This window comes from Brachyistius frenatus, unplaced genomic scaffold (genome assembly GCF_029030835.1).
Source record: "Brachyistius frenatus isolate BFR_SWC_R1_liver_20210118 unplaced genomic scaffold, ASM2903083v1 Contig_10, whole genome shotgun sequence".
Lineage (NCBI taxonomy): Eukaryota > Metazoa > Chordata > Actinopteri > Embiotocidae > Brachyistius > Brachyistius frenatus.
Window position 1 is genome coordinate 6853531 of NW_027210609.1, and position 108947 is coordinate 6962477.

General features: G+C 38.1%; 4 protein-coding genes across 12 annotated transcripts; all 4 read right to left on the bottom strand.

Annotated features, from left to right (window-relative positions):
• Nucleotides 1-1898: 1898 nt before the first annotated feature.
• On the bottom strand, nucleotides 1899-19465 carry LOC138616668 (immunoglobulin-like and fibronectin type III domain-containing protein 1). The gene is made up of 24 exons (XM_069691141.1): nucleotides 19293-19465; nucleotides 17142-17226; nucleotides 12664-12786; nucleotides 12429-12568; nucleotides 11794-11893; nucleotides 11656-11682; nucleotides 11262-11307; nucleotides 10980-11175; nucleotides 10480-10593; nucleotides 10224-10386; nucleotides 9809-10081; nucleotides 9279-9680; nucleotides 8351-8475; nucleotides 8012-8153; nucleotides 7604-7897; nucleotides 7180-7479; nucleotides 6350-6526; nucleotides 6127-6255; nucleotides 5703-6011; nucleotides 4864-4949; nucleotides 4542-4734; nucleotides 3389-3685; nucleotides 2442-2768; nucleotides 1899-2347 (listed from the first exon to the last, which is right to left on the bottom strand). The coding sequence occupies exons 2-24, from the start codon at nucleotides 17176-17178 to the stop codon at nucleotides 2343-2345; spliced, it is 4005 nt and encodes a 1334-aa protein (XP_069547242.1). The 5' UTR covers nucleotides 17179-17226; nucleotides 19293-19465; the 3' UTR covers nucleotides 1899-2342.
• Nucleotides 19466-20566: 1101 nt separating this feature from the next.
• On the bottom strand, nucleotides 20567-38240 carry LOC138616669 (immunoglobulin-like and fibronectin type III domain-containing protein 1). Of its 4 annotated transcripts, none has more exons than XM_069691145.1 (25): nucleotides 38140-38237; nucleotides 36547-36708; nucleotides 34254-34316; nucleotides 33116-33238; nucleotides 32158-32297; nucleotides 31266-31365; nucleotides 30911-30986; nucleotides 30627-30819; nucleotides 30323-30436; nucleotides 29721-29889; nucleotides 29259-29531; nucleotides 28859-29086; nucleotides 28608-28652; nucleotides 27181-27228; nucleotides 25880-25995; nucleotides 25438-25579; nucleotides 25059-25352; nucleotides 24563-24865; nucleotides 24072-24251; nucleotides 23856-23984; nucleotides 23671-23750; nucleotides 23277-23469; nucleotides 22413-22709; nucleotides 21030-21356; nucleotides 20567-20931 (listed from the first exon to the last, which is right to left on the bottom strand). In XM_069691145.1, exons 3-25 carry the CDS (start codon nucleotides 34297-34299, stop codon nucleotides 20927-20929), a joined length of 3621 nt encoding a protein of 1206 aa, XP_069547246.1. In that variant the 5' UTR covers nucleotides 34300-34316; nucleotides 36547-36708; nucleotides 38140-38237; the 3' UTR covers nucleotides 20567-20926. The 4 variants fall into 4 exon arrangements, with proteins under 4 accessions (XP_069547246.1, XP_069547245.1, XP_069547244.1 ...); XM_069691144.1 differs by having other exon boundaries at nucleotides 34254-34340; XM_069691143.1 differs by lacking the exon at nucleotides 36547-36708 and having other exon boundaries at nucleotides 38140-38240.
• A 6349-nt stretch (nucleotides 38241-44589) lies between these two features.
• LOC138616383 (immunoglobulin-like and fibronectin type III domain-containing protein 1) lies at nucleotides 44590-46843 on the bottom strand (the record flags this gene model as incomplete). The annotated part of the gene is made up of 10 exons (XM_069690623.1): nucleotides 46788-46843; nucleotides 46530-46651; nucleotides 46302-46444; nucleotides 46086-46185; nucleotides 45942-45983; nucleotides 45809-45854; nucleotides 45451-45634; nucleotides 45208-45321; nucleotides 44915-45077; nucleotides 44590-44846 (listed from the first exon to the last, which is right to left on the bottom strand). Coding segments are annotated over exons 1-10 (1227 nt in total), but the record flags the coding sequence as incomplete, so codon positions are not given.
• Nucleotides 46844-49402: 2559 nt separating this feature from the next.
• Nucleotides 49403-75195, bottom strand: LOC138616670 (immunoglobulin-like and fibronectin type III domain-containing protein 1). 6 transcript variants are annotated; one of them, XM_069691146.1, is made up of 26 exons: nucleotides 75025-75195; nucleotides 70004-70089; nucleotides 63859-63978; nucleotides 62751-62893; nucleotides 62532-62631; nucleotides 62344-62388; nucleotides 61502-61535; nucleotides 61155-61338; nucleotides 60908-61021; nucleotides 60650-60818; nucleotides 59826-60098; nucleotides 58740-59657; nucleotides 58129-58233; nucleotides 56811-56963; nucleotides 55461-55585; nucleotides 55173-55314; nucleotides 54687-54980; nucleotides 54230-54526; nucleotides 53234-53413; nucleotides 53000-53128; nucleotides 52589-52897; nucleotides 52022-52107; nucleotides 51709-51901; nucleotides 51309-51605; nucleotides 50216-50542; nucleotides 49403-50101 (listed from the first exon to the last, which is right to left on the bottom strand). In XM_069691146.1, the coding sequence occupies exons 2-26, from the start codon at nucleotides 70050-70052 to the stop codon at nucleotides 50097-50099; spliced, it is 4791 nt and encodes a 1596-aa protein (XP_069547247.1). In that variant the 5' UTR covers nucleotides 70053-70089; nucleotides 75025-75195; the 3' UTR covers nucleotides 49403-50096. The 6 variants fall into 6 exon arrangements, with proteins under 6 accessions (XP_069547247.1, XP_069547248.1, XP_069547250.1 ...); XM_069691147.1 differs by lacking the exons at nucleotides 70004-70089; nucleotides 75025-75195 and adding exons at nucleotides 68794-68829; nucleotides 69159-69177; XM_069691149.1 differs by lacking the exon at nucleotides 58129-58233 and having other exon boundaries at nucleotides 75025-75194.
• Nucleotides 75196-108947: the final 33752 nt, after the last annotated feature.

A 108947-nucleotide genomic window follows, 5' to 3' on the forward strand; every position in this document is an offset into this window, starting at 1 on the left:
TCCCTGCATTTTATATATGCTATTTGCATATAAATAGAGAAATAATAGCTAAAGCCAGTCTGTCATTTCATGTATTGATCTCAAATATATCGATTTCCCTCCACTATAAATATTTTTGTAGGTAGGGCATTGTGTATCTATGTCATGCCAAAAGATTCCTAGAGCATTTAATTATGATTAAGATGATGGATAGAGTGTTATTATTCCACAATAATTGTTGGACTCGTGAATGTCACAGCACCGAAGTGCTAAAAATATCAACGTGTTACTGTCAGTGTCAAGACAGCCCTTTAAACAATGTGATACAATCTAAGCTTTTCAAAATAATGTTTTCAATGACCATTATTTCTATTCAGACACTGCTTTAAATGGCACAAAATACACGTGAATGAAATTAGTATGGAGATAATATGTGAATTTATATATTAGTTTGGAAATTAATACTTATTTTCAAAAGTGCTAAAGTGTAATGCTTTTATTTCTAAAGGATAAATCCTAACTTCCGGTATGTTGGGTTTGTTTTTATGTAGCTTTACACAGCCACGTTTTCCTTCTAAAAAGCGCCAAATTCACACAAGAGAATTTCAACCTGCTACAGGGACGACCCGACATGAAGCAAGGAGATGTATTTCGTTGTATTTTACAACAAAGTGACCCGTTGAGCGCAGACACGGGGTGGAAGAGTCGGTCATTTACCTGTGCGTCCCGTCATCTCCATCACCTGCTGCAAGCTTGTGATTCTCCGTTGAACTGTTCGGAAAGACTCGGGACAGTTCGCCGAGGCTGCACACAAAACCAGCCCATGACAGAGGCCCCGACTGTGAAGACAACAACAAAGAACAACAGAGCTGGAGAAGCAGAGGACTTTGTCCTATTTTTGGACTTTGCTGGTGGTGACCTCTCCAAAAACAATGAAGCTTCTTCCTGGGAGGGCTTGTTGGGCTTGCGCCTGGCCATGGCAGCAGAGGGAGAGGACGGAGAGAAGTGTGTGCCTTCAGGCATTTGTAAAGGTATCACGTTTCCTATTCTGCTAGACCCTCTTGACTTAATCATTCATTGGACTCCCATAATACTCAAAGCAACTGCTGGGGGGGGCGTGACAGCAGATTATGTAACTGTAGTGGTGGAAGAGGTTTCAGATCCACTGTGGAGTTAATAATAATAATAATAATAATAATAATAATAATAATACTAATACTAATAATAATACCACAGTGTGAACAGGAAACACTTCCTCACAAGTAAAAGGCCAGCATTCAAAATCTATGAAGTCACTAGAATTAGCAGCAAAGTGTTCCACTAGTAAACCAGTGAATATAGCCCACACTTCTAGGACTGCAATCAATGATTGTTTTCAAATCAATTCATGTGTGCCGAAATATCCATTAGCTGTTTGGGCCTTAAAATGGCGAAAGATATCAATCAGTGTTTGCAATTATGATCTCGTTCATTTGAAACATTGATTATTCATTGAGTGAAGTTTTTACAAAACAGGGAAAACATTGGATTTAAAATGTGCCCAGAGGCCACAGTGATATGTTCAATGTGCTTGTTTCTTCAGTGTAACAATCAGAAACCTTAAGATATTTAATTTGCTATCATTATACGACACAACATTTGCAACTCGTCCTATTTTAGAAGCCAGACCTAGAAAATGTTTGAGGTTTTTGCTTTTAAAATCACAGAAATTTATGAATTGTTTTTTCAAAATATTTGCCAATTCATACCTGTAAGGTCTCTGATGCATTAGTCTGCAGATGTACCTCAAAAGGAGAGCTGTTGTTCACAGCTGGTAACCATAGATCTGTGAAATGGTGCTGGCAAAAATATGCATCACACTGCCTGTGAGTTTGGTAGATCTGAATGTAGTGTAGAGGACAAAGACCACAATACCCAAGTTTGTCTTTTCTTAATTTAATGCAAGGTACCAGAAATGGCAACTACTTCCTATGTGTATAGAAACAAAGCATTAACAGGGTTTCTCCCAAGAGACAGGGACTCCTACCCCGTGTGAAAACAAAAGTCGACATTCATATACTTTTGTAATGTATGAAACCTACGTCACATATGTGACACAACTTTACGTAAGTCAACTTTACGTAACAAACATACTTATTTTAATCCAAATCACCACCAGATTTGAACACGTCTTTTGGTAAAAAAGAAGCATCATCACAAAATACTATGTTTGTTTATTGTTTAATAGTAAGTTGTTAAGTGTTCAAATAGTGGTGCGTCGTGCTTAAAATCAATACAACTTGTCTCTAAATTTTGTGTCATGGATTTAAAATGCTGTACGGAATCTGTTGGTTCACCGTCTGCCCAGCAGCTCAGGCTTTTCTTCACTCTGCAAAGAAACACAGTAATACTCTCAGGATGTTTCATCAACATACACAGTCTTCATCAGGCTTCACTGTATGACTCTTAAACCTTGTTAATACCTCTGACATTCAGTGTCATTGAGGACTCAGCTGCGCCCAGTTTGTTCTCTATGAAGACTTTGTACTCCCCGTTGTCTTTGGGTCCCACCCTCAGTATGAGCATGGAGCAGACTCCACAGACATTTGTGATGTGGTAGTTGGTGTTTGTGTTGAGGCTGATATTGTTGCGGTACCATGTCACACGTGGAGCTGGATCCCCCTTAACTGCACAGCTCATGTAGCACTCGTAACCTTGTGGAGTTGAACGCCTCTTCAGGGGAACAATGAACGACGGAGGTGACTCAAAGTCCAAGGGTTTAATCTCTGGCATCTTTAATTTGAACATTCCTGAAACATAAATAAATGCATAGATTTGAGTGTTTTATAGAACTATGATGGGAGAATTACTACAGCTGTATGATACTGTGCGTATATGGCTCTGGAAAAGTTTTCCAAAGTGGAAAAAAAACAATCTTAAGAATTCTGATATTGTTGCGTTGAATTATGGGAAATGTAGGATATAGTCTTTTTTGGAGCTTGACTGATTCTATAACACAGGAATTGAAATATTTCTGCTGCAGCTGCTCTGGTTTGGACCGTTTCTTGTTTTTTAAACTGTCTTGAGAGTCCCCCAATTTGGTTGCAATCCAAAATCGGAGTTGTCTTTTAACATTTACTAACCTTGTTTTGGCTCAGCTGGATTACATTGCAGGACTAGTGTGCTAACTCAGTGGTTAAATTCACACAGACAGGCATCAGGCCCCGAAAAGTGTAAAGATAACACAAGCATGTCAAGCACAAATGTTCAGTTTAAAGAAGTTTTAGAATTTAAAATTAAGATATTTTTTTTTGTGCCACTTTTGCATTTTTAAATAAAGCAATATACTTCTCAGGTCATCAGCTCTGGTTTAGGAACTATGATTTAGTGTTGGAAGTGATTCTGAGTTTCTTATTATGAAGCTACAAACCTTTTTCCTTTTTGGTTCCAAACACTGGCGATTCAGAAGGTGGTGAAAGGCCCATGTCATTTTTAGCAAACACTCTGAAATAATACTCCCGTCCAGGCAAAATGTTGACAACTGTGAACTTATTGTTAAAAAGGTTGTCAGCCACTGTCCTCCAAGTGCGTTTGAAGGAGTCTCTCTTGGATACCATGTAGTGTAGCCTGTCATCCCTCTTCTCGTCTGGAGAGGAAGTCCAGCACAGAGTCACTGTCTCTGGGATGTTCTGTTCCAGCTCCAGTGGACCTGGAGACCTGGGATCATCTAGAACCACAATAAGAAATTCAGAAATGCAGAACAATGCAGAGTAAGATTGCTGGCTTTTAATCTGAATTCCACCTTTATCTGCGTAGGACATCAAATGGTTGTTCTTAAAAGTGCTGTCTTACAACTTTTGTTGCCATCTGTTTGGCTACTTAGAATTATTTCTTAACCCCAGAAACAACAGAGGACATTTTTGTAGCTGGCTGGAAAGAAAAGATGGCTTGAAACTTGCAAAGCCAAAATGGTTAGGAGATTATTGGAGTACTTATTATATCCAGAAGGGGACTTCTATGTTGTTTGGTTTGCATGGTTTATGGTGAGATAACCTGTAAAATCAGTCTTTACTTTGTAGCCTTTTTAGAGCTTTCTTTTACATCTCATTGTCTTCATTGCTTTCATTGTTGTTATGTGACCCTGTTCACTCATGAACTGTGAGATACAATTGAAAGCTTAGAAAAATCTAGTTAGGGACAGCAGGTTGACATTGAGATTTTGTCACAGTAACAGTATTTTGATTTGCCCTCGATTCTCTTTGCTACTGTGCGGTACTTTCACGTGACTTTCTTTGTTTGGTGTAAGATAATTGTGTGACAATGACATATACAGATTTATAATTTATCTGCTAAACAGTAGATGATTCTAAAAAGGCTGAAAACATTAACCGGTATGCATGCATATATTACGGTACTAAGAGAAAAAGTAGCCTCTAAGTAAAGCCACTTCATATTCCTGTACTATACAATACTTGTGTATGCAGTATCTATCTAGCTCAATTGCGCTTTACAGAATTCATGAATTTTAAATTTGTACGCTGGGATTCCTCCAATCTAACTGGAGTTTACTGAGTCCTAATCACCTGTAACTCGGACTTCAATATTGAAGCTCTCCTGGCCAACAATATTCTTCACAGTAATGGTGTAGATGCCGCTGTCCGACCGCTCAGATGAGGCAATCAACAGTTGAGAACCTTTATCAGAGTTGGTAATAGTTACATGTTTGGCCACTGGAATACCAGCCTTTAACCAAGAAACCTCAGGCACAGGGGAGGCCTGTAAGTACAAAATGAATATGTTGATACAAAATCTGACAGTTTTGCTTAAAAACTCGCACAATCAAATAAAGTAAACCAGTACCAGTAAACCTATTTGGAGAAAAGGCTCCGGCACAAAACAATTTACCTCAAAGTTGAGGTTGAGACGAACAGTGTTTCCAGATCTCACCACCACAAAAGTCTTCATGTTGCGGTCTTTAAATTTTGGCTTGACTGTGAGGGTAAAATGTAGAATGAAATGTTTAGAGTCTTATTCTTAACTGTATGGTTTTTTTGTATTCTTCCAAACATGCTATTTTTTATTCTTTACTCTCTGCTGCAGTGTGTCATATGGAAATCAAATTCTGTGTACAGATGACACACTGGATTGGGATGAAGGCATTTACTAGTCGCATGAATCTAAATCCATTTCCAGTCCTTTGGGATTCATGGTACTCCGGGTCCTCCAGCTTTCACATATCATGTTGCTCTGTTCTACTCTATGTGACTGGGACCTATTTCCATCCCACAGTGTTGCAAGTGAGTGAACAACAGGGTGGCCGGCCGAATAAACAAAACCCCGCAGTTTCAGGAAAAAGCCAAACACACACAAACAACTTAAATCAGTAATATGCATGAAACTCTAGCACAAGTCACTGCCTCTACAGTGCTGCTCTGATGTTGCCATAACAGTTCCATCCTCTAACTTAGATATCCACAGATAATAAACAAAACACTGTATGGCACTATATAAAACAATAGAAAAATATCAGAGGAATACTGATTTGCAGGCTATACTTGGTGCAGAGCTCTACGGTATTTTTGTAAGCTGTTTGGCTATTTCGAGGCAAATATTTGCTGTGGCTCAGTGTTGATTCTTAATATTTCTTCTTCAATCCATTTCTAGAAATAACTGAAAACCGTTATTGGAACTGATTTACACCTCTTCATGCAGTGTCATTAAACTTTAAAAATCAAACTTCTTACCAGGAGGAGGCATGGCAATGATATACTTATCAAAGCCCTGTGGTTCTCCATCACCTCCATAATTGGTGGCAATTACTCTCACCCAGTATGTGGCCATTGCCTTCAGGCCAAGCACAGTGTAGGAAGTTGGAGTAATGGGAATGGCATTACAGCGGGTCCATTCAAGGCTCTCTATTGGTCTGATCTCCACAAAGTACCCTTGGGCCTCATCTTCGACCCCTTTCACTTCCTTAGGTTTAGTCCATGCCAGGGAAAATGTACTGTAATTGGAGGATGTTAATTTTAGGTCCGTGACTTTGCCTGGAGGTTCTGTAATTACAGAAGCGCTGCTTTTATATCACAGAAAGCCACATTAGCAGCATTATGTTCACTTTAAAGAATAATTTGCATGATTTTTGGTGAGTGAACAAAATGTAGGTCTTACTCATTGGATCTCTTGCAATAACTGTGTCACATGGAATACTTGGATCTCCAGCACCAGACAGGTTGATAGCTGACACTCTGAATTCATACGCTGCACCCTCAAAGACATCTTTCACTGCATACTTTGTATCTGTAGGATAAGACAAATGGCAGAAGTTAATGTAGGCAGATACATAGCAAGCATATATTACATCTTTCTGCAGGTTGTCAGATAACCTGGATACCTGTAATAGGCCCTGTTTGGTTTACAAGGCTCCAGTAATTAGTGCCTTTCTTGTTCTTTTCCAAATTGTATCCTACAATTTTGGTTCCTCCAGTGTCACATGGAGGGCTCCATGACAGGTTGATACAGTCTTTAAAGGCACTGACCACTTTGGGTGCTGTTGGTGGTCCAGGATAACCTGTGGAGGAAATGTGAAGTAGGAAATTGAAAGTAAAACACCACTGATGTTGTTATACCAGTTCATTGGTTTTGTCCGTGTTATTACCTCCACACAACTTATCACACAACTCCAGTAATCAATACTTCAGTCAAATAAAGTTTGACACATATCTGAAATGGCGAATTCTGCATGAAGTTACTAGAAAAGCATAGGAAATGAGTGTTTTCAGTGCATTTGCATTGGAGCTCCTATTGATCTGCACCTTGGCGTGTTTGTTGTCCAAGAAAATGACATTTTTACATTTTATTTTATCACCTTCACCAAATTTATTGAAAAATCTCACGTTTTTTTTTTCAAATTAGGTTTTTACCAGGCCAAGTAGAAGTGATAAAGTTGAGATTTTCCATTTTCAGATTTTTATGACTCAGTGAAAGTCTTAAAAATCCTGCACATTGAAGAGCATATTTTATGTTTTGTTGGAGTAATACTGACATTTAGTTTTTTGTTTTTTTATATCTTATATTTAATGGCCATATGCAACATTTTTTAATCTACAATGTTATAAAAAATTTTTTTACTTAGATGAATAATTATAATTGTCTGCTGGCTTGTTTCACTTTCTTAATATATGCTACAAAGTCACCTACATTAGGCCCCAAGTAAATACTTACGTAATACACCAGCTGGTATGTCCTCAGTCTGCAGGTAGTCACTGATACCTTCTGCATTTTTTGCTCTTATCCGGTAGCTGTATCTTCTTCCAGGGTCCACATCTGAATCTTTATAACTTGGGTTGCTGCCATTGATTTCACCGAGATTTGTCCATTTATTTCGCCCCACTTGTTGGCGTTCTATGATATAATTTGTGATTGGGCATCCACCATTATCTTTTGGTGGTTTCCATTTGAACTCAACAGATGTTACAGCACTTTCCATAATGTCCGCAGGGCCTTGCGGGGGTGTTGGTTTGTCTGTTGGCAAAATGAAAAGAAATCAAAACGTGTTCACAGCGAAACACATTTATCTCATGACACATTATGCAATGTAATATATTATCATATGTTGCAAACTTTAAATCTCTCATTGTCAACTCACCCAGTACAATAAGTCTGGAAATAGCCTCTATTGTACCAGATTCATTTTTGATTTTGATCTTGACCTCTCCACAATCTTTCCTTTGGCACTTAGTGAGGCGTAGTTGGCTCTCAGTATCTGATGTTTCAATCTTTACGTTGAGGGCAGGCAAAAGCTCGTCATCTTCCTTGTACCAATGTATATTCATTGGTGCTCCACCTGAGAATGGCAGCTTCCATTCGGCGTTTTCACCCGCCTTTATAATGACCGGCTTTGAGAATTTTCCAAGAGCGTCTAAGTCGATTTTTGGAGGGTCTGTTGTATCAGGAGTAAAAAAAAAAACAACATTTTTAATAGCCTAAACCCTTTAAAAAAAAAAAAAATCTTGATTTACATCATTCAATGTGTTTTGTTAAGTTTTATTCTGACCTTGAATGTTAAGTGTTGCTTCTGATTTACGTCCGTCAGCCTCAAAGCGGTACACAGCTGAATCATATTTCTTACAGGGATCAATGATCAACCTGTGACAGGCTCCATCTTTGATAATCGTCACCCCATCCTCATTTGTTAGCTTTTCAGATGAGAAGACAAGATACATTTTTTGTTAGACACATTTGGATTGTCAGTTGGTGAATAAAAGTATAAAAACAATTATTTTTTTAAAAGCAAAAAAACGTTTAAAATTGATGAATTGTACTTTATAGTATACAGTGATTTGTATTGCAGTAATTATGGACTCTGTGTATTCTCTTGGCATAATTGATTTACCAGCTTCCCATTTTTATACCAGCATCCCTCTGTGGTCTCACTGCTTAGTTTGCAAGACATCTCTGCTCGTTCACCAACATTGGCAACAGTATCAGCGAGCCCACTGACGAATTGAACACCTTGACCTGCATGTGAAAATGTAAAAATACTAAACATTATTTGGCAATATGAAAGATTTCAGCTTAAATGCATCAAGGGCAAACAAAGATAGACACAAAGCAGAATGTACATAAGCGTGTTTTCTCAAGAAAGTCTAGGATTTAAATGTCCTGCCCTACAACTCCTTGCTTTCTTGTTTAAAGCATGTCTCTCTCTAGTGGTCATTCGCAAGACTGTAGAATTTGTAAACCATAATCATTATTATTCACTTTAAAGGTTTCTGTCCTAAATATGGATCACCAGTTGAAAATTGCATCTTAATTCCATCCATTCCATGTACAATGGAACCACTTTCCCTGCTGTCAATAGTTTACCTGTATCAGCATTCTCTGTTGTTCTGGTTATATAATATAAATGCCACACTTTGTACTACAAAGCTTTTTACCATCCTACTATCACATCTGTGTAGCTTTCAGTTCAGAAATTAGTCATAACTGGCATATTGTAACCTTATAATGTATAGTATCATAAACCTAAAAGATCTAATACCATACTTTTTTCTTCTTTGCCCACTTTTTTTCTCTGAAGGTGAAAATCTTGGAACTATCTCACATCTATTACTTACGGTTGGAACCAACTGTCTTTGTCACTTTTTCAGTGCAATGGGAGTAATTCTTAGACACGTGATGAATTTGGGCCTAGATAGCCAAGCTGGCAATACTTGCAAAAGCGAAAGGCACATTTGAGAGCAGCTAGGGTATAACTATGGCATTATATTATTCTTTTATCTGTTTACACATTATTCACTTTTCATTATAAGATGGTTTACCTATCAGAGTGTCGGGAACCAAAGGTCCAGTTCGGGATTTCTTCTTTTTCTTATCATCACCGTCATCTGTTGTATTTTTATCATTTCCATGTCCCAGGAGGTTCTTATTATTGCCATCTCCATCACCTTTGTCTCTATCACCTTTGTCTCCATCACCTTTGTCTCCATCACCTTTGTCTCCATCACCTTTGTCTCCATCACCTTTGTCTCCGTCACCCTTGTCCCCCAGTCCAGCTTTAGCTGCTGCATCTGCGGCGTCCTTTTCACCCTGTGCTCGTTTGGCTGCCTCCAAGTTGTCTTTCTCTTTTTGAAGCTTTGCCTTCTGCTCCGATGCAAGTTTAGACAGGTCATCATCATTGCTGGTTTTGCTGCCCTTATGCCCCTTATGGCCATTTGGATCAGCTGAATTACATTGAACACACAAAATTACAGGGAATAAATCATTTAATTTAGTGAAAAGATTGAAGATTAAATCCATAATTTATGAAGGTATATGGTATATCAACTTGAAAAAAGAAAAGACGTCCCACCTTCCACTGAGAGAGAAGCGCTGCTGGAAGTAATGCCGGCAATGGCATAATATTTTCCTTTATCTGCCGTTGCACAATCTTTTACTCTCAGTGTGTGCATCAGTTTGTCCTCTGAGACGGTGATCTCATATTTGTCCCCATGTTCAAGTGATGAGTCCTCTTTTGACCAAGTAATTCTGTTGAGGGGCGTTGATAAAACACACTGAAAGATGGCGTCCTGACTTTCAACGGCCTTCGCATCCTTGATCTTGGCTATGAACTCCACATCAGGCACTATAGGAGGAGGAAAGGTGATTGTTTGGAAGGAAAAATTAACTGACATCCCATTTATAAATGTCCTTTGATTTGTCTCATCTACTGATTTAAAAAAAAAAAATCATCCTGCTTTATTACAAGTGATATAGTTATACTTTACCTTGGAAGTCAGTTGTAAGAACATTTGCCTCTTGAACGTCAACCTGGTAAAATCCAGCATCTTCTGGCTGAGGGTCTTTGATGCTAAAAACATACTTTGTCCCTGTTTTCTTCATGCTATGCTTTGAATTTTCATCATCACCATATGGAACCATGGTCCCATCCTTGTAAAAAAAAAAAAAAAAGTAGTCAGATTAGTTTAAAATACTAATTGAGCAATAATTCTTTTTTGGCTCTTGGAACACAATTAAACTCACCTTGTATAAGTTAATTTCACTCTTGGGATCCCATACTGTCATGTCAAAGCCAAATTGAGCTCTCCCAGATGATTTCACTTCAATTTGTTTCACATTCTCCAGCTTCTCTACAACCTGCAAAGGAAAATAAAAAATGTCCTGTGTTTTTATGTGGAGATTTTACACTGAACAGCACTCCTGAAGCCATGACATTTTCAGCAGCCTCGTGCCAAGCATTACATGTTTACTTGTTAAAATACACGGGGTTCATTTAGCCAAGGGCAAGACTGGTCTTAATGCACAAACATGCAAAAATATCCAGATTTGAAAAATACACTTGAAAGTCATCTAAAAACAAGCAAACTGTATTTGTAACCACCAGGCTTTATATTGCAGCTTTAAAACACTTGTATCATACTTGCAACTCAAAATGCAAGTCAGTTTTTGTCCTTGTTTAAAATCTCAACAAAGATTAAAAGATGCAAAGTTCATGTGCAGTTGTAACAGACTTCAGATAGTACCTTGGCTTGTTCATCTTCCCTTTCCTTTTTCATCTGGTTTAGTCTCTTCAACATCCAGCGAAAGTCAGTAACACCAAAGTCTGAACAGATTTTCTCATAGTCTTTCTTTCGTGCACAAATAAGCAGTTCCCAGAGTTTTGGATCAATTTCTCCCTCTTTCCTTGGCGGGAGTTGCTTTTTTCTGGTGACAACAACACTAAAAAAAGGGAAAAGAGTTATATCATTTTTGGGGGATTTATATCAGTACACTTTAAATAAACCTTGACTTTGATTTGAACTTACGTTTTCTTAAGCATTGACCTGAAATCCTGTGGTGCCTGTCCATTTCCTAAACGATAATTAGATGAAAATGGGAAAAATAAGTACGTCATCGTCACTTTTTAGACATTATGTATGGTAGGGTATCCCAAAATGTAAATTATTTAAAAATAATTGCATTAAATTGATTTGTACATTTATAACAATTATTTGAAACCTTGTGTCTTACTCTGCAATTGCAGAAACCGTTTGATTAGAGATGAGATCTCAGTAATTGTTACAATGTCACAATGTTACAACATTGTTAGTATCATTGCTGTAGAGATCCAAATTCAGAAAAAAGCTTAACAAAAGCTAAAACTCCCCGTAAGCCTGGAAAAAAAAAAAAAACCCACAACTCGGAGACGGATGTTCATACCTGCCTGGTCTCTCTTCTTATGGCCAACTGTAAGAAAAAACAACAGCAAAGCATTTTTTTTTTTTTCTATATGAATAGTCATACTGTATATTATAATCTAATTTTGACAAAATCCAAGTTTTTCATAGAAAATGTCACCTTCGATAACTTTAAGAGCGGTGGTGCAGACAGCTTGCCCATATTCATTGGTGGCAAAGCACTTGTAGGTGTCGGCTTGGTCGACTTTTATGTTCAGCATCTGATAAAGCAATGTTGTCACAAGAAGACTGCATCAAGCTGAATATTTGAGTCTGTCTCCCATGCAGAAATAGCTGGTCTAATCGACAAATTTCTATGAAGTACTTTGAGAACAAAGCCATGTAAATAAGAATTTATGCCCAACAGTTTAGTAAAAAAGAAATATTATTGATTGTTTAATAAAAAAAAAAATATAAATATATAAATTGAAAAGCCTATTTACAAAAAGTATCCAAATACCTTTTTGTTCAACCAACAGTCCAAAATCCAGAGATGTACATGTTATACATTTTAAATGAGACAAACACCAAATCCTCACATTGAAGAAGCTGAAACCAGGGATTTCTTGGTATTTTTACTCAAAAAATGACTTCCTGGACTGAATCATGCTCAATATTCAACACAGAGTTGCAGCGGTGGGGCTGTACGAGAGTAGTTTGCTGTAGATTAGTCTGATGTCTGAAAACATAGTGTTTTATGAGATGAGTATAACAAAAATACGCAGAGATCATTTTCTCTGCCCACTTTGTTCTCACCTCAAGAATGTGCTCTCGAGCTCTTTCATCATATCTGGTCTTGTACTTTTCAGGGTCGTCTACTTCGCCTTTATTACGCCCCCATGTGATAGTCGGTGCTGGCTCTCCACTAACCATAGCTTTGAAAATTACTTTTTTACCTGAAAGAAAGAACCATACAACAGTAATGCCGTCGTGGATAATGTTTCCATAATGTTACTGTCGTCGATTTTACTGTGTGCGTTTGTTTTTCTACCCTCTTGAGCAGTCACAGCCATCGGTTTGCGGGTAAAGTCGGGTGTTGATTTTCCCAAAGGCAGATCCTCAAAATACTGAGTGATCATAACCCCAGGAACCCTGGACCTTTTCTTGATAACCACTGTTAAAATCAGGAAGATAAAAACAAGTTTATTAGACTGTTCCAAATTGTGTGGGGTTGTGAAAGTAAACATGGACAGAAGGCCTTCAAGAAATAGAAAACACAAATATTATAAAGGGATAGTGTGTTTTAACAGAATATACAGATTATTTATGAAGTTAAAACATTCCTGACCCACACCATGGAACTGGATAGCGTTTAAATATTTGAACAAGTTGAGCTGCAAAATCTATCTTCTCAGTTCAAGGATATCTTCATTATTCCCAAAGTTAAAACATTTCTGAGCCAAACCATTATATTGGGCATGGTTTAAGTATTTGAAGTTGAGCTTCAGAATCTATCTTGCTACATGTCTCAAAGCTCTACCCAGCATTTAAACCTCTAATTTCTCCCTTTATCTACTAAAAGAGCAATTTTATCTTCATGATCACTTCCAATATTTGTAAAATATACACTTTCATAAGAATTGATGGTAAACTACAACAGACATGACTGCATATCCATCACTGCTTTTTCTTTTGGTTGCAGTTTTATGCCAGAATTTCACAAGAGGTCACTATTTCCTTTCTTTTTGTCTGCCGTTGCAGCTACTTCATTATCATAGTACCTTGAACTTAAACGGTGTTAATTTGTCTATTATTTACATCAAATTTGAACATCAATTGTTGTTTGTTTATTTATACACTCTAAAACAGTTTGTGATGTATGTCATTATTTTATTTTTAGGTAAATTCCTCGTAAAGCTTGAATAAATGCACAGATAGCCAGTTTAAGCAATATCTTTACTGTAAAATGGTTAAGCAATTTAAACCTTTCCAAATGATAGTCACATAGTCCGACAGGACAATGCAAATGCAAATGAATCATTATTGCAGAAAAATGCTTATGAAAAATGTGGCTTGGAGAATTTTGCCTTTATATACAGTTGAATAGGCACCGGATCAAAACTATTATTCTCACTTCTTAGCCATGACATGGGAAGCATTACCAGCTCTTTATGTGGTGGCGGAGAGAGCAAAAGGGAGAGAGGTGACACATTTTTCACCCTTTTTTTTTTTCCCTCTAACATTTCAAATGTAAGTCCCGATACACAATACCAAGTTTAGCCAACAGCTGTTGAAATCACAAACTCCAACCCACCATCTGTGACTGCTTTTTATGTACAAGCATCATACCTCTTAATGACTCAGAGCTGCGTCAGTCACCCTGGGGCGGGCACATTTAGCTTGACTTCATTACTGCCTTACATGGGTACGTCAAACAGCTAATTAATATCCCACTATGAAGCAGAATAAAATGTGCCCCACAATTATTATAGCCGATTCCAGCCGGATGGAATTATATTAGAATTAGGTTTAAATATGGTACTAAGCCCTGCCATAGTTAAATCACATTTTGATTTGTTTAACACTGGTTTCCTGATGAAAAGAATTTCTGATAAACAAACAATTAAAATAGAGCAATATGTTGTAATCACACATTATCGAAGTTGAAATACACTCCCTGGCCACTTTATTAGGTACAATCCTGTAGAATAGCTCAGCCATTAATTTGACCTTTACAAGACTTATAATATAACAATTTTGTCACAGAGCTTTTAAGTCAGCTTTATGTTTAAAATGCAATTATATTGACATATTTTCCATTATTCTTACCCCATCATGTTTGAAAAAACAATACTGCATGATTAGGGTTGATTTTGTTAGTGATATTAAGAAGTAGAAAAAAATACAATGTTGATATATCAGCTGAAATGTTATCAATTACAAGTGACAAATATATGTGTCCAATCTGTCCAGGATGACATCAGTGCACTGAAATGATAAACTTCACTAAGAATGTTATAATTATTGGCCACAGATTTAGTAAAAAAAAACAAAAACCCACAAATAGAACTATTTCTAAATTACCACATCCATGATTTTCTGCATTATGTTCTGGGAAAAAAGTTTTAATGTCAGCTCATATCGGACTGCATTAACGCCTAGACAAAATGTTGTGGGCCAATATCTGTTGATAAAATCAGCCAATCCATAAATTATTTTGGCTCTAGACAAAACATTACAAATGCTACTCAATATAATTCAGTCCACCTGAATACCCCTGCCGTACCAGACTTAAAACTTTGCCAGACCACTATTAAATGAAGTGGCACAAAGTCAAATGCAAACACCTGAAATAAGGCTGGTCACAATTATAAAAAAAAAAAATACAGATAAACACCAACAGAGGTTTGACGAAAAAACAGGAATCAATTTGTTTTGTTTAGTTGCATAAAATAATTTAAATGACTTTAAACCAGATCTCCATTTTCTCAAGTAAAGTCAAGAGCTAACTTATTATTTTATTATGGCCTTTGAGAGTTACTTTTAGATTACTTATTCTGCATATTTTTTTTTCTCCAGCATCCTTAAGTTTTAGGGCATGTATTGAATATTCATCAAATTGTGTGTGTCATCTCTCAGGGGGTTGGTTTATACTCTTATATCATCTGAATGCAGGCAGGATTCTTGTAACCTTGTTCCTCAAGCATTGACTCACACATAACCTAAGTCTGGTAGGACAGCAGTCAGTCAATTCCTTCTGCATACCAATTGCTGCTGGAGGAACTTTTTGATTTAGGAGGCAGCAAACTTGAGAACACTTTCAGTAAGAATTTGTTTACTGTATAAAGCAGATATCCTTGTTTTAAACCACTCTGAGCCACCCCTACACCCCTAGAATATGTGAATGGCTTTTGGACACTCTGTGGTTGTGTTTCTCAGAAGTACAACATGGAATGGCACACTTCTTGTTCGTCATGTACTGTGTATCCTTGGCACACTTTAGAAAGTTTTCAGACCCCCTCACATTATTTTAACTTTATTGTGTTTTTCATTGGAAAGGCATAGATCAGTGTAATGGTATGAAACCATTTCAGAAATGTTTTGTGTTCCTAGCAGCACATTGGCCTCAATAATTGTGAAATGGAAGACGTTTAAAACCACCAGGACTCTTCTTAGAGGTGACAGTCTGGCCAAACTGAGTAACAGAGCAAGTAGGTCATTATGGTCCCTCTAAAGGAGCTTCAGAAGGCCTCCACACAGATGGGAGAAACTGACAAAGACAAACATCTCAGCAGCGCTTCATAAATCAGGCCTTTGAATAAAGCACTTACATCGAAGCAAGAGGTACATGAAAGCTTGGAGTTTGCCAAACTGATTTTAAATGACCCCCAAGCATGAGGAAAACTATTCTCTGATTCAATAAGGAGGCTGTGGCTCAGTCGGTAGAGTGGGTTGCACACTAATCGGAAGGTTGGTGGCTCGATTCCCAGCTCCTCCTGTCCATATGCCTAAGTGTCCTTGAGCAAGATACTGAACCCTAAAATTGCTCCCGATGGTGTACCATCGGTGTGTTGTAAGTCGCTTTGGATAAAAGCGTCAGCTAAATGAAATGTAATGTAATAAGTCAAAAATGGAACTACTTCTGCAGAAATCCAAGCATGATGTCTGTTGAGCTCATTTGGCAAATACCATCCCTGCAATGAGGCACGGTGGTGACAGTATCATGCTGTGGGGCTGCCTCTCGGTAGCAGGGACAAGAAGACTGGTCAGAACTGAGGGAAAGATGAATGCAACCAAATGCAGAGAAGTCCTCAAAAAACTCTGCTAGAGAGTGCATGTGACCTGAGACTAGGACAACCTAGTGTGCTTTAAGCACAACAGCATACAGCCAAAACATCGGGAGTGGCTTAGAGACAAAACTATGGCTGTCCTAGATTGGCCCATTCAAAGCTCAGACTTAAATCTCCAAACACTTGTGGATAGACCTAAACTTATTGTTTTATAGATACTTTTTAATTCAGTCTGACAAAGCTTTTCCGGATCTTCCAGGAAGTATGGGATAAACTGGCCAAATTCAGGTTTGCAAAGACTTACTCAAGATGCCCCAATGTTTTCATGGCTGCCAAATATTTATTTATTTTTTACTGTTATTTAATTGCTTTTTATTATTGTATGATTATTTTTATTGCTTTCCTGTATGCTGCTGTAGCAAAAAAAAATTCCCCTTGGGGATTAATAAAGTAACTACCTAACCTAACCTAACCTAACCTAACCTAACCTAAAGAGGCTTCTACAAAGTACTGAGTTAGGGATTTAAATACTTTTGTAAACAACACAAGTGTGCTCAAAAAGTGATGGGGTCAGGATACTTTCTGAAGCAAATGCCTTTCTCTGAACAAATACAATTTTGTTGGTTTATATCAAGTTCCTATTTGTATAAACTACAGTTAATTGTACCACCCCACTTTTGCATCACACATAGAACAAACAAAACATGCATCACGATCATCTCTCAGTTTCCAAACTTACCTGAGGCTTTTGCCTCCTGGTTTGTTTTTGAACTCATGGCAGCCTTGGATTGTTGTTTGTCAGGTCAGATGTGTGATCGTTGTGTCTCTTGAAGAGAAGCAAGCTTAATTTTACTAACGTGCAAATAATTGGCAATCTTTATATTCCCCGAGAGGTATTTTAGCAGTGTTTCTTACCCTTGGATGAAAACCCATAATGATATCTTAGTGTTATTATCACTTTAAATTTGACTTCTATAGCATTAACAATAAATAATTTTAAAGATGCCCATCATAATTTTCCCAAACCCAAAGTTGGCATAAGTGGCAAATATTCACATTTGAGAAGCTGGAAGAGGTGATTTCTGTGCATTATTCCCATTGAATAACTAATAATGAATCGATTAATTGAAAATAGTTGCTGCTAAATTTTATGTTGATTGACTAATAAATTCATTGACTAATGATTTTAGCTCTTATACAATAATATGCATGTCATTTTATTGAGGGTAACTTCACAGACACATGGTCAATGTCACATGATTCAACTTGACTCTGTTTTGTAACTGCTGAGGTCATGAGAATCAAGGACACCTAAAAACAGGGTCATGATCCATAAAAGTTTAAGAACACCTGCCTTGGAGCTTCTCCTCATGTATCATCTCTGTTGCCATATGACATCAGCCTGTCAAACATGGGATGCCTTGACTCCTGCATGACTCGTGCAGACAGTTGGAAACATGCTGGGGAACTGCAAATGGGGAATGTGAAATCCCACCTAGTGGCTCACTCGCTCCAACCGCCTGTGGAGTCAACTGGCTATGCCAGCAATTTAACTACTCAGGATCCAAACATAGAAAGGAGCAGAATGTCTCTACATCAAACTGTTAAACCAATGCACATATCTGCAAATCTTTTTTTATGCCATCAAGTCTTTAAAAATTATGTTTTGCAAAATGATCCTTGTGTGGTGTCTAGTTGTTAACTGCAAGCAAAAGACTGGGAATAAACTTTGACTTCAAACTGCTCATGTTGATTTGTTTTCTGTTTGAAGGTATAGTATGTACGAGTTAAGAATTTGATAAACAACTGTTCTCTAGCCTTAATGAGATACAGCATTTGCATTAACCTAACACTGAGCTTCTTGGAAGTGAAGTCAAGATATTACTTTGACTGTCATCCACAAGACCTTAAGGATAAGTACAAGTAGATGGCAATGACCAAAAAACTGTTAGAGTAGGGTATTTCTAATCTTTGGTGAGGTTGAGTAATTCCTTTAATATCTGCAGAGCTGAACATCTTTCAATTAGAACAAAATGGCCCGTATATCAAGATTATGGCCACAAGGCTTTTTACAAAGTCCTTTCATTTTTAGGGACATTGAAAAGTATGAAAAAGGGTATCTGTCCTTCAACATCTACAACCTAGCAAAAAATATATATCAAGGCTTTGATGATTCACACATTCTGTACTGCAAACTAATCATAGGCTCCTGCTCAGTCCTTTGTTAGTCATGGGAGGCCAGTTGGGACGGTCACATTTTTCAGTGAAGCGTGGCACACTGTAGAGATCTTGAATGTTAAAGAAATCTTAAGAGGGCCATTAATATTCTCATCTTTTTGTATAGTTGACATAGAAACTAATCTCATACAAGACAAAAAAAGGCAAATTTTAGGGCAACATCACTTCGGTGCCTGTGAAGGTACATACACTATACTCTAGTCACTCTTGTTTTTTCTTTTTGTCAGTGTTTGTTTATTTCTGCAGCTGCAAAATCAAATGCTTTGACAGCCTGTAATCTAACCTAATATTTTTCTATGCTAAACAAACCCTACCACTTATCTTAATGAAATTATGTACAGGAAAGTATCATATTTAATAATCTACCCAATGACATATACCACTATTTATCTTAAAGTGAAATGTTGTAATGTATAGAGTTGAAGAATTTACTAATGTCCACAGTTTGTCAGTCCTAATCGAGGCCTCGTTCATCAAAATATGCCATATTTAAAATAATCCTGCAGTTGCCCTGACTTGTATGTCAAAACCATCCTGCATGAAGGTTTCAGTCACACTTCACATCTCAAATATTGTTGGTTTTGGGCATTTGATTAATTCTGTAAAAGTTATTCACACTGGAAATTTTCCATAACAAAAATGTTTTACTTACTGTCAAATCTTTGTCGTCTACATTCAGCTATCTGCCTTCAGCTTGCACTCTTCTCACTATCCAATATTTCAGAGGTGACACCCCTTTTTGTTCGGTGATAAAAGTTTGGTGCACATAGACACCCTTACATGGTTAGTTGGTAAAAACCCATATTACAGCAGTGGTAAAGGGTGGAGGTTCCTCTTACGCATCCCTATGAAAGCGATCACTTTGCAGATGGCACTGGAAATACATTATGGCTGTTCATTCAATCTGGTATTGGACATATCGGGTCAACAGTATTCCAACATTACTGTTGAAAATATAAAACCCCCTTCAGCCTCGTATATTAATATCAAGGTTTAACTCCATCAGATTTAAATAAACCTATGATGCTTTTTTCCATGATATTATTAATGACATCCACATTAGTGATGGATATTACTGTACTTAATGTTCATGGTTGAGACTTTATGATTTATGGATTCACAATACACATGGTACTACAATTTCCTACATGTAACAGGCAACCCATCTCACCAAAAACTGGACTGGCAGCTTCACAAGCTCTCTAGTAATATGATCACTCTCCTATGGACTTTATTGGTCAGTAAACCTTAAACATGAGACATTTTATTTTGTAAAGTAATCCGTGATTAATATCGAGTGGCTATTCCAATTAGCTTTGATACGTATCAACGGAAATTCTCGCAGCATGCCCGTGGCATGCCTTGGGTCACTGTGGACCTTCCGTGGCATTATAAAAAGATGGTCCCTCAGGGTTGTGGTGGTGTGTTGGACACGGTGTACTGAGCAGGTTTTTGGGTTCACATTATCAGAGGTTAAGTAAGCATGACATTCAGAAAGTTTGAATAGTTCCCCTGACCTCGTAAAAGTATGTAACATATATGCAAGAAACACCTGATGACAACAGGCAAATAAACACAAATCTCCCCTGACCTAACAGTGGAAATGAGGTAAGTGGTCTTACATAATGCAACATCTGGGCTAAACATTGCTGCATTATTTCACTCTTATCAGCGACTCTAAAACCATCAGATAATATTTGCATGCTCTTCTTGGCTGAGTTATATTGTGAACAAGTTACATCTAACAGTTATATTGTTCATTTTAGATGTTGCATTATTTTCGGCATGGACTTCATTGGTATTGGCCTTGTGAGCACAATTAAGCGCCAAGTAATTTTAATACAGAGTTGTGCTTGGTGTCGTGGGCTCAGACATTGGAGCTTTGTGCGGCTGGAAACATCTGTTGCTTTAATAATGGTCACAGAGTTTATTTTAGTGAAGAATATATAAATGTATTAATAATGACAGAATGCAGGGAAAGCCAGAAAACAACAACACTACACGCATGTCAGTTGGTTGATTTATTGCGGTTACAGAAGCTTAAGAATTTATATACTTGTCATCATACTTTTTTTCTTTATTCATGCTTTATAGTTGATATTTCCAGTGTCAGTTTAAGAATTGTGAATACATTAAATAAATTAGGTTTTATAAGCTGTTTTCAATTAAAACATGGGATTCTGTCATGTAGTCTATTAGTCTATGTAGTAAACCAAAACATTCCACTTCCTTATTTTCCAGAGCATGTTGGTAACAGGAAATTCTCAGTGAAGGCTTCTTATCATTTTAATCTGTGGAAAAAAGCAAAAAACAAAAATAATCATTATAAGAGTGAAGCATTTCCACGAACCACGTCTGAAAAACTTCCACCTCCTTACTTAAAGCTTACCTTTAACAATAAGGTTATTGGCACACTCTGCCTTGCCAAAAGAGTTGACTGCTACAACCTTATATTCACCGCTGTCCTGTGGTCGGACTCTGAGAATATACATGGAGCACACGCCAAACGCGTTGGTGATGTAGTAGTTATTGTCTGAGTTGATGCAGATGTCGTTCAGGTACCAGGATACAGTGGGCGTAGGGCATCCTCGGACAGCACATGTCATGAAGAGTTGGTAACCTTTCGGTGGTGTATGTACTTTCAGAGGAACCAGGATGGATGGAGGTCTCTCAAAGCGGACGTCTGTTGAAATGACTCCATTTGAACTTAGTGGAACTTAAAGTGAAAAATAAGAGGAAGAATGTTCAAAGTTAGTATCTAAGATCACATGATAATAATGTCGACAGAGATTAAACAATTTGGAACACAACACAAAAGCTACCTATACTGCTGTAGACATTTACGGAATGAGTACAGAGCGCAGCACCGTGATGTGATGGAGCAGGGGAAGCTTTATGAGTTATGAGTCTAAATTCATCATTAAGTATTCCAAGTTACGTTGAGAGCATGCATCAAATATTGCGTCAAACTGTGGAAATTGCCAGCAGGGACCCTTCAAAATGCTTTGAAAAGCCACTGGCAATTTAACAATGAAGGTAAGGTCTTTTGAGTTGCATTTGCATTTCAAAAGGGGCAAAACTTCACTGTCTCAGACCGAAGAAAGCACATCAAGAATTCATTTAGGTGTTAATTCCAACTTCAGCTGTAATGGGAAAACGTTCGGCACAAATGACTTGAGCTGTGACTTGAAGACACTTTGGTCCTCCAGCATGACAATGCCCCCACTCACAGCGCGTTGAAAACGAGCAAGTTTCTCACCCTCAACACCACAATCGTAGCTCCACATGACCCCTACTCACTGGATTTGGCTCCCTGCACCTTCTTTCTGTTCCTCAACAATTTGACAGTTTGATGTGCCCTCTACTCGAATTTCAGGTGACATCACAAAACAGGTCTAACTCGGGTGCTGATGCTGATCGAATGACATAACTTGGTGCTCCGCTCTATTCGAATGCAACATGAACTTTTCAGTTCCTAAATGTTTGTGTATCAATAAAAAAAGGGGTATTTATATATTTCTGACATACTATCTAACATACTCAACCTTCATTGAGTCAGATATCACAAAGGAGTAATGCTTCACTGTCAGAGCATATTCAGTACTTTCAATGGATTAGCTGTGATGAACAGTATATTGTAGTTGAATGGGCAGCTAACATGAACTCCAGTAGTGCTTTAACCTCATGTCATTTCTTCTGTACTGCTGGAAATACAATTTATCATGCCTGAAATACTTTACTTCAATGGCCTAATTAAACATGACTATCCCACCTCTGTTGCTGTTGCAGCCCCATGTAGGTGACTGAGATGGATCTGAAAGACCCATATCATTCTTAGCGTAGATTCTGAAATGGTACTCTGTCCCAGAAAGGATGTTGTTGGCCGTGTACGTGTTAGCGATGAGGCGGTCTGCCACAGTCTTCCACACTCTGGCATTGGAGTCGTGTTGAGACACCACGTAGTACAGGCGGTCATCGAGCTCCTGGTCTGGAGAGGGAGCCCATGACACCACAACTCTGCCATTAACTGTTTGCTCTATCGCCACCGGCCCTGGAGTCTTGGGTTCATCTAGCAACAAATACAAAAATATGCAGATTATGTTAGACTTTTTACTGAGCAATTTTTTTTTTAATCAATTTCTTTGTAAAATGGCTGCTTAATCCTACGTTACTCAAGAGGCATTGTGTTACCTTTGGGCTTTTGTCAGGAATGGTATTGCATACCAGTTGTGTTAATCCTATTGTATTGTGGTATATCACACAGTAATAATTCACTTTATTGTAAAGTGTTAAATGCCAAGAGATTTGACACTGGGTTGCCAATAGCCTGGTGTGTTATTGATATATGATGACTACGAAATGCAATTAAACATTTCAGAGATTGTGCCTATTACAACCAAATACTGTAGCTGATTTGAATCTGGCCACCATCCCCTTCAAAGTGGTCACTTTATGTGAATACGAGTTAATAGTGCAAGACCCCACAAATGACAAAGAAAACCTTGAGCACATTCTCAGTTACGCTGCTAACCTGATGCACCTTCTTCGGTCTTGGACAGTAACATTTTGCCCTTTTTTAAAATGCAAATGCCACTCTGCATTATTCATGATGTAAAACCCTGTTACGTGTCCTTACCTGTGACTCTTACTTCAATGTCGAATGTAGCTTCACCTACAGAGTTTTTGGCTTTAATGGTGTAGATGGCTGAATCTGAGCGCTTTGATGAGGGAATAACAAGCTGAGACATTCCCTCTGTGTTGATGACATTAGTCCACGGGGATGTTGGCTCATCATCCTTCAGCCATGTGATCTGAGGTGGAGGTTCAGCCTGAAGATATCAGTGTCAGATAAATAAGATAAAGTGTGAGGCGTATGAAATCTTCGTAGTAAACTCATCAGTCAAGAATATGACAGGATTGGAATGGGAGGTTGAAATATGAGATGCAGAAAAGATTAACATGGTAGATATAGGATTTAAACCAATGGAGAAAGACTCTGCGTGCAAACCTTATTTTAGGTTCAGTCATACCTCATAGCAAATTTTGACTCGGACAGAGTTTCCTGCTCTGACAACAATAAAGTCCTCTGGGTCCTTAAAACAAGGTCTCACTGGACAGAAAACACAGAAAACATGAAATTCAGACGGGAACAAACACTGCTCTGGATAACAAAGTTAAATCAATAATATTCACACTAAAGAAAGTTATGACTTACTGTTGGGATTCTTTGCACACACCATTGCAGATGGAGGGCTTGGATCTCCACATCCTGATTCATTGATTGCTGAAATCCTGAACTCATACTCGGCTCCCTCAGTGACATCTTTAACAGCATAGTTCACATCTGAAAAGTCAAAAGAACAAAAAAATACAAAAAGGCTCTGAATGGGCTTTAAGCCAAACATAAAAGAATGCTTTTGTTTTTGTTAACCTTCTATCGGTTCGTTTTGTGGATTGAGGGCAATCCACTGATTTGTGTCCTTCTTTCGTTTCTCCACTTGGTAACCAATAATCGGTACTCCTCTGTCATCCTCCGGAGGGGTCCAGGCCAACTTAATGCAGGTTTTTGTGGCACTCACCACTGTGGGGGCACCAGGTGGACCAGAGAGTACTAAAGAATGACAAGTAGTTTAATTAAGTTGAATTAAATCATCGTTAATAATTAAATAGTAATCAAGACGTGGTATAAATTATCCATGTTATCACTGCAGGATATTGCAAATGTTTTTTTCTTGAATATAGAGGAACTGCAGCATTAATAAAAGGTAGGTTATCTACGGTGACTAAGTGGTGCCGGTGATAAACGATTTGAAGCAATCACAGAACCTATCCCGAGGCATTTTCATTTATTACAACCTGATGGAGATTAACATGAGATTTGGTGAGGAATGCTAAATGAGACTTCTTTTTTTGTACGCTCACTCAGTATGCCAGCCATAATGCTATCAGCTGTCTCCAGGGCGTCGCTGATGCCCTCAGGGTTTTCTGCGTAGATGTTGTAGTTGTATTTCTTTCCATGAGTCACATTCCTGTCCCTGAAGGAGGTCTTGTCAGCGGAGACATCCCCAAGTTTTGTCCACAGACACTGTCCCGCTTGCTGCCGTTTTATAATGTAGTTGGTTACAGCGGAGCCGCCGTCATCTTTGGGAGGCCCCCATTTAATCTCAATTATAGATGAAGTGGTTTCAACCGCCTCAACCGGACCCTCGGGTGGACCTGGTCGATCTGTTGGAAAAACATGGAGTTCAATTTTAAACATAGTGACATAGTATGTGATGTTTAGTTGGGTTTAATTTTTTTTTTTTACAGAATTTTTCAAAATGGTTTAAATGTCGAGATAAACAAATACTAGACATTTGATCTTTTTTTTTTTCCCTCAGTATTACTTTTCTTGTTAGATTTCTCTCAGCTTTCCTACCAAGCACAATAAGCTGAGATGTGGCCTCTACAGCCCCAAATGGGTTTTTGAGTTGGATCTTTATTTCCCCTGCGTCTGTCCGCAGGCAGTCTCTCAGCAGCAGCCGGCTGTGATTGGGCTCCCTCACGATCTTAACTCCTCCTCCGTCTTTAATCTCAGTGCCGTCCTTAAACCAACTGACCACCAAAGACTCCTGAGGAGGAAAAGGCATCTTGAAAGCAGCATTCTGGCCCACTCTCACTATCACAGGCTTGGAGAACTTGTGAAGATCGTCTGGGTCAAATTCAGGAACGTCTATGAAACACAAAGCATAGGTCAGTTTGCTGTAACCGCTGTGTTATATCACACAAATTCTGCAATAAGAGAGAGTAAATGATACCTCCAACAGTGACCTTTCCCTGCGTACTCAGTTCCCCTGCCACAAACCGATAAACTCCAGAGCTGTCATCTGTGCAGCTTCTAATTGTCAGCTTGTGAGAAGTTCCTTTTTTCGTTATGGTGATTCCTCCACCTGAGTTTAGCTAAAAATAAAATCCAAAAACAAATGAAAAGTGAAATTATAACTTGTCTATTTTGTGTTCTTTACTAAAATTTAAAAAAAAAAAAAAAAAAAAAAAAAATGACCTGGCAGTGTCACTCTGGAGACACAACACTTTTTACTGATGTATACAGTTGGGTGATGCAAGTGGCAGCAATATAGGAATGCTAGGTTTTCTTACATTTCTTTTATCTTTAACTCATGAGTTTGTCTAAATGTAAGTGTTAGATAAATTCTCAAAATGTAAGCTGTACATTTAACTGTAGTTATTTATGGGCTTTACCTGCTCTCCATCTTTGAACCAGGTGCCATCACAGTCTGTATTCATCTTCACAGATAATTCAGCTGGTGTTCCACGAAGAGGATATATATCCGAGAGTCCGCAGGTAATAACAGGCTCTAGACAAAATAAAAACAAAGTTACTCTCCACTTGGCATATTTATTTGAAGCAGCTTTCTGTTCAAGGCTACATAAATGCTTACTAGGTAGACAATATATAAATGATCTCCATATATTGCTCTTAATTTCTGCTCATTTATAAACTTGTTGAGATAATGTAGTTAAATGGGTCATCAATATCAATAGCGTTATGCAAGAAATACTAGTTTTGTCATACAAGAAGAAAAATGCAAAAGTAAAAAACATATTTACCTTAAACATCACCAGCACCCAAAATGTATTGTAATAAATGAATTGCATATTTCAATGACTAATACAGTGCATGGCTCCAATATTAGAAGTGTGATATGGTTCGAGTAACGGAGCAAATTACTAACATCAAAAGCAAGCCCAATTAAAATTAGCAAGCATGAAGCTTCACAGACTTGAACATAAACCCAACGAGCTCACAAGACTTTCTAACAAGACACAAACACATTAGTACAACACGTACTAAGAACTGTGTTTCCACCTACTGGTTATAAAAGAATTCAGAGTTATATCATTCATTCTCATGTATGTAAAGGTATTTGACTCAAAGCAAACTATGTTAATATACAGGATTGAGATGGTACAATGATAAATGGTCTGCACTTACATAGCGCTGTATCACCATAGCGGTCTCAAAGTGCTTTGCAGTTTGCCTCCCATTCACACACTCGCACACACATTTACACACCAATGGCGGCAAAGCTGCCTTGCGAGGTGCTCGCCTGCCATCGGGAGCAACTTTGGGTTCAGTGTCTTTCCCAAGGACACATCAGCATGTGGACAGGAATTAGCCGAGGATCAAACCCCGCCAACCTTCGATGGGCAATGAGCCACAGCCACCCCACAATAATTTCATTAGATTCTAAGAAGAGGTTACGCAAATACCAGAGTTATTGTGTTCATTCGTAAAGTCTAATTTCTGCTACTAAAGCCAGTAAAAAGTTATTTTATTAGCGGTTTAATATCGATGTTACTATTGTGCTTTTTCAGCATGCAATACCACCTGCCGCAACCAGAAGTGGTTGATCAAGCACTTCACCAGCTTTGGTTTCCTCATGCGAGTGGCCCAACAGCAACAACAGTAAGTAATTTAAAATTGCTTTAGTGAATTTCTCCCTCAGTCCTATGTGCTCCATGGTTTTCTTTCATCTTACCACCTCCCGAATCTTCGGCTGCTGCTGTTGATGCTGTGTCTGTATGACCTGTTGGTGATCACAGACAGTATGAAACATTTTCAGATGTTTTTTTTTCTATCCGTTATTCTGAGTTTATGGATGAATACAATGACTTCTGACACTTGCTTTCATAAAGGGTCATACCAGTGAATGTTTCATTCCTTTTTCTTAGGTTTACACCAAAGCATCTTCCAAAGCAATGGCATTGTATTGTAGTTTTTTTTTTTTTTTTTTATGTGTTTTTCCTGTGCAGTGAAAGCCATAGAGTTGCAGAATAAATGGGGTCAAGGTTTATACTCTCTTTAAAGTTATAGTGTGGGACTTTTACATATAAATGATGTTTGTAACAAGTTTGCCAAACAACTTCACACATTACTGAAAAAAAATCTACCACTGCCAGATAAACTCTGTATTTCACTGGACTGCATATGGATCTGTTGTCTGGTGAAACGTTCCCATGCTGGCCATGCACCAGAGACTTCCACTGTTCTAGTCAGCTAACTTCCAGTTCAGCTCTATACTACCTTGACTGAGTATAAAACAATTCAATCATGCACCACTTCTAGACTTTCCAAATGTTATCAAAACAAATGGAGCAAATTCTGATAGTAAAACAAGTGTTTTCACAGTAGTTGTGATTCCTTTTATTTTATTTATCCATCGTTTTACAGCCGGAGCAGTAGCAACGGAGTAGGCTATGGTGGCACAATTACTCAGGGTTTTTGATTAATACCACTTGTAGAAGGTCAAAACAGACTTTTTTGTTGTACAAGTTGTTGTAAATATGAAACAGACCTTAGTAAGCGGTAAAAGATCTACCGTATGCTATCAATGTTACACTGTGAGTTTTGAACTGTGTTTGCCGAGATTTATAAACGTGACATAAAGACAGATGGATTGTAAAAGTCATATGGATTTTGCTAACCAGTTGCTCTTGAGGCTTGATGCCTTTCCAGGAGTTTATTTTGAGGCCTTGCTTGGATGTTACAGCATTTCTAAGGTTGTACAAGTGTAAGACAGATATAGAGGTGACTCGGAAGAAGTGTTTGACTTTTAATCCATCAGCAAATTCAGCGCTGCCAACAACTGTGTACTAGCATGGCAACCTGTCTGTCTAGTCATCGTAAGGATATTTATTGTACCAACAAATCTAAATTGAGCAAAATCTGGCCTTAAGAGGTGGTCAATCACAAAATGAGCTGACCACGCAAGACATTATAACATAAAGCTGAAACATTACTGTGACCTCAGCAGTGATTTAAACAACATTTAGATGCACAGGCTTTTGTTAAAATAAAGGCCATCTGGATCAACAACATGATTTCAAAGGCCATTATATTTCAGACAGCTGTCATATTCACCTTTGAACGCATGCAGAAGCTCTAACAATCATTTCAGGTTCTTACCTGTGCTTACTACCTCCTCAGGTGGTGCTGGACCCTTTGCCACTCCTATAAACCATTAAAACCAGTTAGAGGTTGCCATGTTAACAAATGATCCTAACAAGTATGCCTGTTATATGCAAATACATGCACATAAATAAATAAAGATCACTGTAAAGAGTTACACTTTTGATTAATACATTCAGGGACACTATGGCCTCCTTGTTTTTGAATTTAACGCCCTGTTTCATAAACCGTTTCGCAGACATTCTTACTTGGTTTGGAGGCTTTCGGTTTAGCTGAAGTGGGTGCAGGAGGGGATTCAGGTGGAGGTGCAGCTGCTGCAGCTTCTTTAGCAGCTTTAATCTGTTCTTTCCTTTCCTCTCTCACCGCCTCTAATTTCACTTGTTGCTCTTGGGCAATTTTCTGCAAATCTGCCCCAGATCCTCCAGCCCTTGTTGTCTTTCTTTCTGGCTTTTTGCCCTTTGGTGCTTCTTTATCAGCTGAAGTGGAAAAACATTGCGAGATTTATGCTGAGTGTGCACCGAAAAAGCCATATAATGACATGAAAAGCAATAATAGATAAAAAAAATATATATATATATATATATTTTTCTTCTTCATGTTTATTCTATTAATTATCAGTTAGTCTTTTAATGGAGTATAATATCTTACCTTCAACAACGAGCCATGCATTGCATGACTTTATCCCTGCGCAGATAGAATAAATTCCTTTGTCTACAATCATGCAGTCTTTCACCACCAGCCGGTGTATGAGCTTGTCCTCTGAAACCTCAATATCATATTTATCCCCTTGTTCCAGTGGCATGTTCTTGCCAAACCACATAACTTTAGAAAAGGGGTTTGACAGGACGCACTCAAACACGGCATCTTGTCTTTCCAGTGCCTTCACTTCCTCAATTTTCACCAAGAAATCCACCATGGGGACTGAAAAATAACAAGTTGTTTATTATACTCAAATGAAAGATAAAGCAAAAACACAGTTGATGTCAATTATTTAGTTTTTTTTACATTTTTTTGGGCTGTGTTGTGTTAGGCATCAAAAGTATTGTCTTTTTTCCCCTTTGATTAGAGCTTCCAGTTTGTTGTGTCAGGTGCAATTGTAAAACTACTTACTTTTGAACTCAGTGGAAAACATATTGACATCCTCTATGTCCAACTGGTACAGTCCAGCATCATCTGGCATCAGGTCCCTCATACTAAAAACATACTTTCTTCCAATTCTATTAAGAGTGTGCTTCATCTTTTCTCCCAACTCTTTTGTGTAAGGAACCATTTCACCATCCTGTGGGGGACATATACAACATCATTTCCTTAGGGATGGTTGAAATTGTCTCTGAAAAACATGGCTGCAAGATAATAGCTGGAGAAATGCCACTCATTTGAGTAAAAAATGAAAGCATCATAGCAGGACTTAATAAAAATAGTTTCAAACTTGGAGATGTAGCTGTATACATAAAGGATGTGTAGCACATCCTATCAGAATGATAACATATTTTACAGGTATAGGTTTGCTAGCAGATCAGCTTAACATCTGGTTTTTCTAACTTGAAGTGAAATATGTCTTGATGCACCTTTGCAAGTACTTGCCAAATTGCAATTAAATTAGCTGTTGTATTTCACAGTCCCCAGAGGTTGACTTTTTTTCTTTAAATGACTCCTTTACCTGTTGTGTAGTAGGGCTACTAGTAGAGTTAAGATTTTATTCTGACACAAACCTTATACAGGAATATGGAGCTGCTTGGGTCAATGAGGTCCATGTCAATCTCAAAGGAGGCAGTGCCATCTCCATTGACCTGAATATGTCTTAGGTTAGAAATGTTTTTGACAAACTGGGACAAAAATAGAAGAAGAAATAAGCGTGAAGAAGAAACCAAATGGACTCTTATTTGAAATGAATTGACAAATAAGTGTCTTCTGCTACCACAATACATTTAAAATAATGTAAATATGCTCAGTATGTCAAGCTTCATAAAGAAAAAGTAATGACATTATTATGTAAATATCACAAAAATCCCAGACCTGTGCTTGTTCTTCTGTTCTTTCTTTCTTCATTTCATTCAGTTTGTTGAGCATCCAACGGAAGTTAGTTATTCCAAACTCTGCACAGATACTTTCATAGTCTTTCTTATCAGCGCTAAGTAGGAGCTCCCACAATTTAGGATCTATCTCTCCATCTTTTCTTTCAGGTTGCTCAGATTTGGGTCGGATCTTGCTAGAAATCGAAATATAGTGCAGTCAGTTAAACAGTCTTGCAAATGTGCAGAAAAAGAACAGGGCCTTCAATGAGAGTAGGTCAAGCCCACCTTTTCCTTTTTAGAACGGTCTTAAAATTCACATCGGTGGCTGCTTGTGTCTGGGCTTTGTTCTTTTTGTAACCAACTTGAAAAGGAAGAGAGGATACTTACATTATTTATAAAACCATGTAATTAAAAGACCTACAAGGGGGACTGCTGAGAGATACGTACGGAAATGACTCTAATAAACTCAAGGGTATGGAGTAGTAAAGCGTCAAATTTGAATCAAGTGTTCTCGGTTTGAAGTAGATTTGGTGCATGGAGTAAATGACCAGGCAGACTCAAAAACATGCATATTAAAAAGCTTTGTAATTATTTCCCTTACATTCATTTGTTATAGCCATGACAAGCAAAAGGCCCTTACCTTCAATAATATTTAAAACAACGGTGACCACGGCTTGTCCATATTCATTTATGGCAAAGCATTTATAGATATCTGCTTGATCCGGCATAACATTTGGCATCTGGAAGATTCAAGACACGTTAAATATAATAGCAATCAACACCTCCTGTCACATGACAATGTGTTAACTTTAATTTATTGTAATATGGGCATTACCTAATACGATTAGTTATACAAAAGTGAATATTATTGTTGCTGTTTTGCTTTTGTTTTTTCTGGTGTTCAATAGGCCAATATGTGTTAAAGGCCAGTATGCATTTGTACTACTATAGTACCACTTGGAGTGGAAGAAGCTGTAATTTTACCATTCATCCATTAGTAATAATCCATGAGGTGTTAAAGTGTTAAAACTGACTGAGGTTGATGGGGAACCTGTGTAGTTGGTTATTCATAACTAGCTTATTGGTTTTTGAGATGTACTGAAGTTTAATCTAAGAGCAACTTGTTATTGTATTTGCGTGTTTAAATTGGCCAAATTTGACTGAAACACTCTGAACCAGTTATGGACCCTGCAAGATTTGGTAGGTGGACACCTGATGTGTAACTGCTTTCATTTTTTTTTATTTTAAATTTTCAACCTTAATCAGTTAACTGGATGTAGGGGTGGACTTGTTTCGACCATTTCACAGAACTGACTTTGTTCAGCGTGCTCTTGTCATGATCAGTGATCAGTGGGAATTAGCAAAGTAAATTGATAGCTCAAAAGACTAAATGACCCTCATGTAATCAAATACCTTCTTCTTCTGGCCTCTCTCTCTGTGTTTGTACTTCTTTCTGTGCACTATTCTTATCACCTCTTTACATCAGCAGGTTTCTGTAGTATCACTGTTATTTGATAGTCCCTATCACTTGCCTCAAATGTGTGTTCATTGGTGTTGGGGTCATATTTGCTCTGGTATCTCGCTGTATCTGAAACATCTCCATTATTTCTGCTCCATGTTAGGGTAGGCGTTGGGTCTCCAATGACGATGGCTTTAAAAAAAGCAAATTTGCCTGTTTTGAAAAAAACAACAACAAAAAAAAAACACCTGTCACCATTTAAAAACAGTAAAGAGATGCAAATATACACTATGATATTTAGTAAATATGAATTTGTGATGCACACAATGCTAAATTATACAATATTTTAACCAGTACCTGTATGACAAGAAAATTAGTCTTATGCAGAATGACTTTGTCGCTTGTCTTGATTTCAAATTATTATGTTTATTCTATTGTTTTTGTTCTTTTTTTATGAAAGATTTTGTAAACAAATTACTGACATATACAAACGCGTAACAAAGAAAACTAAAACAATGAATAAAATATAAAGAAAAAAAGTGCAGTTACAAGCAGTAGCTCAGAAAACAAAAATAGAATTATGTTCATTACTATATAATATACATTCCATTTAGGGTCACAATTGTATCCGGCACGTGCAGTACCATTAAATAACTAAATAATAGGTCTACCCGGTATGAAATGAATTCAAGGATGACCGAGTGTCTGTGAAGCTTCCATTGAAACCCCTGAAAAGCTGTAACGGCCTGTTCCTTTAATATAAAGGCCAACAATTCTTTCAGCCAGTTCTCTAGGTTGGCACAGTTTGTTTTCCTCTATTTCAATGGATGAATATTAGCCCCTTCACTGTGAGACACACCAAAGTCATTGTGTGTTTCATTCTGGCTGTCTCTTGGGGTTGAATGGCAGGGCTCCTTTCTGACCTTGCGCAAAACTCATAATCTAAACTATTATGCAGAATCACGTAAATTCCACCTTGGAATATATTTCTAATATAGATGTTTGATATAATTTTTTACTAAAAATCATACCCTCTTGGATGGTCAAAGCAATCGGCTTGCGGGTGAAGTCTGGATGGGTCTTTCCCTCTGGCAGCGTCTCGATAAACTGTGTAATCATCACCCCGGGGACCTTTGATTTTTTCTTGATCCCCACTGTCAGCATTGGAAAATGAAATGTCAGTGACAAGATATATGACACGCAAGGATAAAAACAAACATGACCACGATCATATCCAACCTTCAAAATTTGTCATTGTTTTGTAATCACATCATCAACCCACATGAACCACGCTAAAACACATTCTAATATTTGACATATTAGAATGGTATTGTTACTCGGTCTATCATCATTCCGAGCTATACGCCATGTGGCTCTGGTGTAGACGGGTATCTTTTGCTCAGTACATTTACATTTCAATAACCTTTATCTTTCTATCCTTTTCAGTTAGAATCCATGCCTGAAATTCAGCCCGAGGAACAGATATGTAGTGATGCACCTACATATCCACGCACAAAATATATGTACATTCATACAGTATATTCATAAATCCATTGCATATCCGTTCTTCATGCCTTCGTGAGCAGTAGATAGAAAAAGAGACGGCTTATTATTGTTGTCCCCTAAGCCTACCTTCTATACCAATGCAATTCTCTGCAGCAGGACCTGATAAGGCACATATTAAAGACATATACAGCACGTCATCATAGTGTGAGCATCGGATTATAGAGTTGACTTCATAATGAGCGACGGAATAAAATGTTGTCCTTGTCAGCCTCATTTCACTCTGGCCTTGAAATGTTCTGTTTTATTACTTTGTCAGAGTCTGTCAATTAGCTGAAATACTGACCAAATTAGCTGAAATATATTTCAGAAATCTTTTTCATTGATCTTGGGCATTATATATATATATGTATATATATATGCAAACCATTTCTAATCATTAAGACAAAGCAAAATTGTTTTTTAATCTATTTTCTAAAACAAAAACAAAGACAGATTACGACAGGTTTGAGTTGATAGTGTCCACTAATCTCATTACAAGACTTCAGCATTTCCGCTAAATTCAGATTCACTGGTTTTATTTGGTTACTTTTCATTTCTAATGCTTCTGGGATGTTGTGTAGACACATTCATTTTGATGGTGGGTATTCTTCTTTAGTTGCTTACCTTGGCCGGTGGCTGTCCCATCCGTCACTTTTGATCTTTTAAACATCTTGAGGCCTTTGAGTCCTGGAAAGAGTCAAATCTCATCAACTGCAACAGATGATGGAGAACATTTAAGCACAGTGATGGCAGCTTTACTGAACTAAAATGTTTTCTTCTCATCTTTTCACATTGCAGTTAATTATAGCAACTTTGAAATGCTATTTTGAAAGAAATCTACTTTTTCTTAATGATACAATTGTACCTGTTTAAGGTTTCAGTTCAGATCTTTGAGTTCTAAAAAGTCCTGCCTCAGGACTTTTGGTAAGAAAGTTCCTTTGGAGTTGAACTTCTTCAAACAGGTTTTGGGTTTTTTGATGTGATTCGATTTAAGATGATTCTTTATTAGATAATTCTGTGCAGCAAAGGGCAGTGTTAGGGAGACACTGTACATCCCAGTTTAACAATTTAATTTTAGTTCAATTTCAGTTAATGGTTCCTGGGGGACTGATTATTTGCATATTTATTCATAAATAGAGAAATTTAAAAAATGAAACAAAAGTAACACCCATTTTGGTTTCTATCTGCATATCACGAAGCTCAGGGTTGTCACTTTAAACAAGAATAAAATCCTCTTCAAAATGGAACTGCAGTGTAGGATTTTATTGTAACCTCATGATGTAATTCGTTACCAGGCTTTAACTATTAATATTCAACAGTTTTTGGTCGTCACTTTAAGCTGCAACATATTCAAAAGATTATGTGCTTATCAAATTAACATTTTTTTATGATCTGTCAGTTCCATTCGCAGCAGGGATCTCTCCTAGTACATAGCAATCTTTCATTACCCCACATGATTACTAAACTTAGAATATCAAATGTCACATCACTAAAATAGACTGTACATTAATTGTAATGGATTCAGTGTTGCTGGGGCTTAAGGGGATTTGCAGAAATGTTACTATTTAGTTAGACGATACACTGATTGAAGTACACGGTTATTTACACCACACCGAGATGCCATCACACCAGTATTTTCATCAGTATGGATTCAAATAAAGAAGACTTTACCTAAAATCATTGAAAACTGATAAACAAATGCTGTGAATTGCTGTGAATGTAAATTCTGTTTTGTTCAGTATATTAATTAAACTTGGTATTTTCAAGCCCGTATGCAACGTTAAAAAATTGGCACTGATGGTTAAAAGTATCCTGTAATCTTTTTGACCACTAATACCGCTACAAAATAATGTTTTTGTTTGTTTGTCCCCATCTTTAAACAAACTTTTTTTTTACTAAAATCTCCACAGGGCACCTTCAAGTGAAATTTGATCTTTGTCTTCAGAGTAGGGTTAGCTGACGGTTTGTCCAATGGTAGATAGTTAGCTATTGTTAACGCAAGCTCTCGCTATCACAGAGGCCTACAAGCCTACAGAGCAACAGGCTAATTCCTAAAATTAGGATCTCATTTGACAGTATTTAGGCAATTAGGTTGGGATTGTTAAAACAGTCACAACAGCAAAAACAGCCCCAAAACTAGATAATCCCAAAGAAAATATAGGAGGAAAAAAAAGTCTGGCTTTGGCTTGAAATGTCTTTATTTTTATTGCGTGACTCAGGAATTTACATCTTTATCATAGTATTGGTTCAAATATCACTTTTAGAATAAAAATGACTGTGACAACATATCTGAGATTGCCTGGAGCTGGAAGAATTTCCAGTTATTCCCTGTACCATTTGTTTTAACTCTTTGGTTTATAGCTTTGTAGGAGAGATGCTTACATTCCCAAATATTGGTTGTAATCTGCACCCTCTCCTCAGCCTTTGTAGTCCCACTGCAGGACCCAAACATGCTGTACATTTGTAACACTTTGATTAGAAATTGAATAAAACAACCCATAAGATCAACATTCATGGAGAAATTTAAATCCACTCATTCCCATTGCTGGGTGTGGTGTTCAGGCAGGGTATCTGAGAGTAAATGTGAGACACTGATTGGGAAAATTTGTTTCCTAAAAATTAAATATTACCAAATCTGTGTGAGCTCTAACACTGTTCTGGATATACCTTGTCACAGGACCAGTGAGAAATAAAACTAAGAGCTGATTGACAGTATGGGCTATACTGGTTTTTATGCCCAACTGGAACAAATTGTTTGATTTGTCCTTACATACACATCACAGAGGTAATGCTCTCAATCTCTCATCTAACAGCGGGGCAGCTCGACAGCTGATGTAGCAGCTCCCATCAGTCAACTTTGGTTGTAAAGCTCCTCATACCTCAAAGTGAACAGGCCAACAAACAGGCAAAAACTTACTGAATGACTGACTGACCAGCCAACTTCGCTGTCTTCACAGCTCTTTTCTGTTACACATTGAAGTTCAGTTTTGACTTCTGAAAGCCTCTTGTATAGTTTTTGCGTCAATGTCACACCACATGGTATTGGCGCGTGATACTATAGGGTTTCAATGGTTCACGGCTGTTGGAAGATGAGAAAACCGGATTGTCATATGATATGCCACGTGCCACATAAACCTGTGAACATCCCATCTTGAACATCTTAATAGTCTTGTAAATCACTGTTGACATGATGTCCTACTCTAGTTAAACTCTCTCAATATTACAGCTTTAATCACTGTGGATTACCATATTTTGCTCTTCTGAGGTACAAATGAGATATAGAATTTATCTTTATCGTATCTAAGCTCTACAATTTTGCCTATTAGTCATTATAATCAAATCAGTGTCTAGATCTTTTCATGTTTTAAAGCATACTGTATATGAAAATGTGTAGTGTTAAATATGCTGTAGCTAAATTTAGGATAAAGGATAAACTTAGGATGAGCTTTTTTCATGCTTAGAAAGCTTTTCAAAATGTACTCTTTTCAGATTTGTCAAAAAAAACAAAATGTGTTTTGTGTCATTGGACTTTAGCTTTGTCGTCAGCCAACAGAGTTGCTTTTTTTATGGGTTTCATGTGACCTGTGCTGCAGTTTGCTGTTAACTGACCAGCTGCTTCTGAGATGAGCGCTGAAATGCTGCATGGGACAGTCTACTCGGAGCATCATAAAAATGATTAAAAGCGAGGCACTGCTAAGGGCATGTTCAGAAAGCATGTGGCTATCTACGGAGCAAACGACGATGAAAGGAAGCGCAGTAGCTGAGAGTGTCAGGTTTGCTTAATTTGGGTTATTACGGAGTTACAGTGTCAGTTACAGATGGCTTTCAATACCTCTTTCCAGAGCCTTGAAATTAGAGAAATAAGTGAATGGATTAAGCAGGAAAGGGCAGTGTAGTAGTGTAAAAAAAAAAAAAAAAAAAAAAAGTTAAAACGTTAAGATTAAAAAAAAAAAAAAAAAAGGATGCTCCTAAAATGTTGAATTATTTTAATAGAAGTTTTGAATAAAAATAACTGTCATGAAGTTTGTATAAGATTGCATCTCATAAAGGATCGTTGCATGCGTTTGTGTCTGACAAAACATTGAGTGAACATGGACAACATGTCGTGACCACTGAAATTTAATGTTAATTTAAACCTTTGTAAGATGTGAGTATTAAGATTGTAAGGGGTCATCAGCATATATTTGCATTTTTATTTACTTTAGATAATGAATCGGATAACTTCCTGAACTTTGTCTTATTTTTCCACTAACTATATACTAACACTAGATTTCTGAAAAATGTGAGTGATGGAAAACCAAACGACTGCACTGTCCATTTTTAAAACAAGGCACCTTCGTTAATAGGCAAACACCTTCCCACTTTACCACATTAACTTTGTGTTATCCTTGGAATACATGTTAAGAGTAAATCAAGCCCAGAGTTGGGTGTTAAACACTGCAGAAATCGCTCAATACTTAACACCTCCATCTAAGACTGGTGCTGTATGTAAGATGAATGATGAGCTCACCTCAGTCCTCCTGTGACCCTCTGCAGTGGTGCTGCTTCCCAGTCTGATATTTGAGTGTAGCCTCCCTGCTGTACAAGCTATTAAATCCTTACAGGAATGTCAATGACTCTGACAAGCTCACACGTTGTCAGACACGGTGCCTGCCAAGAAAGGGGATTGCTTCTTTGTTTTTGGCATAAATCTCAACCTCTAAAAAGGGGGAGGAGGGAGAGCCAAGGCTGACTACAAGCCTCTCACACTGATGACCATAACTGTGGCTACTTGTTGACAATCGTATGACCTATGTCGTCTGAATGGGATTTGTTTTATGTCTGCAAATTGGAATCAAGCCAAGACTTCTCATAATATCAATGCATAATAGATCATTATAATTTCTGTTTTTGCACAATATACAAAGAAATCACAAAATGTAGATGTGGGTTTTCTCTCAAACACTCCAGCACTAGCAGTGAGTGACAGTTCTCTGAAGTCAATCACGTAAAGCTGTGAATTTCCTTGGTAACGCTTGAACATGTGAGCTTTGTCAAAGTTAGACCAAAGACGGGCAGTCATATTATTTAAAGTCATAATCTCAAATAAATGTCTATTAAGTCATTGTCGCCAAATGAAGTGACACAATGGTTCATTGAATCTGTTCCCCACATGTAAAAGCTGCTTGGATTTACATTATTAAGAACTGTTAAAGCTGAGTGTCTGTGGTGACATTTCACTGGAAAACTCAGAAGCAGTGCACAGTCAGTGACATGTTTTCATCTCTCAGCAGTTGTTCTACCAGAGAAGATAGGTGGAGCTAATGCAACAAGCTTGCTTTTCAACTCGCTCTTCAACTGCCAACGGACTAACGTCACAGCTGCAATTACTGCTTATCACCTCAGGCGCCACCAAAGAGAACACAATGGAGATCTCTGAGATAGTAACTTAAAAAAAAAAACATCTGATCCGCGTTCATAATTGTCTAGTTCTAAAAAATAAGACCTCACCCTTCTCGGGGAACCTATACTTCAGGAAAAAAATATGTTGACCAATATAGATGAACATTGTTGTGTAGGACGGCACACTGGAAACCTTCTTACTTGTCCATGCAAGTGCTGCTATTTTGTAATTGTCTGCTGAAATAGTGTATCTTTACAGTGTTGAGAGATACTAGTCTTGGTAGTGGTACTTTTCATTAGGTGGTCTTGTATGAATAACCCTAGTTACTGCACAATGAACATTTTTGTTGTTGTTTATATAGAGAGAATAGAAGTGGGTCACAAGACTGAAAAAAAAAAAAATCAAAATTACTCAAAACAAATTACATGTCACCATCACCCAGCCCTACTTTTTCTTACTTAATTTTGGAAAGGCACATGTTAGCATTAGAATTGTGAAGGAATAATTTTGTATGCAAGTTTTATATGGGCAGTTTTGTGTTTGGCTTTTCATTCAGCTGTCTGATTTGCAGTTGTGTCAGTCAGTACTGTCGTATTTTAATTGTGAAGCTGAAAGTAAGAGCTGGTTTGTAGTCAGACACGTGTGTTGACAGCCAAGTATGCTCACACTGACACTTTTATAAAATTACGAGAACAACAAAACATTATACTAATGTTTAAATGCACTGATGACTCCTATTGACATGGACTAAAAATACAGTGTCTTTATTGGGTGTCTCTAAGCGGTCTTAAATAGCAACATACGTATATAAGTTATAGCCCATGATCCTTCAAAATGTGTAATGTTTAACATTTTGATGTGGCCACAGACTACTTTGTAAATACAGAAATGCAAATATGTCCATCCAAATATATATATTTTTTGACAGTGGACAAGCTGATTAAATATACATTTAATCAACATTGACAATGTTTTGATTTAATCAGTAACTGTTGATATTTACCTGACTATCATTCTGTGACACTATCTCACCATATATTGCTGTGTATTGATGAACTTTCACCGATAACAAAGTAGGAGAAAGCAAATATTTCTCATTTAGTTGATGACCAATAAGTAATCCCGACAGTACTCAGCTATAGAAGCTATTGAAAGCTAAGTACCAGATGAATTTGATGTTGCTCTGTAAATTTTATACGCACAAAACAGGCTTTTTCCCCTGGAACTCATAAATATGTAAATTAGACTTTAGCAAAGGATTTTCTCCTATTTCAAGACTCTAGGTATTTTTAAATGGTAAAAGAGGACCCTCATTGTTGAGATTATGCTTTTTGGATGAAAACACCACATGCTTCATATCTGCAGATGACAGGTTGCACTTCCACTTGCATTAAATATGGTCTTTATGAACCACTTGGCTGTGCAGTCCCAATTTTATTGGTGTTACACATGTGACCAGATGTGAGCAAACTGACATGCCTGGTTTAATAGATGGCAAAAATAACATATTGAAATGATGACAAACATGTCAATTGTAATTGGGAAAGATAAGGTACACTGTTTATAGTGATTTATACATAAACCTTTAAAGACAGATTTTCTCCATAAATCCGCTGTCAACATTTTTACAAAGGAGCATGTCATTGGGTAGGAGATCCTCGGAGGAGTTAAAGTTTTTTCCAACAAATTACTTCACTGCCTTGGGTGAGTTTTATGTTGGATGAAAGCAGCTTTGCCTGAGTACAGAACAGCATTCATCTGCATGAATTCTGAGTGTGCTAAGTCACAGTGATACCATTGTTTTTGTAAATCAGTAGTCAGTGAATTACACTCAATCGGTAATTCGGAGTTGCACTTGCCTTATATCAAAAAAAGAAATAATTACGTCAGTAATCATCAAATAGGGGAACTGTAATGCCTATTTCTGTCATTAGTTATAATACAAACATAGTTTTTAATATGATTCAAAAAATGTATGTCGTGATAATGACAACTGTTGGCATAATGGCAATACATGAATATGCAGTGTCACAGTATGACATAGTTTACTTAAGTAACTTGCAACTTTGGTTGAATCTCACTCTGAGTTACTGCTGTTGTTTACAAAGTAAAGCATGTTTTTTGAGTTTTTACTATATATTTGGCAAACTGTTCCATTTATGCTGACAAATTTTCACTGTAACACTTATTTGTTGCTATTGTATGTTCTTGAAAATGATATTAAAATATGTTTCGGAATTGTGTCGTATCATCAAGACTTGTTATTACGCAAATATCCTAAAATGTTGTGATATTATTTTTGGGCAATATCGTTGACCTTAAGTTCTAATTAACAGGGACTTTTACTTTACATATTTCTTGTCAACAAGGACAAATATTTCTATTGAATCTACTGACCTTCCTTGAGGGTATTTACATGCATGTTGGGAGTCAATCAGATTCCTTATGGAGTCAGGGTTGTTGGAACCACCCAGTCATTGTGGTCTTAGTAATACCAGAGCTATGCTCAGTTTGAGCATGGTTTTGTGTGTGTGTGTGTGTGTGTGTGTGTGTGTGTGTGTGTGTGTGTGTGTGTGTGTGTGTGTGTGTGTGTGTGTGTGTGTGTGTGTGTTTCAGGCCGTGTAATAAAAGCAGATGCGTGGCACAGGAACTATGACTGTTCTCAGGCATGGGAAGCTGATATGAGAAGCTTGACGTTCTTGAAGGCATTTATTGCAAGAGGTCACTGAAGTTAGAAGCTTTGAATTATGTCCTGAAAACAATGACGAAAAGCTAACATAACACAACCCAACCTGGAGCAGTGTTTTGTTGTTTGTTATATTAAGGGAACGTTTTTTTATATTGTATTTTCAAGACATGTTACCACATGGAATTGCTAAATATTATTGACAAGTGGTTACATGCTTTTAAATGTCAAAGCCTGGTCCAGTAAAATCCCATTAAAGAGCTTTTGTCAATAATAGCAGGATGCCACGTGGCTTAGTGATAATATTACTGTGTCCTGGGACTTTACACAGGAAGAGGTACAGTTGTTTGCGCAGTTGTACTTAGTCATGCACATGAAATTGTGTCATTATGACTTTCTATAACAGACCTGCAATATCCGCTGAAAATGTGCAAACACATGTTGGCAGTAAAAGAGAAACATGTAGCTATGTGACATTTGCCAAAGTGGAAGCAGTGCTCACAGAGTTAAAATAAAAGGCAAAGGCACAAGAAATGTCTCAGTATGCCAGAGCTGTGTGAAAAAATTAAATGGGATTGCAGCCACTTCATAGTTAAATACTGCTCAAAAATGTGACATTGTTTTTGAAGAGAATGGGTTTATATATGGTGTTATAAATGGTTGAATTGTATCTGAATTTACCAGTAAACATAGGCAGAGACAGGGTCAGCGCCACAGTCAGTATATTGCCACCTTGGAGAAAAACATTTGCGATTAGGACTTTTTTATTATGTTTGTTTTTAGCTAAGGTAGTGGACTGGCTCTGCATATAACAGTGTGGCAGGTCAGTCGGCCCAACGCATAGACTGTATATAAAAAATGGATGTAACCTCTGCATTTAAAAAGAAAAGCCAGTGTGAAAGGGCCTTAAAGTGCAATACCTCTGAGAGCCACTAGGGGTTGGCAACAAAATACCTCTGGCTCAATTAAACTGCCATTTAAAAAGCATCAGCTTTTCAAATTAAATACAGAGTCAGTACATTTTCTATCATTTTTATCATGTCATTATGGTGCCGTTAACTAAACTAAATTCACTCCTGCTGATCAGTGTCCATCTGAACATAATTACACAGTTAATTAAATATTGGGTCTTGACGAGAGGTATACCTGAGGCGTGTCTGGTGTGATTCACATGCCTTGAATGCAGTCAGGTTTTTGGTATCGGTGGGCGGGCATAGTTTCCTCAGTCAGTTCAAGTCAGATCCACCCATTGCTCTTTCCTCGCTGGTCCAAATATGGTTATTTCTTGCTCCAAAAATCCAAAATGGTGATGATGTAAAAGCCAGACTCTAGGCTTCAAACTGACAGTTTACAAACCAATGGATGGCATCACATTGATTTGTGAAATGCCATTCTGAAGCCTTGATTTTGGAATTTTTGCCATCGTCATTTTACTATTTTGGAGCCAGAAGTGAGCATAATTGGACAAGCCGGGGAGGAGTGAGCGGTGGATCTGTTCGGGAACCTGAGGCATCCCCTAGCAGTCCACAGTGGTATTGCAGTTTAAGGCAATACCATTGGCAGACAGGGTATGTGCCTGTGGCTTCACTTTTCAGACCCGGAAGCGATATCCACTTCTGTATATAGTCTATGGTCCAGACTGAAATATATATTAATTACTTGATTGGGTGCCATTCAAATTTTGTACACATACGCATGGTCTCCAAAGAATGATTGTGAATGACTCTAATCATGGTGTGAAATTTAGTAAAACATTTGTTGTTACTAGACAGTGTATCCTGTTGACTTTGGGGATTTCAAAAATCTTCTTCTAGCATTATCATGATTCTTTTTTTGTGTGGAGGTTATGTAATGTTTCAAAAACCTTCAGATAGATTGCAATGAAAATTGGTACATTTTATGTTCATTGTAAATTGAATTTTAATAGGTTTTCCCTTGCATCATCAGACCAACATTTAATACTAATACTTTGGTTTGTGACTGTTTTTAATGTCATTCTTTATCAGACTCAGCTGTGTTTTCTGTAGACATGCTAAAAATAACAATGATAAACCTGTTAACCATCATTTATATATTTGCATATGAGCATTAACATTATTATTCTGAACATGTTACCATGGTATGCATTTAGCTCAAAATGTCACCTTACAAAGCCGCTATTGTTGGTGCAGACTTCAGTGAACAGCTACAGCACAGAGTGCATTTTAATACACCCACCCAGTAGTTTCAGAAAAGCCAGAAAATAATGTTTACTTTGAGAAAAAAAGGAAGGGAGCACAGGAAAAAATAGGTCAGTAAATAAGTGTTTGGGTGCAGGGTTGGCATATCACAAATCATCACAAATGTCAAAGTGCTCATTGCACCCAGAGGGTAAATTGAGTATAATTTGTGCTCAAGTACTGTCTCTAACATTTGCATCTTGCGTATTTTTATTAGTGCTTTAAAACTTTCATGTGACAACATTTATTTATCTTTTCCCTCCTTTGTTTTCTTCATGACATTTATTTAAACACATTAACACAGTAATTCACAAAAAATAAATATAAATGACAGCAGGTTTCAAATCAGTAAATCCAATTGCATTCCATTTATTTAAATTGAACAGGCCTCTTGAGGAGTTCAGGACCACTGTACCATCCTAATCTGAAGGAGCAAGAAGAGAAGAAGGGAAATGTTAAAACTTGCAGCTGTAGAACCATAATTTAAGATGTAAGGAAAGACTGAAGAATTTCTACCTTTAACAACAAGTTTAGTTGAACACTCCATTCTGCCCAGAGGGTTTTCTGCAATGACAGAGTAATTGCCACTGTCTTTGGGTCCAACTTTGAGTATCACCATGGAGCAGACCCCACACGTGTTGGTGATGTAGTAGTTGGTGTTGGTGTTGCCCTTCCAGCCACAGCTGCAATAATTCCTTTGTTCAATGGCATACAGTCTTTCACCACCAATATGTGAATCAGCATGTCTTCTGACACAAGGATGTCATATTTGTCTCCTTGCTCCAGTGAGATATTCTTCGCCTTCCAAGTAATCTTTTTCAGTGGTGTTGAGACCAGGCACTCGAACACGGCATCCTCTCTTTCCTCTGCTGTCACATCCTCAATCTTAACCAAGAACTCTACAGGGGAGCTAGGCAAAGAAAATACAGCTTACAATAGGATCTGTACAATATTGTGTACTAATTAAGAATGCAATTAATTTGATGCATCATCTTACGTTTTAAGTTGGTTGAGAAGATCTTAATTCCATCAGCTTCCACTTGGTACAATCCCGCATCTTCTGGGTCAACATCATTGATGCTAAACACAAACTTCTTTCCCACTTGCTTCAATCCATGTTTTACTTCTGCGTCAGCATCAAAAGGAATCATTACTCCATCCTGTTCAAACATAAGCACTCGTAAAAGTTTTTCCAATATATAAACAGTTTGCGCAATATGTTTTTACTTTCCGTGCTTCCATTTAATTGATTCACAATTAAGAAATAAAGGTCAAAATGAAACATCTTACCTTATATATGAAAATTTTGCTGAAAGGGTCTTTGAGAGACATTTCAAGTTCAAACTCTGCACCACCATCATCTCTCATTTCAATGGGCTTTAGGTTGCACAGTCGTTCAACAACCTATAGTAATTTGAAACAGGAAAGAATGACTTAGACACTATAGAAAGAGTTTGTGTTTCATACATTATATCTGTCTTTAGTAAAGATGGCCATGTAGGTCCTTCATATTTAGATGAAGTTGAATCATACCCGTTCCTGCTCTTTCTCCCTCTCGTCTTTTTTCTCACTTAGTTTCTTCAGCATCCTACGGAAATCAGTAACACCATACTGTGCACAGATACACTCGTAATCTTTCTTGTCTGCACTCATCAACAGTTCCCAAAACTTTTCATCAATTTGTGGCTCTGCTTCTTCTTTCGGCTCCATGTCAACCCTAGATGGAGAGAACATTTTATTAAACAATGGAAAAAAATAATCTAGCCGAAACAAGACAAACTGAATTAACCAAAAATGGAAACAGAACCAAACAAAACTGAGCAAAACAAAACGGCAAATCAAAAATGCTCCCTCATGTACTCTTTGATTTGTAAATTCAGCATATACTCACGTATTTTTCAAGGCCTTTTTGAAATCCTCCGGTAACTCCCGGACAGCTGCAACACAACCAGCACCATGGTTACTACTTTTATTCTTAAAAGGACCAACAGTAAATTATTACAAATTAAATGTAGGCTGTGTACCTGTTCTTGATTGCTGCATGGCTGTGTTCTTTTTATAGCCAACTAAAATGGAGAACGTTAGAGTGAAGTTACACAGATGTACAAATATGTTTTATAAAATTACTTTTGATTTCACTTCTGAAGGATTAAGAGTAAGGAACTTGCCTTCAATAACGTTAAGAGTGACTGTGACAACTGCTTTTCCATATTCATTTCTGGCAAAACACTTGTAGGTATCAGCTTGATCCACAGATACATTAGGAATCTATCAATCAATACATGTTTGTCAACATTCAGCAAAACCAGAATTTTCTGGACATTTCCAAATAGTATGTTGATTTGAAGCTATTAAAACAATTCTGTACGACAGATTGTTAGCACGCTCATCTGTAGTTGTTGTTCACCAGAACTTGCATCAAAGATGATTTTGTAGTTTTCTTTATCAATTTCCCCATCATTTCTCACCCAGGTCACAGTTGGTGCCGGTTTACCAGCTATTATTGCCCTGAAGATGGCAGTTTTTCCTGCAATAAATGTTGACCTGTCTTATTATCTTTGACATGGCAATCAAATAAAAATACATTTGACAAGGAATCATAGATATGTTACCTTCTTGAATAGTGAGAGCAATGGGTTTCGGAGTGAAATCTGGGGTGGCCATGTCATCAGGTAGTTCTTCCACATATTGAGTAATCATAACGCCGGGCACCTTTGACCTTTTTTGATTTTCACTGCCATTAAATGAGATGCATTGTGTTATTCACAACTTTCTGAAGGAATGGCAAAGAGTTTCAATAAATGAAATAGCGTTGAGGACGTTTGTCTCAGAAAATGCTTTCAGTTTGATCACATCTCAGGTTACCCTACTTACCCTGCCCTGCACCCGTCGGCTCCTCATCCTTAGCTTTTCGTATCTTAAACATCTTGACAACAGCTTCCCTGTTGATGCAACACTATTACGATGCAGAACAACACAATGCAACACTGTTTAGTTTGGTTCTATGCTTTTTTTGATTTGTCTTCACTTTGATGGTTCCTGGATTAGATAGATTCGTTGTCATATCAGTGCACAACATAACATGGGATTTCAGTGTGAGTTTTTCTGACCACTGTTAGTAACCATGAGATTTTCCATCTGTCTGACATAATCTCCTCCAGATGGTGTGAATTTGCAATGGATATCACTTGTTGTAACTAGTGGCTTAAAGGCGGGATGCATTTTTTTGTTAAAGCACATCCTTGGAGAGACAGTAAAGATGTAAGGGGATATAATTTATTTCCTCCTACATTTACAAATATTGGACAAAATAATATTTGGATGTAGATTGTAGTGTGGGAAGTCAATGTTAAACAATTAATTTAATAATGTGAGGGTCCATGAGTTCATAATTCCATCTATACTATGAATTATAATATTCCTGAACTCAAAATACTTAGCATTCTCTTTGTAGATTGGTGACTGTCCTAATTTTGCAGACCTAAGGTCGCATACTGCATAAAACTATCATGACTGAGGAAGTAGCGTAGGTGGCAGATGTCACATTCGTCATAATCATCTTGTTAACTAGGTTTTTCCTGTTTTTTCTGCTCTGAGTTACCAAAGGAAAAAAGTGATTCAGGAAAATATAAAAATTATTCCACCTCTGCAAATGTTAATATTTAGTTTGTTTAAAAGTCCTATTCTGTTTTCTGTAGGTATATAATTTAAGTTATTCTGAAACTATCAAAGTGTATTTTGATGGTCAATTATCACCTTAGTCACTTTAATCAATGCATAATTAACTTCTACAAAAAGTTATAATTAGATTTCATGCTAATTAAATAATTACAGATATTTAACATTTGTTCACACTTGGTGCGCTGCTATGAGTCTATATTTGTGTGAGAGAGAAAATAGTTTTGCCAAGGGTGCTATGAGTCTATGTCTTACATTTCACAGCTCCAGTTAGTGCCAGAACATATACTTTTACGTACTTTATAGTGCGATGAAAGGCTAAATAGAATATAAATTTAAAGCCCAGCACAATATTTAACCCCCTGGATGAAAGTGTAAGATTCTAATATTATTGTTTGTTTGCCTGTGAAATGCCTGTACAGTTTGGCTATTTAGTTACCACAACTGTCTTTAATAAGAAACATTTAAATAACTCTCTCACAACATTTCATTATTAGTATGTTTGTATATTGTATAATGCATTCTTAAAAACATGGGTATAAGCAATACCAAGATTATTGGCACTTTGTCACATGACGTGAGACAAATAAGACTTGTATGTATTGATAGATTACATGCATTAATAATAGTCTGACTTAACTTATTGGACCATAGTACCATTTAAAAGTCTAGATAATTTTCAGTAATGTACAAACCACTGTCAAACCCATTCAACATATGCATAAATTGGTGTAAAATATAAAAAGGGTTTTAATGAAATATCCAACCATTTGTTAATAATAAACAATTGTACACAGTACTTGGTAAATGTACTTACTATTTTTTCAAGTAAATTGCCGTGCTCTGCTGTCTGTTGCCAGCCAGGTTCCAGGTGATTCTTGAGTGTGGGCTCTCGGTTTTGAGAGGCAATAAAGCCTTTCAAAGACACCCAGAGCAACCTAACCTGCTTTTTCACTGTGGCTCTTGGGGGATAGGTTTACTGGCATGCACTGTGGCCATAAAATGCTATAGGTTCTTGAGAAGGCCGCATCAGAGGAAATGCAGCCATGAAGCTTCCTAATTCCTACCCTCTAAACTGGAATTTCAGCAGTAGTACTGCAGAACAGTACATTTGGCTGCTCTTAATAAAAAAGGAAGTCTCATGGGAAGTGACATAGAAGTCCCATGGGGTGAGTTGCCTTGCCATTAGCTTAATTGTGCATGTAGGGGGCCTGGTCTTCAGCCCAACAGGTGAGTGCCAATTAAATTTTGCTTTTTAGGTTTTTAGCTCTTTAGCCTCATTGGTTTTGCATTTTTAGAAATGTCAAAACTCATGTGGCATGACTTTCCAATGCTTCAATATTTTTTTAAATTTTTTTTCACTCTGCTCTGGACATTTTTAACTAAAAGTAAACAAAACAAGCTGAATTTCATTCTGTTATCGTAATCCCAATGATCCACAGATATTTTAAAATGACTTTTTAGACTGAACCTGAACAGAAATAAGTTAGCATTTATTTAAACACTTCACTTTGAAACCGAGAAGTGTCACTCTGCACTCGTCAGTCATCTTTTTGCTAAATGGGCAACAGTTGACTCTCTCCTCTTCAGTGACTCTAAACTTGGAATGATTTCGATCCCCAAAAATATATGGTCAGAGGACTGGGCATAAATTATTCACATAAACTTTCCTGAAGGGGAACAAGTGGCATGAATATTGACACTTGCTTGCTACTTCAAAGCTTGACCCAGGACTCGTACGTGTAAACACATTTTTAGTGAAGTATTTTTTATCAACTGTTTTTAAAAAATAACTTGCAGGTCAATGTGACAATTTCACATCACAAATTCGGATGAAATATTTATTTACACCAAACACACACATTTTACCATGTATAACATACTATGACACCAATCTCTATCATATAAATGCCATGTCATTATGTTTTCTCATCTTAGTTTAATTTGAGGGAAGACTGCAAATCTACAATTATGAAAGAGTACTGATTGCAACCAAACAATGTCTATACATGTCAAAAAAAATCATCCATCTATAAATTTATCGAAAGACACCAACAGATACTTTTTGGCTTTAAACAGCACATTTCAAATCAGTAACTCACTGCTAAGCAGTGTATAGTACTAGACATAACCTTTGCTGTTCAGCATGCATACTATTATAGTTAGAATAAAATGGGCTTCATAAAGTTGCAAGCCTCCATTTTATTAATGTTACACAATTAAAATAAAAACAAACAGAACATGCTGGTGACCTATATTTCAGCAACATCTGTAGACCATAAGGATTTATTGCGACTTGAACTTTGAATAAATAAATTGCCCAAACCTGTGAATCAAACAGTTGACAAACCAAAAGGAAGGTATCCCCCACAAAATTAGACGATATTATGTTTTACATATGACAGGGTTTGCTTAACTTGTAAAGATACACCATGTGATTCACCAAACGCTTGATTTATATTGGGCATTTAGAGCAATTCCACCATCTTCAGTGTGTTCATTTATTCTGGAAAGAAAGACAAAGGAAGTTGTTAGTTTCAAATTTCATAGATTAATATAATATGATATTTAGAATTGCAAATTCATGATAAAAACATAATTTATTCTGTTAAAGACTTACCTCTGACTGCGAGTTTAGTGGAGCATTCTGCCCTGCCCAGAGAGTTTTCTGTAACAACCTTGTACTCCCCGGTGTCTTTGGGCCCAACCCTCAATATGAGCAGAGAGCAGACTCCACAGGTGTTGGAGATGAAATAGTTGGTGTTGGTATTCAGGCTGATATTGTTGCGCAGCCATGTCACATGAGGTGTTGGATCCCCTTTTACAGCACAGCTCATGTAGCATTCATACCCTTGAGGAGCAGTGTGCATTTTCAGGGGGACAAGGAATTTGGCAGGACACTGTAGATCACAGACCTTTGACTCTGGCATGATCACGGTGAACTTTTCTGGAAAAAAGTAGATTATGAATTAAAATTGTATTTACATAATAGTAAAGTGCATTTCAACATCGACCTGCTGTTGGTGCCACAAAAGCAAGGTTTGGAAATTTGAGGTATTTTCTGGTCCTATTTATGTTCCAGAGTTCTTCATAACCGTACAGATAAGTTATATTACATTTCCCATGGACCCAGAAAAACACAATAAAGATATTTCATCTGATGTACTGTAGATTGCATGCGATCGAAACTAAACATCAGCTAAATTACCTGGCTGAGTAATATTGTTAACTCTTGAGATGAGCAAAAAAAGAAATGTATAGAACACAAAATGAGGATTTTACTTGAATGACAGTGAGGCATAATTTTTTTGCCCCCAAAATGTCAACCTCCATTGTGGCACTGACCTATGCTTCAAATCGTAATACAACTTTACAATATGTTTTTGTGGACTTCCATATCAGACAAAATTCATTGGAATCAGAAATGGTTAAGAAACAATATTATATATTGATCTAGTATATTCATGGCCTGATAACATGAGTCTTAACTTATTAAATACAGTAAATTGGCTTAAGAAATCCTTGAGGAAGAAAGGGGATAGATTGTTCAACTTTGTTTTGTAGCTTTGGTGCTTTGAAGAGCCAGTAAGTTGTTAATATGTTAATATTGCATCTGCTGAAGGCTGTGTCTTGGCAACAAGTGCAGTGTTTCTTCAAACACAACTATCATTCTGCTGTTTGATAAACAATTAAAGTCATAATAATTTGCAAACCTTTTTTACTGGAAATCATCCACTTTGGTGATTCGGAGTGATTGGAGGAGCCCATGTCGTTCTTTGCGTAGACTCTGAACTGGTATTCTCGGCCCGGCATTATGTTGCAAGCTGTATATTTATTGTTGAAGATCCGATCCGCAACAGTTTGCCATGTTCTTTTGCTCGAATCGCGCTTAGTCACCATGTAGTGCAGCCTATCATCACGTTTCTCATCTGGAGACGGGGTCCATGAGACGGTCACTGTGCCAGGCACGTTTTCATCGAGCTCCACAGGGCCTGGAGGCTTCGGCTCATCTGGAGGTCAAATACAATTATTATTAATTTTTTTTATGTCGCGAGTACATGGAATAGGAATCAAGTGTTTAAACAGCAATGTACAACATTATACTAAACTGACCTGTGACTCTAATTTCAATGCTGTATGTTTCTTGGCCAACGATGTTCTTGACAATGATAGTATAGATTCCAGTATCTGTGCGCTCAGCAGAAGGAATCAGAAGCTGGGATGCTGCCTCTCCATTGCTGACGGTCACTTTTTTAGACACCGGCACTCCATCTTTCAGCCAGATAACATCCGGCCAAGGGGAGGCCTATAAATACAATTTAAATATAACTTTGTCAGATTTACAAGATGAAATTAGATCACTAATGTGTGTTATGTGTAATGTGTTACCATGGATATAAGTTATGTTAACTACTTCCTAAATTACCTCAAAGTTCATGTTGAATCGGGCAGAATTTCCTGCTCTCACTACCATGAAACTCTTGATTTTGGCATCTGTGAATCGTGGCCTTACTGCGTAAACAGCAGGATGAAAGTTGTTGCATTGTGAATTAATAATGATGACGATTTTTTTTTTTTGTAAGGATAAATAGCAAAACAGAAAAATCACACCATTCCACTTAAAAACAACAACAAAAATAATTATCCTTTAAATTATTTTACTACTTCTACTACTGATCAAAATCTATATTTACCATCATAATTCAGCCAATTAAAACCAGAATATTGAACTTGATGAAAGTGTATGTATATGTTTGGGTTTTTTTCATCTAAAAAAACCCTGATATTTACAAAGTATTTCTTAACTTAAGACATGATTATTACTGTAAACAAAACAAAAGATTATAAGGGAGTTTTTTTTATATTAACCTCACTATTAGTTGTATACTAATCATTTTATGGATATATACTAGGTCTTTAACTCTTCAATATTGTTAGAGTCCCTGTAATCACAATATTAAAAATAACTTAACTTTAAAGTGAATTTTCTTACCAGGAGGGGGCATAGCGAGGATATAATTATCCAGCTCCTGTGGCTCTCCCTCTCCTCCATCATTAGTAGCAACAACTCTCACCCAGTACATGGCCAGTGACTTCATGCCTTTCACTGTATAGGAAGACATGGTTATCAGATTAGAATTGCAGCGATCCCAGTCCGTGTTTTCTGCAGGCCTTATCTCCACAAAATATCCCTTTGCTTCATCTTCAACCCCCTCAATGTCCTTGGGTTTGGTCCAAGACAGGGACAGGGTTGTGTAGGTGGAGTCTGTCACTTTGAAGTCAATGACTTTACCAGGAGGCTCTGTAATGCAGGATTTAAAGCCGGTCATCATTTTATCACACAAATACTTCCTAGTGTCTGAAAATAGCAGCACTGTTGTAAACTTTCCAACTGTCCACCTACTTTTAGGGTCTCTTGCAAACACAAACTCAGATGGTGTACTGAATTCCCCGGCTCCGGAGTTATTGATTGCCGACAGTCGAAATTCATACTCCATGCCCTCAACCACGTCTTTAACAGCACATCCTTTACCTGTATAGGCAAAGGGTAAATAACAGCAATAAATCATTAGACCATCACCTTTGTGGTATCAAGCTGTCTTGACACAAACACATTGAAACACAGATGAATCATAACCTTTGATCATCTCCTCTGGTGGGTTGACTTGGCCCCACAAGTTGCTGCCCTTCTTGCGTTTCTCAAGGTTGTATCCCAGAATATTGGTTCCTCCAGTGTTTGCAGGGGGAGACCAGGAGAGATTGATGCAGTCCTTGAAAGCAGTGACAACCTTTGGTGCTGATGGAGGTCCAGGGTATGCTGTATACACCACAAAATTAGGATTTGTGATCATTTCATTGAACAGAGTCCGTAATTAGGATTTATCTGTACTGTAGAAAAATGTATTGCAATTTTGGATTAATACAATCAAAAGTTGGATTGATACTGTATCAATTATTAATAATACTTTCACTACATGTTAAAACTTTCTGTCCCACTGGAGTTTAAAGACCACCTGTGTACTCTTTCTTCTGTTAAACCATTTTGAATTTAACACTATTAACTTGTCTAACGTACGTTAAGTAACTTGAGCAACATATGTAACACCAGTTATGTAAAATGTATTATTTTAACCCCATGATCTTATCCTAACTGTAACCAAAGAGTTTTGGCACCTAACTCTAAACTAATAACTAATAACTATCTTGTCACATTTATACTAAACTATTTTCTTTTACTAAACCTAACCATTTGGTTTTTGTTGCATATCTAAGTGAGGAAAAGTATGACACTGACATAGTATCCTTGAGTTGAATATTGAGTCTATTACATGCTTTAGTGCGATACCGGGCTGAACTGGCATAGCAAAATCCATCCACTTATTTTCAGGAAATGGCCAAGGCCGTCAATGAGGCCTAATGATGTTGATGACATGTTCTCATTGAGCCACAAGTGCCTCTCTTTTTGTTGTCAGAATTTTACCTCATTTCATTCAACAAAGTTATTGAATGAGGGGAAAAGTTTTGACAAGTAACTTTTTGTCTCAAGATCACGAGCTTGGTTGACAGAAAGACAGTAAGTTTACAATTTCTTCAGAGGATCTCTGCCATTTTAATAACTTGGATCCGGGCTTACCTTTTGTACCAGCTTGAATGTCCTCTGTCTCCATGAGCTCACTAGTGCCAATGTCAGTCTCCACTCTGATACGATAGCAGTACCTCCTGCCGTGGTCTACGTCAAGATCCCTGTATTTGGCCTCTGGACCAATTGGCCCCATCTTCTTCCAGGTGTTGCGGCCAACTTGGTTTCGTTCCAGGATATAGTTTGCTATCTTGCAGCCACCACTGTCTTTTGGGGGTCTCCACTTGAATTCAATTGCAGAGGCTGCGGCTTCAACAATCTCCAGAGGTCCCATTGGAGGAGTGGGTTTATCTGTTAGAAAATAAAACCGCAAGAGAACATTAATCTTGCCTCAACATATTAAGTTAATTATTGATTTAAACATTTATGTATATATTATGAATTGTTTACTACTTACTCTGTAAATACATGCAACATACGGAATGAAGAATGTTCTTAGTTTTATACGTACCCAATACAATAAGCTGGCTGAAGGCCTCAGTGGTACCAAATTCATTTTTTAGTTTAATCTTGACTTCACCACTGTCTTTGCGCAGCAGCTTGGTTAGAAGCAAACGAGTACACCCATCTGAATGCTCTAGCTTGATGTTGGATTCATCAAAAAGCTCTTCGCCTTCAAGGTACCACTGAACTTTTATAGGTTCCCGTCCAGTATAAGGCAGTTTGAAAGAAGCTTTGTGTCCTTTTTTCACAGTTACAGGAGTTTTAAATATGTCCAGTTCCTCAGCATCAAATCTGGGTGGATCTGAAATGAAGGATAGAACATATAACATATTTTTAAGCACTCTTATGCTATCTAGCCTTGTGCATTGATGACATCTTAGAGTGATTTGAAATATTCTTAAAAACGAATTTTCATCATGACCTGGAGGCACTTTTTAACGCATGATGCAAACCCTGCATGCAAGGAAGTAATTTATGTGATCAATATTTTTACCTTCAACAACAATCAAGGCCTCCGTTTTTCTCCCGTCTGCTTCAAATTTATATTTTCCAGCAAATTCCTCTGTGACTTTGTGAATTTTCAGCTTGTGGAAAGTTCTGTCTTTTGAAATAGTTATACCTTCAGATGATTGTATCTGGAAATAAAGTAACACATTACTGCACAACAACAAATACATCTTAATATTAATGTATGATAAAAAAAAAAAAACAGTTCTTATTGGGCTTTATTGCTGCAACGACATCCAAGCAAATCTGCTAGATAATGACTGCATTGGCTTACCTCATTTCCATCTTTGTACCAGATTCCCTCACAGTCTTCACTGCTTACTTTACATTCCAACTCTGCTGCTTCTCCCATAATGGCTTTGCAGTCAGAAAGTCCAGCATGAAAGTGAACTCCCGGGTCTGAGGATTTATCAGCCAGCAAGTTAGTAAATGCACACGTCCTACTGTCTCCATACAAAGTGTTTTTGCTTAGTAGATTCAAGGTTCTGTAGTTTTGAATTTACAATTCCATGCATGCATGAATGCATGGTCTACTCAAGTCGTAGTGTACACACTTACCTCCCTTTTGAAACATCAACTATTTCCATCTTGTTTCTACATTTTCTGTATTTTCATGTATTTTATTATTCACTCATAAAATACATGTTTTCTGTCAGAAAATAACATATTTGAAGAAACTTTGTATTCCAAGATGGTTAAGGATGTAAGAAGAACGCATTTTGCTTTGTTTTAAAACTTGTTGAAGAGGTCTTCTTGTACTTTACGTAGTTGAACTCAGCTCATAAGAATGTCTTCACAGTCATTCGCCTCTGTTCACTTAATGAAAGAAAGACAGGCTCTTAAGATACAAGACTTCCCTCAGGACTGACACTTCCTTAGTCAGTGGAAGAAACATTTTGTTTGATGTGAATTCAGTCTTCGGTGATATGAAAAAAACTGGTTGAGATCATAGTCATCCTCCCAGGTCACCTACGATTGTCTTCCATCTTCTAATGTTGTAAGAGTGCGTCTACACACAAGTGTTTCAGGCGTGTAAAACACTTGGTCGGTTCTGCAGTTGCTCACTTAAATAATTAACCTCAATGCACCGACTCATCCTGAATTAACATTTAAAAAGGCAAGCAGGAATGTTAACATGGATGCACACGGAGCACAGATGCATTTAAACATCACACACGCACAACAGCCTTCAAACAAATAGATGACAGACACATAGACACAAAAAAAGAGTAAATTGTCAGCTGATATCCAACCTGTAGGTCAAAGAGATACAATTATATAACCAATGCAGTTCTGTTATCTTCAATCACGAATGACACAAGTTCTGATGATTTCACGACAACTGAGAAAATAATTGTTCTGTGCTCTACTCAAAAAAGATGAATGGATCAGAATTGATTAGAGTTTCTTAAAGGCACGCTCAAGGTTAAATCCACTTCTGTTGAACTTTGATCATCGTAAAAGGCCATTTAACCAATTAGATATCAAATGCAGCCTTTTGCTCAATGGTCACACACTTCTCTGTTAAACGTCAAACCACTGGAAAAGTCATCTACTCATTAAATGACTTTGTGCAGTGACAGTGCTTCCCATGCAGCAGTTAAAGCAGCACACGCAGTCTTACCACTAACTGTCTCCTCGATCAATGGGCCTTGCCGTGCACGGCCTGAACGTTTGCCAGCTGCTGCACGCTCACCATTTTCAGGGCATTCATCACTGCCTGCTGCTGGCCCGCTGCCATTCTCACCATTGGCATCGCTTCCTTCTCTGTTTTTTGCTTTTCAGTTTTAGGGGATATCATCGTAATTACCATCAATCCAATGTTTCTCATTTGCTCTTGGATTTGCCTTATAAATAACATCAACGAAAACAGTAACAATAACAGTTGAAATGTCAACAAAGAGCATGAAAAAAAGATTATCAGCATCCGAAATAACAAACATGAACTTCAGTGCTGAAGAACGGAGTAGTGGAAAAGGCGATATCCAACTTGTATCTTTCAAGTATTACATTGTAAATATATCACTTGTAGTGATACAAGTACTGATCATTTTCCATTTTAAAAGTATTCAACAGAATTAGTTTGTATCATTATCATTAACTTTGCAACAATTGTTTAGTTTTTCTGTCTCTTAAAAATACCAAAATTCGAAATTATTTGGGGAAGACATATTTCATGTTCTCCACTTCATAATAACTCATCTGTTGGTCACCTTTTCCATTTACTCTCTACATGACAAACTCATACATGAATCAAACAAGGTATTCATTACAGCCTGAAGACAAACATGTCCACGAACATTAAAGAACGCACATTATACACACAACACAAATATAGACAAGCATCTATATTTATTCATGTAAAAGATTAGATGGAAGAGAATGCAGAGCGTAACATAGCATATACATGCTATGCTACTTGGTGTCGCAGACGTGGCACAAAAACAAACACACAAACAGATGTAGGCAGTGTTGTGTTAATCAAATTACATGATTAATTAACTAAATGCTACATTAGAGGATAGTTAATAAGTTATTAAAGCCCAGGGTTTTCAAATGTTTCTGCACTAAAAACCATGTAATTTGTTAACAGTCCATGACACATTAAAACTGAACTCGAATGTCATTTAATGTACATGTAGGCTCCAGCTCTGCAGGGATTTTCCAAAAAAAAAAAAAAGATGAACAAATTACTCTAAACTCCCACATGAAGCAAGTTCTGTCATTAAGTTTTGACAAGAACTTTCAGAGCAGCGAAGAGTTTTGTAAAATGTCAGTGGTTTAATTTGGTCAGTATTATATACACTTCCTGTTAATGATCTGTATCTAAGTTAGGAAGTGTTTGAAATTCCCTTCAGCTGTGATGTCAAAGTCATTGTCACTCAAAATGACTTCAATAGTCGGTAAACTGCCTCCAGCATGCGACCTTTGACATCTCTTACCAACAACAGCTTCTTCAACCTCCACATTTTTCTTTTTTGGGCATTTTCCCTTTTTCTGGGATTTTTCACCTTGTTGATTTGTGGTTTCTTCATCATCTATATCCCCTATTAGTAACAATAAATTGCAGTTTTACACAGAATACAAATCATCATTATATTGAACCTGTACAGAATCTAAATATGGCTATTCTGATTAATCACTTCCTGTTTTGTTTTTTTGAAAGTTCAGTTTTAAAATCCTTTAGTTATTTTTTTGTTTGTTAATTAAATATTGGGCTTTTAGAATGAATTTCAACGTTTATGAAAAAGACACATAACAATAAACATCAAGAGGATTGTAGAGTGTCGACAAAACACAAAGAGCAGACTGTTATTAAAATACAGAAAAACAGCAACAACAAAATACAAATATGTTCTACTGACACTACGGTTAATAATATTAATTTGATTAAAAATGTTGTCTTTAAAAATAATCAATGACAAAAAGAGAGCGTCTCTAAATTCTTTATATTGTATTACAGTGTTATAAATGTGAAGAAGAGTATCAAACACATGCTTAAGCATTTTTTTGTTTTTAAGAATCTTAATTAAAGTTAGAATTGTTTTCTTACCTATCACTGTATCTGGTATCAGAGGACCATCTCGCACACGTTTTTTGCGTTTTCCGCCTTCTCCACCTTCTCCGCCTTCTCCATCCTCTCCATCCTCTCCATCTTCTCCATCCTCTCCATCCTCTCCATCCTCTCCTCCTTTTCCTCCTTTTCCTCCTTTTCGTCCTTTTCGTCCTTTTCCTCCTTTTCCTCTTTTTCCTCCTTTTCCGCCTTCTCCGCCTTCTCCATCCTCTCCTCCCTCTCCATCTTCTCCATCCTCGTCATCTTCTCCATCCTCTCCATCCTCTCCATCCCCTCCCTTTCCTCCTTTTCCTCCTTTTCCTCCTTTTCCTCCTTTTCCTCTTTTTCCTCCTTTTCCGCCTTCTCCGCCTTCTCCATCCTCTCCTCCCTCTCCATCCTCTCCATCCTCTCCATCCTCTCCTCCTTTTCCTCCTTTTCCTCCTTTTCGTCCTTTTCCTCCTTTTCGTCCTTTCCCTCCTTTTCCTCCTTTTCCTCTTTTTCCTCCTTCTCCTCCTTCTCCTCCTTCTCCTCCGTCTCCCCCACTTTCTTCATCAGAATCTTCAAATGAATCAGAATCTTCTTCTCCACCGGAGCCTCCTCCACCAGCAGCACCGGCTCCTTTTTTCTTAGTTTTCCTTACAACTCCGGCCTTTTCAGCTGCTTCCCTCTTGGCCCTCTTAGCAGCCTTGGCCTCGGCCGCTGCCTTTTTAGCAACCTCTGACTCTCCTTTGGCAACTGCTCCTGCAGCTTCTCTTTCTGCTTGGGCTTTCTTGGCTATTTCAATTTTTTCTGCCATTTCTGTCTCATATCTTGCTTGCTGTTCCTTAGCTATTTTCATCAGCTCTTCGTCATCGCCACCTCCTGCCATGGTAGCTTTGCGAGCTCCCTTCTTGCCTTTATTGGCAGGATCTTTGTCAGCTATGAAAGATAATATGTTGAATGCATTTGTTACTGTGTTCAGATTTCAACAATTATTTAGTGTCAGGGTATCTGTAAGATGGACTACACTTATACATGCAATTAGCATTGTAGTGGATAATGAGAATCACCAAAGCTGAATAAATAAGGAATATATAATTTTCTGACCTTCAACTATCAGCCAGGCATTGCAAGATTTGATTCCTGCCACGGCAGCATAGATACCAGCGTCCAACTGCATACAGTCCCGCACAATTAACTTGTGGATGAGCTTATCTTCAGACGCAATCATTTCAAATTTTTCACCAGGTGTCAGTGGAGCGCTTTTGCCAAACCATGTGATCTCGTTTATTGGTGCACTTAGCACACACTGAAAGAGGGCATCCTGTCGTTCTTCTGCCTTGACCTCTTGTATTTTGACAGCAAACTCAACTTCAGGCACTGCAGGGTTTAAAAAGACACAAAAAGAAGCAGAAACTCATTTTTAAACTTCTCTCATCTGTCCCATCCATTTTCTAAACTGCTTTTCTGTTCAGGGTGACTCGTAGCTGCCTTGTCACATTATGTACACTTAGTTATGGTTATAAAAATGTTCTATATTGCTACCAGTCCCTTGACTTCGATACCTGTTGCCGAACGTTACGTGACCATGTAAGTTATTAGTTTACATGCAGAGTAACCCAGGCTATTTTTTTATCACTACGATTAACAGATGTCCCCTAAATGCCTCACATGCAAGTTATTGCTTGTCAGCTATATGTAAATGTCTTGCTATGGATGCAGTCAAGAAATACAAATTTGGTACCAAATGACAAAAAAAAAAATCAGTTAGTGCTATAAAAATATAAACATTTGGTATCTTGCCCTAGTTATGACCCGTTTCAATATCAAAAGAACAAAAAAAAACTTTATTTGGATGTATAAAATACAGATAATTCTTGGAAAATAGCTGAAATCGTTACATCTAATCTAAGCTTAATCACTTGACATACCTTTAAAATCTGTGGAGAATACATTGACACCCTCAACATCCACTGAGTAGAGTCCAGCGTCTTCTGCACCTAGTTTTTTAATTGTGAATATGTATTTTTTGCCAACTTGTTTCAAACTATGCTTCAAGCTTTCATTGTCTTCTTTGGTGAATGGAACCATGACGCCATTCTGCAGAATTTGGGGACATGTTGACACTTTAATAATTTGTTTTTCTTTTAAAAGAAAAACCTAATATGAGTAAGTAGTTCACACCTCACCTTGTACAGGAAAATTTTGCTGGTTGGATCCTTGAGGTCCATATCCAGCTCGATTGTTGCACAGTCGTCATCCTTGACCTCAATAGGTTTTAAGGTACTAATGTGTGTGACAAACTATGGCAGAAATATAACAGGTAGAAATACAAAATTATAATCATGTTATAATAGATGCTATAACAAAACAGACCTGCATGAGGAAATGTGAAAGCAGTTTAGCTGGAGAAACCGGAGTCGGTGGGCCACGTACCGCTGCAATCTCCTGTTCTCGCTCTTTTTTCATTTCACTAAGTTTCTTCAGCATGCCACGGAAATCTGTGATATTATACTCGGCACAGATCCGCTCGTAGTCTTTCTTTTCCGCACTGAGCAGAATTTCCCACACCCGGTCTTCAGGCTCCATTGGCTTTTCCTCACGTGTTCCATCAGGATTACTGCAGAGTTAGAAATTGCATGAAGCCCCACACAGCAAAGCATTTTCCCTGAAATGACTGGTGTCATACTGTCGAAGAATCACCATATGAATTGTTGCCATCAAGATTATTATAACAGTTTGTGTTAACAGACAACCATTGAAGCGTACAATTTTTTACTCACCGTTTTTTAAGTTTTTTTCTTAAATCTACTGTATCTGTGGAACCAAAACAAAAAAAACAGTCCGTCACTTAATATACATGTTGGTTTAACTTTAGTATTTAAAAGAACAGATTCAATTTAACTTTATTGATGGTTACAAGTAATACAATGATTGAAGCTACATAACAATATTTTCCTTTTAATAAAATGTTGTATAAACCGCTTAGTGGATAATGGGAGAGAGTGTCCAAATCTGTCTGATACCTAACCTTTATTTTGGCAACATTATGTTACGATATCTCCTCAACATTGTTTAGACCAAAGAAAGCTGAAATAGCATTCAATCAATCTGAATAGAGCCTCACAACCTCTGCAGCAACAGGACTCTGGGAGCGGATGTTCATATTTTTCAGTCACTTAAAAAAACTACCCACTAATGTGCTAAGTGTCAGTGCACAGTGACGCTGCGCTGATGTGACAGATGCACCATGACAGGCCGATTTTTCCACATAATTCAAATTAATGAATAAAATGTCAAGTTGCAATGAAAAGTTATGGGCAATTGATGTAGCAGAAAAATTGAGCTGCTTTATCAGTCCAAGTATCGATGGCTCTGATGAAGACCATTAGCCTCCATTCATCTTTGTGCAGAGACGCTTTGCCAATTCCTTAAATGTGTCTTTTGTAAAAAAAAAAAAAAAAAAATGAGAAATGTGTTTTTAATTGCACTCCTAGTTTGTCTTCCTTTGAGTGCTTTTTGTGTGATGGGTTAAAGGACAGTTTATATTAGCTCTCTTTCTTGTAATAATGTTTTCCTTTGTAAAATGTTGTAGTTTTGGAGTCAAAATGTGTTTGAAACCAACCTTCTCCTTGTACCTTTTGAAGTTCCCTGGTCTTAGAGAATCCAACTGTGAACAAATAAACACAATCTCTGTTTCCTGTTTGGCACAATTCAACTGAAATATGCCAATTTGTAATGGAGACATTTAATGCAACTGCTATCTAACAAATTTAAGAGACACACTGGTTCAAATAATGATAAGAATCTTACCTGCAATGACATTCAAGGCAACAGTGCAAACAGCCCTTCCATATTCATTTACTGCAAAGCACTTGTAGGTGTCAGCATCCTCTGGAGCCACCTTAGGGAACTAATGAAACACAAACAGAGTTAATGAAGTTTTTATTAGCTGTGAATGCATATTGAGTTTAAGGATTCATTGCATATCACCATCATTTGCATCTTTGGAAGTGCTGTGGTAAAGCTTACCTCTAGGGTATGTTTACAAGATGTCTCATCGTACATTTGCTGGCACACATCAGGGTGAAAATGTATTTCTCCGTTAGCTCTGCTCCAGGTTACATTAGGTGTCGGGGTGCCCACCACTATGGCGTTAAGGACTGCAAATTTACCTGGAATAGAACAAATTGAAGATTTCCTTGTTAGTAAAAAATTGCTCATTGCTGCATTTTCGCAGATGCATGGCAAATTGTCATACCTTAAGTTGATACAAATAATTCGACCTAATATGCTGTTTGCAGGATGTAAGCATTTCATTTACTTTGCGTTGCATTTCATATTAACGCCTTTTACTCTCGGATCACCATCGCACACGCCTTGCCTTCACCTTTTCACTATAAAATGACATGACTAAATGTGTTTTGATGGACATGAGTCCCCGTTATAAGACTTATCTGAGTATCATGTTTGGGATGTGATATTTACACTGAACAGAGAGAAAGCTGGTCATGCATATTCATCCCTGTGACTGTGTTATCCTAAATTAATTTGACTGTGGCTAAAGCCTTGATATGTACAATCCTACATTGAGGTGTCTTTAATCTAAACTACTAACTATATCTAAATCACTCATTAATGAAAGCTAGAATTCTGTTTCTTTATGGCTCCAAAGGTGAGACACTGTCACTGCCCCTGTTGTTTGTGTTTCTGTCACTTCAACGGTGGTTGTTAGCCTTCAGTTACCTGGATAAGACGTCATATGGTATCCTGTGTCTGTCAGAGTACTGCAGCTAGCATATCCAGGTTCCTCAAAACTGGGTTAAAGTCTTATTATCCAACTATTATGCTCGAGGTAAAAGCCATATGATCCAACCACCAACTATGTGTCGATGTGCTCTACCACTTGAACTACCCCACCTCAGTGTGTAGGTGTACATACTGTATATACATTTCATCAATAACTTTCATCTTGAGTCATCATATTTTATTCTCAAGATATGTTATATAGATCAATTTTGTCCTCTTTCTTTGAAGTCTACATGTGACCGTTTGGGTTTTAGGTCGAGGCATGTCAAGACAAGTTTGTTGAAGATACATGATTGCCCTGAGTCTGCCGCTCAGAGACACGAGGACTTACCCTCTTGAATAGTCAGAGCAATGGGTTTGCGGGTGAAATCTGGAGTTGTCATTCCCTCTGGAAGCTCCTCTATAAACTGCGTTATCATGACACCAGGCACTTTGGACTTCTTCTTGATGCCTAATTAAATCAAAACATGGTGACAATTATACAAGCTTTGTATTTCTCGGGGACCAAGTAAAAATGAATAAAGGTGAGAAAATGTTAGGGCACAATTGAAAATGTGTTAAAATAAACAAGGTATGGGCACGTAAAACATTTATCTGAGGAGCCACTTGCGTAAATCAGTGAAGCCGTTGTGTTTGAAGAAAAAAAATATGTTTTTAAAGAAAGGCTAACTAAAAGTGTGCTCAGATTTACTTTTAAATAAATACAAATCTAAGACCCCGACAGGTTAGCCGAGAGACTTGTCAGTGTAAATTTGAAGCACAGTCAGAGTCAAATATATCAAGTGTTTATCTGAAGAAAGAACATATTCTGATATGCAAATACCACAATATTGTATCAAAACTAGAAAAAAATAAATATTTTGTATTTAGCATTTACTTGTGGAAGCTGCAACTACAAATTTTCCAAACCAACTAGTAATTCTAATACTAATCTAAAACATGATTTGTTCAGTAGAGGTTGTTTAAACCCTGCTGGTGGTTTGTTTACAAAAACAAATCCCAATCACAAAACGAAAAAAGAAATCCTGTGAGTTAATTTACATTCCCACCTACTCTGCATCTGTTGTGTTGGTTGGCTTTGCTCTGACACTGCACCCTCGCAACAGATTTACCATGGAGCACTCATACAATGGCTACTGTAAGATTAACAGTAGTTTAGCAGGTCAGAAACCTTATTACAGGATTTGTCTAATTTATGCACCAGTTGGGTAAAACTGCAATTAATAACTTTGTAAAGAAGACGTAGCAGAGTTTTCTGTGATAATATATTGGGACCACCTCATTGGCATGTTGAATTGATTTGTTGTAAGTGTTTATTCTCCATATAGGCATGCACCCCAAGTGACTGTATTTTTGTAAATTTCAAGCCCAAAAAGCGAATAGTTATAATGAATTATAATTATAATATAATTTATAATATATTTATTAATTCAGAGTTTTTTCCACAAACATCAGTGTTTATGTAGAGACTGGAAATTTGGAGTTAATAAGGGATAAGATGGTTATGGGTGTTTCTTTTTGGCTGTACTGACTAAAGTTTGTCATATACCATATATAGAGATCTGATGTAAACAAAACAACCATATTATAGGAAAGTGTATTCCATTGCATGGTGTTGAAACAACATCAGGATTTTGCTAAAATTCGATTTTCTGTTTGTATGATTTGTAGCACAGTTCAGTCAAAATTTGTGAGAACAGGGACAAAACCCTTTATATAAGGGTGAAAAAGAGAAAATTATGGAACTAAACAGGATCTGCCTTCTGCTGTTTCTGGGTCTACAGTCCAGCATAGCTCGCGTGTCTCGTTATATAAAAGGTGTGTCATCACAAACCGGGATTGGGGCGCTTCTTAGTGCTTTGCATCGGCCCCAGAATCCCTGATAATATGAACTAACCCTGAGGGATATCGAGGGGGGCATCACTGACTGCTGATCGCAGAGGTATAGCTGGTCCAGAGATCCCTGGTCTTTATTTTTTTTCACTTGGCATGAAAGACCTGAAATAGGCAGAGTATTAACTATAAAATATACAGATTAAGACATAATACATGTGCAGGATGCTCCAGCATTTTGCAGTCACATCGGAGGTAACTTGCTTGCGGCAGGTGCTATTACTGTACGTAGCAGAGCGGTGATAACGTTACACTGGTTTGTGCTGCTGTTATCAAGCTGAACGTTCACACTGGAATTGTGAGGATGACAGTGGCGTCATTAAAAGCAATGGAAATATTGATCAGCCTTTGAATGTACAACAGCAATTAGAATTACATGTTTAAGCCAGGCATTGATTTCATAGGTCAGTCAGCAGAAACTATTTAATGTAATATAATTGGACCACATTTGTTGCAAAAAGATTTACAAGGCTCCTGAGAGCAGATTTAACTTGACTTATTTATTAGACCGACACCTCCAATTATCATCACACATATCTTTCTTTTAATAGATTTTAGATCATAGCTGTCAGATGGTATAAGCATGCTGCAATCACTAAAAAGCAGAAGGTTTCTCATTCAGTCCCCGGGTGAGATGCCTGTAGCTGAAAATAACTTGACTGCTCCTATCATGTTTCTGGTACAGTTACACTGGAGGACTCCCTATTCTCTTTGAGTTATCTACCAAACTAAATTTGCTTTACTTTCTTGTGTAAACTCATTTTCTTTGCTTGTTCATCACATTTTATTTTTGCTTGGTCATCATATTTAGTGATGCTCGTTATAGTAGCTAGATTTTATGAGGAAGAATACCAGAAACAGCATTTCTCAAGGTGTTCCTCCTTATTTATTTATTAATTTAGAATTTCTACCAAAAGTATGATTGATTAAAGTATTTTAAAGAACCGCATATATTTTGTATTTTTGCCACACAATTTTTACAACAAAGCCACAAAGGGCTAACAGACTTACAGAATATATTTCCACTGTTCCTTTCCTTTCCTTTCCTTTCCTTTCCTTTCCTTTCCTTTCCTTTCCTTTCCTTTCCTTTCCTTTCCTTTCCTTTCCTTTCCTTTCCTTTCCTTTCCTTTCCTTTCCTTTCCTTTCCTTTCCTTTCCTTTCCTTTCCTTTCCTTTCCTTTCCTTTCCTTTTTTTATGTCCCATAAAGCATTTTGAAATGCCTTTGTGTATAAATTATGCTTTAGAAGTACCCTTTGCTTGCCTTTGCAAATAAATGTATATGTACAAAAGAATGAGTGAATGATAAAAAGTACATTCAGAAAGCTTCCTAAAATTGCCTGAGTCTCCTGCATTTTCCCACAGTGTTTTTATAAGGATTTTTTTTTTACTCTCGAGTGCTGAAGTGCTCCCCAGCACCATACCCCACACACACACACACACACACACACACACACACACACACACACACACACACACACACACACACACACACACACACACACACACACACACACACACACAAGCTGTCTGTCTGACACGCCTTTTTCATTTCCTCAATACCCGAGGTCTATTCCTTTCAACATCTACTTTTACCATCAATCAGTTGTCCCTGTAAGAACAGAGACAGTGATATTGCACATTCATCCTCGGCTCCATCTTTGTGACTCTGTGGTCATCAGGTTGTCGGGTAGTTCTCCAACAAAGAGACATTTACCAAACATTACTGTAATTAATTTTAAAAAAAGTTTGCTTTAGAAACAATTGACCTAAGAATAATCATTTGCCATGTTTTGATGCATCTCACTGATGGATCCTTTAATCATAGTTAACATGTGACCATTGAGGAAATCCAAGTCTGCTAAATGTAATGCAAAAATAAATCAAATGCGAGCGTTAATTCATTGACTCGTCTCCACTTCAACTCAGGCTCTTTCTCTGCTGTTTCTGTGTTTCAAAAGATAAGCAGGGCAAACTTATTTTTATAGTACCTTCCCTCTGGCTGAGCTGCAGTACAGACGTGTTTTTCTCCACTCTCTGTTTTGCTTCTTGCTTTGTGCTTCTTCTTCTTTTTTTTCTACATCCGCTAATTTCCTGAATATTCTTCCAAAGAGAGCTTTTACCCGTTTACATTGGCACTAACGGTAACGCCTATCGTGACACTGCAGATTGGAACAAAAGTTGACTTTCAGGACTTGGGAAAGTTTTCAGGTCCCTGCTGGGAATTTGTGTCTGATTAACATTTCTATCTTAACTGGCTTAAAATGATGGCGACCTATTAATATGGGGAATTGTAATATTTCAACTCCATTGATGATTTGTTCAGCTTGCACACACTTAACTCGGAGTGAACATAGATTCAGAGTTGATTGAACACACTCCGGATTCAGGGTCAGCGAATTTTACGCCTGCTTTGTGGAGCAGGCACCTTGACAACAGTAAGTCAGACGCAGCATTTCATTTTTCACATCTGCAGTGAAGATGTCACTTTTAATTTCCCCTATTTGTTCCCTTAACGGCCATGTTAGAAGAAAGCAAGTTTCAGCTATGATTTCTTCAAGCGAATTTGATTCGTCGGAGCACTGAGTACTTGTGTTGCTCCAGATTCTCACAAAGTGTTTGTCACAGGATTACAAGGAATCAAAAGATAGGGAGAATTGGGTGAAGCTTAAGGGTTCCCAGATGTCACGGGTGTCATTCCAGCTGAGCACCTTGACACCTCGATGTTCTGTGTTAACTTGACAGCATATGGTTCTCAGACCTGCTTTGAACTACCGGGATCATAGAAATTGCAATTTTGTGTCTGTAACAGTTGCATGGACGCTGGCATGAAAAGTTCAGAAATCCTTCAAAAGGTTGTCTCAGGGAAAAATGCAGCCGGTAATATATTTACTGGTAATTATTTTGCAGTTCATGATGTTTAACTCATTTACAAGTCAATTATATTCAAGCTGGAAGATTTCTGCGATGTTTAAGGGGGGACTGGGGTGGCCTGTCAGACGAGACTTTAGGAGAGATTATTTATCCCTTAGAGATGTCCCTGTAGCTCAAGTTCACTTATTGAGACCGAACTGTGCCAACATTTGGACATAAGTTTAGAATTTCCTTTGAATTATAAGCTAAAGTAGACACATGGCATTCAACCGCAGTGCCCTCTAACAACAGCCTGTAGCTCGTATTCATGTGGAGGTGGTTGAAAATGTCACAATGAAATGCATCTGTTGTTACACTGAAAGTTATATCATCCATTTCGGATGACACCTTTCAAGGGGGGGTGACGAAGACCACATCATACATGCAACTCACCCAACATGGAGTCATGCATTTACAGAAGGTGAATCGTTTGTGTGATTCGGTTTCATTTCTGCTCGCATACCTTTGTCGTCGAGGTGAACTCCCTCAGAAGCGTCGACTTAACACGCAACATGACAGCGGGAGAGGGAACAGGACAGGTAAATATTAATCCTGACAAAAGCACCATGGCAGGTTGGAACTTCGACAGGATCATGGACACATAATGAAACATAAAACACCACAGTATATAGTATATAACCCCAGGAATGGGAAGCACAAACACAGACAGAACTTGAGCAGACCAGAATAGTCAGAGACACATCACACAACAGAAACTGTTAGTCGTAGACAAAATATGATACGGTATGTTAGCAATGTGGCGTTCCAGCAGCATGTTATAGTTGTGCTGTGCAGCTACTGATTAGACTAAACTCCAAGCTCGCTTACGCATTTTCTCGTGGCAGACATCTCAGGATGATTCCTGCGCAGTGCTTGAGAAAAATTGTGGGGAAAAGCAATTTGTAGGAAATTAATTTCAAATAAACCTTCAGTTTGTCTTCTCTATCACAAGGACATCATTTTTATTTTCTACTTTTCCTTCCGTTGTGGCAGCTGGAAGGGTGTGTTGCACTTGATCTCTTGTTGCCATCAGCTTCCTGCCAGTTTTGTTTTTCAGACGAACTGTGAGTGAAAATCCTTTGTCTCTCTCACGATGAGATGGTTTTTCACAACATCAATTCGCTCAGTGATTACAGCTTGTTTGCACCTGATCTTCTGGCATTTCTGACGCCTCTGATACTTTGGCCACTTTTAGAATCATATCCTTGGCAGGGAGAAGCTGGTGATTTGCCAGCGTGATAGCCAAAGTTTGAACCCGAGTAAACTTGTTGCTGCTTCTTTTCTTTCACAGCAAAAGAAATTGTTGATAAAAAAAAAAAAAAATCCTCTTAACAAAATAAGTAGCTTTGGTGTTTATCTTCTTTTTATCTCATCAGGAAGCGCTCCACTTGACACAGCATTATTCAGAAGCCTTGTCTTCCATCTCTTCAAAAAAGATGCATTCTTTTAGACAAGACGCTGACATTATGTCATCTTTGACTTTGCAGTTGTTGGTAAGTGATTTCTTGTCTTGCAGGTTTGTGTTTCTTCAATGCAGAGACACACGACTCCTTATTTTGAGTAAAGTTTACTCTGTTGGTCAAATGGATCCAGTTCATCAACTTTGCTGGGATAAGAGAGAATACAGGCAGAGACAGCTGTAATACCAACCTTTGACGGACTTCTGCACTTACCCGCCTGCCCAGCGGCAGTTTGATCGGTCACCTTCGACTTCTTCCACATCTTTGCTTCCTCTTGAGCTCTGCTGATTCAGACGGCTCTGCACCAAAAAAGACAGAAGATGAAACAGGAAATATTTAGGACATCATCAAACGGCTCAAACGGATATCAGCGTGACTGACTGACTTTTTTCTTTGGAGTTGAGGTGTCAGTCATTTTAACTTTGGGTTTGGTCGGGCTTCTATTTATTCATTCTCTTTTTTAAAAATTAAGGCAGATGCCACTCAAAGCTTGCCATAGAGTTATGTAAAACGTTTGATGGAAATTCAGCAGCACTACATTGCACATGAGGTTTCCAGTGGCACACGGCTCCTCTCCACCACTGCAGTTACTCTAACTAGTCACTAAGAGGCAGCAGCCAGTGAAATATTCAGTAACTAATGGCTTTGACGTGGGATGAATGCCTGTCACATGAATCCTTTTCAGGCATGTGTTAATTAAGCAAGGATCTCACTGAAGCCTTAAATACACATGATGAAGAGTTAGGGCTACTTTTAGAACGCTGCATACAGTCCCACTGCAATGGCCTGAGTCCATGTTAGTTAGCATATGGTTCAGTTTGACAAATATACAGTAAGGTGCACAAGTTTTAGGCACTTAGATCAAAGTTAAGACACTTTCATAAAGTAATGTCATAGATAGCTTACTAGTTAACTTACTACATATAGTGCAGTCAATGGATTAAAACCTAACTCAAACCAGTATTGAGTGTGATCACCATTTGCCTTTACAACAGTTTCAATTCAACAAAGATGTTTGGCAAGTAGGTTGTTGTGAGCATCTTGGAGAACATTCTACTCTTCTCGTGTGGGTCTAGTCTGTCTCAGCATCTTCTGTCTCCTCATGTAATCCCAGACAGACTTAATGATATCGAGATCAGGTCATCTTTCGGGGCCACACCATCTGCTGCAGGAGTTTTTGTTGTTGTTATTGCTGAAGATACTTACATGTGGCTTTGATTGTATGTTTGGGGTTGTTGTTGTGCTGCAGAATGATTGTGGGACACATATTGTGTGATAAATAAGAATATAAATATCTAAAATGCCTGCGTACTGTATGTAATAAGATGGAACACATTGTTAATAATCACCTTTTCCCAGGGTTTAGAAAAAGCTGCTGAAAAGTGCGCCGTGCACCTTTTCAGCACAATTAGAAACACATCTGCAATTTTAGATTTGCTTGATTAAAATATACACTCCATAGATCACAGGACTGCATTACACTGAAATGTGTTTCTAATATTGCTCCCAATTATAGGTTGTGTGTTGAAAGGCCCGTTTTTGTTTTATGAATGAATATTAATCGGCTGCATTGAAGCTAGCAGGAGGAGTTTGGGGTGGATGGAGAGCCGTACAAATCAAACTAATGTCCCATACAAGACTGAGGAGCGATCACCTGCTCAATTGTAGCTTGCAGGTGTGTAGCATCAATTTCTGAGGACGAGCACAACCAACGCTCCTCAGGAGCACATGACGGGCAAGGCAGACATGAAATGAGAGGATAATTCTGGTTTATTCTAGCCTGGTGTATTTTAATTTAATATATCTACCGTCTCTCCATGGGTCATGCTAACTTTTCACTCTCCAGTTGATTGGTCTGTAGACATAACGCAGCCCAGTTAAACATCACTGCAAATTACAACTTCACTGATGAATACTGAAATGAGTACTTTTCTGACACTGTCAAATAAAACTTATCAAGAATTTAAGGCTGAGCTTTTAATAGATGTTACAGGAATACCTAAACTACCAAAGAGGCCACTGATTATAAATGATAATGTATTACTTAAAGATATACAGTAATTGTCATATGAGACAAAACTTCAGCACTGAATCTAAGATGGAAGCGTTTATTTGCGACAACACAGCCAACAAATAGTTGTTGATTTTTTAATAAGAAAATACCCAAAGAGTTTTACGTCAAGACATCAGGTGCAATGTGACACTTATGATGATCACTAACTGACTCATATGACACTTAAGTGTTACACGAGATATGACTCCTTGCAGTTATGAAAGGTCACATGTACGACTATATGTCATTACTATTTTCTGTTCTTGTAAAATTTGACCGAAAGACTCATGTTAACAGGTCTTGACCTCCTCATTGGACAGGGACTTGAAGTAGGTGTGGTTACATCAGGGCAATTAAGATTATTTTCATTAATACTTTGCAGCTGAACCTAGATTTTCAGAAGATAATCTCAAAATGAAGAGGTGAGTCCTGTTTGAGTTCTGCTTGCAATGGGAATGATGTTTATTTAATTTTTTTATTTACTTTGACGACCTGACATGATAATATTGTTTTGTACCACAAAATGCCTATGAACATGATTTACTATATTGTTGTGGATATTCCAGTTACAATTTATTTTGGATTTCCTAACTAACTAACTAACTAACATACTTTCCTTTGTATAGAGCTCACTTTGCATGAAAAAGACCCAGTAACTTTTGACTATTTGATTCTTGAAATTATGTTATCATATTAATCTACTCTAATATATATAAACCTAATTTAGCTGTGTGGTTTTCACACTGCACGTGCACTCAACCTACACTAACTCCTTTAAATCATTAAAGCTCCTGAAACATTGGTTTCAAATTTCAGAGGTATCTCTCTATAAACTTGTAATCATCCTTGGGGTGCTTTTATGCTAATCTGTAATATTTGTTCATGAAGCTGTATCGCTCATCATAAGTAGCAGTTTAAAAAAAACAACAACAACAAAAAAAACACCTCCTAGTTTTCTAATTTAAAGCAGAATGTTTTCTAAATACTGAAATGTCCAATTTTATTTCTGCATTTTCACAAGTAAATTTGTGGAGAAAAATTATGAAATTTGACAAGTTTAGTGATGATGAATGTTTTGAATATTTATAGTCTATCCTGACGTCCTGCTGAGAAAAAAAAACCCTGCCGTCTTGGACAGTAAGTGTTTTATTTTTAGTGAAGATATGCTCCAGCATATGTTCAGAGAGATGCTGTGCTCCAGCAGCAATCTTGGCTCACGGTGCATCTTGAAAATGAACTGCACGACACATATGGTAAAAGCAAAACAGCCTGCAAGAGGAGACACGTTGGCACAAAGTTCTTTGCATTAAAGGGAAACCCACTCGTCTTCCCTTTCCCCTTTACAGTTTTGCCGTTTTAGCTCATTACATTTATAGTTTAATGTTTGGCTCTGGCTCACATCTGTTTTAATGGATTCTGACTCACGGGGGTAGCCATGTTGGAGACAAAATAGCTGTCAATACATCCCCCTTCACTGTCCCAGAGATTTCAAAGATTTGTGCTGCAGGGTGCATTTCGGTAAATACTGCTGTTACTGTAAAAGATCCATGCTTCCTAACATCATTACATATATCTAGTATGTAGGCAGGCTGGCTGTCACGGCAGGCAGCATGACAAGGCAGAAAGATTAAAATTAGGGATGGGCTATCTGGAATGTTGGACCAGTGTGGCAGAAAGAAAATATATCCAGCTTCTCACCGTCAATCTGAGGTTGTACTGGGAGTTGGTTTCCCATGTTTCCTCACACCTACATTTTGATATTATGATTGTATACTGTAAATCACACTGTCATGTTCTCTGTGCATAGAAAATATGAGAGATTAATGTTTTTCATTTGAGATAAAAGAGTTTAATTTTGTTTGTTTACAACATTCTTTCATTATATGGCCTCATCTAATATTATCAACATGAAAAACTGTCTTACAATATACAGAAGTCTGTCGAAGAGACCCTGGAGACACTTTTCTGGAGACACTGCACAGCAGACAAGCAGATTATGCCTAATGTGTCAGTAGTACGTGACATGTTTCAGTGAATCTGCCACCCTCCGCAGATGACTGCACCACTGACCACATACTCTGGAAATGGGATCTGCTAGCTTCTCAAATGTCCCTCACTTCATTTTTCCACACATCACTGATTGCAGCTGAGCGCACAAGACAGAAAGTGGCTTCAGCTTTGTAACTCACACAGAACTGGGCCTGATGACAAGGCTTTTTGGTGTCAAATAAGCTCTAAAGTTGCTATTTCAATTTCCCAGGGGATTTGCGCAAGACAGGCGTGTGGTATTTTCAAGCTGATGCATACATGTCATTCAGAATATGTAAGAAATGCTCAGCCTGTAGCAGGTTGTGTGTCGCAGGACACTGTATGTTGTGTCTGTTTATTCTCATGGTTCTATCTTTTTTTTTTTTTTTTTATAGTTTCCTTTTGGATACACAAGTTGCATTGAAAACAGCTGCTTTAGTCAGGAACAAAATGTGTGTGTATAAAGTATGCTCAGTGCGAGTAAGAAATACAGAGAGGACAGCATCTATTGTAGCCCTATGTATTTCTTTAATGTAAAAATAAATCTTATCTTCTGCCAAAGTACAACCCACTCTCTCCATGCAGCTCCTTGAATCTCAAGTATTGATTTGATACCTCCTTCTAAAATTAGTCATCACCCAATAACCTCACAGCTCTGACCGTACTGCTATGATCCAACTTCCCAGATTTAAAACTGTAAAATTCAAACTGAGAAGCCTGTATGCCTCACTGAAGTGATTTCATGCAGCTAAACCAAATCTGTGTCCTCGAAGTAACTAAATATTGTACAATACTTAACGTATTTCTAAATAATGGATATGGTCACATACTTTGTAATTTGAGCAACTGAAATTAGATAGCACATACAATTATATTTTCAGTTAGTAGCTTTATGGCTCTATTAGGACATCGAGCTCAGATCTTTACGAGGAAAATAGAAGCATGTCTTCATTACAAGTTCATGTACAGTTTAGTTCTTTTACTGCACCTTTGTGCACCTGCTCACAAAGTATTGACATCCGTCTGATGAAAACAGCGATGGTACAGATTGGATTTAACCGGATTATGTGCACAGAAATAGGTTCATGTAATCCATTTTTTATCTCTGCCTCCTACATTTTCTCATCCAGCCTTCATTTTTAGGGCCACCTACCTGCTCACAGTCCTCAGTGCTCTCAGCTCGCTTCCCTTTCAGACAGCAGTCTGGTCACACTGTGCCTTCTCCTAATTTTTTCAATGTAATAGATCCTTCCAGCAGCGTGTGAGTCTGTCCTTGATGCTCCTCTACTGCCTAGACTCGGCGACTGCCAAAAGCTGTTTCGGCTTTTTTGTATTTGTGATCACTCCAAAGACATTGGCGGTTGAGTGGGCGGTGAAGCAGAGGGGCTCTGTGAAGGGTGGGTCAAAGAGCAGGTTAAATACCTCTTGAAGAATTGTTTGTTCTCATAAACCAGATGCAGTGAGACAAATGAGGACAAAGTTTGTTTGTTTGTTTGTTTGTTTGTTTACCGTCGTGGAATCGAGGTATACATCTGAGCTCAAAGACTAGAGTAGATTAGATCAACAGTGCTGTGAATATTAATGTGATCCTTAAATCTTAAAGTGTAATTTCATGGTGTATAAATAAAATGACTCTTGAAAATAAAATAAAAAGGCAAGACAGTGCAACAGACTTGTGTTTTTTTTGTATTTATTTATTTAGAATAAATTCATACAGCATGATATTCAGCATGCAAGACAATGGACATATAATTAACAATACATGTGTTCATCAGGTCACACCATTCAGCACACTTACATTACAAACCTTTTTGTATTTAACCTGAAAAAGGACAATCGTTGAACAGCCTGGTGGATGTTTTCACTGAAGTTTTTCTTTGTGCAGGCATAATGTCCTCGTACTGTCTCGTGCATTTATAAACTCAAAAACTGATTTTGGCATTTTACCGGAAGTAATCAATTCTCGACAACTGGGACATAGTAATTACCACCCCGCCGACTTTAATTAACGAAATAAGGGATCTCTAAATGGGCGATATGGATTTGACAAACTAGAGTGGAAATATATAATGATGATGATGTTTTTTGGATGAAGCATGATATTCAGGACAATTATTCAAAGCAGACAGTAGAACTGGAAGAGTAATTTATTATGAAATACTGAACAACAGGTCTGCTTTGAGCATGTTATTCTGTATTTAAGTAAAACCTACTGATAGACAGGGCTGCGTCTACATCAAGACTGGAGGCGGCGACATTAAATGCTTTCGTCTCATCTTTTATTACTGGCTCTGGTATTCCAGTGGCATGAGATGTTGTATTATTTTAGGACATGCTGTAAAAGTTTCTGACCACCGGCGGCAGCGGCTTAAATAAAGGAGCGATGTAAACAGTAGGTGTGTCACACTGTTCCTCCCCATCGAGGCAGCTGTTGGGAGTTTATTATGTTCCTATGAACAACTGAAACCTGATCAAGAGTTTTTATAAGCGTTAGTAATACAGACCAAAAAAAACATTCTTACCAGAAATACACATATACACTTGCCAAGCTGCTACTGTAAATAAGAATTGGTTTAATATCTTGTTAAATAAAGGTGAAATAATAATAATGATAATGCAATAATTGCTATAAGAAAAACACCAATCCACTAACTGATCCCTACTTATTCATGTCTAAAACGTACTTGTATTATGCAGTACACTCTGGTATAACTTGTTTTATTTTTCCTCACTGTTTAAAATTGAATTCCCAATATTGTGGACCCATTTGACCTCATGGATAATACATGTTCGCTTATGCATGTTGGCAGATCAACTCAAATACTGTGTACTCCAAACAAGCTTGTCTTAAAGAGACAGGCACAGTGCGGCAGACCTACATGAAATGTGTTTTCTTCAACCATGCATGCCAGGCGTCCCGCTCGACCAAACCTTTGCTGCCTGGACAGTAAACTTTGCCTCCAGCAAACAACAACAACCATAAACCTGCCATACTTGAAGAAATATGCCTCTAGGTATCATCTTCTGTCACATGGTCAAAGGTCTGTCACTATTCAAGTCGTGTAATATGCAAATAAAGGTACAGGTCGTCGTGAATTTTAGTGCTGAATAAAAAAAGGGTTCAATAGGATTACTGTTGTTTAATCTGCTTTTATGCTAATGAGGTTCAGTCACTCAGAACATAGCCTATTTGGGATTTTTGAGTCTAATACAGTAAGGCAGCTGTACCTTGCGTGTCTCTAGATGTTATACAATCATAAGCACTTAATGCTTTAGCATACGTACATTCTCGTCAGCTACTTAACAGGCTTATTGGTGCACTTACATGGAAAGAGGACACCACGGGCATGTTCTGGTTTATTGACTGAGGTTTAGCCGTGTCATCTGGTCAGGTCGAGGTCTAGGAAGGGTTGACGGAGAGCTTAAAAGCAGTCCCACACTATTTTTGGAGGACATTGCTATATAAAACCACAAATAATTCACAGCAGTGTTTATGTAAGTTGCAGAGATGCCAAAGAAACATCTGCAGGACTGTGATGTCTTGGTTTTTTAAAAAGATTATATCAAATAATTTTATAGTATAATCAGGGAATTTAAATCTGAAACTATTTGGTTTCCTTTGAGGTAATTTCACAAATCTTTGTAACTATATAAGCTACTTAACCATACACAGTTATTGACACACTCTATATACATATTAAACATATACAGTACATGGCCCCAAGTCGTATGTAAAATTACACTTATTTAACTAAAGTGTGTAACTACATATTGTTACATATGTAGTTACACACTTTAGTTGCACATTAAAAAACACAATATTTAGGAGAAAAATGAGTTGATCTGATCTGTGATAGACGTGAATAGAAAGTCAGCTTTCCATTAAATGACTCAACAAAACCCTGAATTATCCATCTTTACTGAAAGTCGATATCATTGTTCAGTTATGTCTCAAATATGTGCAAAAAAAGGTCAAATCTACACTGTATATACACACATATATATATTTTGACCAAATTGCATAACAAGAGCATAAACATGCTTGTCCGAGTTGTCCCTCATGCTCTTACATGCTTCCTCATGCCACTGTTAATGATTTTCCCTTCGACTAAAGCTCTCAGGTATAACATGAACGGTGATGGCTTAGTATTCTCAGAATTCCTTGACCGACATGCCAACTGCCCTTTACAACTGTCTGCATCTGTTTCTAATGGTGTGTCTCATAATTCACACTCCACCTCCTCTGGGTCCCTGTTGGCTGCCTTCCACTCCATTTACCATCCATATCTACCTATTCTTTGGTATTCCAGTGCTTCCTTTTGAGTTGGCCCCTTCAAGCAAAGTCTTGTCTTTCATTTTGACCCATCTCAGTCAATGTACTTCAAAGCTACATGAGAAGTGGTGGTTGTAGTCCTCGTTTTTCTGTTAAGCATGCATTGTTTTGTTAGTTTGCAAATTTTAGTTTAGTTTTAATAGCTGTGTTTAAAAAAAATAAAAAAAAAAAAAAGTTTTCATTGAGACCATCAAAACTGGAAAGGTTACATTTTCTCAGGCAGCAGTCGAGGTCACCAACTCTCCTCCTCCAGGTGTGTTGTAGCTGCACTATTTTAATCTGGGTAACTTTAATGGCGTCCAAATCAGATAGACATTTGTATCAACTGCGGATAGTGTTTTGGAGCTTCAGGGAGTGCACCATGTGATCAGGAAAGGTGATGCCTCCAATCCTTGTGAGAGGTGAGCAGCTGATGAGGTCCCTCCATGTGTCTGATTTACTGCTTTGCCAGCTCTGCTATGCTGATACGCCCTGCTCAGGACACAGACCACAGCTGTACTTATGTCAGGAGATATTTTTGATACCTTTTGGTTGTAAAGGCCGTTTTTCTCTTTCTTCATGATGAGTTCATACTGAGTTTATAGCTTTGCACAGCGCTGTCACTTCTTCTCTTAAGACACTCTATTTTTGGCTCGTGGATTCTGTCAAACAAGTATTCATATGTGACTTACAATTTGAATGGCAACAATCACAAAGAAAAAAAAATGGTTCTATCTCTGGCTGCGGTGTGTTGTTGAGACCTGGCCTCTCTGTGACCTCTAAACCAGGATGTTTAAGTAAATATGACTTTTTTTTGTAACAATTTCCACCTTTTTAAGGCACATTCTGTCTGGTGAGGACGAAGCGGCAGCTAAACTTCTTACTATAACTCCAGAATAATTGAATGCTTGCTCTTCACACTTCTCTGACTTTTAAGTGGCGCTCATCATGTCGCCGTCATGGACTCAACAGGGTGGAAAAGTCAATTTTGGCTGAATTATACTTTCAAAGGATTACTTTACTGAGACATTGACCGAAGATGACGTCTTAGAAAAAAAGCTTATCACACCCCGAAAACCTGAAGACTGCACTATACATGTGGTATTACCTCTATATCCGACTGCTGAGAAAGTTTTGGTTGCCATCCGGATACTGTTAAAATATTCAGCCTTGTTTTGAATAATCACTGTGATCAATGGTGCAGTCAGGAACCAGATGTTCAGTCCTAGTGTATATGTGGTGCAAGATGGCCTGTTCTTTAATTTTTTTTGTTCTGGTTATACAATAATACTGACAGGGGTGAAGAAATAGTCAGAATCTGTACTTAGCAGGAATAAACAATCAAAAAAATTAATAATAAAGGTAAAAATTATCCCTCATTGTAGAATTTTATTGAAATAAAACTAGAACAATTGTATCAAATTTAAAACAAAAGTAAAGGATGCAGTAGTATTATCATTTCTGATGCATAAACATAACCACTAACTAGAGTTGACAATCTATTGGAGGAAGGAGGAAAATATTTCTCAATTAATTCTCCCTCAAAGTATATAGTAGCAGAAAATGGAAACACTGAAGAATAAATTCCCCAAAATCTGCCTCGTTAGATTCCTGCACTGAAAACTGATGTACCTTTAAATGTATAAAAAGCCAGACTATGTTATCTTTCATGTTAAATATGGCTCGGATGTAGGTGTTAAATGTACTATGCATTTAAACAAAATTGACTATCTACACTTTTCTAGCTGTGAATCTGCGTATCATTGAACCTTAATGAGGGGAGAAGTGTGTGAAGCCGAAACTGAATTATCCGTGGCTGTATGTTTTGTACACGGCTAAGCCGTGCTCCAGTTAACAGATGGCTGAATAGACGTGTGTATTACTCCGATTTGAGAGATGATACCGTCTTCATACATGTTAATTGACAATTTAGCAGGAACGTGAAATGGTCGCATCCTGGCGTGTGGCCATCGGCGCAGTGGGAGCGGGTGTCAGGCTGTCAACTCGGCACATTGAGCTAAAGTGGTTTTCACAGGGATCTTCGCTCAAAAGTAACATTTAATGTGATCAAAACTGGAGATGATTATATAGGTGTGAATGAGATTATTGTAATTAGATACTCCTTAATTGAGCAGTCGGTGGGTTGAGCTTGAAGAACTTTTTAAGGACTGATTTACATCTAAAACAATGTATTTCATCTCTTTATATGAGATACCGGTGGATGTTTGTGTGTGATACGTGGCAGCATTGATTAACCTGAAAAGTGTTTTGAACTTTAGTCACTTAACAGTAGAAATGGATACCAGTGTGTGGATATGGTTCAGCTTAACCCGCTGGGTCAGGGGCAATTAAATTTGACCTCTTCTGACATCCCATTTGGCCAGAATAGTGTCATTCATCACAATCCTAAAATCAAACCTGCTGATCTGCTGGAATGATCTCACACTAGTTATTTTATTCATTCACTTATTTGAATTAAGTTGCCCGTTACAGGCAGACGTTCCACCAGCCGCTCTTGATTGAGTAACGTCTTGCTGGACATAAGATTTTAGACTTGCGTTTGGATGAGATTCTTTGGGTTCGTCTGCCTTGATGCACGATCAAACGCTCTTTTAGCTTCTAGAGAGTCGGGGGGGGGGTCGAGGTGAAGGTGGCCTCCCTGGAATTCTCTCTTCATCATGTGACTCGGCTGCCAAAGGAGGGTTTGGGATAACTGAGATGTCTCTATTTTCAGCCAAGGAATGATCTGTCTCATTTCTTAACACCAACAGAAATCGCTGATGTATTTCATTCTCCTTCGTACTTACACCTTGCTTTGCGGCACATTTACTGTCTCCTCTCACCAGCATTCACCTCCTTTTACCTCTCCGCTACCCTCGGTGGGAGGTATGAACCCGTAGCTGTTTGTGTCATGCAACCCTTGAAGCACTCATAAAGGCAACACCTGTTGCTGGTGCATGCCGTGACACTCTACTTGGAATACTGCAAACTTGGCACTACTCATTTACTCCCCACCCTGGTATCCTTTTACTGGTGACATTAATGCTGGTAGATTCATTGCTAGCAGAAGGTATACGGTAAAACTCCGAAAAATGGGAAAGGTTGTGGATCGACACAGAGAATCTCCTACTTCACATCATGCTATATGAATCTGAGTGCTATATTGTAATCAAAGTTGAAAGGACATTATGTCAAACTTACAAACTGCCTCACATTCCACTTCTGGAACATTCATTTGAATGGTAAATGCACGTTCTTGTACAAACGTAGCAGACGGGAAGAATACTAATATTTGCTGCTTGTCCAAAGGGCTAATGTGAGCCATGTGTATTTTTGCCTCACAAGGACATCTAGCGGTTGAATGAATTATGGTTCGGGAACGACGGTGGAGGAACTGTGACGTACGTTTTTACTACAACAAAGCCTTGTAGGACGACAGTCAGGAGGAGTGACTGAATGTACAGATGGAAATGATATGTTTTAATGCCATCTACAGGGTAAGGTGAAACGGGGGGTGAAGATCAGTCGAAAATAACATAAATAAATGATCACTTACATGTTTAAGCTTAAATTGATAAATGTTATTGATACAATTTATTTGTTCCTGGTGCTTTAAAACGACTCAGTCTTGGAGGCCAAGCTTGAGACGCTGTTGTAATTTAGTGGAGATATGTTTTTACTTATCAGCAGGCTCAGTAATTGTAATGGGGAAACGTCAGATTTTCTAAATGAGTTTATTTCGTCTCTGCGATGAGGCAAACATGTTTTTTTAAAAGTGAGCTACGATTTGAATTTGTATTTTACAGTTGTTATGAAGTAATTATAATGTTTAGTAATTATCCCAGAGAAAATCTATTTTTCGAATTAACAGTGATTTGAAATGGCTCATAATTTCCTGCTGCGTTTCTGTGCTTGATGTTGAAGACTGAAGTGGGAAATCTTACCCAGCTCCTGTTGATACATTTGGTTGTAAATATATCTGGGCTCCACTGACACATTAAAAGTAGTCAAACAAGCCTTTCAAGTGAAAAGTCCAAACGTTTGCTGATACTGAAGGCTGTGATGCCATTTGCAAGCCCCGTAGCTTACAGTCACATTACATTACATTTCATTTAGCTGACGCTTTTATCCAAAGCGACTTACAATAAGTCACCAAATAAGATTTCAGTTAAACCCTGAACAATTAGCATTATTAAATGCTTTCTTTCAGTTATGACAGAAGATGCTGTCAACTGCCATGTTTGTTACTCATAATGTTTGCGGGGGTTTGCTCTATTTCTTCCTGATGACATGGTACAAAGCTCCTGAGAAGGGTAAAGAAGGAACAGTGTTTACCAATGAATGACAATGACTAGAAGCTGTTAATCAAAATCCACCTTGTTCTGCAGTAAATCAGTATCTTTGTAACATGTAAGTGACTTTAAAGTGTTTGATGTGACAATTTGTACTCCTCCAGCAAGTTACAAATTTGAACCATATATTTCTAATTTCTTACAGAAGCAGTTACAATCATTGTGATTGTTCGGAGATACCCAGAAAGAAGAACTACCTGATCTACCACACTGAGTACTGCAGAAAGCATCTGGTTATTTACGACACTAAAACTTCTGACAGCATTTTATTTTTTTTTCATTCTGAATTTCAGTTTTTAAAAGATAACTATAGAGTGATTAATCTTTTGGCATCTTGATGATTATTTTTTTGTATCATCAGTCGGAAAAGCCTGGGAATCACCAGGTTCCCCCTCTCCTACTCTGCCCAGTAGATGATGGATGAGTCGCTGGTCCAAAGCGTCTGACCCATTTCAACCTAGTTCCTCTGCAACAGTAAACAGAAGCGTCTTTCAATATTTGAGCCGCCAGCACATTCTCACATGAACGGCTTTTCCATTTTTCTTTAGCACAGCTCGGGGGTTTCTATAAAACACTGCGGCAGAGTTTCCACGATGTTTCACCATTAAAGAGATAATCCTTAATATTTTCCTTTAAATTCATCACATTCAGCTTGTTTCAGATGTTGGTTGACATCTTATCAATATCCAGATGATGAAAGCCTCTGCATGTACTACTCTCCAAATTCTGTTGTTACGTTTCATTGAATCAGAAGATCCTCATTTTGCCAGAAGCAACAAGATTTTAAATTCTTACAATTGATTGTTTAATTAGAAACGTATCCGGTGCGGTTCGTTAGTTAGTTAGCAGCTAGAGTGATTGATCACACATAGAAGAGCTGCAGCTACAGAATACCAAACTTCATCAACAGAAACTCTGCAAAAAGGCACCAATCATATAATGATTATGCTCTTTGAGGAATACTGTGTAAAAAAGACTGAAATAATCTGATTATTTCATCTTTATTTAGACATAAATTAAAAACATAAAAAAGCCTGACCCACTTACAAGTGTTCGGATAGCATTTGTTTTTCTCATCTCATTCTTAGATGATAAGAAATTATGTATTTTTTTCTTTAAAATCACAATCTTTGGTTTGAGTGTAAACAAACCGCTGTGATTTTATTCTAACTACAAAGTGTCCCAAACTGACCAGACAGGTCTTTTTGTGCTGGCAACCAAAGCCTTAATGTTTTCTGTTGTGTTGACGTCAGTAACCTTATAGTGATTTACCAAACAAAATTATTATTTTTCACCTGTCTGTCAAAGTCTTCAATTGAACAGTGCACGTGCATATTTGTATTTTTCACTGTGACCAGAGATGATTTGGGCTTACATGCAGCTCTTCAAATGTAATTATTATTTAATTACATCCTACTCTTTAATTCTCTTCAGTCTCCATGGCTGCTGGGTGTGTACTCTTCTCTCTTCTTATTCACAGACTTAATGAGGCAGAAAAATCAAAGATGGGTTGACGGAGAGCTAGACAGACAGTTACAGATAGATCAACTTAAAACTAAAGCAATAGGAAATGTGCCATTGGATCAAACAGCATTGATTAAAAAGTAAATGTGTTTTTGAACTTGAGTCTGTCACCAACAGTGGGAGTGATCTGGCTGTGGATGTGGGTCAGCACATCCTGGTGGTTCATGTGGAGCTGAAGATGACCTGGAGTCACCTGTCAGGATCAACTCTTACATTTAGGAAGCATTCATCTCTGTGTGGCCTCGTTAATCACATACAAACATAAACTAAGACTGAAACTGTTGAAGTGACAGGATGATGTGGCGTTTCACAGATCAAATTCATCTGCAGATAATTTATGGAAGACTCAATGTTGCGGACATGGATTATTGCTTCAATCAGGAACAAGCTTAGTCTCTTGAACCTGCTGAGTTGCAATCTATCAGCACCAGATGAAGGCCAGAGGCATGATCTGGAGTGTGGCCCGTGTGTGGCCTGCAGAGTTTAAAATAGTTCCTGGAAACTGATTGTCAGTGCTGAGCAGCAGTGAAAACCACGTGGATCAGATTTCTGCCCGGTGTTGGAATGAGGACAAGACATAAAGGACCTTGTCAGCATTATGAAACAACATAAAGAAGCAATTGTTCAAACAGAGTCATTCAAGTTGATACATTTCAGTCACTTGTCTGTATGGAGGATGTCTCCGTGAAGAGAAACAAGCTCGACTTGATCCCGTCAGATGAACTGCACGGGGTTATACTGTGTACGGTGTTGCCACTAGATGGCATTGTTACACTTTTTGTTGCTGCACCGCCCTCTGAGGACAGGACTGAGGATGAGTTTAATACATTATAGTAAAGTAAAGTTGGGGAGTCATCTGGAGCGCACTGGTCACAATTTATAGACCCTGAGCCATGGTGCGGTTTTGAGGCTTAGCTCTCATTGTGTTGATGCAGTTGGTGTGACCATGAAGTATTGATTGCACTGTGAAATTCACTTAAATGACAAGTGGTGTCTTGGAATATGTATATTCATAAACAGAGGGACCTCCATTTCTTAATGGACATCCATTTCCCAGCAGGCACACAACAGTGTGTTGAAGGCAGAGGAAAAATTAGACTGCAGCGTCAAGAGGAAAGCTTTTTTTTTTTCTTCCTTTTTTACTGTTGTTTTTATGTCACATCAACCATTTCTCATGTGGATTACATACTGAAAGTGGCACTGAATGGCAGTTCATAAAATGTGTGTATTTAAAATAGAGATATGAAGATGACCCGCTGTCACAGGAATGACAGAAATATATACAGTATTAACCACAGAATCTAAGCAAAAGCTGACAAGACAAGACAAAACCTTTAGATTCTGATGTCTAAATCAATCATTTAAGTATTTAAAAGATCTATTTTTGGTTTGTGCCTTTGAAACACCTTCGTCAGGGCTCGGACACCTGCTGGATGAAAGGTTCTAAATTCTTGAGGCAACATTTCAAAGTGGGAGGCTTCAAAGCGGGAGGTCACCCAGGGACGTGATAAATAGATGGTGTTTAAAAGGTCTCAGGTGTAGTCACGCATTCACCTTAATGTGGGATCTAACAATTGGGCAATTCATACCCGCATTACAAATAACCCTACAGCACACTTTTAAGAAGTTTAACATATTATTCCATTCTTTGAGAAAATTATTTCAAGCACCAAAATCCAAAACTGTTTCTTTTTAATAGCAAGTGTTGAATGGGAATACACAGGAGGTATTTCTCCTCACCAAAGACAGCAGGTCGTGGGTGTGTATTATGAAACCCAAGAAAGTCCTTCTAACCAACTATGCGGTTTGCTGAATCCTGTTAAATTATGCCCGGCCATGTACACGGGTGCACAACACTGGGCATTATAGTGCCACAAGTACAAATGTGTTGTGACTACTGGCTAACACATCTCATATAGCACTGACATTTTTTTCATTCCATTAAAGTATATTTGAATATACGTAGATTTTAAAACTACTTCATACTCTGTATATTTCACTGAATGGCATTAAGACTACAATGACTATACCATCCATTCAACCGCCAAACAGTAGCATGTTCTTGACTTTCAAGACAAGTCAAGTCAGTCACACAATTGCAATCCTATATGATAATGTGTCTCACACACAGAAAACTGGACTGAAGTCTAAAAGCTGGCTGCGGTCCAGACTTGGCAGTGCATCACCAGCAAACATACCAAATGCCAGCTGTCCTCTAGAAAACAACAACATTGGCCATCGTATCAAACGGCCAAAATTGACTGATATTTGTGTTCCTGAAAGCAACCTCTTTGAATCATGTAAACAATTTTCTCTATAAATTAAAGGTAGAAGTAATGTAATGTCATTATAGCATCAAAAAAGGTTTATTAATTCATGGAGAGAAAGCCGCCTGGATATATGGAAAGTCGAACCTCGAGACTTCTGTATGCATCCTGTCGCCAACCAATGGTCAGTGTTGGTTTATTTGAATCAAGACCTGTCCTGTCCATATGTGGTCAATATAAAGTAAACAAATGGTGATGCATTAAAGAAAATTGGTGTTTTGCGATGTGTAATCTTTGCCCATAGCAATCACCAAAAAAGGTTTGTAGGTTTGACTGAGGTGGAAAAATTGACTTAAAATATCAAGCTTAAGCTCCAGTGAAAATGCTGACTCACAAAAACATCACATATGTGTGGAAGACTGAGGAAAATTTCTCAAATAATACTTGGAAAAAAAAATGTCCATGATCTCATCAGGAGTTGTTTATTCGTACCTCACTGTTGAATTAATTATGAAGCTGCATCAACGCTTAATGCTTGTTGATTTAAAAATATTTCGCTGATCTGTAAATTACGTTAAACTTTGTCAACGACTCTTCCAACCCAGACGACCACAGAACTCTATTGATTCTTCCTCAAATACAAGCCTGGTTTCTGTGGTATCAACACAAAATTTGAACACGTTAAGTTGAACCACCACGTAATGCGGTATTTAATGGTTGTGGTCATTCCACATTAAGCGGCACCAACAAAGACTTGGTTTATTCTATTATACATTGCAAATACATTATTTGCTGAGCCAGTATATCAGATTCCAAAACGCCTGCATGGCTGCAAGGACATCTACATATACTGTATGTAAAATATCTTCCAAATGGAAACCTTAATAAAAATGGCCTTGTACATGAATTACCACCAAGAGTTTATTCATGGTGTAGAGATGGATGATGAGAAACTAAAGGAGAGCACATGTATGGTATATTTTACAACCAAAAATGTTTTCCACCCATACTTTCGTTCTCCTGAGCTATTTGGCCTGTCTGACACAAACCTACCCTGAGAGACAAACCACCGTTGTATCGCTCCACAGCTTTTTGGCGTATATCACAGCCAACGCTAAGTACCAACAAATAAGTCCAGGCAAAGCGATAATTCATGTGATGCTCGGCCGTTATATATGTCTCTGTCTCGGTCACCATAACTCTTCCTTCTAGTAGCCGTTTGAGGACTGCCGTGTTACCAGGGATAGGAGCGATAACTCGGGTGTAATAATGGACCTCTGTACAGCCATGATGACAGACGAGTCTCTGTTGTAGGAGTATATTCTTAATAAAACACCCTCCTTTAATAAAGGACCTCGCTGTTGGAAGTGTCGTGGGAGAAGAACTCAGGAGACCGAAATCCCCACACACATCTGAACTGCCCAAGGTTGTCACTTTCACAGAATAATTTTCTTTTCAATAGCGCTGCAGAATACGGTGGGAATGCATTTCATTCACCAGTGGTAGGCACAGCTGAGCCTGACAGTGCCAGAGGTCAACCTCATTAAACCGAGCTATTTTTGTTTAGCCAGGCTAGCAGCTTTTGGGCTCATAATGTTGGTCAGTCCACAATTTGAGTTGATGTTGAGTTGAGATTTGTGTAGAAATTCATGGTGATCATTGTCATTTGTTTTTACCACCAACACGGGAACCCATTTTTATTTTATTTTGAGTGAAATATTGGATTTATTTTTGCTATCAAATGTAGATCATGTACAATAACTGTAGTGATATCTGACGTTTCTCTTAGTGCAATCGTCTTCTCAACATTTATCCAATATCTTAGGTTTATAACCAAATACCTGATAAAAACAAAAGATACTCCCATCAGCCTCAGTGCTAATATGCAACTGCTAGCAAGCTAAACTAAGATGCTGAACATGGTTATTATTACTCCGGCTGATCATCAGCATGTTAACACTGTTATTGTGAGCATGCTGGCATACTAAATAGCTGAAAGCATTGCTGCGCCTGGGTCATTAGCGCTGCTGTGGACTCTTAGTCTTATTTCAAAATTCTGTCATACCTTCAGTACCCCCTTCTGTGCAAATAGTTTCAAATAGTTCTCACCAATTTTTTTCATTTCATTATATTTAATTACCTTTAGTATTCTTTCATTTTTAAAATAAGTCTGCGGTGGATGTCTGCGACCGAAGACCGCGGACCAGGAGAGAAACCAACACTACATCAGTCTTATTTATTTAATGAATTTAAAAAAAAAAAAAAAAAAAAGATTTTCTTTTTCTTTTTTTTAAACATTCTTCTAAACATTCTTTAAACATCCTATCTTGAAAATGTTGACAACAGCTCTTGTCTTGTTTTTGGCTGCATCCACTCACTAATGTTATGACGCAAATAGGTCAATCCGAGTTTTTTGGTTTTGTGTCGGTAGCTTTAGGGCAAAAAAACACAAATCAATCTCTCTCTTTTGCCTCTTGCTTACTGAATAGGCGCATGTGCCTGAGGAAACAGACATTAAAGGTTTGCATGGCCCACCGGTGGGCAGGCATATTTTTACTACGAAATATAATCCTGCTGTCACCATTGGAAGTTTGCACATCTGCAAGAGTTTCACTCTTCCACCCCATTTCTTCTCTTCTTTTGTGGCCATTTTTTTTTTTCACAAGACAGTTTCCTGCTGAGCTGGGTGAAATGGTCGTCATCATTTTGGGCAATATATTAAGTTCCCCCTCTCTGTCTTTGCCAAGGCTGAATGCCATTCATCTACTTGTAGCCAATGAGCTTCCTGATAAGTCTCGTAGCAATGACCTAGTAATGACCATGTGAGATACTTTCCCATCTCTGCTTCTTGTTACAGATCAGGTGGAGAAAAAGGGCATTTGGAATCTGAATTAGAAATCAGATGGCCTTTTGTGTCTTGAACTGTGAACCTTGTCAAGCTATTCAGGCATGCGAGTCTTCTTTTGATAGTTACAGAGCTCAAACTGCGGCTCAGGCAGCCGGCTTTAAGATTTCAGTAACCATACAGTACATCAGCTCAGACTCTACATTTTGTCCTGAAGAGAAAGCAAAGAACTGAAAAAGTTTTGTACCTGCTGCCTGTCTAGAATTCAATCTTGACCAAAGTGGACTTCTTTTTTTTTTTTTTTTTTGAAGTTTGATGGATCACCAGTTTAAGAGAATAAAGACTGTTTGTGGAAGAAATTTGACAGGAAGGAAAACTCATACACAAGTTGAATTTTTTTATATGGTGGAGTAGAATTGCTCATTTAATTTTTTTCTGCTGTCTTGGCTGTTTCTGACCTTGAAAACAGCCAATAAGGAGGAAAAAAAAAAAATACTATGATTGTGCAGTCTTTCGCCTTCCATCAGAACAACCATTTATCTTCTACACTGGCTGATCTAAACCCAAAACCTCCCTCACTGTAACTTAAAAGAAAAAAAAAAGTATTACAACAATACAAAAAAATAAATGCAGTACGTCAGAGAATGGGAAAAAAAGATATGAGCAGTATATGAACAGCTAAACTCTTACTTGCATTTTAGATGTTACACATTACATCCACATCTATTCAGAGGGAGTAGGTGAAAATGAAAAGTGTAGCCCCGAGGTCGGAGGGTAAGAAGCCACGATATTAAGTTATTGTAGACGACACTGAAAAAGTAATCTCTCCAGGCTTTCTACTTGTCACACTGTGCGAGCGGATGTGCTTTAATTATTTTCATCTCTGCCAGCTAAAAGGAAAAAGAAAAGAAGTAAAAGTATAACATTAATAAAGAAACTTCCCTCAATCCAGGATTCCAATGAATGATTTCCCCTCAAGAAAGGGACCTTTGTCTGGTTGCATGACTATGATTTCGGTGCTAAAACAGATATCTCTGTGTACATAAGAGGAGGAGGTTAAAGTACCTCCACTATCATGAGCATTTCCTTTACATTACCTTGTTATCAGTGTGTTAGCATCATGTTACCAATCTGCAGTGCATGCACTTAGCATGAGTGTTTGGTAATTTATTTTTCTTTTTTTCAGCTGTGATTTCCCGTATACTTATTGTAAAATATGACTTCATACAATGAGACTGCACACGAGAACTTTGAGCCATTTGAGGTCTTGAAATCCTTTTTTAACAGCTCAAAAATATACACATGAACATTTGATCAGCTCGATACTTGATGACCTTAACCACATTTACATAAATTGCTTATAAACATGATTTTGTACAGACCTCTGCAGTCTTATTCCCTCTAAATGTGAGCAGTGCCATATATTATACATTTTCAGCATGAGTGCTGAAAGGCAAACATAAACTAATGCATACATATGTGTACATTATAGAACATAGAAAACATGAAATATTCACTTATTTGTTGTAATAACATTTCTTAATTGTTATTCCTGTATTTCTTCAAGTGTTGAAGCTAAGTTTGTGTTATTTAAACATTTGTATAGATCCAGTGGTCACACAATTTTCAATTTCAGGTCAAGTAATTGTGGAGAGAAGAAATGTATGACACAGGCATGAATATAAGATGACCCTGATTATAACAAGTAAAAGTAAAACATAAATTAATACCATTAAAAAATAGCATAATTCCATATTTGCATAGTTTATGTATTAGTCATATGATCACATTCTCTTTTGTGTACGAAAACAAATATAAGGAAGATTTTTTTTTTTTTTAATGTTATTTGCCTTTTGAGAAGAAAGTCAAAATGTCATGAATAAAATTAAAATGCTGAGAATTAAGTCAAACTTTCAATATTACGGTCAGATATATAACAATTTGACTTTATTCTCAACATTTGTACTTTATAGTGGAAATGCAAAATGCAAAACAAATCTTTCCCTAATTAAAAAACAAATCTTTCTCATATTTTTCTTCCTTTCCGTAATATGTCTCTATTGCTTGTCAGACTGTTCGCTTTTTTGTCAGCGCGTCATTTTGAGGTCCTCAAAATTTGTGACACTTGTGGTTCCTGGCCGCTTGACAGGTGATCTAGTGACCTTTTAACTTTTTTTTCCACTTGTCAGGAAACTATTTCTTACCTGACAGCAACTTATATAACAAGAGTCAAAATTCCTGTAAGCACGAATAAGTGGTGTGACAAAACACTTTTAGAGCAGACTAACTTTAAAAGACTCATTATAAATGGACTTGTAAAAGCATGCTAACCTTGCAGCAATAAGGCGACAAAAAAACAAAACATAAAGCGACACAATCCTTCCAAATAATCAGAAGTGTTGAGTCCTCAAATAAAATGCAACCGCTGCTTTTTTTTTTTTTTTTTTTTTTGTTTAATGTACACAAAGAAAATTGTCTTCTCTTTGCTCAAAAACAGTATTTTTAAAATCCCATCTTGGTCTAGTGGGACCATGTGTTCTCCACAACACATCCTGATACCAATGGAAAAGAGTTGAACAAGGTAAAGAAAAATTTGATCGTTACTTTGACCTAGTTGCTACTTTACATTTCCAACACTGGGGTCTTGGGGAAATAATAATAAGGAGGTAAATAAAATGTCAACAAACCACACAAGGGTTATATTCAGTAGTTCAGACTATAGGGTGGAAACTCAGCTCATTTTTATTTTGCTGATTCAGTTCACATCCTCATTATTTGATCACAAGCCTTGTCATCACTGTTTATTTATGGTCCCTGTTTTTAACAATATACTCGTTATGTTCTCCACCACTAATTACCACAACATTGGTACCAATCAGATGGGCATGTTTTATGTCACATCAAGGTATTTTTTAATTTATTTTTACAGCTCCAAGCAAATAAAATCCCCACAGGGGATCCTACCACCACAGCTACATGTGTGCTGTGTCCTTCTTGCTGAATACGAACTTCAGTTTCTTCTTGAAGGGCAGTTTGACAGTAATCTCGTAGCTATTAGTCATGTGCTTCAGCCACCTATGTCTGTAGCTTATGAATCACGGGTCCGACTGATGAGGTTCATTCATTTCACTGTACATGTAAGACGACGGTGCACCTTCCTCACGTGCTGTTTGTTCCTTGTTAACGTCTTTGGTCATCAGAGCGGGATGAAAGCAGTTTGTCAGCTTCGAGTACTCGTGATTGTACTAAAACTAAAGCAGCGGGAAGGCTCTTTAAAGAGCTGACAGACAGCATGGTAAATTACGCAGGAACCTGCAGGCTGAAAAACTACCGTATATTTATAATATTCCTCAGTTTGTGTCAGTTAATGTTATTATTACTGTAAGTGCTGCATAATCACAAACCATACTTTGGCAAGTTACCACACTAACAAACACAGTGGAATAGGAGCTTTTTTTTTGACGTCCCCAGGTGTGAAAAACAGACGCATGTATGACCAGGGTCGGAGGACGAACTCGTGTGATGGAAGTCACACAACAAAGTACAAAGAGTGATAAAATCCAACCAGTGTTGAAAAGGAAATTCCAAACAGCTGCCATGCTCTCCATTTTCATTGTCTCTCCTTTCGTCCACGAGTACGCTTTGACCACGGGCTTTGACTTCTTGTATCCCGTCACAGTTGGTCTTTGCAGATGGGATAAGGTCGAGGATGGTTAGATGGAACAAACACAGGACTTTCTTCTGGACGACCAGTGTACGAGTCCATGAGAAAGCAAAAGTCAATGTGGAAGTGACACAAGTAAGTTGCTCACATAACGTAATGCGTTTAACTGATGTAACGTACATTAAGTGACTTCATGTAATACGTGGTGTTACTGAATAAAATTACTTATTATAACCCAAACAATGATCTTTTCCTAATCCTGACCATGTGGTTTTTAGTGCATAAACCTAAGGCACCTTCGTTTTTATGTCTAGGCAAGACAAAACGTGACACTGACACAGTATCCTTTAATGGACTTACGAGTGTATAACACGGTTTGGGGTGACTGCGGGTTGTCGAGTTTTATGTTGAATTTCTACTCTATTGCTTTCACACAAAACAAAGGAGCAATGGTTTTGTTTTAGCTGATAAATTAATAAATAATGTCAAGCTTTTAGGCTGTTTTTGTAAAAAAAAAACAATGCTGCCTGTTATTGTCATCAGAGAATGTAACTGTTCATTGTCAGCTTCGAAAAACACTGTTATCTTTGTTCAATTAGGATGACAGGTGAAACTATTCAGGCACAAACAGCATTGATTCACTAATCTTTGTACAGACAGAGCTGGTTTCCGTGCAGATAGTGAGTTATTTGTAATCCATAACCTCTAATTGGACAGTGACGATGCTTTCAGAACACCGGCTGTTATCCACGTCTGGTTTCATCTGTTCGTCTGTATGTTTTTCTGTGACAAGCATACATGTTATAGCAGTAGTTTGACACCCAGTTTGTAACCTGTCCTTCAATTACTGTGTCAGTCAGTGTGTCAGATCCCAGCAGGTAGGGAGTATGTGTAAATGTAGAAAGCGACAGGAAGGAGAGGAAAACAGATAGAAAACAATTCACAGCAGACATTCTCATTATTACTGTAAGTGGTGCATATTTACAAACCATACTTGTTATAGTTACCACAAACGAACAAGTATAAATAGAGCTTTTAGGCTCAGGCCAGTATCACCCCAAAGTGTGGTCCACTAGAGGGTAATGTGTTAGTGTCATGTTTTGCTCCACCTAGCTGTGAAAAATACAAGCATGTGTGACCAGGGTGGGAGAAGAAGGTTGTGTGATGGAAATCATTTCATTACAAATGAGTGATAAAATACAACTGTTTTTGTCCAATAGTACCCTCTGGCCATGAGCTTTGGCTTCTTCTGTCCTGTTATGATTTTCATTTTTCCAGACAGAATGAGGGCAGAGGATCGAGGGTGGTTGAATGGAACAAACAAAGGACTTTCCCCTGGACAACCGGTGTACGAGTCTGCAAAAAAAACAAAAGTCATGTGACATAAATAGGTTACTTAAAAGAAGAACTGGCCATGTTTTTGCTGAGAAAATAACGCATTTAACTCACGTAACATACGTTAAGTAACTTACGTGAAATATGTACTTTTACATATTTTGTATTTTTAGTACATTTTCGGATTTTGTAATATATGTATTTTTACAGATTCACTGGTGGGGGGGGAGGGGTCATACCCAATGTATTGCCATGGAAACAGAGATCGCAGTTTTATATGGGTCAGGGTAAAGGTGAGAGATGGGTTAGGGTAAAGGTGAGAGATGGGTCAGGGTAAAGGTGAGAGATGGGTCAGGGTAAAGGTGATGGGAGATGGAGATGGGTCAGGGGGTGAGAGATGGGTCAGGGTAAAAGTGAGAGATGGGTCAGGGTAAAGGTGAGAGATGGGTTAGGGTAAAGGTGAGAGATGGGTCAGGGTAAAGGTGAGAGATGGGTCAGGGTAAAGGTGAGAGATGGGTCAGGGTAAAGGTGAGAGATGGGTCAGGGTAAAGGTGAGAGATGGGTCAGGGTAAAGGTGAGAGATGCTCTTTTTGTCGGAGCTCCCTCAGACAGTTTTGGTCTTTCAGCTTGTTTTCGGTGTCTCTGAGTTTCTCCTCGAGAGCTGTGCACGCCAGCTTTCTTTTTTTCAGGGCCGCCTCTAAGTCGTTCAGCTGGACTAAGGTGTCCACGTGCGCATTTGTTCGTCTTCGCCGTTTCTCCATTTCCTTGCGGATCACTTGCTCCTTTTCGTCTCTCTCCCTTTCGGTTTCTTGCTTTTGGGTGAGCAGGCTTCGGTGCAGAGAGCTGATTTCCTTCAACTTCTTTTCCTTCAAAACGGAGACGTGCTGTTGCAGAGCGCTGATCTTCTCGTCTCTCGTTGCCTCCAGAGCGGAGAGACCCTGTTGAAGAGAGCTAATCCTCTGCTCGCTGATATCCATCTCCCTGCGAGCCTCTTGGAGGTCGGCCTTTAGCCGTCTATTTTCTTTTCCTGTGACAGACAGCTGTTGTTGTCGAGCTTTATTTTCACGGAGAAGCTGCTGCACTTTTCCAAAACGATCTTTCTTTCAGGACCATGACTTTTGCTGTGGTCCTCAGCTTCTCCTCCATCTCCTTCATCTTTTCCTCCATGCGGTGCCTTGTGGCTTCCATCCCTCTGTTAAATTCCTGTGCAAAATTATGTTAAAGAAATACATGAATTAATCTATATATCACAGAGCAAGCAATATTTTAGTGAATTAACAGAAACACCTAAAAGGAGAACAGCGAATGTTAAGTATTTCCTTAGACTTTCACAGGGATTCATGTATCCACCTGACTAAATTTGAAAAAACAACTTTGAATAATGACCACAATTAGTTTATAATTTCTAGGAAAATTTATCTCAATATCGACTGCAGGAAATCTGTTATAAATGTTAATTCACAAACATTAACACATTTGAAAGGAAAAGTGGCGTTGTGTATTTCTGCAGAATAAAATATGTCCAGTGTTTCCTGGTTTTCTCACCCTGCTGGTTCTGCTCTCTCTTGTTGACATGTTGATGGCTGGTGACGGTGGGAATGATCCAAACTGTGCGATAGTTGTGAAATATTGTGTCACGTATCTGACAAATAGTTCTCCTCGAAGACGCCGCACCTCTCAGTTCAACCGATGACTCTCTGTGAGGGATTGTTCTGGTTCTGAAGTCTGTGACAGCTGATATTCTATATAATGTCTTTGGTGACATCAGAAATGCAGTATTCGTCATCAGTTTTAAATGTAAACATCAATAGTGATCAAAGAACACTAAGAAATTCTTAGTTTAATGCATACTGACAGAAAAAGAAACCGTTTTTCATTCGACATTTGTATGAATGTGTATTAGTAGGTGTAGAAAGAGACAGGACGGAGGAGAAGAACATTTCTTCTCTTTGACCTTCAGAGATGTTACTTCCGGGCCTTCTTGACACATACTCCATGCAGTAATATATATTGGCAATGCAATTTTCAGACTGAAACCAGACAGATAAAAGTGCCAGGAAACCACGTTGTTTGTCACACCTTGTAAGACTGAGTGGGGTGAGCTGCAATGATTTTTCTATGCCATCTAAACTTTCACACATATACAGAGCAGTTCCCAAGACTCATTTCCTTAAGTGCTCTCAGCAGTTCTGTAAGATTTGTTTGGCTTTTAGAGTGCATGTTTTGTAATGCTCCTCTTTGGACTCCTTTGCGCTGCTTAAGAATTTGGCTGAGAACTTTTTGAAAGGCTGAAAATCGTTGCTCTGAACATTACATTTAAGATTAGGGGAGCTTTAACATGCACTGATTTAAAAATGCTCATCTATTATCAAAGGAATTGCTCTACACTTTTGTCAATGCACATGTTTGACGTCTTTTCAAGAGTTAAAGGAGGTGACTGATAGCATTCGCATATTTAAAAGGTTGGTATTAATGACATCCCCAATAACCATGAATTGTTTTTACTTTTATGCGTACAAATAAAATTATAGATAAAGTGTTCATTCGAGAGATTTAGGCCATGTTTTACTCCCACTCCGTGATCGAGTGTCACTCAGTGTGGAGTCACACTTGCCGCAGTGGAAGGTATTTTCATTTAGTAAGAGGGTCTAAATACACTGACAAGCTGTGGGACGCCCTCGCCTCTCTTCAACGGAAACTGTAGAAACATGAGGAAACAGGGCGAGATGCGGCAGAAGATAAACCTATTACCCAAAATATAGCAGAGATATATTGAAGTTCAATAAATACTGTATATTTAAGGTATATTTACTCACCAGACATCATTATGTAAAGATCATACAGCACTGACATAATCAAAACATGTACCATTTTCTCAGGTACGATGGCATGTTTATTTAAAAATACAAACCTCTAATTCCATGATGTGTCAACACAAACAGTCTGTCAAATGTCTGCTTGACCATTTGGAATTAGGCCCTAAAAGGTTTTGGGTGAATCTTTGAACAGGCTATTTCCACCTGTTTCCAGAATGTAAAATTACTCTGCTAAAAACAGACATGAAACTAGAAATGATCTTCTTATCTAACACTGAAAGAAACTACACGAGTATTTCGGACGCAACATGGCTCAATGGATGGCAGATTTGGTACCCCATTTTGTTCCAAACTGAAATGTCTTAATAAGTATAGATTTAATTGGTCTGTAGAGGAGAAATCTTACAGATGTTGGTAATATTCTAATTGTTGCCGCTTTTCCACTAGGATCAGTTCACCTCCCTTTTGGTTTTCTATTCATGCAAAAGTTGTTCAGATTAACTGGTACCTGATACTTTATTTGGTATCACCTCCATCGAGGTTCCCAGCATGCTGACCCGATTCTAAAAGATGATGTGAAAATACTGCCCACCTCTGATTGGTCAGAGGTAATTGTTACAATCACTTTGTCACTGTGTGTGCGACTCAGGACTGCTTGCAAAAACCTGACATTGATAATTATTTTTTGGACTAATGACAACACGCCATGGTCAGCTGAAGAGCTGCAGATGTTGCTGTAGTTGGTTGCTGACACAAGGATCGACTAAGTGTGTGTGTCGCTTTGCAGATGATGTCATGGTAGTTTCATGTGGTATCGCCATAGTAATGATGCATTGAGTAAATACAACCTGCAAAGAAAAACACAATCCCAAAAAGTACCTGATACTAAAAGTATTTGTCATTGTTCATTGTTTAGGTTTCCCCAAACAAACCATTTGAATCCCACAGGCATGCTGCAGATGGTGGTTGATAATTAGCAGTCTGAAATATGTCACTTTTATCAGCATTGTATTTGGCTGCACTCAACACAGAAACCAGGCTGCACCCTGTTATTCCTCACACCTAATTGACCATCAGTGTGGACTGGTGTGGTTAAGATGTTGACGAAAGAGGCAGAGTGGTTACGGAGAATGTGGCCATTACGTCCACAGTAGATTTCCAATTTTGGCTCAGCACCTCAGCTTATAGCCTAACCGGCTGTCTGCATTGGCTTTTGATTGGTGCAGTATATCTGGTTTCATAAGCCATTATCCTTTTGCCATTATTGGTGTTGTTTTGTTCAGTATATATTCCCTTGAGAAAAAGAAACACTGATGTTTGTATCTTTTTTTTTCTTTATATATATATTTTTTGCTATGTTTAAGAACACAGCGAGGCCTTGCGGCGACAAATGAAGTGAGATGGAAGGAGGCACTTTGAGCTTTGTGCACTCATCAAGACTTAAGACTCCAAGCGATTAAGTTGGATAAGACTTGATGAGACCCTATCAGGTCCTCCACATCAGAGGGAGTTTGTGACTAACACCATTTGTCACAGGTTATTGAATATACATTTGGTTTTGCATTTGGAGACTTTGTTCAGACCCAGTGGTGAATTTAAAAATTTCCTTGAGGCTAAAAGCACGAGTGTCATGTTTTTCCTGCTGCACTGGGAAAAAAAAAATACTGTGTAAACTGTTATTCCCAGCAGCAATATCAGCTTTAGGTTTGACACTTGCATTGAAATTATATTAATATTAAAGCTTAAAGCTGTCCCTTTTGTTTAGTTTGTGGTGCAGCAGGTCCATTTAAAAGAAGAAATGGAGCTGTGCCCGGAAAGGGAGGTCATGAAACCTCAGGCGGCTGGTGGAGAACTGGGAAATTGATTGTAGGAGGAATGGACCGCATGATAGTTACAAATCATAGAGTTGAGATGTAGAAATTCAAATGTCATGACAGCTGAAGAAGTCATGAAAACCAAAGACTAAAAATTGTACAATGTTTGACTCCTTATCTGAACACATTCGTGGCTACATCAATCCATCTACATTCTAGAAATTATAAATAAAAAAAAATCTTTTGAAAGCTACTCTTAATGTGTGATTGGCATCCTGTGTTGCTTTCTGATTTTAGTGTGTTTAGGATTAGTTTTACTTGATGTGTAAAGAGTCTTCAAAAAACCTTGAAAAGTGCTCTGTAAATATTAGTTTTGGAGCACACAGAGATTTACTGTAACTCTTTCCACCCTGGAGGTATTTTTACCAACTGTGTCTGTTATCAAATATCATCCTCTGCCGTGTGTGTCACATTTGCTAAAGAGTCCGCCTCATGTCTGTAGTTGTGGTTGGGGGAATCTCCCTGTGATGGGGCCGATGAGACAATGATATGCAGGCACAACGTTGTAGACCCGTGTTGTGTGGAATCTACTGGGTATTGTATTTAAAAATTCATCCAAGCGTCTCATCCATCGAGCCTAACCGTGTTAATTGTGGCTTTACGGTTGTGGAGCCTCAAGTGACTGAATTTGGGGATTTTTTTTTTTTTTTTTTTTTACATTGCAATTTTATTGCGTGACCCTGTTCAGGATAGAGTGGGTATAGATAATGGATGGATGGAGTACATATCCTCAGTATTTATTTATTATTTATTATTTATATATATACATACATTACATATATTTTTATAAGCCTTTTTTTTAAATAATTTTTTGTATCAGTGAGTTAAATTTGTACTACTTTGACTCAGAGGTTTATTAAATAATATATAAATATTCTTCAGCTTTAGCTTTTTTACGCCCAGAAATTTAGCCGTGGCATTTTTGAGAAGACTTTGAAAAACCACTTAGACCCTCTTGTGGGAAAATGAAATTTACATCAATTTGTAATTCGCTTAACTGGCTAAATAAAGTATTTAAAGATATTTAAGTCATTCAAGTAACTCTTTGGTTTTTCATTGAAATTTTTATGAGAACATATTGATAGTAGTTAGTATTGCGTCGATAAAGGATAGTGGGGACTTTCTAAATTCCTCCATATAGCCGTGTTTTAAACAACCCAGACCAGCCTCAACACTCTAATGTGCTACATTAACATTTATTAATTTCAAACTGTAGATTAACCTCTCAACATCTAACTGTGTTAATGATCTTGTTTATTTCACCGCACTCATACACACAGATAGTGACTAAAAAACGTATCAAATGACAACTTGATGCTTGTAGTGAAGAACCTCCAGATAAATATCACCTGAATCCGCAGCTTCCTTTGGCATTACAGAGCTTTTTTTAACATGTTAGTTTGAGCTCATTGTTTAGTTGTCTGATCAACTACTTTACTGTTTTGGTTCAGTCTTGCTGCTCTCGTCACATTATGTTAGACTGCAGCTTGTTTCACTGATAAAGCTCTAAAAACACCACAGCTCTATATACTACGGTGTCAGTGACTAACATTTGAAAAGTGGAGCAATTAGTAGCTAAAGAGCCAGATTATTTCAGGAGTTGAATGCTTGAATTAGATTTATCAGGATGAAGCTTTACTGTTACGCAGGATTCGTCAATAAGCAACTGTGGACTAAAAGTTTTTCCATACCAACACAGAATGTGACGGTATGTGTTAGCAGCAAGCGGCCATCAACAGTAATGTCACCCATTAGTTTGTTAACGGCTGTTATGAAGCCTCGAGTTCAGATTTTGGCCGGCGCCATTTTGCTAGTTCAAAGCGGTTTGGAGCCAGAAGTGACCTAATTTGGACGAGCCGAGGGGAAATGCTGTCCTGGCTCCTAAATGGTGGAATGAGCTCCCCAACGACATCAGGACAGCGGAAACTCTGTACATCTTCCGCCGCAAACTAAAAACACACCTTTTCCAACTTTACCTTGAATAGGTAGCACTTTAGTAGCGCTTAAAATGACACTTACTTTTAGCACTTTGTAGTTTGGCTTTCTTGAAGAAATTGTTGATTCTTGTTGTTCTGGGTTTTGCACCCTCATGGTTGAAATGCACTTATTGTAAGTCGCTTTGGATAAAAGCGTCAGCTAAACGAAATGTAATGTAAAACCCGACGATACTACGTCCTGCGCACCGATAATCATAACCAGACTTGTCCAGGTGCCTGTCAATCAAACGGACACGGCCCCCCCAAAAAACTGCGCTTTTTCTAAATAATGACGGGATTATTTTCAGATGGACTGCAAGAAAACTAATGAGTGACTTTAGCCAGTGTCACCAAAATAACAAAAAAATGTACTGACTTTGTATTTCATGAGACAAGTTGAATATGATTCTATGGAGCTATGGGATTATTTTTTTTGTAGCCAACACTTGGTGATATTGCAGTTTAAGACACTTCCGCATCAGTTTCATTTTTCAGACCCGAAGCTACGTCCACTTTTATAAACAGTCTATGGTTAGCAATTTGTTACTGCTGTCACCTAGTGGTAAAATTAATGTTAACACAGGTTTTGGTGTATTTAGTGTGGCTTGAAGAGTGATTGTGCAAAGCCATTTTAAGCAGAGTTTTATTTATGGTTACAACAGTCTGTGATTTAATATTAATAGCAATAGAAGGTTTAACAGCCAAATCAATCGAGTGGAATTATAGTTTCTGTGGTAAGAGAAGTGAGTCTCACAGAGATAAACATTCCCTTGTAGCTCATAATCTTTATAGTTTGTGGCCACCCTGCCTCTGTGGAAAAAGAGCAAATATCTTAGACATTAATTATTGTTAGTGGGAAAGAACAAAGTCTTTTGAACATAATCAAAGCGAGTGTTGCTGAGTGCGAGTGGTCGTATTAGGAGCCGAATATCTGCCCGGAAGGTGGAACTACATTACAAACGTGGAGCTCATTCCTCTTCTGCATCTTGCCCTCTGTAGATATATCACATGAACTTCTCTGTGGCCAGAAACCCTCCTCTGCTTATAAGTAGAATGTTTTGTTAGCCTATGCATCACATTTACGTACAGTGCCATCCACTGTGTCACCATGGCAATGGGGGTTTGAATGAATCGCAATAAATCATGATTTTTAACAGCTTCAGGGATTGAGTTCACCTCTATCTAGACTTGACCTACTTCTTAGCAAAGTCCACACAAAGTTGTTGTTGAGTCCCTCGTGGGATAAAAGATAAATGTGGATCTTCCCCAAGTACTCATTGTCCACTTTGTCATTTCATTAGTTATACACAGACTATCACCACTCCCCTCCAGCCCCTGCGACTTATTTACTATTTTAACTCATATACTGCTCCATTATTGTGCTCTGCAACAACACACACGTCCGATTGCTTCTTAGTATGTTCCTGTTTATGCTCGTTTCTCACTGGTTTTGCTTCCTGGTTCCTGTTAGTCCTCAGTAACGTGAAATAAATTTGATATTCACTTAAAGATGCTGTCAAGCAAATTCCAAAATTTGCTTCTCAATGCATTACATATGTGTGAAATGAGTTGCTGAAAGCATGTGCAAAGTTTGAGAACGTTGTCGCACTGAAATGTGGAGTTAGACCGTTAAACAGTTTCTCGTCCGTCTTCAGCTCGGCTTTTTTTTAGGCGGGGATAAAAGCCAGCTTCGGTACGTCACCGAGCTACCGAGCAGACGGTTTATAAAACCTTCTGCGTGGCTCCTCCTCCTCACACGGTGAAACGCTATAAAAGCCTGGAGCTCATTTCCATAAGACGTCATCCCACTCCACTTCAGTTGCTGCTCCTGCCGTAGTCAGATTGTTATTGTACATCAGCCGGCTGCTGCAGGACGTCTCCCTCCACCCGCAAGTTCATCTTTCCTGGAAGCGAGAACCTCCAGAGCAGCGCCGCATCGCTGTTTACATTCCCTACTGGTGAAGAAAGGAAAAAGAGGCGGATTGATTTCGTGAAGAGCCTCGCTAAAGGAGACTTTAGGATTGACACCAACAGCCGCCTCTGCAGGGACCATTTCACGACGGATAGTTTCAACATGGACCGGAGACGGACGCAGTTCACGGACCGAGCGTTCGCGGAGCCGAACCGAGCGTCGCCCTCCCGGCCGTTCGTTCAGCCTCCGGACGCACCGGCGCCGTCCGGTATATTTGTGAAATGGGAGCTAACGTGCTAATTAGCTTCTATTGAGCTCGCAGCCGAGCAGAGTTCAGAGGAAAATGCTCCGATAACCGCAGGTTTTTTTTATGCGTGTCCATCTTGATACGACCAGGAACTATAATATATGTAACTCTGTATTTTACGTGTCGGGGTGATGGTGAACATGGACCAGAGGACACCTTGTCCTCCCGACTAATGAGGGTTGTTGTTTTTGTACTCCGGTGTAACGTTACAATCACAGACCCTCTGGGTTACATGTACCGGTACCGGTCCGGATAAACGAGCCCAACTACATGTGCAGGAAGCTGCAGAGAGCAGGTGGAGGTGGAGGAGGTGGAGGTGAAGGGACATCAGTGGATGAGAAAGACTTTCGGCTGGACCTGAGCAGGTTCAAAGTTTGAATTGACGTGATGTAATGAATTGACATGTGATGTAATGAATTGACATGTGATGTAATGAATTGACATGTGTGAATTAACATGTGATGTAATGCAGCGTTGTTCATGTTGCAGTTGTTACAGAACTAAGGCAACTCTTCCGCTCTTATTATCTCCACTGTTGTAATGCAGGTGCGTTAGAAGTAGTTGGAGACTCATTGTCTGCTGTCTCTGGTGTCCAGTTTGACTCCTGTGTTACAGCTCGGGGGGACAAGCTGGATTTGTTCGCATCTGTATGTTTCACTCATTGGACAAATACATTCTAATTCTATTCTGTTTTCACAAAGCAGGCTGCTCCGTCCACCAGAGAGACAGAGGACCAGTGGGACATCATGCATGAAGTCACCGGAGAGGTTGGATGTCAGACGGACCGCTTAGTGGGGAAAAGAACTGCAGCCACAGGACTGTCCTACAGGACACTGAACACCTTCCAGGAAGTGGGCGGAGCTTCAGCCTTCAGGGGACACGCCCCCCCAGTCTCAGAGCAGAGAAGACTGATGACTTTCACACTATTTCAAAGCCTAATTTAACATACTTGTCGGTGGGGTTTTTTTTCATTCAAATTTGGATGGGTAGTTAACAACCCACACTTCTGTGAGGTGATGAACTTACAACTCATTTTCATTTCTACTTCACAGCATCTTTAAGGCGATTGAAAATGTGGAAGCTCTGGAAGATGCTCACAGCCCGTGGACCGAGAGATCAATTTGACTTGTTTAAATGTCTTCGTTGCAGCAATTAATAGTTTAAGATGTCTTTCAGTTTCTCTAAGTCCAACGTTATATCTTTAAGTGTTCTGTTTTGAAGATAGTTTACAGTGACATAAAGCAGCAAGTCCTGACATTTGAGAAGTAGAAAACATTCATTACTTCAACGCTTCCTAGAAAGTATAGCATGACGGCCCCTGCCTTAGCCAGGCCTGCTGTGTGTGTATGTGTTTTCCTCTGCCTGTTTCCCTGCAGGTACCTGGCGGGCGGGGTTAATTAATACAACTCCCAGGAGTATGTTCAGGACCTGATCCGTTGCAGTTCACTCTCTCCATGTACTCACTCCGATCCATCTCATCGCTCCACATTCGCCACACAGCTCAATCCCGGAGCACCGTGGTCGTTTTGTGGTTATTTTGTTGGCATAGGTTTCCACCACGCAACACATTTCGCTCACCATACAAACACCCATCCAACAGCTGACCCACTAATCAGAGTGACAAACAGTTTACTTTCTCATATAAAATGTTGTCCTTTCTTTAGTCCAACTGAGTGTTTCTCCAATTATTGTCGTGGTCGGTCGAGCCGGTCATGACAAATTGGGAGCTCATTCGGGATGATTTAAAGAAAAAGAAAAAAAAATATATATATATTCCTTGCAGTCTTTGCACTTTTTCGTAATGATAACAAGGATTTAATTCATTTAAAACTATAAATAATAAAAAATGTAATGTCCTCAAGCACAAATTCATAAAAGCGTGAGATGTGTCCTGCGAGATTTCAGCAACAAAAGCAAAAACAGCCATGTTCTCAAGCCAGTCAAGACAATAATACAAAAAGTTTGCTGACAATTTCTAGCTTTTTTTCAGTCATATGCCTTGAATCAAATTAGGTCGTCTAATTATATTTACTGGGTCAGTTATATGCTTTTGTAATGAAACAGGACAGGTGTTGTTATTGTAGGACTGGTCACGAAGGATGTCAGGAAGAGTTTCTTTTGGCTGTAGTAGAGATGCACACCCAGATTCATACCTGTCGGATTTTTACATCAAATTTATGTCACATTTTGTGCCGTGTCGTTTCTGGCCACACTCTTGACAGCATGTTTCTGCTGTGATCAGGACTTTTTAAAACATCACCAGCGAGCTGGTGAGAAAATGGGTGGATTTGTGTCGCTATTAAGTGCTGTAGTGTCAATGAGCAATTTGAAGCTTCAACTGTGTACCGACAGCAGCTGAGTGTTTGTGCCTGTCTGATTGATGAGTAACATTAAAACAATTCTTTGTTTCACACGGCGGTTTTCCCTGTGGCCAGCAGGTGCTATCAGTCACTGTGACGACGACATGAAAAAGTTCAAAAGCCTGCTGTTTGTGTTAAAGACTATGTAACGGTGTGACTCACTGGATGTACACTGTGGATTCAAACCTGCCTGCGAGTATTTCAGTCTGCATTCCCCTTTTCATTTTCAAAATCCCCGCCACAACAGGAAACAACAACAACAACAACAACAACAACGTCCGAACAGCGAATAGACACAGTGAAAATGACAAGTTTTGACAAAGATTTGGATCATGCAATAAGGGGAGCATATTCGGATGTTTTAGGCCTTTTAGCTGGGATTTAGTCCTTTTAATACCAAGGCCCCCCTCCCGATGTAAAATTTTTTCACCAAAACAAGTTACCCTTGACACTATTTGAAAAGGATCCCTCGCTGTATCCTGCTTGTGATTAGTTAAAAGAAAAACAGAGAAGCTAGAGTTTTTTCCCCCCCGTATAGCAGAATGAATGTCCAGTGGTGGCATAAATAGATCGAGTGATGCTAGACTAATAACAGACTGACTCAATGTAGCATTATATTGAATTAAAGTCTGATTGGTAAATCATATTCTACAGTACATTTACTATGTCACACTGAGAATCACCCCTTCCTCCTCCCTCCAGGACCCCCTTCGTAATGTACCACTGTAGCGAGTGGTACATTTCAGACACTTACAAGTCTTTAGCATTTTGCGTTACCATTGTCAGCTGCTGCGTTGCATTGCCATTTAAGATGTGATGCATTGCATTTCTGGATTGTTAGCAGAAAGTAATGCACGAGCCACGCGCAGTCCTTTTTTGTTCTTTTGTGGAATGTTGTAGTGCTCTATCTAGTGCATGAATTTACAGAAATCTGATACCGACATAAATGTAGTGCACTGTGTGGCAAAGAAAGTCATTTCAGACATCCTAAGAGTCTAGAGCTGCGCAAGCAGCTCAGCTGTGTGTGGTTTTAAGCTCAACACTACGGAGCATGCTCCCACTGACAATGGCAACATGCCGATTTTTTTTATAATTAAGCAATATTACACAAGAACGTCATTAATTAGCAAGCTCAAAGGTTTTAATGAGGAGTTAAGTGTTCACTAAATTTTCCTGGCTACTTGCTGAGGGGAACTTGGATATTTGCGTCAAATTCCATGATAGTCCAATGATGTGGAGACATTTTCTTTAAAATCCACAAATAGAAACCTTATTATAGTGCTCTAAAAAAAAAATCTGAGACGAATAACATCATCATTATAAGATTCATCATGTGGAAGACATGAATGTCTGGATAACATTTCATGCCAAACCATCGACAAATTATTGTACAAATCCAAGAATAACTGATTTGCTGGTGGCAGAAAATTCACAGAAATCACGAGGGATACATACTGCAGACCATGAAGGTCCATAAGAAAGTTAATGGCAATCAATCCAATAGTTTTAGGTGGTGGATTGACCGGCGTTGCCATGACATTGCCGTGGTTAAAAATTGTCATGCATTCTGGTGTCACATGGTGTATACAGTGTCAGAATATATTAAAGATACTGAAGGATGTGTACAGGTGCCCATAAACACAAGTGACAGCTGAGAAATGGACATTTCATCATCATAAAATATGAATAGATGATAGCATTAAATATTAACTACACACATTGGATTTTAAATGAAGAACATGTCAGTGGTGACGTGGTGCTCTTGCAGTAAATCGGCGCAGACGTAAACAATTTCCTGTCATTATTGAATAATCAAGACCCAGATTCGTACAGTGAAACAGCCCCTGACAGAAGACCTAAGAAACTGTATTTACCATACAACATCACTATGCATGTGAGGTCGACGGAGCTTAAAAGGAGGGAGTGAAATGGTGCATAGCAAATGAAAGCAATATTGGCTGTGAATATGAGAGGCCCTGGCTGCGGCATACAACGCTCTGTACTCTACTGTCACAGTCTTTCCCAGTCCTTGTTAGGATGGCCTAGTTTCATCGTAAAGGCTTTGCCCACCTCCTCACACTTGTGGGGTTTTTTTTAATTATTATTTCTCGGCCCTGAGAGCAACATGTGACCCAAGTGTCTCTCTTTAACCTGGGGATCTCTACATACAGCCCATGTCTGGTTCCTCGTCTTCCCCGGGGCTCAATTAGTAACATAGCGCAGTGGACGCCACAGTCGAGATGATCACTCGTTGTGTGTTAAAGACAGACGACTGTGTTCACTTCAAAACCTCAACCTCTGAGATAAGAATTATTAATGACATCTTTATCGCCTGCAGATGACACTTACACGTGGTTGTAATGACATAAACAGACGACTGCTTTTGAACAGTCAATAAAAGAGAAGTTCATTGTTACGACTTCACTGCCCACAGTCTTGACATAAGGAGGGTATGTTTTTACACCCCAGTGTCATCTCCATACATCTAGATTGGAGACGTTATCACAATAATTACGAACAGGGTTGTGCCATATTGGATCCTTCAGAATAATACGGCTGTAACTTTTATTACGATAGATGAAATTAATTTTGTTTTAGTAGCATTATTATGACTTGCTGATTTTATGGTGTCATATGAGACTCCCTGGTGGATAAGTTAGTTCTAAAAGAGGGAACAACTTCAGTAATGAAGAAGTGGTTCAGTTACAAAAGATCAGATGTACAACAACAACAATAACATGTTAGTTTTCACTGGAAATTTGAGGAGGTTTTTACTGATATATAAAACTATAACACTTATTTTTTGTTGTTGCAATTCTAAGTCCTTAAAACTAATGATATAACTTTTTTTGTATGTTGTCATATAATCGAGATTATTTTTATTTTAGAAATATCTTGAAATATCATGTGATTCTAAGGTAATATCAACCACTCCTAAAAATGAGGATCATCATTATAATTATAAAACAGAAAAGGCAGAACTTTATTCATGCCAAAGGAATAGTTTGTATGAAAAAAAAACATGGAACATATTGTTTAATTAATACACACACTACATGTGCTCCATTATGTACATAGTAACCTGCCAAGAAATAGCAGGTGCAAATTTGCTTTGAATAAATTAAATCATAACATGTCGCATTATGAGATCTACACACATATTGAGATGTACAATATGACTTAACAAACTGGTTAAGAAGGCCGGCTCCATCATCGGCTACAATCTGGATAGTATGGAAAAGGTGGTGGAGAGGAGGACGCTGAACAAACTATTATCCATATTGGATAATCCTGACCACCCTCTCCACCACCTGCTGCAGGGACAGAGGAGCACTTTCTCCAAAAGATTCCTCCAGCTCCGCTGTCACAAGGACAGATACAGGAGATCATTCCTGCCGACCGTAATAAGACTGTACAATAACTCACCTCTGGCAAAATCCATCACATAACAATAACACTGTTGACTGTGTTTCTTGGTTGTTTGTATATAATATATATAGATATATACTGTACTGTATATACTGTGCATTTT

Excerpts from the sequence above, each read along its gene's own strand:
- LOC138616669 (XM_069691143.1), bottom strand. The coding sequence starts at position 34,299 with ATGTTTAAAAGATCAAAAGTGACGGATGGGACAGCCACCGGCCAAG. Across the intron at positions 29,890-30,322 it reads GCTCCATATTCCTGTATAAG|GATGGTGAAATGGTTCCTTA; the intron begins GTTTGTGTCAGA and ends TGTCCCCCACAG. Across the intron at positions 25,996-27,180 it reads AGCCGAAGATTCGGGAGGTG|AGCCTGTTATTACCTGCGGA; the intron begins GTAAGATGAAAG and ends TATTTTGTCTAG.
- LOC138616670 (XM_069691146.1), bottom strand. The coding sequence starts at position 70,052 with ATGTGGAAGAAGTCGAAGGTGACCGATCAAACTGCCGCTGGGCAGGCG. Across the intron at positions 60,099-60,649 it reads ATTCTCCACAGATTTTAAAG|TGCCTGAAGTTGAGTTTGCT; the intron begins GTATGTCAAGTG and ends TAAACCCTGCAG. Across the intron at positions 55,586-56,810 it reads GATCGAGGAGACAGTTAGTG|ACCCGGGAGTTCACTTTCAT; the intron begins GTAAGACTGCGT and ends ATAAATCCTCAG.
- LOC138616668 (XM_069691141.1), bottom strand. The coding sequence starts at position 17,178 with ATGAGTTCAAAAACAAACCAGGAGGCAAAAGCCTCAG. Across the intron at positions 6,256-6,349 it reads CCAAACAGGGCCTATTACAG|ATACAAAGTATGCAGTGAAA; the intron begins GTATCCAGGTTA and ends CTTATCCTACAG. Across the intron at positions 4,735-4,863 it reads GTCTCAACCTCAACTTTGAG|GCCTCCCCTGTGCCTGAGGT; the intron begins GTAAATTGTTTT and ends TTGTACTTACAG.